Source organism: Pagrus major, chromosome 24, assembly GCF_040436345.1.
Source record: "Pagrus major chromosome 24, Pma_NU_1.0".
Lineage (NCBI taxonomy): Eukaryota > Metazoa > Chordata > Actinopteri > Spariformes > Sparidae > Pagrus > Pagrus major.
The window spans coordinates 21,951,348-22,092,580 of record NC_133238.1 but is presented as its reverse complement, the minus strand read 5'-3'; the positions used below and the strand labels follow the sequence as shown (position 1 = coordinate 22,092,580).

At 41.3% G+C, this 141,233-nt stretch overlaps 9 protein-coding genes and 10 non-coding genes across 19 annotated transcripts; 9 read left to right on the top strand and 10 right to left on the bottom strand.

The window, feature by feature from the left end:
- Window positions 1-52,924: 52,924 nt before the first annotated feature.
- Window positions 52,925-53,043, bottom strand: LOC140992716 (5S ribosomal RNA). Its single transcript, XR_012178273.1, has one exon. It is a non-coding gene; the product is annotated as a 5S ribosomal RNA (ribosomal RNA).
- Window positions 53,044-53,380: 337 nt separating this feature from the next.
- Window positions 53,381-53,499, top strand: LOC140992741 (5S ribosomal RNA). Its single transcript, XR_012178296.1, has one exon. It is a non-coding gene; the product is annotated as a 5S ribosomal RNA (ribosomal RNA).
- Window positions 53,500-61,760: 8,261 nt separating this feature from the next.
- On the bottom strand, window positions 61,761-61,879 carry LOC140992668 (5S ribosomal RNA). Its single transcript, XR_012178229.1, has one exon. It is a non-coding gene; the product is annotated as a 5S ribosomal RNA (ribosomal RNA).
- A 326-nt stretch (window positions 61,880-62,205) lies between these two features.
- Window positions 62,206-62,324, top strand: LOC140992656 (5S ribosomal RNA). The gene has a single exon (XR_012178218.1). It is a non-coding gene; the product is annotated as a 5S ribosomal RNA (ribosomal RNA).
- A 486-nt stretch (window positions 62,325-62,810) lies between these two features.
- Window positions 62,811-62,929, bottom strand: LOC140992704 (5S ribosomal RNA). The gene has a single exon (XR_012178262.1). It is a non-coding gene; the product is annotated as a 5S ribosomal RNA (ribosomal RNA).
- Window positions 62,930-63,258: 329 nt separating this feature from the next.
- On the top strand, window positions 63,259-63,377 carry LOC140992754 (5S ribosomal RNA). The gene has a single exon (XR_012178307.1). It is a non-coding gene; the product is annotated as a 5S ribosomal RNA (ribosomal RNA).
- An 8,237-nt stretch (window positions 63,378-71,614) lies between these two features.
- Window positions 71,615-71,733, bottom strand: LOC140992644 (5S ribosomal RNA). Its single transcript, XR_012178207.1, has one exon. It is a non-coding gene; the product is annotated as a 5S ribosomal RNA (ribosomal RNA).
- A 328-nt stretch (window positions 71,734-72,061) lies between these two features.
- LOC140992779 (5S ribosomal RNA) lies at window positions 72,062-72,180 on the top strand. The gene has a single exon (XR_012178329.1). It is a non-coding gene; the product is annotated as a 5S ribosomal RNA (ribosomal RNA).
- A 489-nt stretch (window positions 72,181-72,669) lies between these two features.
- Window positions 72,670-72,788, bottom strand: LOC140992631 (5S ribosomal RNA). Its single transcript, XR_012178196.1, has one exon. It is a non-coding gene; the product is annotated as a 5S ribosomal RNA (ribosomal RNA).
- Window positions 72,789-73,123: 335 nt separating this feature from the next.
- Window positions 73,124-73,242, top strand: LOC140992728 (5S ribosomal RNA). Its single transcript, XR_012178284.1, has one exon. It is a non-coding gene; the product is annotated as a 5S ribosomal RNA (ribosomal RNA).
- Window positions 73,243-75,865: 2,623 nt separating this feature from the next.
- Window positions 75,866-79,311, bottom strand: LOC140991956 (uncharacterized). Its single transcript, XM_073462128.1, has 6 exons — window positions 79,166-79,311; window positions 78,258-78,741; window positions 77,808-78,057; window positions 77,266-77,575; window positions 76,649-77,180; window positions 75,866-76,533 (listed from the first exon to the last, which is right to left on the bottom strand). Exons 2-6 carry the CDS (start codon window positions 78,725-78,727, stop codon window positions 76,128-76,130), a joined length of 1,968 nt encoding a protein of 655 aa, XP_073318229.1. The 5' UTR covers window positions 78,728-78,741; window positions 79,166-79,311; the 3' UTR covers window positions 75,866-76,127.
- A 339-nt stretch (window positions 79,312-79,650) lies between these two features.
- cyp4f3 (cytochrome P450, family 4, subfamily F, polypeptide 3) lies at window positions 79,651-84,672 on the top strand. Its single transcript, XM_073462446.1, has 13 exons — window positions 79,651-79,934; window positions 80,357-80,501; window positions 80,606-80,659; window positions 80,961-81,088; window positions 81,430-81,551; window positions 81,637-81,783; window positions 82,357-82,480; window positions 82,891-82,957; window positions 83,037-83,166; window positions 83,254-83,387; window positions 83,483-83,547; window positions 84,002-84,084; window positions 84,156-84,672. Exons 1-13 carry the CDS (start codon window positions 79,731-79,733, stop codon window positions 84,358-84,360), a joined length of 1,608 nt encoding a protein of 535 aa, XP_073318547.1. The 5' UTR covers window positions 79,651-79,730; the 3' UTR covers window positions 84,361-84,672.
- A 606-nt stretch (window positions 84,673-85,278) lies between these two features.
- LOC140992425 (uncharacterized) lies at window positions 85,279-93,690 on the top strand. Its single transcript, XM_073462726.1, has 11 exons — window positions 85,279-85,540; window positions 88,776-88,931; window positions 89,043-89,168; window positions 89,305-89,465; window positions 90,929-91,028; window positions 91,117-91,227; window positions 91,384-91,404; window positions 91,754-91,774; window positions 91,876-91,902; window positions 92,001-92,060; window positions 92,223-93,690. Exons 1-11 carry the CDS (start codon window positions 85,483-85,485, stop codon window positions 92,240-92,242), a joined length of 861 nt encoding a protein of 286 aa, XP_073318827.1. The 5' UTR covers window positions 85,279-85,482; the 3' UTR covers window positions 92,243-93,690.
- A 1,995-nt stretch (window positions 93,691-95,685) lies between these two features.
- On the bottom strand, window positions 95,686-104,708 carry slc19a1 (solute carrier family 19 member 1). The gene is made up of 6 exons (XM_073462166.1): window positions 104,563-104,708; window positions 102,276-102,885; window positions 99,064-99,829; window positions 97,703-97,895; window positions 97,305-97,446; window positions 95,686-97,100 (listed from the first exon to the last, which is right to left on the bottom strand). The coding sequence occupies exons 2-6, from the start codon at window positions 102,552-102,554 to the stop codon at window positions 96,906-96,908; spliced, it is 1,575 nt and encodes a 524-aa protein (XP_073318267.1). The 5' UTR covers window positions 102,555-102,885; window positions 104,563-104,708; the 3' UTR covers window positions 95,686-96,905.
- Window positions 104,709-105,634: 926 nt separating this feature from the next.
- On the bottom strand, window positions 105,635-108,595 carry LOC140992251 (C-X-C chemokine receptor type 2-like). The gene is made up of 2 exons (XM_073462544.1): window positions 108,552-108,595; window positions 105,635-107,397 (listed from the first exon to the last, which is right to left on the bottom strand). Exon 2 carries the CDS (start codon window positions 107,393-107,395, stop codon window positions 106,319-106,321), a length of 1,077 nt encoding a protein of 358 aa, XP_073318645.1. The 5' UTR covers window positions 107,396-107,397; window positions 108,552-108,595; the 3' UTR covers window positions 105,635-106,318.
- Window positions 108,596-114,826: 6,231 nt separating this feature from the next.
- Window positions 114,827-123,051, top strand: arpc2 (actin related protein 2/3 complex, subunit 2). Its single transcript, XM_073462572.1, has 10 exons — window positions 114,827-115,037; window positions 117,276-117,310; window positions 117,751-117,863; window positions 119,154-119,199; window positions 119,531-119,717; window positions 119,811-119,904; window positions 120,125-120,251; window positions 120,359-120,459; window positions 121,237-121,337; window positions 122,528-123,051. The coding sequence occupies exons 1-10, from the start codon at window positions 114,964-114,966 to the stop codon at window positions 122,547-122,549; spliced, it is 900 nt and encodes a 299-aa protein (XP_073318673.1). The 5' UTR covers window positions 114,827-114,963; the 3' UTR covers window positions 122,550-123,051.
- Window positions 123,052-123,815: 764 nt separating this feature from the next.
- LOC140992345 (keratin, type I cytoskeletal 18-like) lies at window positions 123,816-127,478 on the bottom strand. Its single transcript, XM_073462650.1, has 8 exons — window positions 127,098-127,478; window positions 126,875-126,957; window positions 126,617-126,773; window positions 126,374-126,535; window positions 126,164-126,289; window positions 125,605-125,834; window positions 125,054-125,088; window positions 123,816-124,240 (listed from the first exon to the last, which is right to left on the bottom strand). The coding sequence occupies exons 1-8, from the start codon at window positions 127,476-127,478 to the stop codon at window positions 123,903-123,905; spliced, it is 1,512 nt and encodes a 503-aa protein (XP_073318751.1). The 3' UTR covers window positions 123,816-123,902.
- A 361-nt stretch (window positions 127,479-127,839) lies between these two features.
- LOC140992272 (intermediate filament protein ON3-like) lies at window positions 127,840-132,474 on the top strand. Its single transcript, XM_073462571.1, has 9 exons — window positions 127,840-128,001; window positions 129,570-129,778; window positions 129,891-129,951; window positions 130,133-130,228; window positions 130,342-130,506; window positions 130,609-130,734; window positions 130,813-131,033; window positions 131,142-131,167; window positions 132,206-132,474. The coding sequence occupies exons 1-9, from the start codon at window positions 127,840-127,842 to the stop codon at window positions 132,211-132,213; spliced, it is 1,074 nt and encodes a 357-aa protein (XP_073318672.1). The 3' UTR covers window positions 132,214-132,474.
- A 554-nt stretch (window positions 132,475-133,028) lies between these two features.
- LOC140992088 (G-protein coupled bile acid receptor 1-like) lies at window positions 133,029-138,124 on the bottom strand. The gene is made up of 2 exons (XM_073462336.1): window positions 137,945-138,124; window positions 133,029-136,364 (listed from the first exon to the last, which is right to left on the bottom strand). Exon 2 carries the CDS (start codon window positions 136,289-136,291, stop codon window positions 135,263-135,265), a length of 1,029 nt encoding a protein of 342 aa, XP_073318437.1. The 5' UTR covers window positions 136,292-136,364; window positions 137,945-138,124; the 3' UTR covers window positions 133,029-135,262.
- Between the last annotated feature and the right edge of the window lie 3,109 nt (window positions 138,125-141,233).

Below are 141,233 nucleotides of genomic sequence, written 5' to 3'. Positions count from 1 at the left end.
AGCAGTCCCCATCGGATTCCGGTGAAATTTGTATTTTTGGTGAATATTTTAAAGAAAAAAGTGGCCCATTTTTTCAATAGCTTCCAGGTCTTTGGACCGATTGACTCGAAATCGTTCCCAAATGTGCTCCTATACTGGCTGAACGAGACACAGCAGTCCGCATCGGATTCCGGTGGAATTTGTATTTTTGGTGAATATTTTAGTGAAAAGAGACAATGTTTCATGAGACTGCCTTAAGGCTGGCATTAGGGTTAGGGTTAGGGTTAGGGTTATGGAGCTAGGGTTAGGGTTACGGTCGTCTTTTGACCGATTGACTCGAAATTCGTCACGAATGTGGTCCTCTACTCGCTGAATGAGACACAGCAGTCCCCATCGGATTCCGGTGAAATTTGTATTTTTGGTGAATATTTTAAAGAAAAAAGTGGCCCATTTTTTCAATAGCTTCCAGGTCTTTGGACCGATTGACTCGAAATCGCTCCCAAATGTGCTCCTATACGGGCTGAACGAGACACAGCAGTCCCCATCGGATTCCGGTGAATTTGTATTTTGGTGAGAATATTTTAGAGAAAAAAGTGGCCCATTTTTTCAATAGCTTCCAGGTCTTTGGACCGATTGACTCGAAATCGCTCCCAAATGTGCTCCTATACTGGCTGAACGAGACACAGCAGTGCCCATCGGATTCCGGTGAAATTTGTATTTTTGGTGAATATTTTAGTGAAAAGAGACAATGTTTCATGAGACTGCCTTAAGGCTGGCATTAGGGTTAGGGTTAGGGTTAGGGTTATGGAGCTAGGGTTAGGGTTACGGTCGTCTTTTGACCGATTGACTCGAAATTCGTCACGAATGTGGTCCTCTACTCGCTGAATGAGACACAGCAGTCCCCATCGGATTCCGGTGAAATTTGTATTTTTGGTGAATATTTTAAAGAAAAAAGTGGCCCATTTTTTCAATAGCTTCCAGGTCTTTGGACCGATTGACTCGAAATCGCTCCCAAATGTGCTCCTATACTGGCTGAACGAGACACAGCAGTCCCCATCGGATTCCGGTGAAATTTGTATTTTTGGTGAATATTTTAGTGAAAAGAGACAATGTTTCATGAGACTGCCTTAAGGCTGGCATTAGGGTTAGGGTTAGGGTTAGGGTTATGGAGCTAGGGTTAGGGTTACGGTCGTCTTTTGACCGATTGACTCGAAATTCGTCACGAATGTGGTCCTCTACTCGCTGAATGAGACACAGCAGTCCCCATCGGATTCCGGTGAAATTTGTATTTTTGGTGAATATTTTAGAGAAAAAAGTGGCCCATTTTTTCAATAGCTTCCAGGTCTTTGGATCAATTGACTCGAAATCGCTCCCAAATGTGCTCCTATGCTGGCTGAACGAGACACAGCAGTCCCCATCGGATTCCGGTGAAATTTGTATTTTTGGTGAATATTTTAGTGAAAAGAGACAATGTTTCATGAGACTGCCTTAAGGCTGGCATTAGGGTTAGGGTTAGGGTTAGGGTTAGGGTTATGGAGCTAGGGTTAGGGTTACGGTCGTCTTTTGACCGATTGACTCGAAATTCGTCACGAATGTGGTCCTCTACTCGCTGAATGAGACACAGCAGTCCCCATCGGATTCCGGTGAAATTTGTATTTTTGGTGAATATTTTAAAGAAAAAAGTGGCCCATTTTTTCAATAGCTTCCAGGTCTTTGGACCGATTGACTCGAAATCGCTCCCAAATGTGCTCCTATACTGGCTGAACGAGACACAGCAGTCCCCATCGGATTCCGGTGAAATTTGTATTTTTGGTGAATATTTTAGAGAAAAAAGTGGCCCATTTTTTCAATAGCTTCCAGGTCTTTGGACCGATTGACTCGAAATCGCTCCCAAATGTGCTCCTATACTGGCTGAACGAGACACAGCAGTGCCCATCGGATTCCGGTGAAATTTGTATTTTTGGTGAATATTTTAGTGAAAAGAGACAATGTTTCATGAGACTGCCTTAAGGCTGGCATTAGGGTTAGGGTTAGGGTTAGGGTTAGGGTTAGGGTTAGGGTTATGGAGCTAGGGTTAGGGTTACGGTCGTCTTTTGACCGATTGACTCGAAATTCGTCACGAATGTGGTCCTCTACTCGCTGAATGAGACACAGCAGTCCCCATCGGATTCCGGTGAAATTTGTATTTTTGGTGAATATTTTAAAGAAAAAAGTGGCCCATTTTTTCAATAGCTTCCAGGTCTTTGGACCGATTGACTCGAAATCGCTCCCAAATGTGCTCCTATACTGGCTGAACGAGACACAGCAGTCCCCATCGGATTCCGGTGAAATTTGTATTTTTGGTGAATATTTTAGTGAAAAGAGACAATGTTTCATGAGACTGCCTTAAGGCTGGCATTAGGGTTAGGGTTAGGGTTAGGGTTATGGAGCTAGGGTTAGGGTTACGGTCGTCTTTTGACCGATTGACTCGAAATTCGGCACGAATGTGGTCCTCTACTCGCTGAATGAGACACAGCAGTCCCCATCGGATTCCGGTGAAATTTGTATTTTTGGTGAATATTTTAAAGAAAAAAGTGGCCCATTTTTTCAATAGCTTCCAGGTATTTGGACCAATTGACTCGAAATCGCTCCCAAATGTGCTCCTATACTGGCTGAACGAGACACAGCAGTCCCCATCGGATTCCGGTGAAATTTGTATTTTTGGTGAATATTTTAAAGAAAAAAGTGGCCCATTTTTTCAATAGCTTCCAGGTCTTTGGACCGATTGACTCGAAATCGTTCCCAAATGTGCTCCTATACTGGCTGAACGAGACACAGCAGTCCGCATCGGATTCCGGTGAAATTTGTATTTTTGGTGAATATTTTAGTGAAAAGAGACAATGTTTCATGAGACTGCCTTAAGGCTGGCATTAGGGTTAGGGTTAGGGTTAGGGTTAGGGTTATGGAGCTAGGGTTAGGGTTACGGTCGTCTTTTGACCGATTGACTCGAAATTCGTCACGAATGTGGTCCTCTACTCGCTGAATGAGACACAGCAGTCCCCATCGGATTCCGGTGAAATTTGTATTTTTGGTGAATATTTTAAAGAAAAAAGTGGCCCATTTTTTCAATAGCTTCCAGGTCTTTGGACCGATTGACTCGAAATCGCTCCCAAATGTGCTCCTATACTGGCTGAACGAGACACAGCAGTCCCCATCGGATTCCGGTGAAATTTGTATTTTTGGTGAATATTTTAGTGAAAAGAGACAATGTTTCATGAGACTGCCTTAAGGCTGGCATTAGGGTTAGGGTTAGGGTTAGGGTTATGGAGCTAGGGTTAGGGTTACGGTCGTCTTTTGACCGATTGACTCGAAATTCGTCACGAATGTGGTCCTCTACTCGCTGAATGAGACACAGCAGTCCCCATCGGATTCCGGTGAAATTTGTATTTTTGGTGAATATTTTAGAGAAAAAAGTGGCCCATTTTTTCAATAGCTTCCAGGTCTTTGGATCAATTGACTCGAAATCGCTCCCAAATGTGCTCCTATGCTGGCTGAACGAGACACAGCAGTCCCCATCGGATTCCGGTGAAATTTGTATTTTTGGTGAATATTTTAGTGAAAAGAGACAATGTTTCATGAGACTGCCTTAAGGCTGGCATTAGGGTTAGGGTTAGGGTTAGGGTTAGGGTTATGGAGCTAGGGTTAGGGTTACGGTCGTCTTTTGACCGATTGACTCGAAATTCGTCACGAATGTGGTCCTCTACTCGCTGAATGAGACACAGCAGTCCCCATCGGATTCCGGTGAAATTTGTATTTTTGGTGAATATTTTAAAGAAAAAAGTGGCCCATTTTTTCAATAGCTTCCAGGTCTTTGGACCGATTGACTCGAAATCGCTCCCAAATGTGCTCCTATACTGGCTGAACGAGACACAGCAGTCCCCATCGGATTCCGGTGAAATTTGTATTTTTGGTGAATATTTTAGAGAAAAAAGTGGCCCATTTTTTCAATAGCTTCCAGGTCTTTGGACCGATTGACTCGAAATCGCTCCCAAATGTGCTCCTATACTGGCTGAACGAGACACAGCAGTGCCCATCGGATTCCGGTGAAATTTGTATTTTTGGTGAATATTTTAGTGAAAAGAGACAATGTTTCATGAGACTGCCTTAAGGCTGGCATTAGGGTTAGGGTTAGGGTTAGGGTTAGGGTTAGGGTTATGGAGCTAGGGTTAGGGTTACGGTCGTCTTTTGACCGATTGACTCGAAATTCGTCACGAATGTGGTCCTCTACTCGCTGAATGAGACACAGCAGTCCCCATCGGATTCCGGTGAAATTTGTATTTTTGGTGAATATTTTAAAGAAAAAAGTGGCCCATTTTTTCAATAGCTTCCAGGTCTTTGGACCGATTGACTCGAAATCGCTCCCAAATGTGCTCCTATACTGGCTGAACGAGACACAGCAGTCCCCATCGGATTCCGGTGAAATTTGTATTTTTGGTGAATATTTTAGTGAAAAGAGACAATGTTTCATGAGACTGCCTTAAGGCTGGCATTAGGGTTAGGGTTAGGGTTAGGGTTATGGAGCTAGGGTTAGGGTTACGGTCGTCTTTTGACCGATTGACTCGAAATTCGGCACGAATGTGGTCCTCTACTCGCTGAATGAGACACAGCAGTCCCCATCGGATTCCGGTGAAATTTGTATTTTTGGTGAATATTTTAAAGAAAAAAGTGGCCCATTTTTTCAATAGCTTCCAGGTATTTGGACCAATTGACTCGAAATCGCTCCCAAATGTGCTCCTATACTGGCTGAACGAGACACAGCAGTCCCCATCGGATTCCGGTGAAATTTGTATTTTTGGTGAATATTTTAAAGAAAAAAGTGGCCCATTTTTTCAATAGCTTCCAGGTCTTTGGACCGATTGACTCGAAATCGTTCCCAAATGTGCTCCTATACTGGCTGAACGAGACACAGCAGTCCGCATCGGATTCCGGTGAAATTTGTATTTTTGGTGAATATTTTAGTGAAAAGAGACAATGTTTCATGAGACTGCCTTAAGGCTGGCATTAGGGTTAGGGTTAGGGTTAGGGTTAGGGTTATGGAGCTAGGGTTAGGGTTACGGTCGTCTTTTGACCGATTGACTCGAAATTCGTCACGAATGTGGTCCTCTACTCGCTGAATGAGACACAGCAGTCCCCATCGGATTCCGGTGAAATTTGTATTTTTGGTGAATATTTTAAAGAAAAAAGTGGCCCATTTTTTCAATAGCTTCCAGGTCTTTGGACCGATTCACTCGAAATCGCTCCCAAATGTGCTCCTATACTGGCTGAACGAGACACAGCAGTCCCCATCGGATTCCGGTGAAATTTGTATTTTTGGTGAATATTTTAGAGAAAAAAGTGGCCCATTTTTTCAATAGCTTCCAGGTCTTTGGACCGATTGACTCGAAATCGCTCCCAAATGTGCTCCTATACTGGCTGAACGAGACACAGCAGTGCCCATCGGATTCCGGTGAAATTTGTATTTTTGGTGAATATTTTAGTGAAAAGAGACAATGTTTCATGAGACTGCCTTAAGGCTGGCATTAGGGTTAGGGTTAGGGTTAGGGTTATGGAGCTAGGGTTAGGGTTACGGTCGTCTTTTGACCGATTGACTCGAAATTCGTCACGAATGTGGTCCTCTACTCGCTGAATGAGACACAGCAGTCCCCATCGGATTCCGGTGAAATTTGTATTTTTGGTGAATATTTTAAAGAAAAAAGTGGCCCATTTTTTCAATAGCTTCCAGGTCTTTGGACCGATTGACTCGAAATCGTTCCCAAATGTGCTCCTATACTGGCTGAACGAGACACAGCAGTCCGCATCGGATTCCGGTGAAATTTGTATTTTTGGTGAATATTTTAGTGAAAAGAGACAATGTTTCATGAGACTGCCTTAAGGCTGGCATTAGGGTTAGGGTTAGGGTTAGGGTTAGGGTTATGGAGCTAGGGTTAGGGTTACGGTCGTCTTTTGACCGATTGACTCGAAATTCGTCACGAATGTGGTCCTCTACTCGCTGAATGAGACACAGCAGTCCCCATCGGATTCCGGTGAAATTTGTATTTTTGGTGAATATTTTAAAGAAAAAAGTGGCCCATTTTTTCAATAGCTTCCAGGTCTTTGGACCGATTGACTCGAAATCGCTCCCAAATGTGCTCCTATACTGGCTGAACGAGACACAGCAGTCCCCATCGGATTCCGGTGAAATTTGTATTTTTGGTGAATATTTTAGAGAAAAAAGTGGCCCATTTTTTCAATAGCTTCCAGGTCTTTGGACCGATTGACTCGAAATCGCTCCCAAATGTGCTACTATACTGGCTGAACGAGACACAGCAGTGCCCATCGGATTCCGGTGAAATTTGTATTTTTGGTGAATATTTTAGTGAAAAGAGACAATGTTTCATGAGACTGCCTTAAGGCTGGCATTAGGGTTAGGGTTAGGGTTAGGGTTATGGAGCTAGGGTTAGGGTTACGGTCGTCTTTTGACCGATTGACTCGAAATTCGTCACGAATGTGGTCCTCTACTCGCTGAATGAGACACAGCAGTCCCCATCGGATTCCGGTGAAATTTATATTTTTGGTGAATATTTTAAAGAAAAAAGTGGCCCATTTTTTCAATAGCTTCCAGGTCTTTGGACCGATTGACTCGAAATCGCTCCCAAATGTGCTCCTATACTGGCTGAACGAGACACAGCAGTCCCCATCGGATTCCGGTGAAATTTGTATTTTTGGTGAATATTTTAGAGAAAAAAGTGGCCCATTTTTTCAATAGCTTCCAGGTCTTTGGACCGATTGACTCGAAATCGCTCCCAAATGTGCTCCTATACTGGCTGAACGAGACACAGCAGTGCCCATCGGATTCCGGTGAAATTTGTATTTTTGGTGAATATTTTAGTGAAAAGAGACAATGTTTCATGAGACTGCCTTAAGGCTGGCATTAGGGTTAGGGTTAGGGTTAGGGTTATGGAGCTAGGGTTAGGGTTACGGTCGTCTTTTGACCGATTGACTCGAAATTCGTCACGAATGTGGTCCTCTACTCGCTGAATGAGACACAGCAGTCCCCATCGGATTCCGGTGAAATTTGTATTTTTGGTGAATATTTTAAAGAAAAGAGTGGCCCATTTTTTCAATAGCTTCCAGGTCTTTGGACCGATTGACTCGAAATCGCTCCCAAATGTGCTCCTATACTGGCTGAACGAGACACAGCAGTCCCCATCGGATTCCGGTGAAATTTGTATTTTTGGTGAATATTTTAAAGAAAAAAGTGGCCCATTTTTTCAATAGCTTCCAGGTCTTTGGACCGATTGACTCGAAATCGTTCCCAAATGTGCTCCTATACTGGCTGAACGAGACACAGCAGTCCGCATCGGATTCCGGTGGAATTTGTATTTTTGGTGAATATTTTAGTGAAAAGAGACAATGTTTCATGAGACTGCCTTAAGGCTGGCATTAGGGTTAGGGTTAGGGTTAGGGTTATGGAGCTAGGGTTAGGGTTACGGTCGTCTTTTGACCGATTGACTCGAAATTCGTCACGAATGTGGTCCTCTACTCGCTGAATGAGACACAGCAGTGCCCATCGGATTCCGGTGAAATTTGTATTTTTGGTGAATATTTTAAAGAAAAAAGTGGCCCATTTTTTCAATAGCTTCCAGGTCTTTGGACCGATTGACTCGAAATCGCTCCCAAATGTGCTCCTATACTGGCTGAACGAGACACAGCAGTGCCCATCGGATTCCGGTGAAATTTGTATTTTTGGTGAATATTTTAGTGAAAAGAGACAATGTTTCATGAGACTGCCTTAAGGCTGGCATTAGGGTTAGGGTTAGGGTTAGGGTTAGGGTTATGGAGCTAGGGTTAGGGTTACGGTCGTCTTTTGACCGATTGACTCGAAATTCGTCACGAATGTGGTCCTCTACTCGCTGAATGAGACACAGCAGTCCCCATCGGATTCCGGTGAAATTTGTATTTTTGGTGAATATTTTAAAGAAAAAAGTGGCCCATTTTTTCAATAGCTTCCAGGTCTTTGGACCGATTCACTCGAAATCGCTCCCAAATGTGCTCCTATACTGGCTGAACGAGACACAGCAGTCCCCATCGGATTCCGGTGAAATTTGTATTTTTGGTGAATATTTTAGAGAAAAAAGTGGCCCATTTTTTCAATAGCTTCCAGGTCTTTGGACCGATTGACTCGAAATCGCTCCCAAATGTGCTCCTATACTGGCTGAACGAGACACAGCAGTGCCCATCGGATTCCGGTGAAATTTGTATTTTTGGTGAATATTTTAGTGAAAAGAGACAATGTTTCATGAGACTGCCTTAAGGCTGGCATTAGGGTTAGGGTTAGGGTTAGGGTTATGGAGCTAGGGTTAGGGTTACGGTCGTCTTTTGACCGATTGACTCGAAATTCGTCACGAATGTGGTCCTCTACTCGCTGAATGAGACACAGCAGTCCCCATCGGATTCCGGTGAAATTTGTATTTTTGGTGAATATTTTAAAGAAAAGAGTGGCCCATTTTTTCAATAGCTTCCAGGTCTTTGGACCGATTGACTCGAAATCGCTCCCAAATGTGCTCCTATACTGGCTGAACGAGACACAGCAGTCCCCATCGGATTCCGGTGAAATTTGTATTTTTGGTGAATATTTTAAAGAAAAAAGTGGCCCATTTTTTCAATAGCTTCCAGGTCTTTGGACCGATTGACTCGAAATCGTTCCCAAATGTGCTCCTATACTGGCTGAACGAGACACAGCAGTCCGCATCGGATTCCGGTGGAATTTGTATTTTTGGTGAATATTTTAGTGAAAAGAGACAATGTTTCATGAGACTGCCTTAAGGCTGGCATTAGGGTTAGGGTTAGGGTTAGGGTTATGGAGCTAGGGTTAGGGTTACGGTCGTCTTTTGACCGATTGACTCGAAATTCGTCACGAATGTGGTCCTCTACTCGCTGAATGAGACACAGCAGTCCCCATCGGATTCCGGTGAAATTTGTATTTTTGGTGAATATTTTAAAGAAAAAAGTGGCCCATTTTTTCAATAGCTTCCAGGTCTTTGGACCGATTCACTCGAAATCGCTCCCAAATGTGCTCCTATACTGGCTGAACGAGACACAGCAGTCCCCATCGGATTCCGGTGAAATTTGTATTTTTGGTGAATATTTTAGAGAAAAAAGTGGCCCATTTTTTCAATAGCTTCCAGGTCTTTGGACCGATTGACTCGAAATCGCTCCCAAATGTGCTCCTATACTGGCTGAACGAGACACAGCAGTGCCCATCGGATTCCGGTGAAATTTGTATTTTTGGTGAATATTTTAGTGAAAAGAGACAATGTTTCATGAGACTGCCTTAAGGCTGGCATTAGGGTTAGGGTTAGGGTTAGGGTTATGGAGCTAGGGTTAGGGTTACGGTCGTCTTTTGACCGATTGACTCGAAATTCGTCACGAATGTGGTCCTCTACTCGCTGAATGAGACACAGCAGTCCCCATCGGATTCCGGTGAAATTTGTATTTTTGGTGAATATTTTAAAGAAAAGAGTGGCCCATTTTTTCAATAGCTTCCAGGTCTTTGGACCGATTGACTCGAAATCGCTCCCAAATGTGCTCCTATACTGGCTGAACGAGACACAGCAGTCCCCATCGGATTCCGGTGAAATTTGTATTTTTGGTGAATATTTTAAAGAAAAAAGTGGCCCATTTTTTCAATAGCTTCCAGGTCTTTGGACCGATTGACTCGAAATCGTTCCCAAATGTGCTCCTATACTGGCTGAACGAGACACAGCAGTCCGCATCGGATTCCGGTGGAATTTGTATTTTTGGTGAATATTTTAGTGAAAAGAGACAATGTTTCATGAGACTGCCTTAAGGCTGGCATTAGGGTTAGGGTTAGGGTTAGGGTTATGGAGCTAGGGTTAGGGTTACGGTCGTCTTTTGACCGATTGACTCGAAATTCGTCACGAATGTGGTCCTCTACTCGCTGAATGAGACACAGCAGTGCCCATCGGATTCCGGTGAAATTTGTATTTTTGGTGAATATTTTAAAGAAAAAAGTGGCCCATTTTTTCAATAGCTTCCAGGTCTTTGGACCGATTGACTCGAAATCGCTCCCAAATGTGCTCCTATACTGGCTGAACGAGACACAGCAGTGCCCATCGGATTCCGGTGAAATTTGTATTTTTGGTGAATATTTTAGTGAAAAGAGACAATGTTTCATGAGACTGCCTTAAGGCTGGCATTAGGGTTAGGGTTAGGGTTAGGGTTATGGAGCTAGGGTTAGGGTTACGGTCGTCTTTTGACCGATTGACTCGAAATTCGTCACGAATGTGGTCCTCTACTCGCTGAATGAGACACAGCAGTCCCCATCGGATTCCGGTGAAATTTGTATTTTTGGTGAATATTTTAAAGAAAAGAGTGGCCCATTTTTTCAATAGCTTCCAGGTATTTGGACCGATTGACTCGAAATCGCTCCCAAATGTGCTCCTATACTGGCTGAACGAGACACAGCAGTCCCCATCGGATTCCGGTGAAATTTGTATTTTTGGTGAATATTTTAAAGAAAAAAGTGGCCCATTTTTTCAATAGCTTCCAGGTCTTTGGACCGATTGACTCGAAATCGTTCCCAAATGTGCTCCTATACTGGCTGAACGAGACACAGCAGTCCGCATCGGATTCCGGTGGAATTTGTATTTTTGGTGAATATTTTAGTGAAAAGAGACAATGTTTCATGAGACTGCCTTAAGGCTGGCATTAGGGTTAGGGTTAGGGTTAGGGTTATGGAGCTAGGGTTAGGGTTACGGTCGTCTTTTGACCGATTGACTCGAAATTCGTCACGAATGTGGTCCTCTACTCGCTGAATGAGACACAGCAGTCCCCATCGGATTCCGGTGAAATTTGTATTTTTGGTGAATATTTTAAAGAAAAAAGTGGCCCATTTTTTTCAATAGCTTCCAGGTCTTTGGACCGATTGACTCGAAATCGCTCCCAAATGTGCTCCTATACGGGCTGAACGAGACACAGCAGTCCCCATCGGATTCCGGTGAAATTTGTATTTTTGGTGAATATTTTAGAGAAAAAAGTGGCCCATTTTTTCAATAGCTTCCAGGTCTTTGGACCGATTGACTCGAAATCGCTCCCAAATGTGCTCCTATACTGGCTGAACGAGACACAGCAGTGCCCATCGGATTCCGGTGAAATTTGTATTTTTGGTGAATATTTTAGTGAAAAGAGACAATGTTTCATGAGACTGCCTTAAGGCTGGCATTAGGGTTAGGGTTAGGGTTAGGGTTATGGAGCTAGGGTTAGGGTTACGGTCGTCTTTTGACCGATTGACTCGAAATTCGTCACGAATGTGGTCCTCTACTCGCTGAATGAGACACAGCAGTCCCCATCGGATTCCGGTGAAATTTGTATTTTTGGTGAATATTTTAAAGAAAAAAGTGGCCCATTTTTTCAATAGCTTCCAGGTCTTTGGACCGATTGACTCGAAATCGCTCCCAAATGTGCTCCTATACTGGCTGAACGAGACACAGCAGTCCCCATCGGATTCCGGTGAAATTTGTATTTTTGGTGAATATTTTAGTGAAAAGAGACAATGTTTCATGAGACTGCCTTAAGGCTGGCATTAGGGTTAGGGTTAGGGTTAGGGTTATGGAGCTAGGGTTAGGGTTACGGTCGTCTTTTGACCGATTGACTCGAAATTCGTCACGAATGTGGTCCTCTACTCGCTGAATGAGACACAGCAGTCCCCATCGGATTCCGGTGAAATTTGTATTTTTGGTGAATATTTTAGAGAAAAAAGTGGCCCATTTTTTCAATAGCTTCCAGGTCTTTGGATCAATTGACTCGAAATCGCTCCCAAATGTGCTCCTATGCTGGCTGAACGAGACACAGCAGTCCCCATCGGATTCCGGTGAAATTTGTATTTTTGGTGAATATTTTAGTGAAAAGAGACAATGTTTCATGAGACTGCCTTAAGGCTGGCATTAGGGTTAGGGTTAGGGTTAGGGTTAGGGTTATGGAGCTAGGGTTAGGGTTACGGTCGTCTTTTGACCGATTGACTCGAAATTCGTCACGAATGTGGTCCTCTACTCGCTGAATGAGACACAGCAGTCCCCATCGGATTCCGGTGAAATTTGTATTTTTGGTGAATATTTTAAAGAAAAAAGTGGCCCATTTTTTCAATAGCTTCCAGGTCTTTGGACCGATTGACTCGAAATCGCTCCCAAATGTGCTCCTATACTGGCTGAACGAGACACAGCAGTCCCCATCGGATTCCGGTGAAATTTGTATTTTTGGTGAATATTTTAGAGAAAAAAGTGGCCCATTTTTTCAATAGCTTCCAGGTCTTTGGACCGATTGACTCGAAATCGCTCCCAAATGTGCTCCTATACTGGCTGAACGAGACACAGCAGTGCCCATCGGATTCCGGTGAAATTTGTATTTTTGGTGAATATTTTAGTGAAAAGAGACAATGTTTCATGAGACTGCCTTAAGGCTGGCATTAGGGTTAGGGTTAGGGTTAGGGTTAGGGTTAGGGTTATGGAGCTAGGGTTAGGGTTACGGTCGTCTTTTGACCGATTGACTCGAAATTCGTCACGAATGTGGTCCTCTACTCGCTGAATGAGACACAGCAGTCCCCATCGGATTCCGGTGAAATTTGTATTTTTGGTGAATATTTTAAAGAAAAAAGTGGCCCATTTTTTCAATAGCTTCCAGGTCTTTGGACCGATTGACTCGAAATCGCTCCCAAATGTGCTCCTATACTGGCTGAACGAGACACAGCAGTCCCCATCGGATTCCGGTGAAATTTGTATTTTTGGTGAATATTTTAGTGAAAAGAGACAATGTTTCATGAGACTGCCTTAAGGCTGGCATTAGGGTTAGGGTTAGGGTTAGGGTTATGGAGCTAGGGTTAGGGTTACGGTCGTCTTTTGACCGATTGACTCGAAATTCGGCACGAATGTGGTCCTCTACTCGCTGAATGAGACACAGCAGTCCCCATCGGATTCCGGTGAAATTTGTATTTTTGGTGAATATTTTAAAGAAAAAAGTGGCCCATTTTTTCAATAGCTTCCAGGTATTTGGACCAATTGACTCGAAATCGCTCCCAAATGTGCTCCTATACTGGCTGAACGAGACACAGCAGTCCCCATCGGATTCCGGTGAAATTTGTATTTTTGGTGAATATTTTAAAGAAAAAAGTGGCCCATTTTTTCAATAGCTTCCAGGTCTTTGGACCGATTGACTCGAAATCGTTCCCAAATGTGCTCCTATACTGGCTGAACGAGACACAGCAGTCCGCATCGGATTCCGGTGAAATTTGTATTTTTGGTGAATATTTTAGTGAAAAGAGACAATGTTTCATGAGACTGCCTTAAGGCTGGCATTAGGGTTAGGGTTAGGGTTAGGGTTAGGGTTATGGAGCTAGGGTTAGGGTTACGGTCGTCTTTTGACCGATTGACTCGAAATTCGTCACGAATGTGGTCCTCTACTCGCTGAATGAGACACAGCAGTCCCCATCGGATTCCGGTGAAATTTGTATTTTTGGTGAATATTTTAAAGAAAAGAGTGGCCCATTTTTTCAATAGCTTCCAGGTCTTTGGACCGATTGACTCGAAATCGCTCCCAAATGTGCTCCTATACTGGCTGAACGAGACACAGCAGTCCCCATCGGATTCCGGTGAAATTTGTATTTTTGGTGAATATTTTAAAGAAAAAAGTGGCCCATTTTTTCAATAGCTTCCAGGTCTTTGGACCGATTGACTCGAAATCGTTCCCAAATGTGCTCCTATACTGGCTGAACGAGACACAGCAGTCCGCATCGGATTCCGGTGGAATTTGTATTTTTGGTGAATATTTTAGTGAAAAGAGACAATGTTTCATGAGACTGCCTTAAGGCTGGCATTAGGGTTAGGGTTAGGGTTAGGGTTATGGAGCTAGGGTTAGGGTTACGGTCGTCTTTTGACCGATTGACTCGAAATTCGTCACGAATGTGGTCCTCTACTCGCTGAATGAGACACAGCAGTGCCCATCGGATTCCGGTGAAATTTGTATTTTTGGTGAATATTTTAAAGAAAAAAGTGGCCCATTTTTTCAATAGCTTCCAGGTCTTTGGACCGATTGACTCGAAATCGCTCCCAAATGTGCTCCTATACTGGCTGAACGAGACACAGCAGTGCCCATCGGATTCCGGTGAAATTTGTATTTTTGGTGAATATTTTAGTGAAAAGAGACAATGTTTCATGAGACTGCCTTAAGGCTGGCATTAGGGTTAGGGTTAGGGTTAGGGTTAGGGTTATGGAGCTAGGGTTAGGGTTACGGTCGTCTTTTGACCGATTGACTCGAAATTCGTCACGAATGTGGTCCTCTACTCGCTGAATGAGACACAGCAGTCCCCATCGGATTCCGGTGAAATTTGTATTTTTGGTGAATATTTTAAAGAAAAAAGTGGCCCATTTTTTCAATAGCTTCCAGGTCTTTGGACCGATTCACTCGAAATCGCTCCCAAATGTGCTCCTATACTGGCTGAACGAGACACAGCAGTCCCCATCGGATTCCGGTGAAATTTGTATTTTTGGTGAATATTTTAGAGAAAAAAGTGGCCCATTTTTTCAATAGCTTCCAGGTCTTTGGACCGATTGACTCGAAATCGCTCCCAAATGTGCTCCTATACTGGCTGAACGAGACACAGCAGTGCCCATCGGATTCCGGTGAAATTTGTATTTTTGGTGAATATTTTAGTGAAAAGAGACAATGTTTCATGAGACTGCCTTAAGGCTGGCATTAGGGTTAGGGTTAGGGTTAGGGTTATGGAGCTAGGGTTAGGGTTACGGTCGTCTTTTGACCGATTGACTCGAAATTCGTCACGAATGTGGTCCTCTACTCGCTGAATGAGACACAGCAGTCCCCATCGGATTCCGGTGAAATTTGTATTTTTGGTGAATATTTTAAAGAAAAGAGTGGCCCATTTTTTCAATAGCTTCCAGGTCTTTGGACCGATTGACTCGAAATCGCTCCCAAATGTGCTCCTATACTGGCTGAACGAGACACAGCAGTCCCCATCGGATTCCGGTGAAATTTGTATTTTTGGTGAATATTTTAAAGAAAAAAGTGGCCCATTTTTTCAATAGCTTCCAGGTCTTTGGACCGATTGACTCGAAATCGTTCCCAAATGTGCTCCTATACTGGCTGAACGAGACACAGCAGTCCGCATCGGATTCCGGTGGAATTTGTATTTTTGGTGAATATTTTAGTGAAAAGAGACAATGTTTCATGAGACTGCCTTAAGGCTGGCATTAGGGTTAGGGTTAGGGTTAGGGTTATGGAGCTAGGGTTAGGGTTACGGTCGTCTTTTGACCGATTGACTCGAAATTCGTCACGAATGTGGTCCTCTACTCGCTGAATGAGACACAGCAGTGCCCATCGGATTCCGGTGAAATTTGTATTTTTGGTGAATATTTTAAAGAAAAAAGTGGCCCATTTTTTCAATAGCTTCCAGGTCTTTGGACCGATTGACTCGAAATCGCTCCCAAATGTGCTCCTATACTGGCTGAACGAGACACAGCAGTGCCCATCGGATTCCGGTGAAATTTGTATTTTTGGTGAATATTTTAGTGAAAAGAGACAATGTTTCATGAGACTGCCTTAAGGCTGGCATTAGGGTTAGGGTTAGGGTTAGGGTTATGGAGCTAGGGTTAGGGTTACGGTCGTCTTTTGACCGATTGACTCGAAATTCGTCACGAATGTGGTCCTCTACTCGCTGAATGAGACACAGCAGTCCCCATCGGATTCCGGTGAAATTTGTATTTTTGGTGAATATTTTAAAGAAAAGAGTGGCCCATTTTTTCAATAGCTTCCAGGTATTTGGACCGATTGACTCGAAATCGCTCCCAAATGTGCTCCTATACTGGCTGAACGAGACACAGCAGTCCCCATCGGATTCCGGTGAAATTTGTATTTTTGGTGAATATTTTAAAGAAAAAAGTGGCCCATTTTTTCAATAGCTTCCAGGTCTTTGGACCGATTGACTCGAAATCGTTCCCAAATGTGCTCCTATACTGGCTGAACGAGACACAGCAGTCCGCATCGGATTCCGGTGGAATTTGTATTTTTGGTGAATATTTTAGTGAAAAGAGACAATGTTTCATGAGACTGCCTTAAGGCTGGCATTAGGGTTAGGGTTAGGGTTAGGGTTATGGAGCTAGGGTTAGGGTTACGGTCGTCTTTTGACCGATTGACTCGAAATTCGTCACGAATGTGGTCCTCTACTCGCTGAATGAGACACAGCAGTCCCCATCGGATTCCGGTGAAATTTGTATTTTTGGTGAATATTTTAAAGAAAAAAGTGGCCCATTTTTTCAATAGCTTCCAGGTCTTTGGACCGATTGACTCGAAATCGCTCCCAAATGTGCTCCTATACGGGCTGAACGAGACACAGCAGTCCCCATCGGATTCCGGTGAAATTTGTATTTTTGGTGAATATTTTAGAGAAAAAAGTGGCCCATTTTTTCAATAGCTTCCAGGTCTTTGGACCGATTGACTCGAAATCGCTCCCAAATGTGCTCCTATACTGGCTGAACGAGACACAGCAGTGCCCATCGGATTCCGGTGAAATTTGTATTTTTGGTGAATATTTTAGTGAAAAGAGACAATGTTTCATGAGACTGCCTTAAGGCTGGCATTAGGGTTAGGGTTAGGGTTAGGGTTAGGGTTATGGAGCTAGGGTTAGGGTTACGGTCGTCTTTTGACCGATTGACTCGAAATTCGTCACGAATGTGGTCCTCTACTCGCTGAATGAGACACAGCAGTCCCCATCGGATTCCGGTGAAATTTGTATTTTTGGTGAATATTTTAAAGAAAAAAGTGGCCCATTTTTTCAATAGCTTCCAGGTCTTTGGACCGATTCACTCGAAATCGCTCCCAAATGTGCTCCTATACTGGCTGAACGAGACACAGCAGTCCCCATCGGATTCCGGTGAAATTTGTATTTTTGGTGAATATTTTAGAGAAAAAAGTGGCCCATTTTTTCAATAGCTTCCAGGTCTTTGGACCGATTGACTCGAAATCGCTCCCAAATGTGCTCCTATACTGGCTGAACGAGACACAGCAGTGCCCATCGGATTCCGGTGAAATTTGTATTTTTGGTGAATATTTTAGTGAAAAGAGACAATGTTTCATGAGACTGCCTTAAGGCTGGCATTAGGGTTAGGGTTAGGGTTAGGGTTATGGAGCTAGGGTTAGGGTTACGGTCGTCTTTTGACCGATTGACTCGAAATTCGTCACGAATGTGGTCCTCTACTCGCTGAATGAGACACAGCAGTCCCCATCGGATTCCGGTGAAATTTGTATTTTTGGTGAATATTTTAAAGAAAAGAGTGGCCCATTTTTTCAATAGCTTCCAGGTCTTTGGACCGATTGACTCGAAATCGCTCCCAAATGTGCTCCTATACTGGCTGAACGAGACACAGCAGTCCCCATCGGATTCCGGTGAAATTTGTATTTTTGGTGAATATTTTAAAGAAAAAAGTGGCCCATTTTTTCAATAGCTTCCAGGTCTTTGGACCGATTGACTCGAAATCGTTCCCAAATGTGCTCCTATACTGGCTGAACGAGACACAGCAGTCCGCATCGGATTCCGGTGGAATTTGTATTTTTGGTGAATATTTTAGTGAAAAGAGACAATGTTTCATGAGACTGCCTTAAGGCTGGCATTAGGGTTAGGGTTAGGGTTAGGGTTATGGAGCTAGGGTTAGGGTTACGGTCGTCTTTTGACCGATTGACTCGAAATTCGTCACGAATGTGGTCCTCTACTCGCTGAATGAGACACAGCAGTGCCCATCGGATTCCGGTGAAATTTGTATTTTTGGTGAATATTTTAAAGAAAAAAGTGGCCCATTTTTTCAATAGCTTCCAGGTCTTTGGACCGATTGACTCGAAATCGCTCCCAAATGTGCTCCTATACTGGCTGAACGAGACACAGCAGTGCCCATCGGATTCCGGTGAAATTTGTATTTTTGGTGAATATTTTAGTGAAAAGAGACAATGTTTCATGAGACTGCCTTAAGGCTGGCATTAGGGTTAGGGTTAGGGTTAGGGTTATGGAGCTAGGGTTAGGGTTACGGTCGTCTTTTGACCGATTGACTCGAAATTCGTCACGAATGTGGTCCTCTACTCGCTGAATGAGACACAGCAGTCCCCATCGGATTCCGGTGAAATTTGTATTTTTGGTGAATATTTTAAAGAAAAGAGTGGCCCATTTTTTCAATAGCTTCCAGGTATTTGGACCGATTGACTCGAAATCGCTCCCAAATGTGCTCCTATACTGGCTGAACGAGACACAGCAGTCCCCATCGGATTCCGGTGAAATTTGTATTTTTGGTGAATATTTTAAAGAAAAAAGTGGCCCATTTTTTCAATAGCTTCCAGGTCTTTGGACCGATTGACTCGAAATCGTTCCCAAATGTGCTCCTATACTGGCTGAACGAGACACAGCAGTCCGCATCGGATTCCGGTGGAATTTGTATTTTTGGTGAATATTTTAGTGAAAAGAGACAATGTTTCATGAGACTGCCTTAAGGCTGGCATTAGGGTTAGGGTTAGGGTTAGGGTTATGGAGCTAGGGTTAGGGTTACGGTCGTCTTTTGACCGATTGACTCGAAATTCGTCACGAATGTGGTCCTCTACTCGCTGAATGAGACACAGCAGTCCCCATCGGATTCCGGTGAAATTTGTATTTTTGGTGAATATTTTAAAGAAAAAAGTGGCCCATTTTTTCAATAGCTTCCAGGTCTTTGGACCGATTGACTCGAAATCGCTCCCAAATGTGCTCCTATACGGGCTGAACGAGACACAGCAGTCCCCATCGGATTCCGGTGAAATTTGTATTTTTGGTGAATATTTTAGAGAAAAAAGTGGCCCATTTTTTCAATAGCTTCCAGGTCTTTGGACCGATTGACTCGAAATCGCTCCCAAATGTGCTCCTATACTGGCTGAACGAGACACAGCAGTGCCCATCGGATTCCGGTGAAATTTGTATTTTTGGTGAATATTTTAGTGAAAAGAGACAATGTTTCATGAGACTGCCTTAAGGCTGGCATTAGGGTTAGGGTTAGGGTTAGGGTTATGGAGCTAGGGTTAGGGTTACGGTCGTCTTTTGACCGATTGACTCGAAATTCGTCACGAATGTGGTCCTCTACTCGCTGAATGAGACACAGCAGTCCCCATCGGATTCCGGTGAAATTTGTATTTTTGGTGAATATTTTAAAGAAAAAAGTGGCCCATTTTTTCAATAGCTTCCAGGTCTTTGGACCGATTGACTCGAAATCGCTCCCAAATGTGCTCCTATACTGGCTGAACGAGACACAGCAGTCCCCATCGGATTCCGGTGAAATTTGTATTTTTGGTGAATATTTTAGTGAAAAGAGACAATGTTTCATGAGACTGCCTTAAGGCTGGCATTAGGGTTAGGGTTAGGGTTAGGGTTATGGAGCTAGGGTTAGGGTTACGGTCGTCTTTTGACCGATTGACTCGAAATTCGTCACGAATGTGGTCCTCTACTCGCTGAATGAGACACAGCAGTCCCCATCGGATTCCGGTGAAATTTGTATTTTTGGTGAATATTTTAGAGAAAAAAGTGGCCCATTTTTTCAATAGCTTCCAGGTCTTTGGATCAATTGACTCGAAATCGCTCCCAAATGTGCTCCTATGCTGGCTGAACGAGACACAGCAGTCCCCATCGGATTCCGGTGAAATTTGTATTTTTGGTGAATATTTTAGTGAAAAGAGACAATGTTTCATGAGACTGCCTTAAGGCTGGCATTAGGGTTAGGGTTAGGGTTAGGGTTAGGGTTATGGAGCTAGGGTTAGGGTTACGGTCGTCTTTTGACCGATTGACTCGAAATTCGTCACGAATGTGGTCCTCTACTCGCTGAATGAGACACAGCAGTCCCCATCGGATTCCGGTGAAATTTGTATTTTTGGTGAATATTTTAAAGAAAAAAGTGGCCCATTTTTTCAATAGCTTCCAGGTCTTTGGACCGATTGACTCGAAATCGCTCCCAAATGTGCTCCTATACTGGCTGAACGAGACACAGCAGTCCCCATCGGATTCCGGTGAAATTTGTATTTTTGGTGAATATTTTAGAGAAAAAAGTGGCCCATTTTTTCAATAGCTTCCAGGTCTTTGGACCGATTGACTCGAAATCGCTCCCAAATGTGCTCCTATACTGGCTGAACGAGACACAGCAGTGCCCATCGGATTCCGGTGAAATTTGTATTTTTGGTGAATATTTTAGTGAAAAGAGACAATGTTTCATGAGACTGCCTTAAGGCTGGCATTAGGGTTAGGGTTAGGGTTAGGGTTAGGGTTAGGGTTATGGAGCTAGGGTTAGGGTTACGGTCGTCTTTTGACCGATTGACTCGAAATTCGTCACGAATGTGGTCCTCTACTCGCTGAATGAGACACAGCAGTCCCCATCGGATTCCGGTGAAATTTGTATTTTTGGTGAATATTTTAAAGAAAAAAGTGGCCCATTTTTTCAATAGCTTCCAGGTCTTTGGACCGATTGACTCGAAATCGCTCCCAAATGTGCTCCTATACTGGCTGAACGAGACACAGCAGTGCCCATCGGATTCCGGTGAAATTTGTATTTTTGGTGAATATTTTAGTGAAAAGAGACAATGTTTCATGAGACTGCCTTAAGGCTGGCATTAGGGTTAGGGTTAGGGTTAGGGTTAGGGTTAGGGTTATGGAGCTAGGGTTAGGGTTACGGTCGTCTTTTGACCGATTGACTCGAAATTCGTCACGAATGTGGTCCTCTACTCGCTGAATGAGACACAGCAGTCCCCATCGGATTCCGGTGAAATTTGTATTTTTGGTGAATATTTTAAAGAAAAAAGTGGCCCATTTTTTCAATAGCTTCCAGGTCTTTGGACCGATTGACTCGAAATCGCTCCCAAATGTGCTCCTATACTGGCTGAACGAGACACAGCAGTCCCCATCGGATTCCGGTGAAATTTGTATTTTTGGTGAATATTTTAGAGAAAAAAGTGGCCCATTTTTTCAATAGCTTCCAGGTCTTTGGACCGATTGACTCGAAATCGCTCCCAAATGTGCTCCTATACTGGCTGAACGAGACACAGCAGTGCCCATCGGATTCCGGTGAAATTTGTATTTTTGGTGAATATTTTAGTGAAAAGAGACAATGTTTCATGAGACTGCCTTAAGGCTGGCATTAGGGTTAGGGTTAGGGTTAGGGTTAGGGTTAGGGTTATGGAGCTAGGGTTAGGGTTACGGTCGTCTTTTGACCGATTGACTCGAAATTCGTCACGAATGTGGTCCTCTACTCGCTGAATGAGACACAGCAGTCCCCATCGGATTCCGGTGAAATTTGTATTTTTGGTGAATATTTTAAAGAAAAAAGTGGCCCATTTTTTCAATAGCTTCCAGGTCTTTGGACCGATTGACTCGAAATCGCTCCCAAATGTGCTCCTATACTGGCTGAACGAGACACAGCAGTCCCCATCGGATTCCGGTGAAATTTGTATTTTTGGTGAATATTTTAGTGAAAAGAGACAATGTTTCATGAGACTGCCTTAAGGCTGGCATTAGGGTTAGGGTTAGGGTTAGGGTTATGGAGCTAGGGTTAGGGTTACGGTCGTCTTTTGACCGATTGACTCGAAATTCGGCACGAATGTGGTCCTCTACTCGCTGAATGAGACACAGCAGTCCCCATCGGATTCCGGTGAAATTTGTATTTTTGGTGAATATTTTAAAGAAAAAAGTGGCCCATTTTTTCAATAGCTTCCAGGTATTTGGACCAATTGACTCGAAATCGCTCCCAAATGTGCTCCTATACTGGCTGAACGAGACACAGCAGTCCCCATCGGATTCCGGTGAAATTTGTATTTTTGGTGAATATTTTAAAGAAAAAAGTGGCCCATTTTTTCAATAGCTTCCAGGTCTTTGGACCGATTGACTCGAAATCGTTCCCAAATGTGCTCCTATACTGGCTGAACGAGACACAGCAGTCCGCATCGGATTCCGGTGAAATTTGTATTTTTGGTGAATATTTTAGTGAAAAGAGACAATGTTTCATGAGACTGCCTTAAGGCTGGCATTAGGGTTAGGGTTAGGGTTAGGGTTAGGGTTATGGAGCTAGGGTTAGGGTTACGGTCGTCTTTTGACCGATTGACTCGAAATTCGTCACGAATGTGGTCCTCTACTCGCTGAATGAGACACAGCAGTCCCCATCGGATTCCGGTGAAATTTGTATTTTTGGTGAATATTTTAAAGAAAAAAGTGGCCCATTTTTTCAATAGCTTCCAGGTCTTTGGACCGATTGACTCGAAATCGTTCCCAAATGTGCTCCTATACTGGCTGAACGAGACACAGCAGTCCGCATCGGATTCCGGTGGAATTTGTATTTTTGGTGAATATTTTAGTGAAAAGAGACAATGTTTCATGAGACTGCCTTAAGGCTGGCATTAGGGTTAGGGTTAGGGTTAGGGTTATGGAGCTAGGGTTAGGGTTACGGTCGTCTTTTGACCGATTGACTCGAAATTCGTCACGAATGTGGTCCTCTACTCGCTGAATGAGACACAGCAGTGCCCATCGGATTCCGGTGAAATTTGTATTTTTGGTGAATATTTTAAAGAAAAAAGTGGCCCATTTTTTCAATAGCTTCCAGGTCTTTGGACCGATTGACTCGAAATCGCTCCCAAATGTGCTCCTATACTGGCTGAACGAGACACAGCAGTGCCCATCGGATTCCGGTGAAATTTGTATTTTTGGTGAATATTTTAGTGAAAAGAGACAATGTTTCATGAGACTGCCTTAAGGCTGGCATTAGGGTTAGGGTTAGGGTTAGGGTTAGGGTTATGGAGCTAGGGTTAGGGTTACGGTCGTCTTTTGACCGATTGACTCGAAATTCGTCACGAATGTGGTCCTCTACTCGCTGAATGAGACACAGCAGTCCCCATATGATTCCGGTGAAATTTGTATTTTTGGTGAATATTTTAAAGAAAAAAGTGGCCCATTTTTTCAATAGCTTCCAGGTCTTTGGACCGATTCACTCGAAATCGCTCCCAAATGTGCTCCTATACTGGCTGAACGAGACACAGCAGTCCCCATCGGATTCCGGTGAAATTTGTATTTTTGGTGAATATTTTAGAGAAAAAAGTGGCCCATTTTTTCAATAGCTTCCAGGTCTTTGGACCGATTGACTCGAAATCGCTCCCAAATGTGCTCCTATACTGGCTGAACGAGACACAGCAGTGCCCATCGGATTCCGGTGAAATTTGTATTTTTGGTGAATATTTTAGTGAAAAGAGACAATGTTTCATGAGACTGCCTTAAGGCTGGCATTAGGGTTAGGGTTAGGGTTAGGGTTATGGAGCTAGGGTTAGGGTTACGGTCGTCTTTTGACCGATTGACTCGAAATTCGTCACGAATGTGGTCCTCTACTCGCTGAATGAGACACAGCAGTCCCCATCGGATTCCGGTGAAATTTGTATTTTTGGTGAATATTTTAAAGAAAAGAGTGGCCCATTTTTTCAATAGCTTCCAGGTCTTTGGACCGATTGACTCGAAATCGCTCCCAAATGTGCTCCTATACTGGCTGAACGAGACACAGCAGTCCCCATCGGATTCCGGTGAAATTTGTATTTTTGGTGAATATTTTAAAGAAAAAAGTGGCCCATTTTTTCAATAGCTTCCAGGTCTTTGGACCGATTGACTCGAAATCGTTCCCAAATGTGCTCCTATACTGGCTGAACGAGACACAGCAGTCCGCATCGGATTCCGGTGGAATTTGTATTTTTGGTGAATATTTTAGTGAAAAGAGACAATGTTTCATGAGACTGCCTTAAGGCTGGCATTAGGGTTAGGGTTAGGGTTAGGGTTATGGAGCTAGGGTTAGGGTTACGGTCGTCTTTTGACCGATTGACTCGAAATTCGTCACGAATGTGGTCCTCTACTCGCTGAATGAGACACAGCAGTCCCCATCGGATTCCGGTGAAATTTGTATTTTTGGTGAATATTTTAAAGAAAAAAGTGGCCCATTTTTTCAATAGCTTCCAGGTCTTTGGACCGATTGACTCGAAATCGCTCCCAAATGTGCTCCTATACTGGCTGAACGAGACACAGCAGTCCCCATCGGATTCCGGTGAAATTTGTATTTTTGGTGAATATTTTAGTGAAAAGAGACAATGTTTCATGAGACTGCCTTAAGGCTGGCATTAGGGTTAGGGTTAGGGTTAGGGTTATGGAGCTAGGGTTAGGGTTACGGTCGTCTTTTGACCGATTGACTCGAAATTCGTCACGAATGTGGTCCTCTACTCGCTGAATGAGACACAGCAGTGCCCATCGGATTCCGGTGAAATTTGTATTTTTGGTGAATATTTTAAAGAAAAAAGTGGCCCATTTTTTCAATAGCTTCCAGGTCTTTGGACCGATTGACTCGAAATCGCTCCCAAATGTGCTCCTATACTGGCTGAACGAGACACAGCAGTGCCCATCGGATTCCGGTGAAATTTGTATTTTTGGTGAATATTTTAGTGAAAAGAGACAATGTTTCATGAGACTGCCTTAAGGCTGGCATTAGGGTTAGGGTTAGGGTTAGGGTTATGGAGCTAGGGTTAGGGTTACGGTCGTCTTTTGACCGATTGACTCGAAATTCGTCACGAATGTGGTCCTCTACTCGCTGAATGAGACACAGCAGTCCCCATCGGATTCCGGTGAAATTTGTATTTTTGGTGAATATTTTAAAGAAAAGAGTGGCCCATTTTTTCAATAGCTTCCAGGTATTTGGACCGATTGACTCGAAATCGCTCCCAAATGTGCTCCTATACTGGCTGAACGAGACACAGCAGTCCCCATCGGATTCCGGTGAAATTTGTATTTTTGGTGAATATTTTAAAGAAAAAAGTGGCCCATTTTTTCAATAGCTTCCAGGTCTTTGGACCGATTGACTCGAAATCGTTCCCAAATGTGCTCCTATACTGGCTGAACGAGACACAGCAGTCCGCATCGGATTCCGGTGGAATTTGTATTTTTGGTGAATATTTTAGTGAAAAGAGACAATGTTTCATGAGACTGCCTTAAGGCTGGCATTAGGGTTAGGGTTAGGGTTAGGGTTATGGAGCTAGGGTTAGGGTTACGGTCGTCTTTTGACCGATTGACTCGAAATTCGTCACGAATGTGGTCCTCTACTCGCTGAATGAGACACAGCAGTCCCCATCGGATTCCGGTGAAATTTGTATTTTTGGTGAATATTTTAAAGAAAAAAGTGGCCCATTTTTTCAATAGCTTCCAGGTCTTTGGACCGATTGACTCGAAATCGCTCCCAAATGTGCTCCTATACGGGCTGAACGAGACACAGCAGTCCCCATCGGATTCCGGTGAAATTTGTATTTTTGGTGAATATTTTAGAGAAAAAAGTGGCCCATTTTTTCAATAGCTTCCAGGTCTTTGGACCGATTGACTCGAAATCGCTCCCAAATGTGCTCCTATACTGGCTGAACGAGACACAGCAGTGCCCATCGGATTCCGGTGAAATTTGTATTTTTGGTGAATATTTTAGTGAAAAGAGACAATGTTTCATGAGACTGCCTTAAGGCTGGCATTAGGGTTAGGGTTAGGGTTAGGGTTATGGAGCTAGGGTTAGGGTTACGGTCGTCTTTTGACCGATTGACTCGAAATTCGTCACGAATGTGGTCCTCTACTCGCTGAATGAGACACAGCAGTCCCCATCGGATTCCGGTGAAATTTGTATTTTTGGTGAATATTTTAAAGAAAAAAGTGGCCCATTTTTTCAATAGCTTCCAGGTCTTTGGACCGATTGACTCGAAATCGCTCCCAAATGTGCTCCTATACTGGCTGAACGAGACACAGCAGTCCCCATCGGATTCCGGTGAAATTTGTATTTTTGGTGAATATTTTAGTGAAAAGAGACAATGTTTCATGAGACTGCCTTAAGGCTGGCATTAGGGTTAGGGTTAGGGTTAGGGTTATGGAGCTAGGGTTAGGGTTACGGTCGTCTTTTGACCGATTGACTCGAAATTCGTCACGAATGTGGTCCTCTACTCGCTGAATGAGACACAGCAGTCCCCATCGGATTCCGGTGAAATTTGTATTTTTGGTGAATATTTTAGAGAAAAAAGTGGCCCATTTTTTCAATAGCTTCCAGGTCTTTGGATCAATTGACTCGAAATCGCTCCCAAATGTGCTCCTATGCTGGCTGAACGAGACACAGCAGTCCCCATCGGATTCCGGTGAAATTTGTATTTTTGGTGAATATTTTAGTGAAAAGAGACAATGTTTCATGAGACTGCCTTAAGGCTGGCATTAGGGTTAGGGTTAGGGTTAGGGTTAGGGTTATGGAGCTAGGGTTAGGGTTACGGTCGTCTTTTGACCGATTGACTCGAAATTCGTCACGAATGTGGTCCTCTACTCGCTGAATGAGACACAGCAGTCCCCATCGGATTCCGGTGAAATTTGTATTTTTGGTGAATATTTTAAAGAAAAAAGTGGCCCATTTTTTCAATAGCTTCCAGGTCTTTGGACCGATTGACTCGAAATCGCTCCCAAATGTGCTCCTATACTGGCTGAACGAGACACAGCAGTCCCCATCGGATTCCGGTGAAATTTGTATTTTTGGTGAATATTTTAGAGAAAAAAGTGGCCCATTTTTTCAATAGCTTCCAGGTCTTTGGACCGATTGACTCGAAATCGCTCCCAAATGTGCTCCTATACTGGCTGAACGAGACACAGCAGTGCCCATCGGATTCCGGTGAAATTTGTATTTTTGGTGAATATTTTAGTGAAAAGAGACAATGTTTCATGAGACTGCCTTAAGGCTGGCATTAGGGTTAGGGTTAGGGTTAGGGTTAGGGTTAGGGTTATGGAGCTAGGGTTAGGGTTACGGTCGTCTTTTGACCGATTGACTCGAAATTCGTCACGAATGTGGTCCTCTACTCGCTGAATGAGACACAGCAGTCCCCATCGGATTCCGGTGAAATTTGTATTTTTGGTGAATATTTTAAAGAAAAAAGTGGCCCATTTTTTCAATAGCTTCCAGGTCTTTGGACCGATTGACTCGAAATCGCTCCCAAATGTGCTCCTATACTGGCTGAACGAGACACAGCAGTCCCCATCGGATTCCGGTGAAATTTGTATTTTTGGTGAATATTTTAGTGAAAAGAGACAATGTTTCATGAGACTGCCTTAAGGCTGGCATTAGGGTTAGGGTTAGGGTTAGGGTTATGGAGCTAGGGTTAGGGTTACGGTCGTCTTTTGACCGATTGACTCGAAATTCGGCACGAATGTGGTCCTCTACTCGCTGAATGAGACACAGCAGTCCCCATCGGATTCCGGTGAAATTTGTATTTTTGGTGAATATTTTAAAGAAAAAAGTGGCCCATTTTTTCAATAGCTTCCAGGTATTTGGACCAATTGACTCGAAATCGCTCCCAAATGTGCTCCTATACTGGCTGAACGAGACACAGCAGTCCCCATCGGATTCCGGTGAAATTTGTATTTTTGGTGAATATTTTAAAGAAAAAAGTGGCCCATTTTTTCAATAGCTTCCAGGTCTTTGGACCGATTGACTCGAAATCGTTCCCAAATGTGCTCCTATACTGGCTGAACGAGACACAGCAGTCCGCATCGGATTCCGGTGAAATTTGTATTTTTGGTGAATATTTTAGTGAAAAGAGACAATGTTTCATGAGACTGCCTTAAGGCTGGCATTAGGGTTAGGGTTAGGGTTAGGGTTAGGGTTATGGAGCTAGGGTTAGGGTTACGGTCGTCTTTTGACCGATTGACTCGAAATTCGTCACGAATGTGGTCCTCTACTCGCTGAATGAGACACAGCAGTCCCCATCGGATTCCGGTGAAATTTGTATTTTTGGTGAATATTTTAAAGAAAAAAGTGGCCCATTTTTTCAATAGCTTCCAGGTCTTTGGACCGATTCACTCGAAATCGCTCCCAAATGTGCTCCTATACTGGCTGAACGAGACACAGCAGTCCCCATCGGATTCCGGTGAAATTTGTATTTTTGGTGAATATTTTAGAGAAAAAAGTGGCCCATTTTTTCAATAGCTTCCAGGTCTTTGGACCGATTGACTCGAAATCGCTCCCAAATGTGCTCCTATACTGGCTGAACGAGACACAGCAGTGCCCATCGGATTCCGGTGAAATTTGTATTTTTGGTGAATATTTTAGTGAAAAGAGACAATGTTTCATGAGACTGCCTTAAGGCTGGCATTAGGGTTAGGGTTAGGGTTAGGGTTATGGAGCTAGGGTTAGGGTTACGGTCGTCTTTTGACCGATTGACTCGAAATTCGTCACGAATGTGGTCCTCTACTCGCTGAATGAGACACAGCAGTCCCCATCGGATTCCGGTGAAATTTGTATTTTTGGTGAATATTTTAAAGAAAAAAGTGGCCCATTTTTTCAATAGCTTCCAGGTCTTTGGACCGATTGACTCGAAATCGCTCCCAAATGTGCTCCTATACTGGCTGAACGAGACACAGCAGTCCCCATCGGATTCCGGTGAAATTTGTATTTTTGGTGAATATTTTAGAGAAAAAAGTGGCCCATTTTTTCAATAGCTTCCAGGTCTTTGGACCGATTGACTCGAAATCGCTCCCAAATGTGCTACTATACTGGCTGAACGAGACACAGCAGTGCCCATCGGATTCCGGTGAAATTTGTATTTTTGGTGAATATTTTAGTGAAAAGAGACAATGTTTCATGAGACTGCCTTAAGGCTGGCATTAGGGTTAGGGTTAGGGTTAGGGTTATGGAGCTAGGGTTAGGGTTACGGTCGTCTTTTGACCGATTGACTCGAAATTCGTCACGAATGTGGTCCTCTACTCGCTGAATGAGACACAGCAGTCCCCATCGGATTCCGGTGAAATTTATATTTTTGGTGAATATTTTAAAGAAAAAAGTGGCCCATTTTTTCAATAGCTTCCAGGTCTTTGGACCGATTGACTCGAAATCGCTCCCAAATGTGCTCCTATACTGGCTGAACGAGACACAGCAGTCCCCATCGGATTCCGGTGAAATTTGTATTTTTGGTGAATATTTTAGAGAAAAAAGTGGCCCATTTTTTCAATAGCTTCCAGGTCTTTGGACCGATTGACTCGAAATCGCTCCCAAATGTGCTCCTATACTGGCTGAACGAGACACAGCAGTGCCCATCGGATTCCGGTGAAATTTGTATTTTTGGTGAATATTTTAGTGAAAAGAGACAATGTTTCATGAGACTGCCTTAAGGCTGGCATTAGGGTTAGGGTTAGGGTTAGGGTTATGGAGCTAGGGTTAGGGTTACGGTCGTCTTTTGACCGATTGACTCGAAATTCGTCACGAATGTGGTCCTCTACTCGCTGAATGAGACACAGCAGTCCCCATCGGATTCCGGTGAAATTTGTATTTTTGGTGAATATTTTAAAGAAAAGAGTGGCCCATTTTTTCAATAGCTTCCAGGTCTTTGGACCGATTGACTCGAAATCGCTCCCAAATGTGCTCCTATACTGGCTGAACGAGACACAGCAGTCCCCATCGGATTCCGGTGAAATTTGTATTTTTGGTGAATATTTTAAAGAAAAAAGTGGCCCATTTTTTCAATAGCTTCCAGGTCTTTGGACCGATTGACTCGAAATCGTTCCCAAATGTGCTCCTATACTGGCTGAACGAGACACAGCAGTCCGCATCGGATTCCGGTGGAATTTGTATTTTTGGTGAATATTTTAGTGAAAAGAGACAATGTTTCATGAGACTGCCTTAAGGCTGGCATTAGGGTTAGGGTTAGGGTTAGGGTTATGGAGCTAGGGTTAGGGTTACGGTCGTCTTTTGACCGATTGACTCGAAATTCGTCACGAATGTGGTCCTCTACTCGCTGAATGAGACACAGCAGTGCCCATCGGATTCCGGTGAAATTTGTATTTTTGGTGAATATTTTAAAGAAAAAAGTGGCCCATTTTTTCAATAGCTTCCAGGTCTTTGGACCGATTGACTCGAAATCGCTCCCAAATGTGCTCCTATACTGGCTGAACGAGACACAGCAGTGCCCATCGGATTCCGGTGAAATTTGTATTTTTGGTGAATATTTTAGTGAAAAGAGACAATGTTTCATGAGACTGCCTTAAGGCTGGCATTAGGGTTAGGGTTAGGGTTAGGGTTATGGAGCTAGGGTTAGGGTTACGGTCGTCTTTTGACCGATTGACTCGAAATTCGTCACGAATGTGGTCCTCTACTCGCTGAATGAGACACAGCAGTCCCCATCGGATTCCGGTGAAATTTGTATTTTTGGTGAATATTTTAAAGAAAAGAGTGGCCCATTTTTTCAATAGCTTCCAGGTCTTTGGACCGATTGACTCGAAATCGCTCCCAAATGTGCTCCTATACTGGCTGAACGAGACACAGCAGTCCCCATCGGATTCCGGTGAAATTTGTATTTTTGGTGAATATTTTAAAGAAAAAAGTGGCCCATTTTTTCAATAGCTTCCAGGTCTTTGGACCGATTGACTCGAAATCGTTCCCAAATGTGCTCCTATACTGGCTGAACGAGACACAGCAGTCCGCATCGGATTCCGGTGGAATTTGTATTTTTGGTGAATATTTTAGTGAAAAGAGACAATGTTTCATGAGACTGCCTTAAGGCTGGCATTAGGGTTAGGGTTAGGGTTAGGGTTATGGAGCTAGGGTTAGGGTTACGGTCGTCTTTTGACCGATTGACTCGAAATTCGTCACGAATGTGGTCCTCTACTCGCTGAATGAGACACAGCAGTCCCCATCGGATTCCGGTGAAATTTGTATTTTTGGTGAATATTTTAAAGAAAAAAGTGGCCCATTTTTTCAATAGCTTCCAGGTCTTTGGACCGATTGACTCGAAATCGCTCCCAAATGTGCTCCTATACGGGCTGAACGAGACACAGCAGTCCCCATCGGATTCCGGTGAAATTTGTATTTTTGGTGAATATTTTAGAGAAAAAAGTGGCCCATTTTTTCAATAGCTTCCAGGTCTTTGGACCGATTGACTCGAAATCGCTCCCAAATGTGCTCCTATACTGGCTGAACGAGACACAGCAGTGCCCATCGGATTCCGGTGAAATTTGTATTTTTGGTGAATATTTTAGTGAAAAGAGACAATGTTTCATGAGACTGCCTTAAGGCTGGCATTAGGGTTAGGGTTAGGGTTAGGGTTATGGAGCTAGGGTTAGGGTTACGGTCGTCTTTTGACCGATTGACTCGAAATTCGTCACGAATGTGGTCCTCTACTCGCTGAATGAGACACAGCAGTCCCCATCGGATTCCGGTGAAATTTGTATTTTTGGTGAATATTTTAAAGAAAAAAGTGGCCCATTTTTTCAATAGCTTCCAGGTCTTTGGACCGATTGACTCGAAATCGCTCCCAAATGTGCTCCTATACTGGCTGAACGAGACACAGCAGTCCCCATCGGATTCCGGTGAAATTTGTATTTTTGGTGAATATTTTAGTGAAAAGAGACAATGTTTCATGAGACTGCCTTAAGGCTGGCATTAGGGTTAGGGTTAGGGTTAGGGTTATGGAGCTAGGGTTAGGGTTACGGTCGTCTTTTGACCGATTGACTCGAAATTCGTCACGAATGTGGTCCTCTACTCGCTGAATGAGACACAGCAGTCCCCATCGGATTCCGGTGAAATTTGTATTTTTGGTGAATATTTTAGAGAAAAAAGTGGCCCATTTTTTCAATAGCTTCCAGGTCTTTGGATCAATTGACTCGAAATCGCTCCCAAATGTGCTCCTATGCTGGCTGAACGAGACACAGCAGTCCCCATCGGATTCCGGTGAAATTTGTATTTTTGGTGAATATTTTAGTGAAAAGAGACAATGTTTCATGAGACTGCCTTAAGGCTGGCATTAGGGTTAGGGTTAGGGTTAGGGTTAGGGTTATGGAGCTAGGGTTAGGGTTACGGTCGTCTTTTGACCGATTGACTCGAAATTCGTCACGAATGTGGTCCTCTACTCGCTGAATGAGACACAGCAGTCCCCATCGGATTCCGGTGAAATTTGTATTTTTGGTGAATATTTTAAAGAAAAAAGTGGCCCATTTTTTCAATAGCTTCCAGGTCTTTGGACCGATTGACTCGAAATCGCTCCCAAATGTGCTCCTATACTGGCTGAACGAGACACAGCAGTCCCCATCGGATTCCGGTGAAATTTGTATTTTTGGTGAATATTTTAGTGAAAAGAGACAATGTTTCATGAGACTGCCTTAAGGCTGGCATTAGGGTTAGGGTTAGGGTTAGGGTTATGGAGCTAGGGTTAGGGTTACGGTCGTCTTTTGACCGATTGACTCGAAATTCGTCACGAATGTGGTCCTCTACTCGCTGAATGAGACACAGCAGTCCCCATCGGATTCCGGTGAAATTTGTATTTTTGGTGAATATTTTAGAGAAAAAAGTGGCCCATTTTTTCAATAGCTTCCAGGTCTTTGGATCAATTGACTCGAAATCGCTCCCAAATGTGCTCCTATGCTGGCTGAACGAGACACAGCAGTCCCCATCGGATTCCGGTGAAATTTGTATTTTTGGTGAATATTTTAGTGAAAAGAGACAATGTTTCATGAGACTGCCTTAAGGCTGGCATTAGGGTTAGGGTTAGGGTTAGGGTTAGGGTTATGGAGCTAGGGTTAGGGTTACGGTCGTCTTTTGACCGATTGACTCGAAATTCGTCACGAATGTGGTCCTCTACTCGCTGAATGAGACACAGCAGTCCCCATCGGATTCCGGTGAAATTTGTATTTTTGGTGAATATTTTAAAGAAAAAAGTGGCCCATTTTTTCAATAGCTTCCAGGTCTTTGGACCGATTGACTCGAAATCGCTCCCAAATGTGCTCCTATACTGGCTGAACGAGACACAGCAGTCCCCATCGGATTCCGGTGAAATTTGTATTTTTGGTGAATATTTTAGAGAAAAAAGTGGCCCATTTTTTCAATAGCTTCCAGGTCTTTGGACCGATTGACTCGAAATCGCTCCCAAATGTGCTCCTATACTGGCTGAACGAGACACAGCAGTGCCCATCGGATTCCGGTGAAATTTGTATTTTTGGTGAATATTTTAGTGAAAAGAGACAATGTTTCATGAGACTGCCTTAAGGCTGGCATTAGGGTTAGGGTTAGGGTTAGGGTTAGGGTTAGGGTTATGGAGCTAGGGTTAGGGTTACGGTCGTCTTTTGACCGATTGACTCGAAATTCGTCACGAATGTGGTCCTCTACTCGCTGAATGAGACACAGCAGTCCCCATCGGATTCCGGTGAAATTTGTATTTTTGGTGAATATTTTAAAGAAAAAAGTGGCCCATTTTTTCAATAGCTTCCAGGTCTTTGGACCGATTGACTCGAAATCGCTCCCAAATGTGCTCCTATACTGGCTGAACGAGACACAGCAGTGCCCATCGGATTCCGGTGAAATTTGTATTTTTGGTGAATATTTTAGTGAAAAGAGACAATGTTTCATGAGACTGCCTTAAGGCTGGCATTAGGGTTAGGGTTAGGGTTAGGGTTATGGAGCTAGGGTTAGGGTTACGGTCGTCTTTTGACCGATTGACTCGAAATTCGTCACGAATGTGGTCCTCTACTCGCTGAATGAGACACAGCAGTCCCCATCGGATTCCGGTGAAATTTGTATTTTTGGTGAATATTTTAAAGAAAAGAGTGGCCCATTTTTTCAATAGCTTCCAGGTCTTTGGACCGATTGACTCGAAATCGCTCCCAAATGTGCTCCTATACTGGCTGAACGAGACACAGCAGTCCCCATCGGATTCCGGTGAAATTTGTATTTTTGGTGAATATTTTAAAGAAAAAAGTGGCCCATTTTTTCAATAGCTTCCAGGTCTTTGGACCGATTGACTCGAAATCGTTCCCAAATGTGCTCCTATACTGGCTGAACGAGACACAGCAGTCCGCATCGGATTCCGGTGGAATTTGTATTTTTGGTGAATATTTTAGTGAAAAGAGACAATGTTTCATGAGACTGCCTTAAGGCTGGCATTAGGGTTAGGGTTAGGGTTAGGGTTATGGAGCTAGGGTTAGGGTTACGGTCGTCTTTTGACCGATTGACTCGAAATTCGTCACGAATGTGGTCCTCTACTCGCTGAATGAGACACAGCAGTGCCCATCGGATTCCGGTGAAATTTGTATTTTTGGTGAATATTTTAAAGAAAAAAGTGGCCCATTTTTTCAATAGCTTCCAGGTCTTTGGACCGATTGACTCGAAATCGCTCCCAAATGTGCTCCTATACTGGCTGAACGAGACACAGCAGTGCCCATCGGATTCCGGTGAAATTTGTATTTTTGGTGAATATTTTAGTGAAAAGAGACAATGTTTCATGAGACTGCCTTAAGGCTGGCATTAGGGTTAGGGTTAGGGTTAGGGTTATGGAGCTAGGGTTAGGGTTACGGTCGTCTTTTGACCGATTGACTCGAAATTCGTCACGAATGTGGTCCTCTACTCGCTGAATGAGACACAGCAGTCCCCATCGGATTCCGGTGAAATTTGTATTTTTGGTGAATATTTTAAAGAAAAGAGTGGCCCATTTTTTCAATAGCTTCCAGGTCTTTGGACCGATTGACTCGAAATCGCTCCCAAATGTGCTCCTATACTGGCTGAACGAGACACAGCAGTCCCCATCGGATTCCGGTGAAATTTGTATTTTTGGTGAATATTTTAAAGAAAAAAGTGGCCCATTTTTTCAATAGCTTCCAGGTCTTTGGACCGATTGACTCGAAATCGTTCCCAAATGTGCTCCTATACTGGCTGAACGAGACACAGCAGTCCGCATCGGATTCCGGTGGAATTTGTATTTTTGGTGAATATTTTAGTGAAAAGAGACAATGTTTCATGAGACTGCCTTAAGGCTGGCATTAGGGTTAGGGTTAGGGTTAGGGTTATGGAGCTAGGGTTAGGGTTACGGTCGTCTTTTGACCGATTGACTCGAAATTCGTCACGAATGTGGTCCTCTACTCGCTGAATGAGACACAGCAGTCCCCATCGGATTCCGGTGAAATTTGTATTTTTGGTGAATATTTTAAAGAAAAAAGTGGCCCATTTTTTCAATAGCTTCCAGGTCTTTGGACCGATTGACTCGAAATCGCTCCCAAATGTGCTCCTATACGGGCTGAACGAGACACAGCAGTCCCCATCGGATTCCGGTGAAATTTGTATTTTTGGTGAATATTTTAGAGAAAAAAGTGGCCCATTTTTTCAATAGCTTCCAGGTCTTTGGACCGATTGACTCGAAATCGCTCCCAAATGTGCTCCTATACTGGCTGAACGAGACACAGCAGTGCCCATCGGATTCCGGTGAAATTTGTATTTTTGGTGAATATTTTAGTGAAAAGAGACAATGTTTCATGAGACTGCCTTAAGGCTGGCATTAGGGTTAGGGTTAGGGTTAGGGTTATGGAGCTAGGGTTAGGGTTACGGTCGTCTTTTGACCGATTGACTCGAAATTCGTCACGAATGTGGTCCTCTACTCGCTGAATGAGACACAGCAGTCCCCATCGGATTCCGGTGAAATTTGTATTTTTGGTGAATATTTTAAAGAAAAAAGTGGCCCATTTTTTCAATAGCTTCCAGGTCTTTGGACCGATTGACTCGAAATCGCTCCCAAATGTGCTCCTATACTGGCTGAACGAGACACAGCAGTCCCCATCGGATTCCGGTGAAATTTGTATTTTTGGTGAATATTTTAGTGAAAAGAGACAATGTTTCATGAGACTGCCTTAAGGCTGGCATTAGGGTTAGGGTTAGGGTTAGGGTTATGGAGCTAGGGTTAGGGTTACGGTCGTCTTTTGACCGATTGACTCGAAATTCGTCACGAATGTGGTCCTCTACTCGCTGAATGAGACACAGCAGTCCCCATCGGATTCCGGTGAAATTTGTATTTTTGGTGAATATTTTAGAGAAAAAAGTGGCCCATTTTTTCAATAGCTTCCAGGTCTTTGGATCAATTGACTCGAAATCGCTCCCAAATGTGCTCCTATGCTGGCTGAACGAGACACAGCAGTCCCCATCGGATTCCGGTGAAATTTGTATTTTTGGTGAATATTTTAGTGAAAAGAGACAATGTTTCATGAGACTGCCTTAAGGCTGGCATTAGGGTTAGGGTTAGGGTTAGGGTTAGGGTTATGGAGCTAGGGTTAGGGTTACGGTCGTCTTTTGACCGATTGACTCGAAATTCGTCACGAATGTGGTCCTCTACTCGCTGAATGAGACACAGCAGTCCCCATCGGATTCCGGTGAAATTTGTATTTTTGGTGAATATTTTAAAGAAAAAAGTGGCCCATTTTTTCAATAGCTTCCAGGTCTTTGGACCGATTGACTCGAAATCGCTCCCAAATGTGCTCCTATACTGGCTGAACGAGACACAGCAGTCCCCATCGGATTCCGGTGAAATTTGTATTTTTGGTGAATATTTTAGAGAAAAAAGTGGCCCATTTTTTCAATAGCTTCCAGGTCTTTGGACCGATTGACTCGAAATCGCTCCCAAATGTGCTCCTATACTGGCTGAACGAGACACAGCAGTGCCCATCGGATTCCGGTGAAATTTGTATTTTTGGTGAATATTTTAGTGAAAAGAGACAATGTTTCATGAGACTGCCTTAAGGCTGGCATTAGGGTTAGGGTTAGGGTTAGGGTTAGGGTTAGGGTTATGGAGCTAGGGTTAGGGTTACGGTCGTCTTTTGACCGATTGACTCGAAATTCGTCACGAATGTGGTCCTCTACTCGCTGAATGAGACACAGCAGTCCCCATCGGATTCCGGTGAAATTTGTATTTTTGGTGAATATTTTAAAGAAAAAAGTGGCCCATTTTTTCAATAGCTTCCAGGTCTTTGGACCGATTGACTCGAAATCGCTCCCAAATGTGCTCCTATACTGGCTGAACGAGACACAGCAGTCCCCATCGGATTCCGGTGAAATTTGTATTTTTGGTGAATATTTTAGTGAAAAGAGACAATGTTTCATGAGACTGCCTTAAGGCTGGCATTAGGGTTAGGGTTAGGGTTAGGGTTATGGAGCTAGGGTTAGGGTTACGGTCGTCTTTTGACCGATTGACTCGAAATTCGGCACGAATGTGGTCCTCTACTCGCTGAATGAGACACAGCAGTCCCCATCGGATTCCGGTGAAATTTGTATTTTTGGTGAATATTTTAAAGAAAAAAGTGGCCCATTTTTTCAATAGCTTCCAGGTATTTGGACCAATTGACTCGAAATCGCTCCCAAATGTGCTCCTATACTGGCTGAACGAGACACAGCAGTCCCCATCGGATTCCGGTGAAATTTGTATTTTTGGTGAATATTTTAAAGAAAAAAGTGGCCCATTTTTTCAATAGCTTCCAGGTCTTTGGACCGATTGACTCGAAATCGTTCCCAAATGTGCTCCTATACTGGCTGAACGAGACACAGCAGTCCGCATCGGATTCCGGTGAAATTTGTATTTTTGGTGAATATTTTAGTGAAAAGAGACAATGTTTCATGAGACTGCCTTAAGGCTGGCATTAGGGTTAGGGTTAGGGTTAGGGTTAGGGTTATGGAGCTAGGGTTAGGGTTACGGTCGTCTTTTGACCGATTGACTCGAAATTCGTCACGAATGTGGTCCTCTACTCGCTGAATGAGACACAGCAGTCCCCATCGGATTCCGGTGAAATTTGTATTTTTGGTGAATATTTTAAAGAAAAAAGTGGCCCATTTTTTCAATAGCTTCCAGGTCTTTGGACCGATTCACTCGAAATCGCTCCCAAATGTGCTCCTATACTGGCTGAACGAGACACAGCAGTCCCCATCGGATTCCGGTGAAATTTGTATTTTTGGTGAATATTTTAGAGAAAAAAGTGGCCCATTTTTTCAATAGCTTCCAGGTCTTTGGACCGATTGACTCGAAATCGCTCCCAAATGTGCTCCTATACTGGCTGAACGAGACACAGCAGTGCCCATCGGATTCCGGTGAAATTTGTATTTTTGGTGAATATTTTAGTGAAAAGAGACAATGTTTCATGAGACTGCCTTAAGGCTGGCATTAGGGTTAGGGTTAGGGTTAGGGTTATGGAGCTAGGGTTAGGGTTACGGTCGTCTTTTGACCGATTGACTCGAAATTCGTCACGAATGTGGTCCTCTACTCGCTGAATGAGACACAGCAGTCCCCATCGGATTCCGGTGAAATTTGTATTTTTGGTGAATATTTTAAAGAAAAAAGTGGCCCATTTTTTCAATAGCTTCCAGGTCTTTGGACCGATTGACTCGAAATCGCTCCCAAATGTGCTCCTATACTGGCTGAACGAGACACAGCAGTCCCCATCGGATTCCGGTGAAATTTGTATTTTTGGTGAATATTTTAGAGAAAAAAGTGGCCCATTTTTTCAATAGCTTCCAGGTCTTTGGACCGATTGACTCGAAATCGCTCCCAAATGTGCTACTATACTGGCTGAACGAGACACAGCAGTGCCCATCGGATTCCGGTGAAATTTGTATTTTTGGTGAATATTTTAGTGAAAAGAGACAATGTTTCATGAGACTGCCTTAAGGCTGGCATTAGGGTTAGGGTTAGGGTTAGGGTTATGGAGCTAGGGTTAGGGTTACGGTCGTCTTTTGACCGATTGACTCGAAATTCGTCACGAATGTGGTCCTCTACTCGCTGAATGAGACACAGCAGTCCCCATCGGATTCCGGTGAAATTTATATTTTTGGTGAATATTTTAAAGAAAAAAGTGGCCCATTTTTTCAATAGCTTCCAGGTCTTTGGACCGATTGACTCGAAATCGCTCCCAAATGTGCTCCTATACTGGCTGAACGAGACACAGCAGTCCCCATCGGATTCCGGTGAAATTTGTATTTTTGGTGAATATTTTAGAGAAAAAAGTGGCCCATTTTTTCAATAGCTTCCAGGTCTTTGGACCGATTGACTCGAAATCGCTCCCAAATGTGCTCCTATACTGGCTGAACGAGACACAGCAGTGCCCATCGGATTCCGGTGAAATTTGTATTTTTGGTGAATATTTTAGTGAAAAGAGACAATGTTTCATGAGACTGCCTTAAGGCTGGCATTAGGGTTAGGGTTAGGGTTAGGGTTATGGAGCTAGGGTTAGGGTTACGGTCGTCTTTTGACCGATTGACTCGAAATTCGTCACGAATGTGGTCCTCTACTCGCTGAATGAGACACAGCAGTCCCCATCGGATTCCGGTGAAATTTGTATTTTTGGTGAATATTTTAAAGAAAAGAGTGGCCCATTTTTTCAATAGCTTCCAGGTCTTTGGACCGATTGACTCGAAATCGCTCCCAAATGTGCTCCTATACTGGCTGAACGAGACACAGCAGTCCCCATCGGATTCCGGTGAAATTTGTATTTTTGGTGAATATTTTAAAGAAAAAAGTGGCCCATTTTTTCAATAGCTTCCAGGTCTTTGGACCGATTGACTCGAAATCGTTCCCAAATGTGCTCCTATACTGGCTGAACGAGACACAGCAGTCCGCATCGGATTCCGGTGGAATTTGTATTTTTGGTGAATATTTTAGTGAAAAGAGACAATGTTTCATGAGACTGCCTTAAGGCTGGCATTAGGGTTAGGGTTAGGGTTAGGGTTATGGAGCTAGGGTTAGGGTTACGGTCGTCTTTTGACCGATTGACTCGAAATTCGTCACGAATGTGGTCCTCTACTCGCTGAATGAGACACAGCAGTGCCCATCGGATTCCGGTGAAATTTGTATTTTTGGTGAATATTTTAAAGAAAAAAGTGGCCCATTTTTTCAATAGCTTCCAGGTCTTTGGACCGATTGACTCGAAATCGCTCCCAAATGTGCTCCTATACTGGCTGAACGAGACACAGCAGTGCCCATCGGATTCCGGTGAAATTTGTATTTTTGGTGAATATTTTAGTGAAAAGAGACAATGTTTCATGAGACTGCCTTAAGGCTGGCATTAGGGTTAGGGTTAGGGTTAGGGTTATGGAGCTAGGGTTAGGGTTACGGTCGTCTTTTGACCGATTGACTCGAAATTCGTCACGAATGTGGTCCTCTACTCGCTGAATGAGACACAGCAGTCCCCATCGGATTCCGGTGAAATTTGTATTTTTGGTGAATATTTTAAAGAAAAGAGTGGCCCATTTTTTCAATAGCTTCCAGGTCTTTGGACCGATTGACTCGAAATCGCTCCCAAATGTGCTCCTATACTGGCTGAACGAGACACAGCAGTCCCCATCGGATTCCGGTGAAATTTGTATTTTTGGTGAATATTTTAAAGAAAAAAGTGGCCCATTTTTTCAATAGCTTCCAGGTCTTTGGACCGATTGACTCGAAATCGTTCCCAAATGTGCTCCTATACTGGCTGAACGAGACACAGCAGTCCGCATCGGATTCCGGTGGAATTTGTATTTTTGGTGAATATTTTAGTGAAAAGAGACAATGTTTCATGAGACTGCCTTAAGGCTGGCATTAGGGTTAGGGTTAGGGTTAGGGTTATGGAGCTAGGGTTAGGGTTACGGTCGTCTTTTGACCGATTGACTCGAAATTCGTCACGAATGTGGTCCTCTACTCGCTGAATGAGACACAGCAGTCCCCATCGGATTCCGGTGAAATTTGTATTTTTGGTGAATATTTTAAAGAAAAAAGTGGCCCATTTTTTCAATAGCTTCCAGGTCTTTGGACCGATTGACTCGAAATCGCTCCCAAATGTGCTCCTATACGGGCTGAACGAGACACAGCAGTCCCCATCGGATTCCGGTGAAATTTGTATTTTTGGTGAATATTTTAGAGAAAAAAGTGGCCCATTTTTTCAATAGCTTCCAGGTCTTTGGACCGATTGACTCGAAATCGCTCCCAAATGTGCTCCTATACTGGCTGAACGAGACACAGCAGTGCCCATCGGATTCCGGTGAAATTTGTATTTTTGGTGAATATTTTAGTGAAAAGAGACAATGTTTCATGAGACTGCCTTAAGGCTGGCATTAGGGTTAGGGTTAGGGTTAGGGTTATGGAGCTAGGGTTAGGGTTACGGTCGTCTTTTGACCGATTGACTCGAAATTCGTCACGAATGTGGTCCTCTACTCGCTGAATGAGACACAGCAGTCCCCATCGGATTCCGGTGAAATTTGTATTTTTGGTGAATATTTTAAAGAAAAAAGTGGCCCATTTTTTCAATAGCTTCCAGGTCTTTGGACCGATTGACTCGAAATCGCTCCCAAATGTGCTCCTATACTGGCTGAACGAGACACAGCAGTCCCCATCGGATTCCGGTGAAATTTGTATTTTTGGTGAATATTTTAGTGAAAAGAGACAATGTTTCATGAGACTGCCTTAAGGCTGGCATTAGGGTTAGGGTTAGGGTTAGGGTTATGGAGCTAGGGTTAGGGTTACGGTCGTCTTTTGACCGATTGACTCGAAATTCGTCACGAATGTGGTCCTCTACTCGCTGAATGAGACACAGCAGTCCCCATCGGATTCCGGTGAAATTTGTATTTTTGGTGAATATTTTAGAGAAAAAAGTGGCCCATTTTTTCAATAGCTTCCAGGTCTTTGGATCAATTGACTCGAAATCGCTCCCAAATGTGCTCCTATGCTGGCTGAACGAGACACAGCAGTCCCCATCGGATTCCGGTGAAATTTGTATTTTTGGTGAATATTTTAGTGAAAAGAGACAATGTTTCATGAGACTGCCTTAAGGCTGGCATTAGGGTTAGGGTTAGGGTTAGGGTTAGGGTTATGGAGCTAGGGTTAGGGTTACGGTCGTCTTTTGACCGATTGACTCGAAATTCGTCACGAATGTGGTCCTCTACTCGCTGAATGAGACACAGCAGTCCCCATCGGATTCCGGTGAAATTTGTATTTTTGGTGAATATTTTAAAGAAAAAAGTGGCCCATTTTTTCAATAGCTTCCAGGTCTTTGGACCGATTGACTCGAAATCGCTCCCAAATGTGCTCCTATACTGGCTGAACGAGACACAGCAGTCCCCATCGGATTCCGGTGAAATTTGTATTTTTGGTGAATATTTTAGTGAAAAGAGACAATGTTTCATGAGACTGCCTTAAGGCTGGCATTAGGGTTAGGGTTAGGGTTAGGGTTATGGAGCTAGGGTTAGGGTTACGGTCGTCTTTTGACCGATTGACTCGAAATTCGTCACGAATGTGGTCCTCTACTCGCTGAATGAGACACAGCAGTCCCCATCGGATTCCGGTGAAATTTGTATTTTTGGTGAATATTTTAGAGAAAAAAGTGGCCCATTTTTTCAATAGCTTCCAGGTCTTTGGATCAATTGACTCGAAATCGCTCCCAAATGTGCTCCTATGCTGGCTGAACGAGACACAGCAGTCCCCATCGGATTCCGGTGAAATTTGTATTTTTGGTGAATATTTTAGTGAAAAGAGACAATGTTTCATGAGACTGCCTTAAGGCTGGCATTAGGGTTAGGGTTAGGGTTAGGGTTAGGGTTATGGAGCTAGGGTTAGGGTTACGGTCGTCTTTTGACCGATTGACTCGAAATTCGTCACGAATGTGGTCCTCTACTCGCTGAATGAGACACAGCAGTCCCCATCGGATTCCGGTGAAATTTGTATTTTTGGTGAATATTTTAAAGAAAAAAGTGGCCCATTTTTTCAATAGCTTCCAGGTCTTTGGACCGATTGACTCGAAATCGCTCCCAAATGTGCTCCTATACTGGCTGAACGAGACACAGCAGTCCCCATCGGATTCCGGTGAAATTTGTATTTTTGGTGAATATTTTAGTGAAAAGAGACAATGTTTCATGAGACTGCCTTAAGGCTGGCATTAGGGTTAGGGTTAGGGTTAGGGTTATGGAGCTAGGGTTAGGGTTACGGTCGTCTTTTGACCGATTGACTCGAAATTCGTCACGAATGTGGTCCTCTACTCGCTGAATGAGACACAGCAGTCCCCATCGGATTCCGGTGAAATTTGTATTTTTGGTGAATATTTTAGAGAAAAAAGTGGCCCATTTTTTCAATAGCTTCCAGGTCTTTGGATCAATTGACTCGAAATCGCTCCCAAATGTGCTCCTATGCTGGCTGAACGAGACACAGCAGTCCCCATCGGATTCCGGTGAAATTTGTATTTTTGGTGAATATTTTAGTGAAAAGAGACAATGTTTCATGAGACTGCCTTAAGGCTGGCATTAGGGTTAGGGTTAGGGTTAGGGTTAGGGTTATGGAGCTAGGGTTAGGGTTACGGTCGTCTTTTGACCGATTGACTCGAAATTCGTCACGAATGTGGTCCTCTACTCGCTGAATGAGACACAGCAGTCCCCATCGGATTCCGGTGAAATTTGTATTTTTGGTGAATATTTTAAAGAAAAAAGTGGCCCATTTTTTCAATAGCTTCCAGGTCTTTGGACCGATTGACTCGAAATCGCTCCCAAATGTGCTCCTATACTGGCTGAACGAGACACAGCAGTCCCCATCGGATTCCGGTGAAATTTGTATTTTTGGTGAATATTTTAGAGAAAAAAGTGGCCCATTTTTTCAATAGCTTCCAGGTCTTTGGACCGATTGACTCGAAATCGCTCCCAAATGTGCTCCTATACTGGCTGAACGAGACACAGCAGTGCCCATCGGATTCCGGTGAAATTTGTATTTTTGGTGAATATTTTAGTGAAAAGAGACAATGTTTCATGAGACTGCCTTAAGGCTGGCATTAGGGTTAGGGTTAGGGTTAGGGTTAGGGTTAGGGTTATGGAGCTAGGGTTAGGGTTACGGTCGTCTTTTGACCGATTGACTCGAAATTCGTCACGAATGTGGTCCTCTACTCGCTGAATGAGACACAGCAGTCCCCATCGGATTCCGGTGAAATTTGTATTTTTGGTGAATATTTTAAAGAAAAAAGTGGCCCATTTTTTCAATAGCTTCCAGGTCTTTGGACCGATTGACTCGAAATCGCTCCCAAATGTGCTCCTATACTGGCTGAACGAGACACAGCAGTGCCCATCGGATTCCGGTGAAATTTGTATTTTTGGTGAATATTTTAGTGAAAAGAGACAATGTTTCATGAGACTGCCTTAAGGCTGGCATTAGGGTTAGGGTTAGGGTTAGGGTTATGGAGCTAGGGTTAGGGTTACGGTCGTCTTTTGACCGATTGACTCGAAATTCGTCACGAATGTGGTCCTCTACTCGCTGAATGAGACACAGCAGTCCCCATCGGATTCCGGTGAAATTTGTATTTTTGGTGAATATTTTAAAGAAAAGAGTGGCCCATTTTTTCAATAGCTTCCAGGTCTTTGGACCGATTGACTCGAAATCGCTCCCAAATGTGCTCCTATACTGGCTGAACGAGACACAGCAGTCCCCATCGGATTCCGGTGAAATTTGTATTTTTGGTGAATATTTTAAAGAAAAAAGTGGCCCATTTTTTCAATAGCTTCCAGGTCTTTGGACCGATTGACTCGAAATCGTTCCCAAATGTGCTCCTATACTGGCTGAACGAGACACAGCAGTCCGCATCGGATTCCGGTGGAATTTGTATTTTTGGTGAATATTTTAGTGAAAAGAGACAATGTTTCATGAGACTGCCTTAAGGCTGGCATTAGGGTTAGGGTTAGGGTTAGGGTTATGGAGCTAGGGTTAGGGTTACGGTCGTCTTTTGACCGATTGACTCGAAATTCGTCACGAATGTGGTCCTCTACTCGCTGAATGAGACACAGCAGTGCCCATCGGATTCCGGTGAAATTTGTATTTTTGGTGAATATTTTAAAGAAAAAAGTGGCCCATTTTTTCAATAGCTTCCAGGTCTTTGGACCGATTGACTCGAAATCGCTCCCAAATGTGCTCCTATACTGGCTGAACGAGACACAGCAGTGCCCATCGGATTCCGGTGAAATTTGTATTTTTGGTGAATATTTTAGTGAAAAGAGACAATGTTTCATGAGACTGCCTTAAGGCTGGCATTAGGGTTAGGGTTAGGGTTAGGGTTATGGAGCTAGGGTTAGGGTTACGGTCGTCTTTTGACCGATTGACTCGAAATTCGTCACGAATGTGGTCCTCTACTCGCTGAATGAGACACAGCAGTCCCCATCGGATTCCGGTGAAATTTGTATTTTTGGTGAATATTTTAAAGAAAAGAGTGGCCCATTTTTTCAATAGCTTCCAGGTCTTTGGACCGATTGACTCGAAATCGCTCCCAAATGTGCTCCTATACTGGCTGAACGAGACACAGCAGTCCCCATCGGATTCCGGTGAAATTTGTATTTTTGGTGAATATTTTAAAGAAAAAAGTGGCCCATTTTTTCAATAGCTTCCAGGTCTTTGGACCGATTGACTCGAAATCGTTCCCAAATGTGCTCCTATACTGGCTGAACGAGACACAGCAGTCCGCATCGGATTCCGGTGGAATTTGTATTTTTGGTGAATATTTTAGTGAAAAGAGACAATGTTTCATGAGACTGCCTTAAGGCTGGCATTAGGGTTAGGGTTAGGGTTAGGGTTATGGAGCTAGGGTTAGGGTTACGGTCGTCTTTTGACCGATTGACTCGAAATTCGTCACGAATGTGGTCCTCTACTCGCTGAATGAGACACAGCAGTCCCCATCGGATTCCGGTGAAATTTGTATTTTTGGTGAATATTTTAAAGAAAAAAGTGGCCCATTTTTTCAATAGCTTCCAGGTCTTTGGACCGATTGACTCGAAATCGCTCCCAAATGTGCTCCTATACGGGCTGAACGAGACACAGCAGTCCCCATCGGATTCCGGTGAAATTTGTATTTTTGGTGAATATTTTAGAGAAAAAAGTGGCCCATTTTTTCAATAGCTTCCAGGTCTTTGGACCGATTGACTCGAAATCGCTCCCAAATGTGCTCCTATACTGGCTGAACGAGACACAGCAGTGCCCATCGGATTCCGGTGAAATTTGTATTTTTGGTGAATATTTTAGTGAAAAGAGACAATGTTTCATGAGACTGCCTTAAGGCTGGCATTAGGGTTAGGGTTAGGGTTAGGGTTATGGAGCTAGGGGTAGGGTTACGGTCGTCTTTTGACCGATTGACTCGAAATTCGTCACGAATGTGGTCCTCTACTCGCTGAATGAGACACAGCAGTCCCCATCGGATTCCGGTGAAATTTGTATTTTTGGTGAATATTTTAAAGAAAAAAGTGGCCCATTTTTTCAATAGCTTCCAGGTCTTTGGACCGATTGACTCGAAATCGCTCCCAAATGTGCTCCTATACTGGCTGAACGAGACACAGCAGTCCCCATCGGATTCCGGTGAAATTTGTATTTTTGGTGAATATTTTAGTGAAAAGAGACAATGTTTCATGAGACTGCCTTAAGGCTGGCATTAGGGTTAGGGTTAGGGTTAGGGTTATGGAGCTAGGGTTAGGGTTACGGTCGTCTTTTGACCGATTGACTCGAAATTCGTCACGAATGTGGTCCTCTACTCGCTGAATGAGACACAGCAGTCCCCATCGGATTCCGGTGAAATTTGTATTTTTGGTGAATATTTTAGAGAAAAAAGTGGCCCATTTTTTCAATAGCTTCCAGGTCTTTGGATCAATTGACTCGAAATCGCTCCCAAATGTGCTCCTATGCTGGCTGAACGAGACACAGCAGTCCCCATCGGATTCCGGTGAAATTTGTATTTTTGGTGAATATTTTAAAGAAAAAAGTGGCCCATTTTTTCAATAGCTTCCAGGTCTTTGGACCGATTGACTCGAAATCGCTCCCAAATGTGCTCCTATACTGGCTGAACGAGACACAGCAGTCCCCATCGGATTCCGGTGAAATTTGTATTTTTGGTGAATTTTTTAGTGAAAAGAGACAATGTTTCATGAGACTGCCTTAAGGCTGGCATTAGGGTTAGGGTTAGGGTTAGGGTTATGGAGCTAGGGTTAGGGTTACGGTCGTCTTTTGACCGATTGACTCGAAATTCGTCACGAATGTGGTCCTCTACTCGCTGAATGAGACACAGCAGTCCCCATCGGATTCCGGTGAAATTTGTATTTTTGGTGAATATTTTAAAGAAAAAAGTGGCCCATTTTTTCAATAGCTTCCAGGTCTTTGGACCAATTGACTCGAAATCGCTCCCAAATGTGCTCCTATACTGGCTGAACGAGACACAGCAGTCCCCATCGGATTCCGGTGAAATTTGTATTTTTGGTGAATATTTTAAAGAAAAAAGTGGCCCATTTTTTCAATAGCTTCCAGGTCTTTGGACCGATTGACTCGAAATCGTTCCCAAATGTGCTCCTATACTGGCTGAACGAGACACAGCAGTCCCCATCGGATTCCGGTGAAATTTGTATTTTTGGTGAATATTTTAGTGAAAAGAGACAATGTTTCATGAGACTGCCTTAAGGCTGGCATTAGGGTTAGGGTTAGGGTTAGGGTTATGGAGCTAGGGTTAGGGTTACGGTCGTCTTTTGACCGATTGACTCGAAATTCGTCACGAATGTGGTCCTCTACTCGCTGAATGAGACACAGCAGTCCCCATCGGATTCCGGTGAAATTTGTATTTTTGGTGAATATTTTAAAGAAAAGAGTGGCCCATTTTTTCAATAGCTTCCAGGTCTTTGGACCGATTGACTCGAAATCGCTCCCAAATGTGCTCCTATACTGGCTGAACGAGACACAGCAGTCCCCATCGGATTCCGGTGAAATTTGTATTTTTGGTGAATATTTTAAAGAAAAAAGTGGCCCATTTTTTCAATAGCTTCCAGGTCTTTGGACCGATTGACTCGAAATCGCTCCCAAATGTGCTCCTATACTGGCTGAACGAGACACAGCAGTCCGCATCGGATTCCGGTGAAATTTGTATTTTTGGTGAATATTTTAGTGAAAAGAGACAATGTTTCATGAGACTGCCTTAAGGCTGGCATTAGGGTTAGGGTTAGGGTTAGGGTTATGGAGCTAGGGTTAGGGTTACGGTCGTCTTTTGACCGATTGACTCGAAATTCGTCACGAATGTGGTCCTCTACTCGCTGAATGAGACACAGCAGTCCCCATTGGATTCCGGTGAAATTTGTATTTTTGGTGAATATTTTAGAGAAAAAAGTGGCCCATTTTTTCAATAGCTTCCAGGTCTTTGGATCAATTGACTCGAAATCGCTCCCAAATGTGCTCCTATACTGGCTGAACGAGACACAGCAGTCCCCATCGGATTCCGGTGAAATTTGTATTTTTGGTGAATATTTTAAAGAAAAAAGTGGCCCATTTTTTCAATAGCTTCCAGGTCTTTGGACCAATTGACTCGAAATCGCTCCCAAATGTGCTCCTATACTGGCTGAACGAGACACAGCAGTCCGCATCGGATTCCGGTGAAATTTGTATTTTTGGTGAATATTTTAGTGAAAAGAGACAATGTTTCATGAGACTGCCTTAAGGCTGGCATTAGGGTTAGGGTTAGGGTTATGGAGCTAGGGTCAGGGTTACGGTCGTCTTTTGACCGATTGACTCGAAATTCGTCACGAATGTGGTCCTCTACTCGCTGAATGAGACACAGCAGTCCCCATCGGATTCCGGTGAAATTTGTATTTTTGGTGAATATTTTAAAGAAAAAAGTGGCCCATTTTTTCAATAGCTTCCAGGTCTTTTGACCAATTGACTCGAAATCGCTCCCAAATGTGCTCCTATACTGGCTGAACGAGACACAGCAGTCCCCATCGGATTCCGGTGGAATTTGTATTTTTGGTGAATATTTGAGTGAAAAGTCGCCATTTTTCATGAAAACGTCGGACGCTTTTTTCAATAGCTTCCAGGTCTTTGGACCGATTCACTCGAAATTGCTCCCAAATGTGGTCCTATACTGGCTGAAAAAGACACAGCAGTTCCCATTGGATTCTGGTGGAATTTGTATTTTTGGTGAATATTTTAATGAAAAGTGGCCATTTTTCATCAAAACGTCGGACGCTTTTTTCAATAGCTTCCAGGTCTTTGGACCGATTGACTCAAAATTGCTCCCAAATGTGGTCCTATACTGGCTGAACGATACACACCAGTTTTTTTATTGGATTCTGGTAGAATTTGTATATTTCGTGAATATTTCAAAGAAAAGTGGAAATTAGAAATTATTCATCAAAACTCTGAACACGCCCGATGTCGGAAGCTAAGCAGGGTCGGGCCTGGTTAGTACTTGGATGGGAGACCACCTGGGAATACCAGGTGCTGTAAGCTTTTTCACTTCTCTGTACACACAGCAGAGGGAGCTGCTGCTGCTGCTTCATTAGAGACAGCTTTCAAATGAACATTTCTCCCATAATTCCTCTTTCTTTTTAACAACCCCATATTAACTTAGTCAGGTGTCTATCTTAAGCCAAAACAAGCTTGGAAAATTCTTACAGGTACAACAAAGCAGACTCCCAACATATTCCTATCATGAGGCTTTTTAAATGATTTTATAATAATATGATGCAATAATTTACAAGCTCAGTTCTCAGTTTAATCCATCAATCCTACCTTCATAAACGTTTCTCTTATTTTGTCCACCCTGTTATGCCCCTGGTTTCTGTGCCTCAATAACACTGACTGTCTGATACAGACCGGCCTGTGTTTCTAACTGTGCTCATTGGTCTGATGAAGTAACAGGGTCAGAGGAGAGATGAAGCTACAATGACAGATTTTAGATCCTACCTGCCGTTGTTTTATGAGGGACAGGTGTGAGCGTAACAGACTCTGCTGTAAGAGGGCCAGGTTGGATTGGATTGGCAAGAAAAACATAATTACTATTTATATTGTTCATATGTTGACAGGTTTATGTCCCCTGATTTGACTTTAACGTGGCGGGGAAAGTCACAATGACACAGTAAATGTACACAAATAAAGGAAATAAAGACAACCGTGTGTTGCTTTTCACTTTATTAGCTGTTTGATTCCATTAAAATAAGCAATTTTTTTACTACATTCATTTAAACCAACAGGCTTTAATGATGAGATAATAGACCCACACACACACACGCGCGGCCTTTGTCATGTTTAATTCTTTTTTTTTTTGTAATGATGACGTCAATTAAAACATCAGAGAATCATGCATTGACAATAACTTCTCTGTTATTTCCCAGCCCAGTCAGTGGGCTTATCATAGTGAACAGGGACTCCACCTCTACATATGAGTCTAATCATTAATGCTGTGCCAGCTTTACCTTCGTATTTACATTCAGGCTTTTTATCATTAGTAGAACACTTAACAACCCTGAAAGTTGCTTCACTCGTTATGAGCTCTCCCTCATTGCCCAACTTACAAACCCCGTTGACTTTATCTTCATCATCCAGGATGAACGTATTAATTGGCTTGCATTTTTTAGTTGCTCCATTGATATCCTTCATTCTGTCATTACATTTATCTGGAGTCATGTCTTTGTCAAGGTGCTTCTGCTTGAAGGTCAGAGCAGCCCCAGAGAGCTCTGTGGCAGAGAGCAGCACCAGAAGCAAACAGGCAAACTGGATCCTCATGGTTCACTGGTGAAGGGAAAAAAAGATGAAAATTGTTCAGCAAATGTGAAATCTGTGCAGTGACTTATGCAGTATGTATTGGCTAAATGTTTGAAGTTTGTGTTGCAGAGCTTTACTGAAGTAGATTGACAGATTTCTGTTTTCTCCTTCTTCCCTTCATAACTTAATATTTTCTTCAGAAGGGCAGGAAGTCTTGTTTAAACAGTAATTTTGCTTTATTCTGGTGTCTGTGACCCTCATGAACTCCTACATTAAAACATCTGACATAGAAATAATCTCTAGCACTCTGAACTTCCTGGTGCCACCTCCAAAGTCAGAAATGCTCTGTTCAACTCAACCAGCTCAAATAGCACCAAAAAAGTTTTCTCTGATTGAAATATTATAAACATCTTTTCATTTATTGATTTATTTAATTAACCACATAACACATTCTTAAGGAAGGTTCAGTGGGGATTAGTCAGATCACAAAGCAAATCTAATAGGAGCTTTTTCAAAATAAGGTCACTTACCTTATTTGTTGCTGATGAGTGCTTGGTTGGTCGGCTGGTTGGCTGGTTGGCTGGTTGGTTGGTTGGTCGGTCGGTCGGTCGGCTGGCTGGTTGGTGGTTGGTTTGTTGGTTGGTTGGCTGGCTGACTGGTTGGTGGTTGGTTTGTTGGTTGGTTGGTTGGCTGGCTGGCTGGTTCACCCACTGTGGTTCTGTCAGGAGCTGGTCGTCTGAGTCAGGCACCAGTTGGTAAAGATGTCTTCAGTGAAGGAATTTCTCTGAAGCTACAACCTGCTTACACTGACCTCATTATATAGTGTCCAGGTGGATGGGCAACACCTGTTTGTCTATCTAATTTGAATGAAGATGAATACTAGCTGAGTAGAAATCCGTTAAATGTGAGAAATGCAGATAGAGTATGCAAAATATACACGTTGGGCAATATCACAGAATCCAGATCAGGCCAGCATGTGGCGCAGCCCATATCTGGACAGTGATGATTCATTGTTGTGTCTCTCCAGTCATAGTTTGTAGAGTATTTTAGACTGAATATAAAATCTGTCTACTTTATGTGTTATTAGCACAATCTGATCAATCACAGTGTTTTTATGTTGCTCATTGAAACCCAAGAATCAAGTTTTTGTGATGTCATAGTGTTGTGATGAGGGAAAAGAGTGGAAAAATACACACATGGGACGAGTCATTTCAAACGTGGTATCTTTGTGGCCTAAACCAAATATTTAACATAATTGGGTGGACTTCGCGTGAAAATAATAAGTGAATATGACTCTGGTCTTCTGACTTGCTATTTTGCCAGGTCTTTGTGGTCATAAATATGATTTAAGTTTTAATTTGATCAGTTCATTGGACAGTCTCAGAGCGACTTAGAAAGAGTCTAATGGTTTACTTGGTAATAGTTTATGTTCAGTCATTTATTGGTAATTTCCCCTCCCCACACTCTTAGTCTCTCTGCTTTACTTCCATCAAGGCAAATTGCACAACATGTGAAGTCAGACAGGTCACAAAATGTTCATGATCATATTTTACAACAAGCTGTTGCAGCTTCCAGTGTAAGATCATTTGAATAAACAGGATAGAGGATGGAAATATGGAGACATAAGCGTTATGCCGACGTGTTCTTGAACTTGCATATCTTGCTGTCTTTTACCTACGTTCGTTTAGATATGCCTGACCTGCCCCCATTGTAAGAAGACAGTGTTATAGTCGTGATGACACAGAGACCCACCATGTAACATGCTTATTCAAAGAGACTGATACCTGGAAGATAAAACACTACCTTCATTTGAATAAACAGACAGAGCCCACGGACAGCTCCGTATTTGAGATATGCAAGTTCACCAAGTCAAGAACACGTCGGCAGAAGAAATATCTCCTGCGACTCTAAACCGTCTGTGTATTCAAATGGACATATCTCCCATAATTCCTCTTTTGTTTTAGCAACCAAATTAGAATTTACTCAGAAGTAAAAACCAAAGACAATGCAAGTTTGAGAAATTAAAGCCAACAGTAACTCAGTTAAAGTAAGATGAACAACACAAACACATCATGACAATTCTGCTGGGTGGAAAACATCCAAAGTTTTAAACTGAGCTGTATGAACTTGTGTGAATGTTGTGAATGAACGGTTAAAGAAAAATGAATCTTGATTCTTTAAAAAGCAGTGAAGCATCTTCAAGTGCTGTGTGGTTTAGACCCAAACACAAGGCTTGATTCAATCCACACCAAAAGGAAAAGAAATAAAATGACAAAAAGGGGCAAAGTGAAGTCGAACACTGACTGGGTGCATTTACAGATAAATAACAGACTAACAACAGTGTCAAGAAAGAATACTTTATTTTGCTCAAGTTAACATATACTGTGGATCATACAGCAAGTATGATCATTAAAAAGAAGTTGTTTTAGACCATGATTGACTGTCTGCTGACAGTATGGAGTGATGAGAAATACCAGCTTCCTGTTTGTTTCTCCACTAACGGAGCAGCAGCAGCTCCCTCTGCTGTGTGTAGAGAGAAGTAAAAAGCTTACAGCACCTGGTATTCCCAGGCGGTCTCCCATCCAAGTACTAACCAGGCCCGACCCTGCTTAGCTTCCGAGATCAGACGAGATCGGGCGTGTTCAGAGTGGTATGGCCGTAAGCGAGAGGTGAAGCTACAAACAGGCCTTTTATAGATGGTGTCCATTGTATATCTGTCTGTTCTTACATAGAAACAACGTGTTTTTATAAATTCCGGGTAAGAATCTCTGATAACATTGACATCATTTCCACTGCTTACTGCATCAGTGTTGATAAATCCTGAAATATAATATAGAACAGTGTGACAATGACAGAGATAATCACTGCGTTATAAAGAGTTATTATAATATATCATCAGTAAATATAAAGTTTATAGAATAAGAGACGATCTACATGTAAAAACATCAGACTAAGAGATGTTACATCATCTATAAAAGGCCTGTTTGTAGCCTCATCTCTTGCTTATGGCCATACCACTCTGAACACGCCCGATCTCGTCCGATCTCGGAAGCTAAGCAGGGTCGGGCCTGGTTAGTACTTGGATGGGAGACCGCCTGGGAATACCAGGTGCTGTAAGCTTTTTACTTCTCTCTACACACAGCAGAGGGAGCTGCTGCTGCTGCTTCACTGGACACAAACACTTGGAGCTCAACTTTGTCACTGCATACTGTCTGTATATTTAAATGCACATTTTTTCTATATATCTGTTTTTCTTTTTAGCAACCAGATGATTACTTATTCAAAAGTATGTCCAGAGACAATACAGTCCACGGCTGGTGCAGAGATCCTTACAGCCTTTGTTTCATCCAGACTGGATTATTGTCATGCTTTCTTTGCTGGTCTGCCAGCAATAAAAATCTTCAAATGGTCTAGAATGCTGCAGCTGTAATCTTAACTGGAACAAGAACATGTTACCACATTACACCAATCCAAGCCTCATGTCAGCTTGTCCCGTCTCACCTGTCCCACCTCATTAAACCTTATGTTCCCCCTCTTGCATTACGCTCTGAGAATACAGGGCTCCTGTCTGTCAACAAAGCAAAAACACACTGTGAATTTTGTTAACTACATGCAGCAATGAAACATTCTGAGGAAAAGAAGGGACTAAGTAAATATAAATTCAGTTATGGACATTTATTTTAAAAAGGCAGAACCAATTTAATAATTTCTTGATACAACCTGTTTTTCAATTGGAAATTTCACATATGCAGAACAGAAAACGGCAGCTATCTAATTTGATATTTATTGCAATCACATTTATCAAGTTTTTAATAAACTTGGGGATGAAATGCGTCGCTGCACGATTTGTCAGTGGGATGAAAAAATAACATCAATCCTTTCTTTTACAGTATATTACCGTTTTAAGGGAAACAATATGTTGATGTCAGAAGTTAACAGTTATTTCTACAGTAATCTGTTACAGAGAAGGGAGAAAGAAGAAAAATGTTTATAAAGCAAGTGAAATCTTTGCACTGACTTGAACAATTTAGGACTGTTGCATTATTTTGGTCCAAATCATTTGTAATAAATGAAGGCTGAAAAATTTTAAATGTATTAAAGTCTTTTTCCAATTGAAATAACTATGAACTAACAATGTACAAAGCAACTCTAAGGAGCTTTTTCAAAAGAGGGTGACTTACCTCATTTCTTGCTGATGGACGGATGGAGGATGTCAGGAGCTGGTCGTCTGAGTCGGGCACCACTTGGTGAAGATGTCTTCAGTGAAGGAATTTCTCTGAAGCTGCAACCTGCTTACACTGACCTCATTATATAGTGTCCAGGTGGATGGGCAACACCTGTTTGTCTATCCAATTTGAATGAAGATGAATACTAGCTGAGCAGAAATCAGTTAAATGTGAGACGGCAGATAGAGTATGCAAAATATACACGTTGGACAAGTTCTCAGAATCAAGATCAGGCCAGTGTGTGGTGCAGCCCAATGCAGTCCTCATTGTTGCGTCTCCACTCACATTTTACAAAGTATTTTTACACTGAATACTAAATACGGTACGTCGACGATGAAGGACTATTTATCATCTTTCTTTGTCTTTCATAATGTAATAATTTGTCCCCACTCAATTATTTTATGTTAGTTGTTATCTCAATGGCACTAATGACACAAGTATCGAAGAAGATTAACCACGTAAGGTTAACGGCTTATTCAGGAAGTGTTTGATACCTGAGAAACTCTAGGCTGATTTGAATAAAGAGAAGATAGAGCACTTTTATCTAAAGGAGCGCAGGTAAAAGACAGAAAGATATGCAAGTTCCTCGAGCCAAGAACACGTCAACATAACTCTTATGCCTTTATATTTCCATCCTCTGTCGTGTTTATGCAAAAGAAATTGCAGTGGAAGCTGCAATAGCTCGTTGTACAATATGATCATGAACATTTTGTCACTTCTCTTTTTATATTATTACCTCGCATATTGTGCAGTTTGGCTCAGTGCAAGTGAAGCAGAGACATCAGCCCAGAATGGTGAGGGTAAATTACCAATTAATGGCTGAACATAAATGATTACATGACCAAGTAGGTACACCATTAGAGTCTGGGTCAGGGCCGGACTGGGAGACTTTTTTCAGGCCAGGAGTCAGTCATGTAACCAGGCCACCCTGGCCTTGCCCACACACGCACTTTCACACCCACACCTACATGCATGGGCACGCATGCACGCACACGCGCACACACACACACACACACACAGTGCATTCCAAATAGAAATCCACATACAGGACCTATTGTACAATCTAAGGTTGGAATATACAGCAACTTTTATGTCTGGGCTGGTAAATACAGTAACACAACAATCCTCAGCAAAATCCACTAACACACTTCATAGAAGAGAATAAAGGTTTTACATAATAAGTAGTGCCAAGGTTACAGCTATACATAAAAAGTCATGTCATGTAGAATATCAACTGCCTCATTGGCACATATTGTTTATGTGTAGCCTACAATATAACCAAATAAACAAAGACAACTAAGTCCAAATCAAACAATTAATCAGCTATGAGGGGACAGCCTTCGAACACATGTTCACTGAACACATGCACGCACGCACTGACAGACACATATATGCAATGTATAATACAGTCCGAGAGCATAGTTCCTAATAAGCAATCACATAATATTGACTAATATTTTATATAGGCTCTAATTATCATACCGGGGAATACTAATGAACCCCAACCTAAATCTAAGGTTGGAATACATAGCTTTCATGTTTGGGCTGGGATACATAACAGCAAGTCAGCAACAGACAGCAAAATTCAACAACACTAGCGCTTAATAGAATAATGCTGTAGTGCCAAGACAGCTATTATTACAAATGAGAGCCATTTATGTCAAATGGCAGTGCCTGGTGGTGTTCATATGTCTGCAACTTGTTGCATGTTGTTGCTCTACTGTAGAAATGATTCTGTACCTTCTGCCAACTGCTCTGCACCGGCTGCTCCTGAAGCACCAGCAGGACTGATGTCACCACCATCACCACCTTTGAATAGGAAACATGTGCTTACAGTGTTTTTCCACACACTGTAGTTCATACAGTAAGATAGTGCAGCCTATGTCTCACTTGATTTGCCCTTGTATTCATATACATAATAATGGAATGATTATATCCCATTTGTTGCACAAATAAATAATTTCAAAAGCAGTAAATAAAACAAAAAGTGGCTTGTAAATCAGTGGTTTTAAAATCCCAATCGTTATTTTAATTTCAAGGCCAGGGCCTAGTAGGCTACATGTTTACACTGTGTAAAAGTGTACAGCCTCAAGGACCCTTGGGGGTCCCTGGACCTCATACTGACAAGAACCAGTGTTTTTTTTAGATAACTTACTTGCAGACGCATCTTTTTTTTAATGGCACCATGGCTGGGGAGGGGGGGCTGAATAAATTAGTCAATTTTAGGAATTTGGCCGCATCCTCCAGCGCCTTTCTTTTTTTCTCTCTCTCCCTCTCGGCACCGCCTTTCCTCTTTTTTTTACCCGGGTTGGGGTCCATTATTGACGAAGCCTCGTCTCCTCTCTCGGTCCGCTCGCTACACACACACACCACAGCAGGTACCAGACACACGTCACACACCCCTTCCTCCACACCTGTCTGTGTGGTTGATGCGGACTGTTGGGGCGGGTGTTAATCGAAACAAACCAATCGTCTTGTCCTCCTCACATGCTACTGGCCTGAGTGGCCTCTGATTGGCCTGGCCTGCCTCTCTGACTTAGAAAAAAAAAGTCAGATAGCCGCGACGCCGGTTGACCTGCAGCCTGTTAAAAAAAAAAGAGAGAGAGAGACGCAGGCGCTTCGGGAAAACTCCCGGTTCTCCCTATGGCCAGTCCGGGCCTGGTCTGGGTCTCTGACTGTCCGATGAACTAATCCAAATAAACTAAACTAAAATACGTCTTGCTGTTGGTACTATTTTGTAGTACAATTCTCTGCTTCCCTCCAGGTGCTACTGTAATCACTGCTTCTCCACACAGGTGGAGACCTGGTGGTCATCTACTGCAGGTAACACACTGACTAGGTATACGTACCTCATACACCCCCACATCAAAAGACCTGAACTATCACTTTACGTACATTTTTTTATTATCAGCAAACTGTAAGCCTAGTTAAAGCACCAAATATAAAAGCACTCACTCTGCAGTAAAATGGTCCCTGTATGATGTTTTTGGATTAATACTACTGCTGCATTAATGTGTGTGTGTCATTTTGCTGCTGCAGATGTTTAAGGTTGAGCCCATTTTAAGTCCTTTATACACTGCAGCATAGTTCAATCTCCAGCTGGCATCATATTCGATGAAATCAGTCATATGTTCACAATATGGCTGTCCTGTAAGAAAAACATATCTCGAAAAAGTCAACTTTTCCTTTTTTTTTTTTTAGCTTTGTGACAGTGTCATTTTCAGCTAATCCAAGAGCATTTTTAAATAGTTTATTTAGCTTAAAAAAGTAGAATTTTCAGAAAAGGAGGAAAACATTGTAATCTGAAAGGCAACTAGTGACTTAAGCTGTCAAACAAATGTAGAGGAGCAAACAGTACAATATTTGCCTTTGGGATGCAGTGGAGTACAAGTACGAAGTGGGATAACATGGAAATACTCAAGTACTTCAATTACAGTGACTTACAATCCACCATGGGTTACAACTATTCAATAAATATTGCTTGTTTATGCCTCATTCTCTTCTGTCTAGGTCTACTTATTTTGATTCCATCAGAGGGAGCATACTGTTTTACAGGAGGGAGGATTGTAGTGGGAGCACTGGGATGTCAGGTGTGACCTTTGCAATGGCAAACGTCACATGGCTCACAGGTCAGGTGGAGGGCCCTTACCAGAATTTTGCTTAGGGCTCTGACTGTGCTCATTGTTCTGATGATGTGACGGGGTCAGGGCAGAGTAGCTGTAAGTGGTGGAGCAACAACGGCAGATTTTATTTCCTACCTGCCGTTGTTTTATGAAGGACAGGTGTAACAGACTCAGCAACAGTAGAACGAGGAGTCTGCTGTGATAGTCAAGTTGGATTGCTTTTGTGTTGATTAATCAAGATAATTCGAAGAGAAAGTGCAGCCCACTTATTACTCACAGGGCTAGAAAACATAATTACTAATTGTATTGTTCATATGTTGACAGGTTCATGCAACTGACTTTGTTCTCTGTGTTCTGATTTGACTTTAACATGGCAGGAAAAGTCACAACTAAAAACAATTAATTCAGTTATTAAAGACAAAAGAACATGTTTTCATTGATTATGACAAAGTAAATGCACACACAAAAAAAGGAAATAAAGACAAGAATATTGTGTTGCTTTTCACTTTATTTGCTGCTTATTTTTTTTTATTTTCACAGTTCAAATTTCCCAGCCCAATTTTTCATTTCTTTCATTTCAAACCTTTTTTTTTAAGATTCAACCTAAGTTGACCCCTCGTAGTGATAAGGCTTACCACCATCACATTTGATGAAAATACGTGCTTTTTTAGGGATACCCTTATTGTATTTACATTGAGGCTTTTTTTCTTTAACAGTACAGTCAATAATATTAAAAGTATCGATACTCATTATGAGTGTTTTTTCAGGGCCTCCGTCACAGACTTTGTTGACTTCATCTTCACTGTGCAGGATGAACGTATTTATGTCCTTGCATTGACCAGGTTCATTGAAATCCTTTCTGACTTCACATTTTTCTGGAGTCATGGTTGTGTCAATATGCTTCTGTTTGAAGCTCAGAGCAGCCTCAGAGATCTCTGTGGCAGAGAGCAGCACCAGAAGCAAACAGGCAAACTGGATCCTCATGGTTCACTGAAGGAAAAAGAAAACAGAAAATTGTTCATCAAGAGAATTTAAAATCAGAACATGTCAAAATCTGTGCAGTGACGTACGCAACATACAGTATTAATGGATTTGTTTTGTGTGGATTCCTTTCCTCCAAAACCCTACTGTATAACCACTTGCTATGAATGTAGACTCCATAACCAAAACTTTATGGGCTAAATGTTTTTGCAGTTTGTGTTGCAGAGCTGCAGTGAAGTCTGAAACTTTGCTTGCAATAATTGCAATGATGTCTGTGTCTCTCGCAGAACTCCTACAAACACAACGGTGAACAAAAATAATCTCCGGCAGGCAACTCTGGAAACACTTTGAACTTCATGACACTACGTCTAAAGCTTTGCAAAAGCTGAATGGTTTTGTTTAACTCAACCAGGTTTGATGGCACTTAAAAAATTCTCCAACTGAAATTACTGTGAACATAAAATGTAATTTTTTTCATATATTGATTGATTTAATTAATTACATAACACATTCTTAAGGAAGGTTCAGTGGGGATTAGTCAGATCACAAAGCAAATCTAATAGGAGCTTTTTCAAAATAAGGTCACTTACCTTATTTGTTGCTGATGAGTGCTTGGTTGGTTGGCTGGCTGGTTGGCTGGTCGGTCGGTCGGTCGGTCGGTTGGCTGGCTGGTTGGTTGGCTGGTTGGTTGGTTGGCTGGCTGGCTGGCTGGCTGGTTCACCCGCTGTGGTTCTGTCAGGAGCTGGTCGTCTGACTCAGGCACCAGTTGGTGAAGATGTCTTCAGTGAAGGAATTTCTCTGAAGCTACAACCTGCTTACACTGACCTCAATATATAGTGTCCAGGTGGATGGGCAACACCTGTTTGTCTATCTAATTTGAATGAACATGAATACTAGCTGAGCAGAAATCCGTTAAATGTGAGACGTGCAGATAGAGTATGCAAAATATACACGTTGGGCAGAATCCAGATCAGGCCAGCATGTGGCGCAGCCCATATCTGGACAGTGATTATTCATTGTTGCGACTCTCCAGTCATAGTTTGTAGAGTATTTTTGACTGAATATAAAATCTGTCTACTTTATGTGTTATTAGCACAATCTGATCAATCACAGTGTTTTTATGTTGCTCATTGAAACCCAAGAATCAAGTTTTTGTGATGTCATAGTGTTGTGACACGTGAAAAGAGTGGAAAAATACACACATGGGACGAGTCATTTCAAATGTGGTATCTTTGTGGCCTAAACCAAATATTTAACATAATTGGGTGGACTTGGCATGAAAATAATAAGTGAATATGACTCTGGTCTTCTGACTTGCTATTTTGCCAGGTCTTTGTGGTCATAAATATGATTTAAGTTTTAATTTGATTAGTTCATTGGACAGTCTCAGAGTGACTTAGAAAGAGTTTAATAATTTACTTGGTAATAGTTTATGTTCAGTCATTTATTGGTAATTTCCCCTCCCCACACTCTTAGTCTCTCTGCTTTACTTCCATCAAGGCAAATTGCACAACACGTGAAGTCAGACAGGTCACAAAATGTTCATGATCATATTTTACAACAAGCTGTTGCAGCTTCCAGTGTAAGATCATTTGAATAAATGGGATAGAGGATGGAAATATGGAGACATAAGCGTTATGCCGACGTGTTCTTGAACTTGCATATCTTGCTGTCTTTTACCTACGTTCGTTTAGATATGCCTGACCTGCCCCCATTGTAAGAAGACAGTGTTATAGTCATGATGACACAGAGACCCACCATGTAACATGCTTATTCAAAGAGACTGATACCTGGAAGATAAAACACTACCTTCATTTGAATAAACAGACAGAGCCCACGGACAGCTCCGTATTTGAGATATGCAAGTTCACCAAGTCAAGAACACGTCGGCAGAAGAAATATCTCCTGCGACTCTAAACCGTCTGTGTATTCAAATGGACATATCTCCCATAATTCCCCTTTTGTTTTAGCAACCAAATTAGAATTTACTCAGAAGTAAAAACCAAAGACAATGCAAGTTTGAGAAATTAAAGCCAACAGTAACTCAGTTAAAGTAAGATGAATAACACAAACACATCATGACAATTCTGCTGGGTGGAAAACATCCAAAGTTTTAAACTGAGCTGTATGAACTTGTGTGAATGTTGTGAATGAACGGTTAAAGAAAAATGAATCTTGATTCTTTAAAAAACAGTGAAGCATCTTCAAGTGCTGTGTGGTTTAGACCCAAACACAAGGCTTGATTCAATCCACACCAAAAGGAAAAGAAATAAAATGACAAAAAGGGGCAAAGTGAAGTCGAACACTGACTGGGTGCATTTACAGATAAATAACAGACTAACAACAGTGTCAAGAAAGAATACTTTATTTTGCTCAAGTTAACATATACTGTGGATCATACAGCAAGTATTATCATTAAAAAGAAGTTGTTTTAGACCATGATTGACTGTCTGCTGACAGTATGGAGTGATGAGAAATACCAGCTTCCTGTTTGTTTCTCCACTAACGGAGCAGCAGCAGCTCCCTCTGCTGTGTGTAGAGAGAAGTAAAAAGCTTACAGCACCTGGTATTCCCAGGCGGTCTCCCATCCAAGTACTAACCAGGCCCGACCCTGCTTAGCTTCCGAGATCGGACGAGATCGGGCGTGTTCAGAGTGGTATGGCCGTAAGCAAGAGATGAGGCTACAAACAGGCCTTTTATAGATGAAGTTAGACACATTATGTAGTCTTATATTTTACATGTAGATTGTTTTCGTCATATATTTACTGTGATAAAAATATTCTTTATAATATATGGCATAAATGTAGTAGAGTAGAAACTATTATGAGTGAATATACAATAGTATGACAGGGAGAATCACTGCGTTATAAAGAGTTATTATTATATATCATCAGTAAATATAAAGTACATAGAGAAAGAGATGATCTACATGTGAAAACATCAGACTAAGAGATGTTACATCATCTATAAAAGGCCTGTTTGTAGCTTTCCTTCTCGCTTACGGCCATACCACTCTGAACACGCCCGATCTCGTCCGATCTCGGAAGCTAAGCAGGGTCGGGCCTGGTTAGTACTTGGATGGGAGACCGCCTGGGAATACCAGGTGCTGTAAGCTTTTTACTTCTCTCTACACACAGCAGAGGGAGCTGCTGCTGCTTCATTACACACAAAGCATGACTTTATGACAGCTCTCAAACCAGCTTTCAAAGTTTTATAACATTTTATAGACCAATTACAGCCCTAATTGGCTGCTAAGCTAAAAGCACCCTGCCTGAAGTGGGTGCACAAGCTCAAAGGGTGCATCGAGGATGTAAATAATGTCTGTTCAAATCAATTTGGGATCTCATGAAAAGATTTGAGGGAAACAACAAAATGTCTCAGTCATTAGTCCAGTCTGTTATGCATCATGTTCAAGGCTCTGGGTTCAAACCTTGCTCCCTAAAGCGCTGCTTACCAACACTTTTTAAAAAGTTCATTGAAACTTCATGTTTCATATTTAAGAGTATCAGGAGTTGTTTTAAGTTATAGTAAAACTGTAAATGATCTGTGCCTCTAATGAAGAGTCAGCAGCTCCCTCTGCTGTGTGTAGAGAGAAGTAAAAAGCTTACAGCACCTGGTATTCCCAGGCGGTCTCCCATCCAAGTACTAACCAGGCCCGACCCTGCTTAGCTTCCGAGATCAGACGAGATCGGGCGTGTTCAGAGTGGTATGGCCGTAAGCGAGAGACAAAGCTACAAACAGGCCTTTTATAGATGGTGTCCATTCTGTCTGTTCTTACATAGAAACAACGTGTTTTTATAAATTCCGGGTAAGAATCTCTGATAACATTGACATCATTTCCACTGCTTAATGCATCAGTGTTGATAAATCCTGAAATATAATATAGAACAGTGTGACAATGACAGAGATAATCACTGCGTTATAAAGAGTTATTATAATATATCATCAGTAAATATAAAGTTTATAAAATAAGAGACGATCTACATGTAAAAACATCAGACTAAGATGTTACATCATCTATAAATGGCCTGTTTGTATTTTCATCTCTCGCTTACGGCCATACCACTCTGAACACGCCCGATCTCGTCCGATCTCGGAAGCTAAGCAGGGAGGGGCCTGGTTAGTACTTGGATGGGAGACCGCCTGGGAATACCAGGTGCTGTAAGCTTTTTACTTCTCTACACACAGCAGAGGGAGCTGCTGCTGCTGCTTCACTGGACACAAACACTTGGAGCTCAACTTTGTCACTGCATACTGTCTGTATATTTAAATGCACATTTTTTCTATATATCTGTTTTTCTTTTTAGCAACCAGATGATTACTTATTCAAAAGTATGTCCAGAGACAATACAGTCCATGGCTGGTGCAGAGATCCTTACAGCCTTTGTTTCATCCAGACTGGATTATTGTCATGCTTTCTTTGCTGGTCTGCCAGCAATAAAAATCTTCAAATGGTCCAGAATGCTGCAGCTGTAATCTTAACTGGAACAAGAACATGTTACCACATTACACCAATCCAAGCCTCATGTCAGCTTGTCCCGTCTCACCCGTCCCACCTCATTAAAACTTATGTTCCCCCTCTTGCATTACGCTCTGAGACTACAGGGCTCCTGTCTGTCAACGAAGCAAAAACACACTGTGAATTTTGTTAACTACATGCAGCAATAAAACATTCTGAGGAAAAGAAGGGACTAAGTAAATATAAATTCAGTTATGGACATTTATTTTAAAAAGGCAGAACCAATTTAATAATTTCTTGATACAACCTGTTTTTCAATTGGAAATTTCACATATGCAGAACAGAAAACGGCAGCTATCTAATTTGATATTTATTGCAATCACATTCATCAAGTTTTTAATAAACTTGGGGATGAAATGCGTCGCTGCACGATTTGTCAGTGGGATGAAAAAATAACATCAATCCTTTCTTTTACAGTATATTACCGTTTTAAGGGAAACAATATGTTGATGTCAGAAGTTAACAGTTATTTCTACAGTAATCTGTTACAGAGAAGGGAGAAAGAAGAAAAATGTTTATAAAGCAAGTGAAATCTTTGCACCGACTTTACAATTTAGGACTGTTGCATTATTTTGGTCCAAATCATTTGTAATAAATGAAGGCTGAAAACTTTAAATGTATTAAAGTCTTTTTCCAATTGAAATAACTATGAACTAACAATGTACAAAGCAACTCTAAGGAGTTTTTTCAGAAGAAGCTGACTTACCTCATTTCTTGCTGATGGACAGATGGAGGGTGTCAGGAGCTGGTCGTCTAAATCGGGCACCACTTGGTGAAGATGTCTTCAGGGAAGGAAATTCTCTGAAGCTGCAACCTGCTTACACTGACCTCATTATATAGTGTTCAGGTGGATGGGCAACACCTGTTTGTCTATCCAATTTGAATGAAGATGAATACTAGCTGAGCAGAAATCAGTTAAATGTGAGACGGCAGATAGAGTATGCAAAATATACACGTTGGACAAGTTCTCAGAATCAAGATCAGGCCAGTGTGTGGTGCAGCCCAATGCAGTCCTCATTGTTGCGTCTCCACTCACATTTTACAAAGTATTTTTACACTGAATACTAAATACGGTACGTCGACGATGAAGGACTATTTATCATCTTTCTTTGTCTTTCATAATGTAATAATTTGTCCCCACTCAATTATTTTATGTTAGTTGTTATCTCAATGGCACTAATGACACAAGTATCGAAGAAGATTAACCACGTAAGGTTAACGGCTTATTCAGGAAGTGTTTGATACCTGAGAAACTCTAGGCTGATTTGAATAAAGAGAAGATAGAGCACTTTTATCTAAAGGAGCGCAGGTAAAAGACAGAAAGATATGCAAGTTCCTCGAGCCAAGAACACGTCAACATAACTCTTATGCCTTTATATTTCCATCCTCTGTCGTGTTTATGCAAAAGAAATTGCAGTGGAAGCTGCAATAGCTCGTTGTACAATATGATCATGAACATTTTGTCACTTCTCTTTTTATATTATTACCTCGCATATTGTGCAGTTTGGCTCAGTGCAAGTGAAGCAGAGACATCAGCCCAGAATGGTGAGGGTAAATTACCAATTAATGGCTGAACATAAATGATTACATGACCAAGTAGGTACACCATTAGAGTCTGGGTCAGGGCCGGACTGGGAGACTTTTTTCAGGCCAGGAGTCAGTCATGTAACCAGGCCACCCTGGCCTTGCCCACACACGCACTTTCACACCCACACCTACATGCATGGGCACGCATGCACGCACACGCGCACACACACACACACACACACAGTGCATTCCAAATAGAAATCCACATACAGGACCTATTGTACAATCTAAGGTTGGAATATACAGCAACTTTTATGTCTGGGCTGGTAAATACAGTAACACAACAATCCTCAGCAAAATCCACTAACACACTTCATAGAAGAGAATAAAGGTTTTACATAATAAGTAGTGCCAAGGTTACAGCTATACATAAAAAGTCATGTCATGTAGAATATCAACTGCCTCATTGGCACATATTGTTTATGTGTAGCCTACAATATAACCAAATAAACAAAGACAACTAAGTCCAAATCAAACAATTAATCAGCTATGAGGGGACAGCCTTCGAACACATGTTCACAGAACACATGCACGCACGCACTGACAGACACATATATGCAATGTATAATACAGTCCGAGAGCATAGTTCCTAATAAGCAATCACATAATATTGACTAATATTTTATATAGGCTCTAATTATCATACCGGGGAATACTAATGAACCCCAACCTAAATCTAAGGTTGGAATACATAGCTTTCATGTTTGGGCTTGGATACATAACAGCAAGTCAGCAACAGACAGCAAAATTCAACAACACTAGCGTTTAATAGAATAATGCTGTAGTGCCAAGACAGCTATTATTACAAATGAGAGCCATTTATGTCAAATGGCAGTGCCTGGTAGTGTTCATATGTCTGCAACTTGTTGCATGTTGTTGCTCTACTGTAGAAATGATTCTGTACCTTCTGCCAACTGCTCTGCACCGGCTGCTCCTGAAGCACCAGCAGGACTGATGTCACCACCATCACCACCTTTGAATAGCAAACATATGCTTACAGTGTTTTTCCATACACTGTAGTTCATACAGTAAGATAGTGCAGCCTGTGTCTCACTTGATTTGCCCTTGTATTCATATACATAATAATGGAATGATTATATCCCATTTGTTGCACAAATAAATAATTTCAAAAGCAGTAAATAAAACAAAAAGTGGCTTGTAAATCAGTGGTTTTAAAATCCCAATCGTTATTTTAATTTCAAGGCCAGGGCCTAGTAGGCTACATGTTTACACTGTGTAAAAGTGTACAGCCTCAAGGACCCTTGGGGGTCCCTGGACCTCATACTGACAAGAACCAGTGTTTTTTTTAGACAACTTACTTGCAGACGCATCTTTTTTTTAATGGCACCATGGCTGGGGAGGGGGGGCTGAATTAATTAGTCAATTTTAGGAATTTGGCCGCATCCTCCAGCAACTGTCTTTTTTTCTCTCTCTCCCTCTCGGCACCGCCTTTCCTCTTTTTTTTACCCGGGTTGGGGTCCATTATTGACGAAGCCTCGTCTCCTCTCTCGGTCCGCTCGCTACACACACACACCACAGCAGGTACCAGACACACGTCACACACCCCTTCCTCCACACCTGTCTGTGTGGTTGATGCGGACTGTTGGGGCGGGTGTTAATCGAAACAAACCAATCGTCTTGTCCTCCTCACATGCTACTGGCCTGAGTGGCCTCTGATTGGCCTGGCCTGCCTCTCTGACTTAGAAAAAAAAGTCAGATAGCCGCGACGCCAGCTGACCTGCAGCCTGTTAAAAAAAAAAGAGAGAGAGAGACGCAGGCGCTTCGGGAAAACTCCCGGTTCTCCCTATGGCCAGTCCGGGCCTGGTCTGGGTCTCTGACTGTCCGATGAACTAATCCAAATAAACTAAACTAAAATACGTCTTGCTGTTGGTACTATTTTGTAGTACAATTCTCTGCTTCCCTCCAGGTGCTACTGTAATCACTGCTTCTCCACACAGGTGGAGACCTGGTGGTCATCTACTGCAGGTAACACACTGACTAGGTATACGTACCTCATACACCCCCACATCAAAAGACCTGAACTATCACTTTACGTACAATTTTTTATTATCAGCAAAATGTAAGCCTAGTTAAAGCACCAAATATAAAAGCACTCACTCTGCAGTAAAATGGTCCCTGTATGATGTTTTTGGATTAATACTACTGCTGCATTAATGTGTGTGTGTCATTTTGCTGCTGCAGATGTTTAAGGTTGAGCCCTTTTTAAGTCCTTTATACACTGCCGCATAGTTTAATCTCCAGCTGGCATCATATTCGATAAAATCATATGTTCATAATATGGCTGTCCTGTAAGAAAAACATATCTCGAAAAAGTCAACTTTTCCTTTTTTTTTTTTTAGCTTTGTGACAGTGTCATTTTCAGCTAATCCAAGAGCATTTTTAAATAGTTTATTTAGCTTAAAAAAGTAGAATTTTCAGAAAAGGAGGAAAACATTGTAATCTGAAAGGCAACTAGTGACTTAAGCTGTCAAACAAATGTAGAGGAGCAAACAGTACAATATTTGCCTTTGGGATGCAGTGGAGTACAAGTACGAAGTGGGATAACATGGAAATACTCAAGTACTTCAATTACAGTGACTTACAATCCACCATGGGTTACAACTATTCAATAAATATTGCTTGTTTATGCCTCATTCTCTTCTGTCTAGGTCTACTTATTTTGATTCCATCAGAGGGAGCATACTGTTTTACAGGAGGGAGGATTGTAGTGGGAGCACTGGGATGTCAGGTGTGACCTTTGCAATGGCAAACGTCACATGGCTCACAGGTCAGGTAGGAGGGCCCTTACCAGAATTTTGCTTAGGGCTCTGACTGTGCTCATTGTTCTGATGATGTGACGGGTTCAGGGCAGAGTAGCTGTCAGTGGTGGAGCAACAACGGCAGATTTTATTTCCTACCTGCCGTTGTTTTATGAAGGACAGGTGTAACAGACTCAGCAACAGTAGAACGAGGAGTCTGCTGTGATAGTCAAGTTGGATTGTGTTTGTGTTGATTAATCAAGATAATTCGAAGAGAAAGTGCAGCCCGCTTATTACTCACAGGGCTAGAAAACATAATTACTAATTGTATTGTTCATATGTTGACAGGTTCATGCAACTGACTTTGTTCTCTGTGTTCTGATTTGACTTTAACATGGCAGGAAAAGTCACAACTAAAAACAATTAATTCAGTTATTAAAGACAAAAGAACATGTTTTCATTGATTATGACAAAGTAAATGCACACACAAAAAAGGAAATAAAGACAAGAATATTGTGTTGCTTTTCACTTTATTTGCTGCTTATTTGTTTTCATTTTCGCAGTTCAAATTTCCCGGCCCAATTTTTCATTTCTTTCATTTCAAACCTTTTTTTTAAAGATTCAACTTAAGTTGACCCCTCGTAGTGATAAGGCTTACCATCATCACATTTGATGATAATACGTGCTTTTTTAGGGATACCCTTATTGTATTTACATGGAGGCTTTTTGTCTTTAACAGTACAGTCAATAATATTAAAAATAGATTTACTCGTTATGAGTGTTTTTTCAGGGCCTCCGTCACAAACTTTGTTGACTTCATCTTCACTGTGCAGGATGAACGTATTTATGTCCTTGCATTTACCAGGTTCATTGAAATCCTTTCCGACTTCACATTTTTCTGGAGTCATGGTTGTGTCAATATGCTTCTGTCTGAAGCTCAGAGCAGCCTCAGAGATCTCTGTGGCAGAGAGCAGCACCAGAAGCAAACAGGCAAACTGGATCCTCATGGTTCACTGAAGGAAAAAGAAAACAGAAAATTGTTCATCAAGAGAATTTAAAATCAGAACATGTCAAAATCTGTGCAGTGACGTACGCAACATACAGTATTAATGGATTTGTTTTGTGTGGATTCCTTTCCTCCAAAACCCTACTGTATAACCACTTGCTATGAATGTAGACTCCATAACCAAAACTTTATGGGCTAAATGTTTTTGCAGTTTGTGTTGCAGAGCTGCAGTGAAGTCTGAAACTTTGCTTGCAATAATTGCAATGATGTCTGTGTCTCTCGCAGAACTCCTACAAACACAACGGTGAACAAAAATAATCTCCGGCAGGCAACTCTGGAAACACTTTGAACTTCATGACACTACGTCTAAAGCTTTGCAAAAGCTGAATGGTTTTGTTTAACTCAACCAGGTTTGATGGCACTTAAAAAATTCTCCAACTGAAATTACTGTGAACATAAAATGTAATTTTTTTCATATATTGATTGATTTAATTAATTACATAACACATTCTTAAGGAAGGTTCAGTGGGGATTAGTCAGATCACAAAGCAAATCTAATAGGAGCTTTTTCAAAATAAGGTCACTTACCTTATTTGTTGCTGATGAGTGCTTGGTTGGTTGGCTGGCTGGTTGGCTGGTCGGTCGGTCGGTCGGTCGGTTGGCTGGCTGGTTGGTTGGCTGGTTGGTTGGTTGGCTGGCTGGTTCACCCGCTGTGGTTCTGTCAGGAGCTGGTCGTCTGACTCAGGCACCAGTTGGTGAAGATGTCTTCAGTGAAGGAATTTCTCTGAAGCTACAACCTGCTTACACTGACCTCAATATATAGTGTCCAGGTGGATGGGCAACACCTGTTTGTCTATCTAATTTGAATGAACATGAATACTAGCTGAGCAGAAATCCGTTAAATGTGAGACGTGCAGATAGAGTATGCAAAATATACACGTTGGGCAGAATCCAGATCAGGCCAGCATGTGGCGCAGCCCATATCTGGACAGTGATGATTCATTGTTGCGACTCTCCAGTCATAGTTTGTAGAGTATTTTAGACTGAATATAAAATCTGTCTACTTTATGTGTTATTAGCACAAACTGATCAATCACAGTGTTTTTATGTTGCTCATTGAAACCCAAGAATCAAGTTTTTGTGATGTCATAGTGTTGTGACACGTGAAAAGAGTGGAAAAATACACACATGGGACGAGTCATTTCAAATGTGGTATCTTTGTGGCCTAAACCAAATATTTAACATAATTGGGTGGACTTGGCATGAAAATAATAAGTGAATATGACTCTGGTCTTCTGACTTGCTATTTTGCCAGGTCTTTGTGGTCATAAATATGATTTAAGTTTTAATTTGATTAGTTCATTGGACAGTCTCAGAGTGACTTAGAAAGAGTTTAATTATTTACTTGGTAATAGTTTATGTTCAGTCATTTATTGGTAATTTCCCCTCCCCACACTCTTAGTCTCTCTGCTTTACTTCCATCAAGGCAAATTGCACAACATGTGAAGTCAGACAGGTCACAAAATGTTCATGATCATATTTTACAACAAGCTGTTGCAGCTTCCAGTGTAAGATCATTTGAATAAATGGGATAGAGGATGGAAATATGGAGACATAAGCGTTATGCCGACGTGTTCTTGAACTTGCATATCTTGCTGTCTTTTACCTACGTTCGTTTAGATATGCCTGACCTGCCCCCATTGTAAGAAGACAGTGTTATAGTCATGATGACACAGAGACCCACCATGTAACATGCTTATTCAAAGAGACTGATACCTGGAAGATAAAACACTACCTTCATTTGAATAAACAGACAGAGCCCACGGACAGCTCCGTATTTGAGATATGCAAGTTCACCAAGTCAAGAACACGTCGGCAGAAGAAATATCTCCTGCGACTCTAAACCGTCTGTGTATTCAAATGGACATATCTCCCATAATTCCTCTTTTGTTTTAGCAACCAAATTAGAATTTACTCAGAAGTAAAAACCAAAGACAATGCAAGTTTGAGAAATTAAAGCCAACAGTAACTCAGTTAAAGTAAGATGAACAACACAAACACATCATGACAATTCTGCTGGGTGGAAAACATCCAAAGTTTTAAACTGAGCTGTATGAACTTGTGTGAATGTTGTGAATGAACGGTTAAAGAAAAATGAATCTTGATTCTTTAAAAAACAGTGAAGCATCTTCAAGTGCTGTGTGGTTTAGACCCAAACACAAGGCTTGATTCAATCCACACCAAAAGGAAAAGAAATAAAATGACAAAAAGGGGCAAAGTGAAGTCGAACACTGACTGGGTGCATTTACAGATAAATAACAGACTAACAACAGTGTCAAGAAAGAAAACTTTATTTTGCTCAAGTTAACATATACTGTGGATCATACAGCAAGTATGATCATTAAAAAGAAGTTGTTTTAGACCATGATTGACTGTCTGCTGACAGTATGGAGTGATGAGAAATACCAGCTTCCTGTTTGTTTCTCCACTAACGGAGCAGCAGCTCCCTCTGCTGTGTGTAGAGAGAAGTAAAAAGCTTACAGCACCTGGTATTCCCAGGCGGTCTCCCATCCAAGTACTAACCAGGCCCGACCCTGCTTAGCTTCCGAGATCGGACGAGATCGGGCGTGTTCAGAGTGGTATGGCCGTAAGCAAGAGATGAGGCTACAAACAGGCCTTTTATAGATGAAGTTAGACACATTATGTAGTCTTATATTTTACATGTAGATTGTTTTCGTCATATATTTACTGTGATAAAAATATTCTTTATAATATATGGCATAAATGTAGTAGAGTAGAAACTATTATGAGTGAATATACAATATAGTATGACAGGGAGAATCACTGCGTTATAAAGAGTTATTATTATATATCATCAGTAAATATAAAGTACATAGAGAAAGAGATGATCTACATGTGAAAACATCAGACTAAGAGATGTTACATCATCTATAAAAGGCCTGTTTGTAGCTTCACCTCTGGCTTACGGCCATACCACTCTGAACACGCCCGATCTCGTCCAATCTCGGAAGCTAAGCAGGGTCGGGCCTGGTTAGTACTTGGATGGGAGACCGCCTGGGAATACCAGGTGCTGTAAGCTTTTTACTTCTCTCTACACACAGCAGAGGGAGCTGCTGCTGCTTCATTACACACAAAGCATGACTTTATGACAGCTCTCAAACCAGCTTTCGACATTTTCTAACATTTTATAGACCAATTACAGCCCTAATTGGCTGCTAAGCTAAAAGCACCCTGCCTGAAGTGGGTGCACAAGCTCAAAGGGTGCATCGAGGATGTAAATAATGTCTGTTCAAATCAATTTGGGATCTCGTGAAAAGATTTGAGGGAAACAACAAAATGTCTCAGTCATTAGTCCAGTCTGTTATGCATCATGTTCAAGGCTCTGGGTTCAAACCTTGCTCCCTAAAGCGCTGCTTACCAACACTTTTTAAAAAGTTCATTGAAACTTCATGTTTCATATTTAAGAGTATCAGGAGTTGTTTTAAGTTATAGTAAAACTGTAAATGATCTGTGCCTCTAATGAAGAGTCAGCAGCAGCTCCCTCTGCTGTGTGTAGAGAGAAGTAAAAAGCTTACAGCACCTGGTATTCCCAGGCGGTCTCCCATCCAAGTACTAACCAGGCCCGACCCTGCTTAGCTTCCGAGATCGGACGAGATCGGGCGTGTTCAGAGTGGTATGGCCGTAAGCGAGAGGTGAAGCTACAAACAGGCCTTTTATAGATGGTGTCCATTGTATATCTGTCTGTTCTTACATAGAAACAACGTGTTTTTATAAATTCCGGGTAAGAATCTCTGATAACATTGACATCATTTCCACTGCTTAATGCATCAGTGTTGATAAATCCTGAAATATAATATAGAACAGTGTGACAATGACAGAGATAATCACTGCGTTATAAAGAGTTATTATAATATATCATCAGTAAATATAAAGTTTATAGAATAAGAGACGATCTACATGTAAAAACATCAGACTAAGATGTTACATCATCTATAAAAGGCCTGTTCGTAGCATCACCTCTCGCTTATGGCCATACCACTCTGAACACGCCCGATCTCGTCCGATCTCGGAAGCTAAGCAGGGTCGGGCCTGGTTAGTACTTGGATGGGAGACCGCCTGGGAATACCAGGTGCTGTAAGCTTTTTACTTCTCTCTACACACAGCAGAGGGAGCTGCTGCTGCTGCTTCACTGGACACAAAAACTTGGAGCTCAACTTTGTCACTGCATACTGTCTGTATATTTAAATGCACATTTTTTCTATATATCTGTTTTTCTTTTTAGCAACCAGATGATTACTTATTCAAAAGTATGTCCAGAGACAATACAGTCCATGGCTGGTGCAGAGATCCTTACAGCCTTTGTTTCATCCAGACTGGATTATTGTCATGCTTTCTTTGCTGGTCTGCCAGCAATAAAAATCTTCAAATGGTCCAGAATGCTGCAGCTGTAATCTTAACTGGAACAAGAACATGTTACCACATTACACCAATCCAAGCCTCGTGTCAGCTTGTCCCGTCTCACCTGTCCCACCTCATTAAACCTTATGTTCCCCCTCTTGCATTACGCTCTGAGAATACAGGGCTCCTGTCTGTCAACGAAGCAAAAACACACTGTGAATTTTGTTAACTACATGCAGCAATGAAACATTCTGAGGAAAAGAAGGGACTAAGTAAATATAAATTCAGTTATGGACATTTATTTTAAAAAGGCAGAACCAATTTAATAATTTCTTGATACAACCTGTTTTTCAATTGGAAATTTCACATATGCAGAACAGAAAACGGCAGCTATCTAATTTGATATTTATTGCAATCACATTTATCAAGTTTTTAATAAACTTGGGGATGAAATGCGTCGCTGCACGATTTGTCAGTGGGATGAAAAAATAACATCAATCCTTTCTTTTACAGTATATTACCGTTTTAAGGGAAACAATATGTTGATGTCAGAAGTTAACAGTTATTTCTACAGTAATCTGTTACAGAGAAGGGAGAAAGAAGAAAAATGTTTATAAAGCAAGTGAAATCTTTGCACCGACTTTACAATTTAGGACTGTTGCATTATTTTGGTCCAAATCATTTGTAATAAATGAAGGCTGAAAACTTTAAATGTATTAAAGTCTTTTTCCAATTGAAATAACTATGAACTAACAATGTACAAAGCAACTCTAAGGAGTTTTTTCAGAAGAAGCTGACTTACCTCATTTCTTGCTGATGGACAGATGGAGGGTGTCAGGAGCTGGTCGTCTGAGTCGGGCACCAGTTGGTGAAGATGTCTTCAGGGAAGGAAATTCTCTGAAGCTGCAACCTGCTTACACTGACCTCATTATATAGTGTTCAGGTGGATGGGCAACACCTGTTTGTCTATCCAATTTGAATGAAGATGAATACTAGCTGAGCAGAAATCAGTTAAATGTGAGACGGCAGATAGAGTATGCAAAATATACACGTTGGACAAGTTCTCAGAATCAAGATCAGGCCGGCGTGTGGTGCAGCCCAATGCAGTCCTCATTGTTGCGTCTCTCCACTCACATTTAACAAAGTTTTTTTTACACTGAATATTAACTGTACGTCAACAATGAAGGACTATTTATCATCTTTCTTTAACTTTCCCTTTGTAACTTTCTCAAGTCAAGTCTCAAGATGTCAGGTAAGAGTGTGGTGACCCTCAATTACCAGTTAATAACTGAACATAAATACTTCATTCACAAGGTTAACCATTAGTCTGGGTCTCTGAGTCTACAATGAACTAATCAAAACGTATGTCATCCTGGTTGAGACCACAAATCTCTCAGCCACCAACAACTCCCAACAACCAAGTATTGTTGACTAAACCAAGTGTTTTTGTCAATTATCTTCCAAACACATGGTAAAAAATTGTGAAAGGAACTATTTAACCGTATATTTTAGATATTTTCCTAAACCTTAAGTATTTGTGTTGCCTATACCTAACCAGTGACACTTAACCACAAAATATGGGTGAATTTAGAGTAAAAATGTAAAAAACATGATCTAATTGGATGTGGACACCAGTTTCCTGAGTGAGCCTCCCGTACTTACCCATTTCAGTCACAACTGCTTGTCCTAAATATGGATTTTGTATCTTTTTCCTAAATTGAAATCAATTGTTACGTTCTAGGAACAAGACAGCATTATCAGATGAACTGTTAATCCCATGTGGATGCAAACTAAAGCTAACAGTCAGCACATTAATCAACACCTACATCTTAAACAAATCTTTTGAGCTGATCAAGGTCACAGCAGACATGTCAGCTGTACCCATTAAATGCACCTTTAACTCTAAATTTGACATTAAATAGGGGCATTTACCAACAGTCTTTGTGATGTGTTATATTCCTGCCCCCATTGTAAGAAGACAGCGTTATAGTCATGACAGCTGTAGTAGAGTCACCATGTAAGGTGCTCAGCAGGGTGACGACTTTAGTTTATTCAAAAAGGGGTCTGATACCTGGAAGATAAAACACTACCTTCATTTGAATGAAGAGAAAGCATGTCTGACCAGATACGGCTCAAAGACAGCTCTGTATTTGAGATATGCAAGTTTTCCGAGTCAAGAACACGTCAGCATAGAAATATCTCTTGTGACTCCAACCCCTTATATATATATATATATATATATATATATATATATATATATATATATATATATATATATATATATATATATATATATATATATATATATATATATATATATATATGTAATAAACTTGTGTGAATATTGTAAATAAGGGACTCAAAAATTGTGCATTCATGTGACTTTATTTTTTCATATAACAGCAGAGCATCTTCAAGTGCTGTGTGGTTTAGACCCAAACACAAGGCTTGTTTCAATCCACACCACAAAACATTGTCAACAAAGACTATTTTTCTCAAACATATACTGAAGTATTCAATGGAAGACAAAGTTCCAGCGACAGTCACAGTTAAATATTTTATTCAAGTACTCTTCCATCAGAAGTAATAACCTGCTGCACCAGAATAAATCAATCGCTCCTGTTCATGTTATCTGTCCTCAGCTTGCAGACAACAAGGCAGACACAATGACAGCCGGTGTCTTCTGACAGAGTGGTCTGATACAGCTTGGAGTCGACCAGGCTGACCTGAACCAGAGCTTGGACTAGCCCGGACTGGCCTGGTATAGCCTGGACCACATGGGACAAAAGGAGCTGTCCCGATCAGCACATCAACACTGCTCACAGGGGAAAAAGTGGTCCTGGTCGGTGCTGGGAGTCGTCTCTGCTCGGCTGAGTTCTGCTCCTGTCCTGCGTCATCTTGTGGTTGGGTGGAGCAGCTGATGCTCACCTGTGATTGGCCAGCTTCTGTTTCTGGCTGACAGTGTGACTGGCTGCGCTCATTGGTCTGATGATGTGACGGGTGCTGAGGAGAGTAGCTGTCAGAGGTGGAGCTGCTAGGGACACAAAGTTGTATTTTTTCTTAACGTGGAAGAAGTGTTGAGTTGGGTAACACAGGAAATTAGAAATAAAGTATTATATGTAAGTCACTTATTTGAGAACTGAACTCACCTGTTGAACGATGTCTGAGGGGAAGAGTAAACAGGCCAGTCGTGTTTACTTGGGCTCGTCATGGTCACATAGTCATCCTGAGGCAGCACAGATGAGCTGCTTACCTGTGGTGACATCATCATGTACCCCAGCCCCCCCTCCTCCTTCTCCTCACCACCTGGCTCCCAGACCTTCATCCCACAGTCGTTTTCCCTCTGTTTGTTCACTGGGAGATGATGGTCCCTCTTCATTTCCATGTAGCTGCTGGTCTCAGACGTGGAGCTCTGATGGGATCTGAAAGGGCTGAGAGTAGATTCAGGCTCTGGTTTGTGCGGCTCCTGGTAACATTGGGGGGGCAGGACCAGACGAGAACCGAGTGGTCTCACATTCACCACTTTGTCTCTGTATTTGGGTCTGCATCGCTTTGAGGCCAGAAGGATTGGAAGCTGGTTGGGGTTGGAGGTTGGTGACCGGCTGAAGTCCGGAAGAGCTCGGAGCGCCCTTACTGTCTCGCGAACCTCCTCATGAATGTGCTGGGCTACTGCTGGGTTTCCTGTACAGCCCAAAAAGAAGACGAGTCACAATGTTATGGTAAGAAAGAAATGAGTAAAATCAACACATCTTTTATTTTTAATCACCTTGGTCTCTCGCTTCCATCCAGATCTCTCCCGGACCGTTTGGTGCCGACCTGCCGAGCTCCAAGAAGAACGAGCCGTCCAAGTGGCCAAAGCGACGGACACTCAACAACGGTATCGTAACTGAAGGCAAATCACTGCACGCGCCCACCCTGATCAAGATGAGGGATGAAGCTGTGAGGCAGAGCCGGCTCTCCCCTGCCAGGGACTTAGAACAACCCAGATCTCTGGGCTTCACGGTGACGGGCCAAACCTTAGCCGAGGATGAAGGGAGTAAGCAGGTACATTCATATCTGCTGAAGAGCTGGTAGTTCTTAAAAAAGTGTATTAACTGAAAATTTTAATTATTTTTGTGATATTAGTTTTGTAAAAACAGTGTCTGTATGTTTAAGCCGAGGTATAAGACCTTATCGTAAACTTGTGAGCAAGTTCAGTTCAGTGTTTTAGTGACTGAATAAACTAACACTTTTTCAACATTCAACACAACATAAAGCATTACTTCAACTGCATGTGACAGAAAGAAAAGAATAAAAGTCTGATCTAACCTCTTTGAAGAAAGCAGCGGGGGGAAGAGTGTAATACCCATCATCCTCTTCATCAAACCCTTCTCCATGCTCTTCATCTTTACGTTCCTCCTCCATCAGCTTCTTAATGGCCAGATACCACTCTTCTTGTTCCCACTGGTCCTCCACAGCCAGCACCATTGTCTGATCCTTGGCATACAGCGCCACCGTGTGGCCTTTCCTGGTACTGCCAGTCCGGCTCACACCAAGACAGCACCTCAGGTAAATCACCCTGGGAGGGAGGAACCAATTGAATATAATTTCAGATTGTAAAGTTTCTTTAGTCACCTTAAAGACGTACAGACAGCCTTTTCAGGATCTCAAACCAATTACTTAATCTTATGGAAGAGGACAAAGACAGTAAATTAAATGTATCAACATCTGGCTGATGAGATGATGTGAATTTAACTGGTTTAAGTTATTTTAACCAACCCTTGCTTGCTCGAGCCAAACAGCCCAGTTTTACCAGCAGACTTCTCCATTGCCGAGAACCTCTCCTTGTTCCTGTACCACTCGAGTCGGCTCGGCCCGGTGTGACTTCCTGCTCTCAGGACAAAATATTTTCTTTGGTTCCGCTCTAGCTTCCCGAGGTAACCTTGTTTCACCACATCGCTCTGCGGCCCAGAGGAGGTCATGAGGGCGCCAGCCAGAGGGGCCAGAGTGTTGGACCTCTGGCTGGTACAGAAGAGTTCCTCATAGAAACGAGTCGGAGGACTCAACTGCATCCCCACGTGAGGGTTCCCAGAATCCATTTTGAAACCATTCATCCAGGGAGGCCGTACAGGTGATACAGCTGGCAGCCATGTTTGGGTGGAGCTCACAGATGACAGAGGGGAGCTGGAAGCAGGTGGAGATCTCTTCTGGTTGGCACACCTGTCGTGGCCTTCTGCAGGTACATCCATTTTGAGCTGAAAACCTGCCACACGCACACACAGAGGAAGACGAATGAGAAACTGGATCTGCATGGTTTTGTCTTTTATCGTAAAATAAATCTTAAAGAGTCTAAAAATAAATTACATATTAATGAATCCCTGTCTGAAGAGCTTAATACAGTCCAATATTGATGTATAGTGCAAAAATATTCAAACAAAAAGAAAATTATAACTATTAATTTTGATGATGGTAATTGACAGATTAATAAATGGACAAATTAGCTTATTTCAACTATTTAATCTAAATCAAAGGGTAAACATGGAGACCAACATGGCGGAACCTGGTAAACATGCCCTAAGTCAACTACGAGGGCTAATTCATATTAAGCTAATTAGCTAGCTAAGTTAGCTAGCATTGTTTTGTTTTCCCCCACAACACTGGAGCAAAAATAGTTCATTAAAACTCACCTGAAACTGACAGGTGCAAACATTACACCTGGAAACACGCACAGACTCGCCTGCTTCTCATTTCAGGCCTCCTGCAGGAGTCAAACAATGATTTATAAACTGTTTTCTGTGACAATCCACGGACGCAGCCGGCGCGTCAGCTCAGGTGCATCCGGTGCCAATCAGTGTGGCCTTCAGGAGCGCCTCGTAAAACACAACTCTCTATTTAAAAAAAAAAAGATATTCCCACAATAAATCAGAATTATAAGATAAAGAGTTGATAATTGTGACTTCTTAATTTTACAGTTTCGATTTATGTATCTTGTATTTATGGTTCTGACTAAAAATTTCACATTTATCTTATTATGATTTATCTATCGTCCCCGCTGTGTCTTTATCAACATATTAAGGTTGTTTAATCAGACAGAGGAAGTGGTGTGTCTCATTACGCTTACAGCAGTTGTTCCTGTTGAAATAATCAGTTGGAACAGTTTGGTTTCAACATTTACAACTTCTCGTTGTGAACACTGCTACAGTGGAGTGTCACACAACCTGGACGTCTGAATTATTCTCTTTCTGCACCAGGATGCCTCTCCTCCAGGTCGTCCTCTCTCAGGTCCTCAGCTGGACGGGCCTCTGTCAGGTCCTGTTTGTGGTCGGTGCAGGACTGGCAGCTGTGGTTGCAGTCTGGACCACGAGGTTGTTGGTGCGACACGCCTGGTTCATGCACAGGCTGTCCTGCTTCAGCAAACCACCTGCAAACTCCTGGATTTTAGGCCACCTGGGCCAGGTAGGACACACTAACACTTGAGGTCTTATATGTAAATTCTGAGGTTATAATGGTAATTTCATTTGTTAACACATCTGGAAGTCTAACTGTAACTTTCTCAGCATGATACAGGATGTGGTCAGTGTTGCAAAATAATTACAAAATTTCCTAAAATGCTGTATGAGAATTCAACTATCAGAAATGGGCTTCTACAGTAAACGGCTCTGGATCAGAGCAGAACCTGATGTGACTCCAGGTGATTATTCCTCCAGAAGGTCTGGATCTGGACCTGACTCTCTCCTCCAGAGCTCTGCCCAACACAACACTATCCAATCGTCTTCTCTTTTGTATTGATACGGAGACCTAACCCACCTGTATAGGACTTCATTAAACTTCATGTATATTATTGTGATGTAATATTTATATATATATTTGTGCCTCAGATGCGGAGCACAGAGGAAGGTCTCCTGGATGTGGATGAATTGGTGCAGACGTACAAACACTCCTGCAGCTGGTTCCTCGGCCCGTTCTATCACCTGGTCAGACTCTTCCACCCAGACTTCGTCAAACCTCTGCTAATGGCTCCTGGTAGGATAAAAGCCCATCAGTCGAGTTTTATTGGAGCTATTAAAACCAAAGCTCGATTAAACACTTATTGCTCCCTTTTATCCTCCATACTTCCCTCCATGCAGCCAGCATCACAGTGAAAGACGAGCTCATCTATGGCCATCTGCGTCCATGGCTGGGTGAGTCAAATATCTCATGATGCTCTCATGTGAGTCTAGTTTTTCAGTTCAGCTCTAATCCGACTTGGTTCCATGTTCATAAAACATATAAATTTAGCTAAAAGAACTTTTTCTGTTCCTTTTATTTATGGATATTCAATAAAGAGTGTTGCAGGTTTCTCATCATTAAATAACAATCCTGTGTTATATTGTTGTCTGGTCATTAAATGAACACAATATAGTCAGATAACAGTAATGGCTATCCAAGTATCGATTTCGGTTTGCATCCTTGACTCCAACCTTTATCTCCCTCACATCCCAGGACAGAGTCTGTTGCTGAGCAATGGGGAGGAGTGGTCTCGCAGGAGACGCCTGCTGACTCCAGCCTTTCATTTCGACATCCTGAAGAACTACGTCGCCATCTTTAACACCTCAACTAACACCATGCATGTGAGACACACAGCACTGAAGACAGACATGAACAAGAATAGTGTTTTCTTGAAATTTGGTAGGGGGTTTGGTAGTCCTTCCCCAAGAGAATATTACTTTTTTCAAGGAAAGAATGTGCAATTTCTCCTGATTTTAGACCATTATTATGAGCATATCTGTGTACAAAAAGTGGGGAAAGCTACAGCAGATAAAGCCTTAAGATAAAAAGCAAAGCAAAATATGTTTTGGCTTCACTTTCATTGTCCAAAGATGTTGTCTATCTTACAGTCATCAGAAGTGTCAATTGTACAGCTGTCTTCCAATTAGCTGAAGAAAAACATGACTGATTTTCTGTTTTCCAGGAAAAGTGGCGCCGCCTGGTGGCAGGAGGCACAACTAACATCGAGATGTTTGACCAGGTCACTCTGATGACCCTGGACAGTCTGCTGAAATGTGCCTTCAGCTACAATAGCAACTGTCAGCAGTGAGCGCACCATCTTTACCATATACCACAAATATATCCTCCTCCGTCCTGTTCTTCTTTTTATTTAAAAACATTCTCTCTCCAGGTCGACCAGTGAGTACGTGTCAGCCATCGTGGAGCTGAGTGACCTGATAATAGATCGACGCCAAAGGATTTTACACCACTGTGACTGGATTTACTGGAAAACAGAGCAGGGGAAACAATTCAAGAAGGCCTTAAGCATCGTGCACAGGTACCTCCTGAGAAAAAAATAAAGCAACTAGTAACTAAAGTAATCAAATACATGGAGTGGAGTATAAAAGTACAATATTTGCCTCCAAAATGTGGTGGAGTGGAAGTATAAAGCAGCAGGAAATGGCAATACAAGTACCTCAAGATTGTACTTAAGTACAGTACTCGAGTAAATGTACTTCCATCACTGCCTTTATGTAAAAGTGAAGTACAAACAATACAGGAACTTTCAAGTCTGGTGACACAGTTTTATTGTAAAATGGTGAAACCAGCTGTAATATCTCTTATGCAGTTCTCTTTGTATTATTTTCTACTGAGTCACATCCTATTGAATCATAATGTGTAGTAACATTTGTGCTCTGGGTCAGTAAGTTGTAATACATGATCTTAGGGTTGTCACACCATGAAACATTTTGTCATCTTCACTGTCTCCTGTTGCTATGAAGAGCAGAAGTGTGTTGACTCCATCGTCCTAGAATGTTGACCCCGTCATGCTCTGATTTATACGAACGACTCTCTGAACAACTCATAAACACTTGAGATATTTCATCACAGACTTGTGTTGTGTTTGCAGGTTTACCAGGGAGGTGGTTCAGAAGCGGCGTGCCCTGATCAGCCAACAGAGGGAGACAGAAACAGGATTCACCACAGCACCACAGAGGAAGAAAGACTTCGTGGACATCATACTGCTGACGAAGGTAGGAAAGACAGAAGAAACTAGCTTTATTCTAGGGACAGTACAAAAATTGTGAACTGACATTCATGGCGTCCTCTTAGTTAGCTTAGTTAGCTAGCCTGTCGTCCATCTTTCGGCCTTCTTCGTGGTGATACAGAAAGAAATTAGCTCCTACTTCTCACCGACAAGGTCCGTGAATTATCTTGAGTAATTGGGTCGTGATCTCTGGAAGGAAGCGTGCCGAGTGCCATCCAGACGTCTCTACGACTGATATCTCCAAAAGTCGGCAACTCACACCAAAACAATCTAGATGGATAAATAGCGCTTCAGATAAGAGGAAAAATATGTATTTTTCATTTGGGAGTGAACTGTCCCTTTAATGATTAAAAAATGGAGAAAACAAACAAAAAGGGCATTTCTGTACTATTGCAGGATGAGGATGGACAGGGCCTGACAGATGAGGAGATACAGGCTGAGGCCAACACCTTCATGTTCGCAGGTGAGAGACTTTAACGCAACACTGGATTTTTCTGTCCAACTTTAAAATTAGCTGAAACCCTCCGACTGTTTCTCAACAGGTCACGACACAACGGCCAGTGCCATTTGCTGGACGCTGTATAATTTAGCACGCCACGACCACTATCAGGAGAAATGCAGGCAGGAAGTGATGGAGCTGATGCAAGAACGAGACGGATGTGAAATCGAATGGTCAGAAAACGCACAAACAACCTGTAGTATTAAATGTGGCTGAAGGTTTGTTCTGATGATATATGCATGTGTGTGTTTTATCTAAAGGGAGGATCTGTCCCACCTTCCCTTCACCACCATGTGCATCAGAGAGTCTCTCAGGCTGCACGCTCCTGTGCAGGCTGTAACGAGGAGGTACACCCAGGACATGGCTCTGCCAGGGGATCGCACTGTACCGAAGGGTGAGAGGGACGGACTCAGACCACATACAGAACTACATTTGTAAAACAATCATTTAAGGGATATACCAACCTCAACCTCTGTTGTTCTTCCCAAGGTACCATCTGTTTGGTCAGTATTTATGGAACTCACCACAACCCCGCTGTTTGGACAAACCCACATGTAAGCAGTGATGGAATGTAACTAAAGTACATTTACTCAAGTACTATACCTAAGTACAAGTTTAAGTTACTTGTACTTGACTTGAACATTTCCATTTTCTGTTACTTTATAATTCCACTCCACCACATTTTGACAGAGACAAATGTAGTTTTTACTCCACTACATTTGTTTGATTACTTTAGTTACTAGTTACTTTGCAGATTACATAATGCATCAGAACCAAATATGTGTATAATTTACTTTTGATACTTAATATCAGATACTTTGAGACTTTCACTCAAGTACTACTGGTATTGGTGACTTTCACTTTTACCAAATTTTAACACGATAGCTTTACTTTTACTCAAGTATGACTTTTGAGTACTTTTTACAACACTGCGTGCAAGAAATGAAAAAGCAATATCTTCCTTCACAGTTTCCTCATGTCTGATCTGTGTGATTTCCTCTCTTTTAGGACTTTGACCCGCTGCGTTTTGACCCTACAAACAAAGAGGGGCTTGCTTCTCACGCCTTCATCCCCTTCTCCTCCGGCCCAAGGTACTGCATCCTCATTACAGCTTAACATTTAAGGTAAATAAGATCTGATGAGAACCTGTATGTGTTCACAGGAACTGTATTGGTCAGAAGTTCGCCCTGGCAGAGCTTCGAGTCGTCGTGGCGTTGACCCTGCTCAGGTTTCGTCTCAGCCCGGGGGTGAACCCAGAACTCGGTAGCAGCTCTACAGGAGTTCGCCGCCTCCCCCAGCTTGTCCTGCGTGCTGAGGGAGGCTTGTGGCTGCGGGTGGAGCCTCTGATCCAACAAGATGACACCTGAACAAAACACCTAGGAGTTTAGTTCTGTACTTGACGCTGGATTAATGTTTACTGTACTGATTCAAAATTAATTTGTAACCTTTGTTTTCTACAAAGCAGTTTGTCAGGCTTTGTTATTCTTTTGCTGTCAGTTTTAAAATGATTTTAATATATTTTAATTGTTGTTCCAATGACATGACTCAGCAAATCATTGACCACTTTTTATTGTATTAAGTTTGATTAAATCAATCCAGAGTTTAAAAGAAAATATCCTCATTCTTAAAGGGAGAAAAAGTAAAGTTACTGTGTCTAAAATAAAGAAGAGGAGTGAAACATAAGTGGGTGTCTTAGAGATCTTAATGAAAATATTCCTGTGGGGACAGATGATGCATTTATCACAGGGCTGTTCATGCATTAGGAAGACAACATCTTGGATGTGTAAATGGCTTTACAGGTCGTTTGTCATTTCTAAATGTGATTACAAAATGATCTCACAGTAGTGCAAGTACTTTTCTGAGATTTTCTGGCTGCAGTAACGAAATCTGGACACAAGGAGGCAGGAAGAGTGCTGTTTTATTATTATTTGGGTATTATTTCTATTTGTATGCACACTTTTCCACAAGTAATCATTCATTTGTTAGGTTAATGTCACATTAAAGTGAGTATTGAACCATTTTAGATACATTTATACATTTATTGTGAATATAAAGCGTTTATCGGTGTTCATTATTTTCCTAGGATGGCGAAGGACTGCGCCCCTTTGATTGGCTAGTACACATTGCCTTCATTGGGTGGGTTTAGGCACGTGGAGTGATGATTGGTTAGAATGAGGGTAAGAATATCCGGCCAGCCAATCAGAGGCGGAGCGGGGCGGGTCATTCCTTCCCCATCCTATGTAAACAAAAATGGCGCCTAATGGAGGCGGAGACTGAGTGAGCTTGTTGGTTAAACTTTGCTTTCACTTTTATCCAGCCGCCCAGCTCCGCTTCTCTGCCAAAGCTAGCATACTAATGTTAGCTCACAATGAGTTTTAGCTTTTAAATAAGGTTATTTGACATGTTTGCTTCGGTTCGGCACTGCAGGAGTGTAGTTGTCCCGTTGTTTCTGACCGTGTAACAGTGAGGTGTTGCCGCCTTGGACATCCATGATGAAAGTGGCCGGTTGGGTGTGTGTGTTTCTGGCTGCCGTGTCCGCAGACCCCGGTGAGTTCATCGCTGCTAGCTTAGTTTAACCTCACTTGTTTATGTCACACTGAAAAGCATATGTTTGTGGTTTAAAGAGTGGTATGTGTGCAGGTTGTGTCGCAGTACTGTAGCTGGCCCCACCCAAAGTAAACCACATGTAGGTAATGCAGGTTTCAGTGCTGCTGGACTGTTTAATGATGTTAAATGTCAACACACTGTGTGAGGGCTGCGACCTGACACCTCACATGCACAGCAGAGGACAGTGTCATGGAGCAGGATGGGACAGAAATGTATGGAAGCTCATCTCTGCCAGAAGAAAAGATTTAAAAACTAAGCTTGATGAAAAAAGTATAAAAAGTGAGAATTATGAGCAAAAAAGATAATTTTCCACTTAGAGCTGGACGATATGACCCTAAAATAATATCGCAATCGACATTTTGCACTTCATAAATGCCAGGACTGCTAGGAAAATTAAAAATCACAATATTTTTGAGCTAATAGGCCCTAATACAAGATGAGTTTTCTGTTAAATACTCATCAGTAATGTGGATATAATCACTAGGGCCGCACTCACACTAGGCAATCTGAACGGTGCCCAAGCACGTTTGACCCCCCAAAGTCCAGTTTGTTTGACTAGTGTGAGCGCTTCACTTTCTTGGCCCTGGCACGGTTGGAAGAGGTGTGCTTCGTCACGGCACGGTTGCTCATGCACGAGCACAAGCACGGGCACGCAACATGGACATGAAGTATAATCATGCGTAAAACACCGCCTTGTTTAATCAAGATATCCAGGAATGTGAGACCAAAACGACACAAAATAATCCACAAAATTGTCAGTAAAGTGAGTCATGTTCTCTGTGTTGTTCTGCATTGTGCTACAACTTGATGATTTATGTACAAGAGGTAACCGTGCTCAGGCCCGGTTGTGGCCGGAGCAATGTGAGTGCAGGGGAGGAGGGAAAATCGTACTTCAGCAATATACGGAGCAACTGGGCCAAGTGTGAGTGCACCCTTACGGTGGGAAAATGACATCACTTTAATGTAATGCATCCTTTAAAACCAGGAAAGGACAACAGTTGCTCCATATCACAATACAACAATATACAAAATCTTAGACGATATCGTTATCACGACAACAATGTATATTATATTATTATATATTGTCCAACGCTATTTCAACTTTTCATTTCATAATTGTGACTTACGATGGGATTTCTTTTATCATTTATAATTTAAGGTTTTCATCATTTATTTTTCCTTTAACTGGTGGAAGTGGGTTTCCATAGAAATGAGCCGTAGAGAACAGACAAATAGCAGCGTATGTATACAGAAGAGTTATAAATAACAAGGAAGAGAGCAGAACAGAGAGAGATATAAAAGTTAGGAATAGAATAAAAGAGTTATTTTTTCGTAATTGTTATTAAACTTTGGCAGCATGTGCAAATTGTCATGTCCTTACAGTAGCAGCCAGTTTATCAGGGACACCAAGCTAAAACTAAAGCAGTCTAATACAACAGCCCTGCTATAAATCGTCCCCTCACAATGGTTCTCGTGTTCAGTTTTTCGTGAAAGCTGCTTTCGAGGTTTGATTGAATTGTCACTGACAGGTATTTCTATTATTTTGTCCACCCTATTTCTATAAATGAGGCTAGACTAAATAACAGAAACAGCTCTCCATATAAAGCAAAGCAGCTCAACAGCAGCACACACAACTGTGCATCTTGTAAAACATCCTCTCAAACAGTTTCAACACAAAGTGATTGAGGAAGTACTCAGATCCTTTTCTGTAGTAAAAATACTTAAAACCACACTGTTAAAATACTCTGCATTGAAAATAAGCTTAAACTTTAAACTGGTGGCAACAACGATCTCAATTAAATGCTGATTCCTCTAGTTGGCTTTTCACACTGCATATTTTAAGCCCAGGGCTTTCCTGAGCCTGGGGCTAAGAAGGTTTTAATAATGCTTTTAGCTCTGGGCTAAGAATATGCAGTGTGACAAGCTTGTATATGACCTTAATAATCTACATTAGACCATCAGCAAGACGATTGGCTGTTTCTATGTAGTTTATTGTTATTATTATACAGGATTCTGACTTAAAATAAATTATGAAATTAAAGCTATTTTAATGGTGGAGTGCTGAGGATGAATTGAGGGGTGTCAAAGACCTATGGAGGACTGGACTTGCCAAAATCAGAATTAAATAGATATAGAAATGGCTAAATAAATTAATTAATGTCCCATTAAAAACACCAAAAATAAATTGAAAATTAATGAAGGCATGAATTAATTTATAAAAATGTGACATAAATAGATATCTCTGCTTTAATTTGCCTCTATATTTATTGACTTTTGTATTAATTTAACTATGTATTTAACTTGCCATTTAAATCCCATTTAATTTTATTTATTTATTTATGGTTTTGGCAGGTTCAGTCCTCTATACAGTACGGCACTAAAACAAAGTTTATTTTGTTTTACCATCGTCATATTACAGTTACTAATAGATACATCATCAATGCATCCTGCAAACATTTGTTTTAAAAAAGTAATAAAAACATGTTGCATCTTTCTTTAACTCACTCAAAAAACAAGTGCACAAGCAAGCCCGATCAAGAGCTTTATGCTCATACCGCTTTTTGTCCACAGGGGCCGCCAGAGTCAAGTTCATGATTTTATTTTTGCTTCCTACTAGAAGAAGTTTACATGTTTTAATGCTCAAATTGCTCAAAACAGTCTGTTTTCTGTGGGAGAAAGCTTCTGTTGGTGCAGACTTTGACCTTTTTAACAAGAAGCAACCTTTCAAGAAGCACGATAGATCAAGAAGCACAAGAATAGGTCTCATTTAAGTAAAATAAATGTTTGTTTTGCATGAAAAATGACAGAAATTTTTATCAAAATAGTAGCAGATTATCAATTAATTGACATGTCATTCAGCTGTACTTGTATACTTTCATATATGCTGTGTGCAAAAGTCTTAATTTGTAAAGTAACTAAAGCATCAGATGATCAAAGTGAACTGAAAAGTACGGTACTTTCAGTGAAGTATAGAGTGGCATAAGAGGGAAGTACAAGTACCTCAAAGCTGTACCACAGTACACCCACGACTGCTAATCCATACTGCAGTTCACTGTGAACTGTCCTACACTTGTGTGTGAAATTGATTTTAAATAATAACTTAATATAATAAAACTATTTTAAAGTATGTTTAAACAAGAAAAATAGCACATTGAGCTTCTTTTTGTCCTCGCAGAGACAAAACTGTACAAGAAGGTGGGCGATGACGTCGTCCTCCAACCAGGCACTGCCTCTGTGACCGACCCTATCACCACCATTACATGGAGATATGGTCCTGACCTCGCCATGCAGTGGGATGGAACAGATATTGATGGTTATCGTCATTTCAAAGGTATGTTGAGCCGAGTTTAGCTCCATTCAGTGTTGTTTATGATAGGTTAATGCTTTTAATTCTTTTATGAGACTTGTGTTGAGATGTTAACACCGTCCATGTTTGTTAAAGACCGTGGCAGCCTGAACATTTCAAACGGAGCGATGACAATCACAGGACTGACTCGAGGCGACAGTGGACAGTACAAAGCGGAAATCAACGGCGTCCTGGCCAGTCCAACTAGTCTCACCGTCATCTGTAAGTGGATCAATTACACACAGCTTAGTGAGGCTTATCAAGATGCCTCACTAAATTCAGTTCCTAATTGGATTTAATCTGGTGAAATCAAGGAAAAACACAACATACTTCTAATTTTTTGTCTGAATAACAACAGATCCCGTCCCGACACCCACTGTTATCAAATTCTGTGATGATGAGACCAGCTGTGTTTTGACCTGCGATGGAAACACCACAGACATTGAACTGTTCACCTACACGTGGCGTTTAGGCGACAAAGTGTTGACAGATTCAAGCAAGGAGCAACGCATTACAAAGGTGTGGTATACTCACACATCAGACTGAGGTCTACACAGGTACTGCAGGTCACAGCATGTGAAGGCAGGCAGGCGCACACCGAGGAGTATTTCAGGATGTCAGTGGTGCAGTTTGATTCGCTGCTAGACCACCAAGTTCAGCAAACCAGTTAATCCTGAATAACAGCTGACAGTATGTAGGGACACACACACACACACATAGCAGGGTTAAAAAAGTACTCAAAAATCATACTTGAGTAAAAGTAAAGATATTGTATTAAAATATTTCTTTGATGAAAGTGAAAGTCACCCATGTGAATAGTACTCGGGTAAAAGTCTTAAAGTGTCTGACATTAAAAGTACTAAAGTATCAAAAGTGAAAGTAAATTATAATCATATTTGGCTCTGATGCAGCATGTAATCTGCAAAGTAACTAGTAATCAAATAAATAAAGTAAATGAATAAGTAAAAAGTACAATATTTGCCTCGAATGTAGTGGAGTGGAAGTATAAAGCAGCAGGAGATGGAAATTAGAACCAACTCAAAATTGTACTTAAGTACAGTACTTGAGTAAATGTACTCAGTTACATTCCATTAGTGGAAACAGCGAACAGAAAACTCAACAAACAAGTTCTTTGTGTAACTGAGATGATTACAAAATCTTTTTCTTCACTACATTATAATCATCTATGATGGAAAGAATTCAAATTCAAGGTGCTTAACTTGAGTGTTTCCATTTATGGAACTTTATACTTCTACTCCACTACATCTCAGAGGTAAAATATTGTGCTTTTTACTCAATTACATTTGTCTGACAGCTTTAGTTACTAGTTACTCTTCAGATTACCTTCCTGCCCAGTGAAAACCACGTATCCCCAGATATGTTGATTGTTTGTGATAAACTGACAGTGTTGTAAAAAGTACCCAAAAGTCATACTCAAGTAAAAATCTTAAAGTATCTGATGTTAAATGTACTTAAGTATCAAAAGTACAAATAAAAGTAAACAATACATATATCTACATGGATGTATATTGATTATATACTGATTATCAGATTTTATTTTTATCTGGTTGTTGATATATATAAATTAATTTAAAAATGTTCTACTTTTGCTCTGATACCACATGTAATCTGCAAAGTAACTAAAGTAATCAAATAAATGTAGTGGAGTTAAAAGTACAATGTTTGCCTCTAAAATGCAGTGGAGTGGAAGTATAAAGCAGCAGAAAATGGAAATACTCAAGTAAAGTACCTTTTTAAAATTGAACTTAATTACAGTACTTGAGTAAATGTACTTAGTTACAGTCCATCATTTCTTACATGTGGGAGGATATATCTAACATGAGTGGGAAACCAGAACAATGTTGTGAAAAGACTCATATCTCAGTAATGAGCAGCTATTATCATTATCATTATTATTATTATTATTATTATTATTATTATTATTATTATTATTATAAGCTATTATTTCCCTCTGCTCTCAGGAGGACAGTTCGAGCATTAAAGAGTTCAGCTGTGAGCTGCAGAATCCCGTCAGTCAGGAGAGCAGCCAACCAATCTCCAACCCTTTCATCACGTCATCAAGTCAGTTATTACTCATCACAATCTAAATTATCCTCTGACGTGTGAAACACTGTGACGCCCGCTTATTGCTGCTGATGTCGTTTCACAGCGCCTCCCACTCCAGCAGCAGCACCCCTGAAGATCTCCACAGGACTCACAGTGTTCATCTCTCTGCTGGCTGCTGTGCTGGTGCTGGTTATCTTTCACAGATGGAAAGCAGGTCAGAACTTCGGGGACGCTTTTATTGCACTTTATACGTCAATATTCGCAACTGGCAACCACATCAAATCAAGTAAATGTGTCACGTGAGTCTACTGTGTTTATCTACGATTTAAGTTTAGTGAGACATTTCTATCATTTTGTTTATTTCTTCCAGGAATGTGGTTCTTCCAAGAAGGTAAGAATACTTTTAACATGTTGAAAAGCCAAAGACTTCCATATTTAATAATCTGACTATATATTTTCGTCATTTAGTCTGTAAATGTTCCCTGAAATAAACCACATTAATCGCAATGTACAAATAATAGTTTTGTGACCTCACTAGGAAACCACATCCAAATTCCTCAGTTGAAAGACCCGCTGAAATATGATCTACATGTGACTAATTAATTAATTGTTTAACCAAAATAGTCGCACCCTGGAGTGCTGGTGACACTCACTGGGCTTTGTTGAAGTTCTTAAGCAAACGGTGATAGATACTGACTTTCTTAATTAACATATTCTCTGTTGCAATTCCCTCCATGCAGAGTCCATGCCCTGGGAAGCAGGTCAGTAACTGAAACTACTTGTACCATTATTCCTGTATCTTGTTGTACCTTTACAAATACAATAACAGGCATCATATGTGCTGTATGTTACTGTCTGCTAGGCTTCTGGAGCAAGCAGGAGAGGCCACGTAAGTTTGAGTTTCAGTCTGGTTCCTGTATTTTTATTTAAACTTTTTACTATGATGAAAAAATTGACGTCTATATGTGGCTGTCTTCTTCAATCCAGCAAGAGAGGCTGCTGAATCTAATGGCACCACTACTCGTGGCGAGAAGGCAGAAACAGACGGTAAGAAACGACTGATAAAAATCACCTGCTTGTCTCTAAATATAACAATTTTTATCAGTTGTATTTGTTTCATATTTTATTATTACTGTTTTTAAGGTTACACGTGATGTTAAACCTCCAATCTGCACTTATTTACTCTTCTTTGCTTTTCTCATTCGTCAGAGGAAACACCAATGACATAAGCTGCCAAGCGACGCCTGTCTGGGCCGGTTAACCGTAAATCAAGACGATATGAGAAGCTTCAGAGTGAAGCTGAAGAGTTTCAGGATAATCCAGAGGTTGTCACATACTTTGGGGTTGGTCTATCCTGTGTTTACACTACACATATTATTTAAGATCTGTTAATAGTAGTGCCAACTCCAATGCTTTAAATGTAAAACTCATTTTAAAACAGAAAGGGAGGGAAATTATTTTAAAGCTACTTTCTATTTCTACATATTTTTATTGCAAACACTTAAAAAAGGGAATGATTTAAGCTATCTGTCATGAAATAAAATTAGACAAAGAGTAATTAGCCCACAATGTAATAAAAACCCTGACAAAGAGAAATGCTTTCACACCTCATGTCTTCTTGAGGCTTGTCTCTAGATTCTCCACAGAGGCGGCGAGGAGCCTCTCAGTTTAGACAATACCAGGAAACCTGCAAAGTGTTTTCCTTTCCTGCCGGTACCTGGTACCTCGAGCTCATTAAACCCCTGACTGTGGATGATTCGTGATTGGAAGCACGTCTGGTGTTGACTCCTGCAGCCTCACAGCGTCCGAGGAGAGCTCAGACCGTGTGGGGAGGAAGTGCACTGAGAGCAGATGGGGGGGAAAAAAGAGATGCCATTGTTTGCTTTGGACCAACAAGCAAGGCATTGTACAGAGTGTGTGTGAGTGTGTGTGTTTAGCATTAATGTGAACAAAATATTGTGGGATGTCAAGATCGAACAAAGTCAATCATGTATATCTACCTTACTTATTTGGGTTTTTGGGGGGGTTTATTCTCATTTCTCTTATCTTAATTAACTCATCTTCATCTTTGTTTTGTATTTTAATGTGTACTCTGCATCTGAAGGACTGTGGCTTTTTTGTGTACATGCAGTATATGTGTTTAAAAGTGGAAGACAGGTTTGTTTTTTGTCACTTAAAGGGGCAATTTGTAAGATGTGGCCAGAATTTTTGTTTTAAAATTAACTCCATGGCTAACTGAGCTACTTGCTAACGGCAGCTCATCACTCCAGCCAAACAGTGTAGTGAATACATTCTGGCCATTTCTTACAGATTACACCTTTTAACTTTTCTTTCCTCTGAATCTTCATTTTTGTTTCTTGAAGTTTAAAACACAACAGAGCTGAAAGGATCAGGCTTTTGCTCACAAGGGAACCACTTTTAAAGGTTAAAACCTTTGTTATTTAAATTATTTGTGGAACCAGTTTTTAACATGCTAAGCAGCACTACTTAATCCAAAGCATCAGTCATGAATGAGTTGTTGCATCAATGGTTTTAAATTGAAAACATTTTTTTGACGGAAGGCACTGACTTATTCATACCCCCTTAGCTTAGTATTTATTGTGACTTGTTGCTCTGTCTGAGAAAATGTTTTATAAAGGATATATTGAATAAAGCCAGCAGAATATCAACCCTGAAATTATGTTTTTTGTGTTTGTTCACCTGCACATAAATGTCTTTCGACCATTTTTAAAAAAATGTACATGTCTCTTTTCTTTTATACAGCAAGATGAAGGTGCAAAAGTGATGCAAAGTTGAACCACTTGAGGGCAGCAAGTCGACACATTTCACTTGGATAACAGGACGGAGTTGTGTTTACTGTGGGTTACATCATTGCTTAAAACTGCAGGCAGCTGCAATATCTTTCTGATAGTGTGTATGTATATATATATATATATATGTACATATACTTTATATTTTCTAATATATGCCAAAGTTCATTGGCATTCTTTATTGGTTTGTCTTTGCATTTTTGATTCAGAGAATAGACTTAATTATAACGATGTGTCATTATATGTACATGTTACTATTAATACACTATTAAAAATGAAAATATTGATATAATCTCGTGGCAACAGGAAAGGGAGAGGCTATGTGAGTCGGAAGAAGAGGCTGGGTGTTTTTAAATGGCTGTTTTGTACATTAATTAAGAAAGTGCAGAACAATATCTGTTTAAAAAAGCTGCACTTTCTCTCGACTTCATATAAACTTATGGTGCATACGTCACTTCAGTTTATGGCTCATTTTCCCTTTGTAAACTTTGAGCACAAGCTGCTTAAATATACTTTACGTAACACTAAATATGTTTAACTGGGAGAAAAAAAAGGGCTGAATCATCTTGTGTGAATGCAACACTGAATAACTGACCATCTGTGTGAGCTGCTGAATCATTGCTTACTCAAAGGCTATCCGGGCCAAAGGTGACTCTCCAACAGCAAACAACTCCACTTCTTCCTTTTTATTCCTGTGATATAAGATCTATATAAAGTTAAACACAGAACTTTTCACAGAAGGAGGAGAAACCAGGTGTAGAACAACAAGATTTATGTCAGCGGGGCTTCATCACGTCACTGCTCAGCTGTAGAAACATTCCAGATTAAGACAGCTGACCTCCTGCTTAGACAAGCAGAAAAACAAATGAGAATCTAAAGTCCCTTCGTGCTGTGATCAGCAGCTGCAGCTGACCAAACAACTCACATTTACAAGAAGAAGCTTTATTTTTATCACATGTACAACATGGTGAAACTGGTTCTCTGCATTTTAACCCAACCTGAGGGAGACTGACTGGAGAATTAACCGAATGTTACTAATATATCATTTCTACGTGCTTTAAAGACAAAGCACATGCCTAGGAATTTAGTAATTCAATCACAGTATTATTAAAATATTAAATACCCAATTTACCTGTATAATTATTTATAATAACCAATTGTTTTTTGAAGTATCCTCCTTACATTGTTGCAGTATGTAATATGTAATATGCAAGAGAATGGTTTCATGTTTCAAAAACGTGTTTTCTTTGCTGATGATGTGATGCTCTCCCTAAAATACTGAATAGTTTTTCTTCTTCAGGGCTACAAAATGTTTAAAATCAAGTAATCACAAATGGGGAAATCATAAGATATATAAATATATATAAGATACGATGGCCTTCCACGTCATTGAGCAAGGCACTTAAAAGATATATGTAACATTTCTGCATAAAAATGTCTAAAAACGACAACACTTTAATGTGTTTTGTTGAGTTGTGTACTGACATTACCCAAAATGTTTCTGACTTGTTAAAACCAGAGAAATCCTACTTTTATTCAAGTTAACGGTGCATTTCATTAGGTTGCCTTCCAGGAGAAGTTCAGAGTGAGGAGGGAAGTCAGTGAAAGTGACTAAAGATAACATGAATAAAACTTTTAAAAAACATTAACTCATCCGTGAACATTTCTGCCTTAGTGACCTCAGACAGACTTTCATCAGTAGTGGCTGTTTCATTTGAATTTAACAATGAAGACGACTCCCACAAACCCACGCTACTTGCATTTAACATTTTGCTTTAACTGAAAGTCCTCTAGAGGCAGAAATTACATACTGTGTGTTTAAAGTATTCAACAAAGTGAGTAATGATGAACAAATCCTCAAGGAGCTTTTATCCACCAAACGTAATTTATTCGTGAATAAAAAATAAACATCTGATTGACGCCAGTGTTTCCTTTTTACAGCATTCAGACAGGGTCACAGCTTCTCATCAATTATCAAATCAAAATATTAAAAAACATCTATACATTCTGAAATTAAGTACAATCCAACTCAAAACTTAGTTACTACTGTCGTCTCTACAGTAAGAAAGGGCCTCTTAATTCAAAGTCTACAGGCCGCACCTGCTTCTTAAGTAAGCAAATGGACATTTTAAAAACCTACTTGGTGTTTTTAAACTGTTGCATCACATAACACTGTGTTACTATGTTGTCTGCAGGAGTGAAGTGCCTCCTGCATTTAAAACAGCTGGACTTGAATAGAGTTGAAGCCCTTCCTGAGGGTTCGTTGGTAGAGTCATGGCAGCAAATTAGCAGCAAGAATATTGACTATTGATTGTGCGTTATCAATCCTGTCAGGAGGTATCTTCACCCAAGACAGAACTAAAAATGAATGCTAGGGAAAATATATCACATTTAAACAACCATATCGAGTTGTGTATTTGGACTAATTGCCAAATAAAAAGTGTCTGTGTAAAAGTGTCTATTTCTCCTGTGCAATACATTCTATAGTCAATATATCAAATATGGATCATTTCAAATATTGTGACGCTGCACATTACAAAAAGCAACTTTAACAGCTTCAAAGGATACAGATACAAAGGCTGTAGAAGGAGATACCCTTCTGAATCTGATTACACAACGATGTGATGTGATTATCAATAAAAGCAAGTATACTGGTGTGGTCAATTTCTAGTCAAATAACATATAATCAAGGAGCTGTAACATTCGATACAATAGGAGTGTCTGAGAAAATGCTGCCGTTTTAAATACTTGGTGATCACATAGTAATCGTGAACATCACTGTCACTGAAACAGGACAGTTTCAGCAAAATCTCAGTGTTTGAATGGTCCCTCTCTGTGTTGTTGTATGATTTGTCACAACATGACATGGCAAAGAAGCACTTAATGCTTCTTATTAAATAAAAAAAAGTAGAATTTACTGTACAACAAGACCCCTGCAGCCCTGCAGGGTGAGGCACTTCTACGATTAAGGCTGAACAAACCGCTCCAGCATCATCAGACGGTTAAATTGATTGATCCCGCTGAGTCTGAAGAGCTTATTCACAAAGAACTGGGATCTAGATAAGATCAGATGATGATGTCGTTATGCTTTGGCACTTTTGCCGTTAGACAGAGTTTCTGCGTCTGCAGCCACGGGGTGCAGCTCTGTGGACGCCGCCTGTTCGTCGGTCCCGCCTCCTTCAGCGGGCTGGTTTCTATAGTGACGGGTGATGACCACAGCGGCGCAGACAAAGTAGACGACGGTGAGAATGGTGAAGTAAACGAAGTACACCAGGAACTGTAAGAGAGAAATAAAGACTTCTTAGAATCAGATTTGAGAAAAAAAAACATCATTACTTTATTTGCAGCACTCAGAACATGAGTTTGTGTATTAACAGTGATATAAAAACATGAAATAAATCCAGGGGAAACACAGTCAAGTTGGCAGCATTGTATGCGATGCTTTCATGATCTTTAAAAAGGTATTAAGACACTGTTCTACCTGACTGTGAACATCCAACGCCAGACCTCTCTTGTCAGCAAAGATCAGGTTGATGATGGTCTTCAGGATGGTCCCCAAAAAGGTGTTGATGCCGAACACTAAGGCGCAGAGCTCCTTGGTGAGAGACGAGGCAATCTGGAAACTACGGAGAGACGAAAAGATGATGAGCACAGAGCCCAGAACACAATAATATTCAGTTTACTGTAAAAGCCAAGAAAAACACAATCTGCACAAAAAATATGTGCAGATGAATGACTACTGGTTGCAGCTCTAGTTTAGTTTCTGAACTTTTTTATAATCATCACTAAAATCAGAGGAGGTTACCTCCTACACCACAAGATCGTAGTAAGTAACTTCTGTAGTTTCATAGTAAGACAATATTATTATTTGGCACTCACGTGGCGATAGGCACCAGGAACTGGTAGAAGCCCCTGAAGAGGACGTAGGCGAGGTAGCAGACCCAGATGTTGTCTGTGGTGCCCATGAGCAGCAGTAGACCGGCCTGCAGTGCCGTGATCAGACCGATGACCAGCTCGGACCAGACGTTCCACCGAATCTTCACATAGCCTGCGCTGAAGGACGTCAACGTACCTGCAGAGAGATACACATCAATCAAGGTTCAACATTTCCAGAACTCTGGTCATCTGGAGCATCGTATTATAAAGTAGTATCATGTTTTATTCTTTTAATATTGGCAAAAATCCTGACTCAAGTGTACAAGATTTTAGTTTTTCAGTTTGTAATATTCAAGACAAGTCAAATCAGTAACAACACTAACAACTCACTAACCTCTAAGCCACTATGACATAATTTTTCTTCTCTTATCATTTAGCTTTTACAGGTTTTATTTTACAGCGTAACTTTTACTGCTTCCACATGACGACCAGGTTATTTATTTAAAGTGCTACCTTTGTCCTTCACAGCCGTTTAAAGGCTGCTTACAGAAGACTAAACCCGATGATGTAATCACTTGGCAGAATAAAGCTTGGAGATCAATTACTCAACCTCCTAACTATCTACAGAGGGGAGAAGTCCACAGTCAACTAACAGTCAACATTTCCTGGATTTGTGTAAAGCTGCAACAGTTAGTTGAATAACTGACTAGTCAATCGAAAACAAAATTAATTGATAAACATTTTGATAATTTATCAATCGTTTCAGTCATTGTTTGAGCAAAAATGTCAAACATTTGCTAGTTTCAGCTCGTTTCAGACAGTAAATGAAGAGTTTTTGGGTTTTGGACTGTTGGTTGGACAAAAAAAGCAATTTGAAGACGTCACAATTTTCTGACCTTTCATAGACTAAACGATCAATCGATTAATCAGGAAAATAATCTGCAGACTAATCTGTAATGAAAATAGTAGACCCATAACTTCGATCTGTATAACTAACTGAATATCTTCCATATTTAACATTGTTTCCCTTCCTCTTCTTAAGGCCATCTTCAAAAGCACAACTTTTCTCTTATCTTTGCGTCTCAGAGTTTCCAGAACTTCATGCAAGAAGACCACTCCTAATAAAAAAACAAACACTTCCTTCTGGCCCTCTGTTGAAGGGCTTGATGTTTGTTGTTGTTGTTGTTGAGCACAGAGTTGTCCTCATTGTCTAAATTTAGACGGCAAGCGGGATCAGCATACTAATGTGAAAAAGCACGTAGGACTGTGAAACTGAAAACCAACCGCTGTCTGGACACTGAGCGTGAAACACAGATAAGTTTGCACTATTCCCTAAAAGTATTGTAGCTTGAAAGATGTCTCACTCAGCAGGGTAGAAGCCGCCTCCACCGCCCCGTTGTAGACGTGCTTGTTCTCCGTGGCCGGGTAGACTTTGTTCCACAGGATGTGGACGTAGAACAGCACCAGGTAGTAGCCTGTGGAGTTGAACACCCACCACAGGGACCAGAGCCTCAGGTTGGGCCTCTTCAACACGTTTCTCACCTCAAGCAGCATCTGCAGTATAACAGAGTCCTTCCAACGTGATGCTGAGGACGGCACAGCGTCTTTCGGGTTGATTTTGTCCAGTTCGGATTTGGATGCTGCTGCTGCCAGTTCCTTCTGCTCCTGATTCCGCAACCGGTTAAAAAACAGGGAGCGTTTAGGCCACGGGAGGCACAGCGAGAGCAGCAGACCGAAGCTGACGAAACCCAGCGATATCGCGTTGAGGGTGTAGTAGCTGACGTTGCCAACAGACATGCACAGCTGGCCCACCACCGAGCTGATGAACACCCCCAAGAGCACCGCGGAGCGCGAGTATCCCGCCACGCGCTGGTAGAGGGTCGGACTGACCAGGGAGAAGATGTAGGAGGAGTAGGCCACGCGGCAGGCCATGGTGATGCCGTAGAAGAACTCCATGAACTGCATCTCCAGGAGGCTGGTGCCCAGGAGCAGGATGACCCAGATGACCACCTGGCTGACGCCCTGGATGATCAAAACCGGCTTGTAGCGCATCAGATCCGTCAGCAGGAATGCCGGCACCAGCACCGCCATGTAGGAGTACGTCAGCACGGGAGTGATCTCATTGGTCACCTGGAAATGACAGAAGGTTGTGATCAAGGTTACAAGGATCATTTAAAGGTTACAGATCCTAAAATGTGAGGATTTACTGCTCGTCTTTATCATCTATGATACTAAATGAGGAGTTGTTTGGTTTTGGACTGTTGGTTGGACAACACAAACAATTTGAAGACACCACTGTGGGCTCGGAAACTTGTGAAATTTTATAAACTAAACAATTCATCTTTTATTTACTATCGTAATCGTAAATGAAAATAATCATCAGTTGCAGCCCTATCCGGCAGACAGCACTTCTTCTTCAGCTGAACAACCTCCAGTGATGATGATGACTGTAAATGTGACCGTGAACTATTTAGTGGCCTGATCAGGAAATTATGTATACTTATCTCTCCTTAGATTTCATTTAGGGTCGTTAATGATTAATCGCCATGAAGAATTGGATTAAAAATATATTAACTGACAATCAGAGAGGAGCATAAATACATCATAAAGTGTCAACATTACAAATATTTGATTATCAATTCTATCAAATTAAAATACACAATACTAGTATGAGAAAATGTATACATTCAATTTTTATTTTTCATATATTTCTTATTACATTTTAGCCATTTAGTAGTATTAGTAGTAGAAGTATTTTTTTTTTTGGCCAGTTGTTGTATAGAGACATGAAGTCATTGTTTTGTAGTTTATGTTCTGGTCTCTTCTCCAAATGTAGCCTCCTCTGATTTGCATCGAACTTGGATCATCTCAGTGGTTAAAGCAGTTTGCTAATAGAAAACGTCCATTGTGTTTGTCGTCCTTAATCAATAGATAAGGCAGCTGACTATCACTACAGGAAATTAAAAAATTTGTATCCCTAACAACAATCTGCATATCACAATACAAAGTTGGGCAACATGAAGTGACAATCAAATCAACTTTAGAGCTGCAACAATTACATTATAAATGTATGAGACAACTGTCAGAACTTGTTTAAGTCTTTTTTCAAGCAAAAATGGCTGTTTTTCAGCTACTCGAATGATAAGACTGATTTATATTACTGTAAATTTAATATTTTCAGGTTATGGACTGTTGGCTCAGACAAACTTGGCTCGATACTTTTCACTGTTTATCATTTTATATAGTCAACCAGTGTTTTTCAGCCCTCTTCCTGGGGACCTCTGCCCTGCATATTTAGACATTTCCCTGCTCCAACACACCTGATTCACATGAACAGGTCGTTATCAGGCTTAATCAGAGCTTGATGACGAGTTGATCGTTTAAATCTTGTGTTGGAGCAGAAAAACACCTGAAGATACACAGAGGCCCTCCAGGAACAGGATTAAAAAACACTGAACTAAACAATTAATCGAGAAAATAATCTGCAGATTATTCGCTAATAACAATCATAGTTCCAGCCCGAATCAAACTGATGTAATATAGTGTGTTTCACAAGTATTCACTACACTACACATTAGTGTTACTAAAAAATATATATTCCAAATTTATATCATGTTTCATGTCTGTCAGTAATAATTATGTAATACCAGACGATTAGTGTACCATGAAAATCTAATACTGTTGCAACTCTAGCTGGGCTGCACATGTAATTCCAGTTGTGGTAGATAACAGATGATAAGGGATAAATTTAGTTTATTAAGTTATTGGAGGTCAGTGTATTCCCTGGAATATCATAAATACAGGAGTTTATGGGATTGTGGCAGTGACACTGATTTAGATACTAACATTAAGGCGTGTCCGACACAGCAAATCTGTGACACTTTGGCAAGTCATCAACTCCTGATACTAGGTCACGGTCACCTCAGAAAAAAAGAAAAACACTAGCTAACTGAATAGTTGTTTTTAAGATAATATTTAACCAAATTTAACACTGCTTTTTGGACAAATCATTGTATGTATGAATCAAGCGTTGCAGGAAGGGTTCAGTGGTTGGTTTAAACATTTGTAACATCAGAACTGTGGACTCACACAGAGGATCTTGACTCGTTTTGACAAAAAGGAAAATTCAAAAGATATAAATTAAATTAGTTATAACGTTTGTGACATTTAACAACTAAGGAATTCAATTTAAGACCTAATACTTAGAAGATTAAACTCAAGACTTTTTAAGGACCTGTAGACACACTGATCCAAATCTATAAAATCACACTACACTGATGATTTTGTGGCCATTTCTCGACTGCAAAACCTCCACAAGCCTATTAGACTGACTGACCCAGTTTGGAGGAATTTGAACTTTGACCACAGTACGATGGATCAGCAAACTCCCCGTGGTGCCACTCATTACCTCTGCTGTGTAATGAGTGCTCAGCTGTATGGAGAAAACTCATGAAAGAGTCTCACAGGTTAAGGAGTGTAGCTCTGCCTGACTCGGATGTCTTCTTACAGGAATAACAAGTTGGTGTTGTTTCTCTTCACATAAAGACAATAAACCTCCACAAAAATGACCACTAACCTCCTCCCTGGTGAAGTTCTTCTCAGGGCTCAGTAGATACGGCGTAATAAATGGCTCCCCGGGCTTTATCGATGCCATGAACCCATAGAAACACAAGAACATCACGGCCCACTTCCACTTTTTGGGGTCTCTTGCTTCCTCCTGAGGACCATCTGAGGGAGACAGGGCCTCACAAGCAGAGACGGCCATGTCTCCGTCTTCACATGTGGGCAACTTCATGTTCATCTCATTCTCGACGTCCGATCGGTCACCACTTAATGCTGTGTCTTCCGCCACCATTGTGTCAGCAGGCGTATGAGTATTGTTTCCTGCTCGGTCAAATCACATGAGGATTTTATTTGACTCGGAAAAACTGGAACGACTTGAAATTTACAAAACAAACCGAGCCGAGTGGGTCAGAAAACAGTCTGCGTCTCAGCTCGTCTGCCTCCCCATGCCAGAGAAGGACGATGTAAAATGGTGAGAACAAAGCATTTAACAGGGGTGATGACAATGTAGTTAAAATGCTACATGCTGCCACTCGCATGTAAGAGAAAGTGTTGACCTTTGCTCCATTCCACACTGTGAGAGCAGGCTAACCAGCAGCCGGGGGTCTGGTGTCATTGTCAACCTGAAAAGATAACAATGTTGTCAGTTCGGCAGACTATTTTGACGCAGAGCAGCTGACATTAGAGCACACACAGCTGTGTTATTTACTATGGAAGCAAAATTGTCATAGACCACAACAACTCCAAGGGGTAAACGCTTAAGTATCATCAGAGCCGACGATTTCATATTCGATTTAACGGTTCGAGTTATCTTTTAATTAAAAAAAAGTCAAAATTCTCTGATTTCAGCTACTTAAATGAGAATATTTTCTAGTTTCTTTACTCCTCTATGACAGCAAACTGAATATATTTGGGTTGTGGAAAAAACAGGACATTTGATGGCATCATCGTAGGCTTCGGGAAACACTGATCAACATTTTTCACCATTTTCTGACATTTTATAGACCAAACAACTAATCGATTAATCAAGAAAATAATCAGAGATTAATTAAGAGGGCAAATAATCTTTATTTGCAGCCCTATTTTGATTAAATCTGCAACTTATTTTCCCATTCAACTGATTTTTTGCAGGATAAAATATCAGAAAATGGTAGCTCTCAACCAATAAATCGGTTGGCCAATATAATCGGCTGATATTGGCCTGTCACACTTTTTTTTTAGATTACAGTGCAAATAAAGATGCTTAGGATCATTTATTACTACTTAATCCCCAGCAAAATCCCACCTCTGTTACATATCTTTGTCACAAGTGGCTGATAACCACAATTGAGGGAACACAGCAAAAAATGTGTATATTTTTGGGTGATATCTGTATCGGCATCACCCAAATAAATCTGGTGTAGTTGGGGCTCTAGGGGAGCTGTACTCCAAATACTGAGAAAAGTTTGGCCCCCTTTTGTGATTCTTTGTGTGTACTCGACGCCTCAGCAATTGCTTATTTTTCACTGGATTGGGTTGAAATTTGTCCTCAACATCGAAGAAATCCTGAGGACACTTTGCAAGTAGAGAGTACAGCAAGGTCCTGTGAATTTATTAGAAATATTTACATGATTTTTATTAGGAAATCCATGACATGAACTGAGAAAACCTCTGAATTCTGGGTGAGTTTTCTTGGAGTGACTCTTGTTTACTCTGGCACAGAAATAGTCAAGTTAATCATAGAAGAGCATGAAAACCAGACTAAACACAGCTTTAATGTCAATGAGTTCATGTCCTAGATAAGTCAGTGGGCACACATTTCTCATTACTTTCCTCAGAATGACATAAAGTGAAAACCAGGTGTATAAACTCACTCACACTCCTGAGGAATGAAGAACAAGTCCTCAGTTACGTGTCCACATTTTATGTAAACAAGACACATAAGCTAGCTAGTCACTGAGTAACACAGTGTTTAGCATGCCAGGGCTGCACTGGCTTCAATTGAGAGTCATGTTAGCTGCTAGTGTGCTAAAACCGTCTGTGGTCGGTTTACAGACATGAGGGAAATCACCCCGACACACAATTAATGCTCCAGTTGTGTAGTTGCAGCTAGCTAGCAAGCCGGCTAACAGCACGCAAGATTAAAAACAATGTATTCTTGTCGCTTTTCTTCGCGAAAACAATTAATAAAATAATCATTAAAGGAAGTAACAGGCAGCTCGTTGACAAAACAACAAGCTAGCGTACCACTGAGAGAGACAGCGCAGTTTTACTTCACATATAATTGTTTAGGAGACATGAAGTTGAGTAATGTTACATACCTCGTGTGCTGCATCTGCGGCTGCAGCGCTTAATTAGCAACGACGCTGCTGCTGCCGGCGGTCCCTCGTCGCAGTGGCTTCTGGGAAATGCAGTTCTACAGTGGTACTGACGTGATTTGAGCTGGTAAGACTTTATTTAAATGAACGATTTGAACTGAGTTAAACACAATTTCTTCTCGCCTCTTTTTTAAAATGCAAACTATTGAGTTCCTGCAATATTACATTTGATTTCACATTAATGTTTTTAGAAAGGGCGCCATCTGTTGGACAAATACAGTAGCAGCGTGCTTGTACAAATACACAGTATATACTACTACTACTACTACTACTAATAATAATAATAATAATAATAATAATAATAATAATAATAATAACAATACAATTCTTCTTCTATTGTTATTATTATAATGATTATTATCATAAGACCCATCATTTTAAAAAAAGTAATAAGAAGATGTATCTTCTTATAATACTATAATAATAAAATCTTGTAAATACACTTATGGAAATCTAGAAAATATATATATATTATATTAACTAATTCAGTAATAATTAGGCCATTTCTCAGTGACCACCCAGCTGGTCCATGCTACTTGCACTGGTTGCCAAGACACTGTTTAGAAATTCTACTTAAATGGAAGTGTAAATAAATATCCGTCATGTTTTGTGTATATGATTGAAAACTATTTAAAGTATATGGTAAAGCAATTTCAGCAGGTTATAAAATTCAAGTTTTCCCAGCCATTTGAGCATTTCTCAGCATTGTTGGAGAAGAATCTGAGATTAAAATTTCATTGGAAATTCATTCTAGACCATGAAAACCTCGTAAATCGCTGCTTTCAAGGTCACAATTGAACTCTGTCTCAATTATTAAAAGCAAAGGTGTGAAGTCGATTGTCATCCAATTCATCCAAGAGCCTTTTGCAGGTTTGTTAATGCTGTTTTCAATCATTTCTAAAATGAATTTTCTGTCATTTTATTGGTTAGGAGGAGCCTGTGTACACTAAGCACCCACAGATGTACAATAGTAAATCAGACAGCAAAAGAAAAATGGCAAAGCCTTTTAATTTTTGAGTTATTTACTTGGCAGAATCAGACATGTAAAAAGCATCTGAAACACTTTACAGAAAAATACACTACATAGTTTATACAAACTTTCTCGCATATATAAATAAACTCAGAAACATTAGCTGGATGATGAAAGCATCTGTTGTATATTTAAAATAAAAGCACACCATGATTATTTAATTAAAACATTCACTTGATGACATCGGAGGCTGGAAATATGGAAGGTTTTAATGGTGGCTGCACAGTCAGTAGATGGCAGCAGTGTACCACACAGTACAGAATGAGACTGGCGGTTGGGTTGCTACATGAATGTACTATTCCACCTGCTAAACTTCAGCATGTTAGCATCGTCTTCATGAGAATGTCGCCTTGCTAGCTATCTATCAGTTTATGATCTATTTCTAAAGCTGGAGGGAGAATTTACTGCAGGTGGGGAACCGATTTGATTGGCCATATGTGAGCGGATTGTAACGTGACATCAAAAATGAGACCTTCCCCGTCTCTTTCAGTTGTTTAATGCTGCTGGACTGTGGATTTCTTTGTTAAGAACTCAGGCTGGATTTTTTGCGACAGTCCAAAGGATGTAACCTCTAGCAGAGAGGAACAGTAGCTAACTTTAGTTTGGAGATGGAGTCTGCTAACATAAGCGACTAGCTTCCAGAGCGCCTGTAAAAAGTCCTTTGAGGTTTCAGAGGACAGCGCCGTTGTTGTCTGAGGTCTGAGATGTCGACCTGCTGAACTTTGACCCCGACATCCTCTCCATTCTGGCTCTCCTCTGAAGAAGTAGCGCCATATTCCTCCTGAACTTCTCCCCCACGAAGGCGTAGAGGACAGGGTTGATGCAGCTGTGGAGCAGAGCCAGGCTGAACGTTATATCCAAAGCCCGGGTCACTGACCTCCTCATCACACAGTCAAACACGATCAGATCAGCCCTCATGAGTGTGTCCACGATCATGGCTATGTTGTACGGCGCCCAGCACAGGAGAAACGCAACCACCACGGCTATGATCACCTTCATGGCGCGGTGCTTCTGGAAACCTCGGGTGCGCAGCAGCCTCACGAGGGTGACGCTGTAGCAGGTTATCATGATACACAGTGGGAGAATGAAGCCAAATACATGGCGGAAAATGCGTGTAGCACGCCTCCACGTTGAGGCCCTACCGATGTCGAAGTTCTCAGAGCAGATCATCCTCTGTGAGTCAGGTAGCGTGGTGGCCTCGTTGAAAAGCGACGGCAAAGCGAGAGCCCCACCGAAGGCCCACACTGCCAAACAGAGGAGCCAGCTGCACATCTTCTGACGACTCCTGAGACTCTCGCTGGCGTGCACGATCACCAGGTAACGATCGATGCTGATACAGGCCAGGAAGAGGATGCTGGTATAGAAGTTTGCCTCGATGACGATGTTGAGGAACTTGCACATGAAGTCTCCAAAGATCCATCCTTTGGTCATTGCTACGGCCCAGAACGGGAGGGTCATGGCCATCAGACCGTCTGCTATCGTCAGATGAAACAAGTACACGTCTGACGGGGTCAGCGCCTGTCTGCTGGTGCCAATCACCCAGCCCACCAACAGGTTCCCTGGTACCGCCAGTAAAAAGATGGTCACAAGGAGGAGACACAGGGTCAAAGCTGCTGTGGGATCCAGCGGGGTTATCTCACATGGTAACGTCTTTGGATCCACCACGTAGGGTGTCTCATTGTTGTGGACGGTTTCATTCAGTAGGTCGAAGTAATCATCATCAAACGTAACGACGATCGACGTCATGACTGTGGATGGAAACAGAGTGATGCTAGTGCTAGTGCGCTATCATAGCAACAACACTGATTAAGATTCTGCCATGTTAAAGCAACATTATGTAACTTTTCACCTTAAAATAGCAGCTTCTAAATCATTTTGATGGTACAGTGTCTTGTAATAAGTCTGTCTGTCTGTCTCAGCCGCTCTGCCCCCCATCACTTGTTTCTGATTTGTAGTGTTGCGCTCAGAAACTGTGGGGGGTGCCAAATAGCGCAAAATGCCAATTTCTACATAATGTTGCTTTTGGGATCAAGATTTTAAGCTGCACAATTGAAACTCTAATTCTGGAGTTAGACAAAATGACACTTAAGAAGAGGGGGAAACAACAGAGCACATATGCCTGAGTAACAGTCTGCTATCATTGGCTAACGTTAGCCACCATTAGCTACTAGTCATACCAGACCAAGTAAGGCTGTAGCAGCAAAACCCCTTAATGTACTAACATTAGCAAGAGTTCATTTTATTGTTTATGAATTTAACTTAAGTTGCACAAAGACCATTGGTTTATTTTCATTTTTCAAAAGTCACATAGTGCCTCTTTAATAGCGACAGAAAATGAGGAAACTACATTCACTTTACTTAAGAAACGTTTTGAAATTCCTTTCTTGAGTATTTACTTTATACTGTACTTAATAATATACTTTGTAATCTAGTTTCCAGATTCAGATCAATCAATAAATGATGAAATTATCTAATCAATTGTTTTTTCTTCACATTCTGTTGATAATTGTAGTGAAGTTTTGAATGTTTTCAACCAAAATTCTTACATATAGCACCTTTAAAGTGATGTACACATTATTTCATCAATAATCACATATATTTTATATACTATATATATATATAAAATGCATCAATAATTATATATACACTATATACTATACAATATAATACTGTAGTTATTCTGAAATGTGCTTTTTTTGGTAAAATTAATGTTGACTGAAGGACTTCTACTTGTAAGAGAGTCTTTCTACAATTTGGTATTTCTGCTTTTAATTAAATGTAGAAAATAATCTGAGTAATTCTTCCACTGCTGCTCTGTAATACTCACAAAAGTAATCACTCGTATTAAATGTACCAGGCCTCTACTTTTCACCCGTGAGAATAAACTAGTTCAGACACTCACCTTCTGCACTGGCTCGGCCGTAGCTTTCAAATATGACGACAGTCGGACACCCAAATGACTCTGTGATGAAGAGCATCCCTTTAAGTGTGATACAATATGTGTTTCTTTATGGAGCGCTGACACAATGTCCTGTTTCCTCTCCCAGTTTGTAACTGCATGCGTGTCATCAAATGTGTTTGCTGCAATAAGACTTTCTGACAGAAGACATTTCCACATTTGATTATTAGGAAGTTGATGCCACAACAAGAGAAAGGATGGTATTTCATCATTTTATTTTTGTTATTTATGTAATATATAAAACACAATATGTAACCTCATTATTAGGAGGTATAAGAGTACAAATTAATATATAAATATATGTAATATTAATTGGAACCATAGGAATACAGGGTTAGTCTATCACTACATTTCAAGATTTAAAATTCAGTTTATTCACACATAAATAAATAGAAATTGTTGTGCTCCTAATCAATATATGAAAATAAATACCTATGAACTAAAATAATGGATAAAAACATTAAATCATGTTTCATAATAAAACTGTTAAACAGAAACATTCAAAGAAAACCATAAAAACAAGTCAAATAACATTAAAACAAAGCTTATATTGGGAATTAATTGTCATTAACTGTCAACTCATCTTCGTCATCAGCACGTCAACAATCCTTCATGGCCTTTAATTTAATTTAATTTAATTTAATTTAGATGCTGTTAATTGATAGATGTGCTTAAATGCATGTTTTGTTGTTCTGCCTCACACTTGTGACCCTGTTGCAAGTCGTTGAGTAATCGGGGGGGGGGTATGTGGTAAGGTGTTTCACACATCAGCAGGTCAGGGTGTCAGCCGTCACACTTTCTGGAAATGAAACACTTTGTTCCCACTCGTGCTGTTGCAAAAGTCCAGCATCATCCCTCTGTGGTTTGTATTTGCATGGCATTAAACACCGGTGAGCGTGCAGAGGAGAAATGTGAGTAATGACAGGGGACCAGGCATCTTAAAGTGAAGTTAATGTGTATCCAGACATAAACAGTATCTCCCCTACCTCCCCGTCGCCTCCATAAATCACTTAATTCAGCCTCCGAGAGCTGAGATGCACAATTATCAACATAGCAGCGTGTTGCATCACTGCTGTTGTCACATATCTGTAAGTCAACGTAGACATAAAGGCTCCACGGTGATGTCAACCTCCGTCAGGAAGCAAGAAGGTCCCCCAACGAGAACGGCCTGTTTTTTAGTTTCTGCTTACTTTGGCAAACACAAACACTGATCGGATCAACAGAGTGTGTGTTTGATACGTGACACTTTAATGAAGCTGCGCTGTAAAAAAAAATCATGAAGGAATTTAGTGGAGTTTGCTTTAAGAAGACGTTGAACTAACTATGTTTTTTGGATTTTCTTTAGCTGTTAGAGTTTAATCTCTTCTTTTACTGTCATGTTCGAGCTCAGGATTGTAAAATGAAATATTAATGCAGATTAATTTAATAAAGACGTCTGGCTCAAGGTCATTTATTTGTAATCGTACAACAGAGGGTTGTACATTGAACTGTAAGCCGCCTCATCCTACACACACAGAACAAAATATGGAGGACTAAAACCGCCTAAAATAATAAAGAAATAATAATGTTTAATAAACAAAATATACATCAATAATATTAATAAATATATGAATCAAATGGAAAATTAAATGGGAAAAGTAAATAAATAATATGTTCTACTCCTGGAACAAAACAAAGTACCTGATTAAAATGAATACTCTTAGCATAACATCCAGAATTATTTTAATCGTAACCATTTTTCATGACTATTTTTATTTTACTTCCGATAATTGTATCTTATCTGTTAAATCATCTGGCATAGCAGCAAAGTTGTAGGGGTTGTAACTGAATGATATCAAATTACTCAACGTCTTTTTCATGCCTTTGGCAACTAGCGTGTCGTGAGACTGCTTTTATTTTGTCAGTATTTTTCCTTGTTATTGTTCTTTCGTTTTCTTTGTTTTGTTTGACTCGCTGTAAATGAGGGTTATCACTCAATGATCTCCCCAGTATAAATAGAGGTTGATTGAAATAAATACAAAAAGCAAAGTAAAGCAGAAATATCCATTCATGTTATGTTATTGGTGCTTATTATTGGTAATTTTAAATAAAATAAAACATACACAATAAAAAAACACAACATATATAACTTTTTCATAATAAACTACTTCTGAAAGTAAATATTTAATTTAAAAAATCTGATAAATGAAAAAATACACTGAGTAAGAAGAGTAAAGAAACTATACTTTTGTCCTTTATTGTGTTGTGTGTAGTGTCTCTGTTTTATAGTATATGTAATATTAGTGTTTAATGTAAAATCAATCAATTAATCAATGACTACTGACACCCTTAGTGTTATTGTTTTTTGAAACATTACATCATACCTTCCAGTTACTAAGAAAGCATCTGACTTAACTGGAATCAAACCTGACATTTAGGATCTGCCATGTTTGTTTAGCCTAATATCTCCTCATACCAGACTTTTGTTTCCTTCAACTGAACTCATCAAAGATATCATGAAACTTGGCACTGAGGTGATTGTGAACGTGAGACTCGGCCCCTTTCTGTGGAAAAGCTTGATTAACATCAGGATCCTCGTTCATCCTGTTCCAGTGAAAAGAACATATTTGCTTTGCAGCGGGCGCATTGTCATCTTCATTCCTTTACCTGCTGAGTTCAGAGGACCTGAACATGTCATATAGTTTCAGATTCATGCAGATTATGAGGCTGCAATCTCTTTAAAATGAGCAGCTATGCTTGGAATTTAGTTTGTGTTGGGAGTGTGTCAGTATCCATGCGTTGTATCTATAAGATAACACTTTTTTATGAGTTTCACTATTTGACAAGGGGCTGCCCTTGAGACGTTATGTACTGTCGCCACCCTGACGTCCTCCCAGCTCTTTGTCTTCTATTATGATTTATTTAAATGTTTAATTTGAGGATAAACCACATGAGATGCATCAATTCGTTTACAAATTGGTGCTCAAAATGAGCACTGAAAATGACATTTAAACAAAAGATAAATACATAAATAATGATTCGGTATATTTTGTATACTCAGATCCTTTCCATAATGCTCAATGAGCAGGATTTTGTGGACTCTGAAGTGGATGATAAAAATGATATTTAACTTTTCATTAGTGTATGGTCACCTGAAACCCTTTAAATCTAAAGGAGGAGCAGGTCCTCTTCCATGGAGTCCGCCATATTGCACCTCCATATTTCTTCTGTGTTCTTCTGTGGCTTTAAAGAGGCCCTTTGATGTTTTTCATGTTTTTAGTGGCGAGGCGAGGGGTATTCAGTTGGTTAGAATCTGCCACCTCACTGCTAGATGCCGTTAAATCCCATACACTGGCCCTTTAAGTAAAAGTGTCAATATATAAATGTAAAAATAATACATTATAAGGAAAATTCCTATTTAAGTACTCAAAGTATCGAAGTAAAAGCACTCGTCTCCAGACAAATGTCTCCTGTGACTGATGTACAATAGTATTATTGGATAATTAAAAATGGAAAACATGAGAGAAAAGGCCAAGAGAAGCAGTTCTGGCATTTGATATCTCACAAAGGCAGACTGAGAAAACACAAGATCAGATGTTCTGAAAACAGACATTTTTCAGTGGTTTCCTCAGAAAGGGAATCTGGCCCGGCAACCAGATAGAGGAGGAAGGAACACCTGATTAGGTTTCTTTTCATCAGAGCTCTCACGACATGGTTTGTTTTAAGGAAAATGTCACCAGTTTGGTCTGCCAACGTCAATCATGTGATAAACACATTAAGTTCTCCCAGAATGATTTCACCAAACTTCCATGGAAAAAATGAGAAAACTGAAAACTACGGCTACAAGTGATGACTCTATCAACTATTCTTCTGTTTATGTTTGCAGTTAACAGATTATTAAAATGTTTTGTTTTGTCCAAAATTCAAAGATATTAAAGGTGCACTACAGACATATGACTTTAAAGTACATTTAAAACTCATGTTAGCTCTTGTCAACTGCTATTTCTGTTATTTGTTTAAAAGCTTCTTTAAAAAAAAAAAAAAGTAAGCAGCGAATACTCACATTGGAGTATATGAAATGAGAGATTAATTTGCTTTATGGTCTAAAAGCATGACTAAAACAATTAATTGATGAGCTATCAATAGAGCTGATAATTATAATTATAATAAATTAACTTCTGTTGGTAATAATGTGGTTTACACTTAAAAATACTTGTTGAGTTGATTTAGTTAATGAGTTAATGAGTTGACTCTTGCTACTGAACGCTGTCCCTACATTGTTTTTTTTCTTTATGTTTTGTCATTAACGTTACAGCCACTGTTAATTACATTCTTGAACTTCCTCTTTAACCAAAAAGCTTAAATGACCGACTGCTGAGCTGTCAGTCAAACCACCCTGTGATGTGCCGGTGTCGGCAGCATGTACAGCCATTACTGAAAAAAATACTTTTAAAGACCTTGTAATTAGACTGAGGGCCATGTTCTTTTTTACTACCCCTCACACTTAAAGGGAAATTTATGACTTTGTTGCTGTCGGTCTCTTTTGTCTGACAGCTGAGAACCAGAGTTATGTATCAGTTTCAGGTTATTAGTATAATTAAACCATCTAGATCTGTTCATTTGGTTTTACTATGTACTGTATATAAGAAATGTTCTAAAGTTTAAATGTTTCATCATCATCGTTAACCATTTTTGAGTGTGCATTAAATAGTCCAACTGAAGTAAAATCAGCATCGAACACACTTAAAAATAATTAAAAACTAATAAAGTCTGTATCCTGAATCTAAATCTGATTAACTCATGAGATCATGAGGGTTGTACATACCAGATGTCTTACCTGAAGTCTGAAAGAAGGTCATGCTGTTGTGAGTCTTGTCTCCCAGTAACCCCCTTCAGAACAATACCTGACGATATGAAAAAAACATCTGAGATGAGATTTCAAAAGGAAAATGATTCGACTTGACAAAACCGGTCAGGCAGGGGGAAAAGGCTACAGCAGCAGCAGGGTGACAGAAAATAGATCGTTGAAAGAGACATAACAAATAAGGGAGACCTTTGGCCACATTACCGGCTTTAAATGGAAAACTGATTAACAAAACCAGTGATTAATGTAAAGGTGAAAGGAAATTCAGATGTCATTTCTTGTTTTGCAGACTGCTGTGTTGCTCAGTATAGTAAATATAAATGATTTGACGTATTTATCTTACAGGGGAATAGTACACAGTATGGATTAATGTACTCTATTTGTGCAAATTTCTACACAAAATGTGCAATTAATTAAATTACTAAATGAACAACACAAGTGTGAACCTGAGGTGTTCAGGGTCCCTGGGAATCTGGGGCACTGGTTATGGACTTACTCATATAAGTTTGAAATAACAGACATTTAAATGATGCCTGAAGTGTTTATAATGTGTTTATTTTTGTTGCGTTTCACAAGATGAGGTGACGGGAAATTCACTAACAACCCTCATAAATTAATTTGCACACTTGTAGTTTTTTTTATATACTATTATAATAATAGTATTAATATACAAGTATATAGTGCAAGTATATAGTATATATATATAGTATAGTATAGTATAGTATATAGTATATTAGTATAGCTGGTTATGATAATATAAGCCTTTTTTTGTAAATAACATCATTATTGTTTTGTTTACTTTGATAGAGCTTCTCTGTGAAGTCTGTACTAAACAATTGTGTTTTTGTGGGCTAATTAAAGGTGCATTATGTAAGAATTGGCCACCTGAGTACTCCCCCCAAAAAATAGGGAGCAGCATATCACCAGAGTAGCCGCTGACCGCTACTTACTGTAGCGGCTGTTAGCTCAGTTAGCCGAGCAGTAAGCAGTCCAGACTGGGAATTTAAGGTTAGCTGCTTAGCATGCTACGTTTAGTAAGTATGTCTGCAACACAATAAATACGTCAAAACTTGCATGTCTTTACATTCTGTTGATAATTGCAGTTACTTTTTTTATTTTTTAAACAAAAAATTCTTACATATTGCACCTTTAATGGTGTTTTTTATGACAAAGTATTTTTGTATAGTATGCTCATGCTGTATATGTTGGCACTGCGGGACTAAAGTTGTGTTTGACGCAAAAACAAATAGATAAAAATCAATAACATACCCTCCAATCTGCCTCACTTATCAATACTGTCATTACGAATTTATTACAGGCAGCACAGCGGGCATCCCCGTCTTACGGGGTCCTGAGGGTAAAATACGCGGAAGCGACAGGCGGAAGGAGCCTCGGCGGAAGCGGTTTGGTCTGTCAAGGGAGGAAAAATTTGCAGAATTTGACACAAAGAGGTTAATCCCACCGTGTAGCACCGATCATTCCCCCTTTTCCTCGACACCGGCGTCCGCTGCGATGATCCTGTTAGAAATCAATAACCGCATCATAGAAGAGACGCTCTCGTTGAAGTTCGACGGCGCATCCAACGGGTGAGAAGTCATTGTTACACCTGGCTAGCGATGCTAACGTCAGCTAGCTTCCCCTTTAGCGTTTGACTGGAGACGGTGGCTGTGTTAAATGAAGCCGTGGGCGTTTCGGGTGCAGCTGATGAACGTGTGCAGCTTTGTGAAAGTTAGCTAATTAGCCTAATTTGTTTTTTATTTTATTTTAAATGTTAAAACACACACAGTGAGTTAGCTTGCAGATTCGCCGTGACTGGGTTGCCTAAAGCTGGGGTGTGTCTGCACGGTCCGTGTAGTGCCAGAAATTGTAACCCCATTGAATTGCATGTCCCCTGGCGGTCCCCTCCACAGTCCGTGGATGCAAAATAACAACGCATTTTAGATTATTATTCGAACACCGACCTGTCAAATAATGAATAAAACATTTTAATACGTTTTTACGTGGATCCCATAGCATGAGAGTGACGTTAGCTAGCTGCTATACAGCTGATGCTAGCTTCCTCGTTATTAACGGAGGATACATTGTTGGGTATCCTGGTATTAACCCAACACGTCTATGAATGGCTCCACTGTGCATTTATTATAGACATTGTACCCACATTAATTAGGGGATTAAACCAGTTAAACCCATTTTCTAAGGCGTACAGTGTTTGACACAACAGGTCTGTCAAGCTAGCACAATCTGCCCATATCCGGTGTCCTTTCCCCACGTCACGTCTCATTAACCACGGTGTTACAACACAGGGCTGATTATATTATATTAAAGTTGCTGTTTCCAGCCAATAAAGACAATTTATTTGCTTTCCACGGCACCATAGAGCCAGTTAGCGGCTACTTGTTAGCTAACCATCGCCCCTCTCTCCAGCTTCCGCATTCCTGTAGTCAAGCTGAGTCAAGTCTGTGCCCTGTGTGCAGCCAGCTGCAGCTCCTGAAGCATGCAGACTATGTAGGAAAGACAAGCTGCTGCAGCATCCACGTTAGAAATATCCCTTTAATACTGCACAGGCCAGTCTAGTGGTTTGCTAGTTTAAGAAAATATGCCCACAGGGATTCATTTAAGTAGAAAATCCACCTTGTTTGCGCTGAAAAACTAATGTCAAGGGGTTGAAATCAGAAAATGAAAAGACCAATGTTTTCATCAGGTGATGAGGTCATATTGTGTTGTGTTGGCGATGGTACATCTAGGCCTTTAAAATATTGATCTTTTTGTTTTGTGCTCATGACTTTGAACATTTGAAACGGATTCGTTTCTCATTTTTCTGCTGCATCGATACTCGTATCGCTCTCTCTTCCCCCTGACTCGCATTAGTCTAAAATGTCAGATCTAAATAGAAAAAGCAAATGCTTCTTGAAAAAAAGTGATATTTAATGTTTACTACAGTCGTACTGCTGCTCTCTGCTACTAGCCAAGAAAAGAAAAGTCATAACCTGATGTCTTGTTATAGCTTTCATATATTATATAAAAAAAATGTATGCCCTTAATTGTGTCAGTTCTCCCCGTGGTATCAAATAACATTATTTTTAAAGGCATTGTACCGAAGTGAGAAATTCCAGTATGATAACAACACTATTATTAATTTATTTGCATGTTATTTTTCTGATTAATTTGCCGATAGTGTAGACTAAAAATGTCAGGTATTGGTTAAAAATGCCCATCACACTTTCTTAAACGGTGAAGCCTTAAAATGTAATGTTTTGTGTCCCAGCAGTGGTGCAAAACCCAATCACTTAAATCCAATTCAACTTTATCTGTGTTGCACCGTCTCATACAAACACGGTTATGAGCGCTTTACATAAAAACACAAAGAAAAAAAACATCAGACATTCTAAACAAAACAGAAACATCCATGCGTACATAAACATAAAAATACATGTATGTACACACAAACATACATACAAATACAGTGTGTACATTGTTAAATTTACTATGTACTTGTACAGATTATCAAGAAAATCATCAGATCCTCACAGTTGAGAAGCTGAAACTAGGGAATGACCAACTTATCAATTATTATGAATTAATGTGCACATTTAAAATGACATATTTACATAATTTTTCACTGAAATGTTACGTCTTTCTAATCAAAGGTTGCCGGGCAACCGTTATTAATGTTAACAACGGCACTTAACTGTTTCGTCCCGGATGTAATATACGCCGTATTTATCGTACAATTGTGCAATATTTTGACTGTTTTCTGAGTGTTTTCTCACTTTTAGACAAGTCAACTACTGTATATACTCCTAACTTGATTTCCATGCTTGCAGAACCAAACCAGAGGCCGTCGATGTGACGTTTGCAGGTGAGCGATCATGTGGCGCCTTATCTAACGGCTTTTCATTATATACTGTATCAAGTTCCTTTTGAATTTCCCTGTTTGTATCAGACCACACAGTTGCTCAACACCTTGGTTGCGGATGTTGATTTTTAGCACTAGGTGTATCAGAAAGTTTTAAGGCTGTTGCAGGAGGTGAGAGTGATTCTTAGCCGGCTGCTGCTGTCATCACACAAGTTATCTTCCTATTATGCAATTAACCTGTTGCACACGATCAGCCCTGCCAGTAATCACTGCCAGATGACACAGAGTAACATCTCACATGTGAAATTGACTGAAATAATTGAGGTTGCTAATTAAGAGGGCACATTTGTCCGAGCGCAAACTGTGTCAGCGTGTCGAAGCTGCCAGAAGTAAAAGGTCAGGTCGTCCCCTCATCCGTCACCCGCTTTTCATTTCTGCCACAGACTTCGATGGCGTCTTGTACCACATCTCCAACCCCAATGGGGACAAGACCAAAGTGATGGTCAGCATCTCCCTGAAGTTCTACAAGGAGCTGCAGGAGCATGGTGCTGACGAGGTACGACACAAACGCACGGAGACTGTGGAAAATGTTTTCCCTGTGCCTGCCCAGAAGTTCTGGGTGGTTTCGAATTGTAACGCTGTTTTCACAACCTTCAACACATGTGTGCACACAGTATATAAATATTCAACACAATCCAGGCAGGAAAAGTCCTGGAAAAACCTGAAAGTGTCTGAAATGATGTCTTTTATTTCTTAAACTTTAAACTTTATTCAGTTTATTCAGTCTTGAAAACAAAGAGAGTTTGTTAATTTAGTTTGTTTAGGGATGAAAAAATCAGTGAATTAAGATCTTTCTCCTCTTCCCCCAAAACTACATGCTGCACTTTTTAAACGGTTGTTTTCTGTTTGGTTTTGGTGTCAATTTAAGACGATAGTGTATCAAAAAAATTAAAGCTGACTGAGGTTATGATTGCTATTTGTAGACGCACACCTCCGCCACAAGAGCTCTGTTGCCATGTAAGGAAGAAAGCAGCTGCCGAGGCCTCTGGTAGAAACAGGAAGTGAGTTTGTGTGACTCACCCCCGGGCGAGGAAGTGCTGACTGCGAGCAGCAGCCACTGTGTGTGAGCGTCTTGGCCGCCGTCCAGACACTTCCCTCCTTGTTCCCTTAAACTGAAGAGCAGAGGGATATGTGAACGGTCCAACAGTGTCGCAGTCAGTTATTGAGCCTGTGAAAAGTCTCATTTGGAAAGTATTTTATTTTGTCTGCTTTCATTTTTGCATGTAGCTCAGGTTACAAGTTAGTTGGAAAATAGCACAACACCGTCCTTTGTTGACTTCCAGGGGTGTATTATCACCATACCTGAGTCTGATTTGCATATTGTTGCCGAGTCCCCCTCACATTCCTCAATGACAGGTATCCATTATAGAGGAGGCCCCCGTGTTATGATTGTAACCTCCAAACGACAGAGCACCTCCTTCCTGTCTGCTGTTGTACAGAGACTCCGTTTCTTCCTCAGCTTTCCTTGGTGTTGACGTTTTTCATCTCTTAAACAGCCGGCTCGATCTCAGGGGATTCCCACAATCTGTGAAAACCACTGATGTGTTAATAATCAAAGGGCGCCTAATCGTCAATATCATTAACTCTTGTTTCTTGATTCTAGCATCAAAGAAGAAACAGCTGACCTTTCAAAATAAACATCCACAGTCACATCTTTAGTTGTTTTCTTTCATGTGTCCTTTTTGCTTTTAAGTTCATATTCTTTTAAGTCTTTGCGTCATTTCTGTGTAGTGCTTCTTTTAACGGAGAAGTGTGATACAAATAAATGTCTTTTTTTTTATTTCAGCTGCTCAAGAGGGTCTATGGGAATTTCCTGGTTTCAACAGAGGCCGGTAAGTTCTCGAAAATTTACTAATCTCTTCTGTTTTTTGTTTTTACTGACAGCCTACTGTAGCTGACAAAGCTGGCTTTGCATCATATCGTGATTATATTTGAATCTCTAATATCAGATCAGTTTTAAAATAAGCACACCAACGCGACACTCTATCACGTAGCAGTCCATGACAACGTTGTTCCTCATTTCTACAATATCTTTTCTTGTTTTTCTCTACATTTCAAAACTTTGCTTCAAATTCACTCGACAATTAGATGGAAACACACCTGATGAAACATTACTCGCTGTGGATTTTTGTTTAATTTGTAATCCTCGTCGTTTCCTCCCAGGCTACAACGTGTCCCTCCTCTACGACCTGGACGCACTACCAGCCAACAAAGACGAGGTTGTCCACCAGGCGGGGATGCTCAAGAGGAACTGCTTCGCCTCTGTCTTTGAAAAGTACTTCAAGTTCCAGGAAGAGGGCAAAGAGGGCGAGCAGAGGGCCGTGGTCCACTACAGAGATGATGAGTCCATGTACGTGGGACATCCCAGGATTACGCTCCCATTTTAGTGGTAGTCTGGACTCCTCTGTTGGTTTTAAGTCTCTGACATGTTCTGTCTTCTCAGGTATGTGGAGGCCAAGAAAGACAGAGTGACGGTGGTGTTCAGCACAGTGTTCAAAGACGACGACGACGTCATCATTGGCAAAGTCTTCATGCAGGTGTGTGAGGCCACATGTACATAAAACTCAGTCTTTGAGGACATTTGGTAGAGTTATGCTCGTCTGAAGCCCTTTGAAAGACAACTCCTACATATCAGGAACTCCTCACAGTTGAAGCAAACTGATATACTGTTTTAATGTACAACCATAATACATATTTGCATTTAAAAGAAGAAACCCTCTTTAACTGGTACTGTCCACTTGCTTGTTCTGTGTGTAGGAGTTCAAAGAGGGTCGGCGAGCCAGCCACACAGCCCCTCAGGTGCTGTTCAGCCACAGGGAGCCTCCACTGGAGCTGAAGGACACAGACGCCGCTGTCGGGGACAACATTGGATACATCACCTTTGGTCAGTACCTGTCAAGCATTGGATGAAACCTTCTTAGCCTGTGTTGCAGCTGTACTTCTGTGATCATTTAACTCATTTGATTTCATGTGCTATTTTGATGTTTTCAGTCCTGTTCCCACGTCACACCAATGCCAATGCCAGAGACAACACCATCAACCTCATCCACACCTTCAGGGACTACCTGCACTACCACATAAAGTGCTCCAAGGTCAGTTCAACTGAGACCAGGGTCCAATACCAGAACCAAATGCTGCCAAGGAGTTTCCTTTAAAAGGTTTTTTAAAAGATATTCTGTAGGATCAGGGCAATTTTACCGCGGAGGGTTCACCACAGCACCTGTCGAACACTCACTTAAGCTGAAAGTCTGTTTTAATCACAGGTTACACACAGGTTGTCGTCTGTACTAGTACGTCTTTAGTACTTTTTAGTGCCTTACAGTCCCGTCTCAACAATAGAAAGTCCTGCCGTGGGTGAGATCAAACGAAGGCCGTAACTGACGACGACTCGCTCTGCCGCTCTCAGCGATCATACAGGTTTTTAGAGCTGTGCTTGTGTACACAAAACACCGAATGACACATCCTTCTAATGGCCTCGTCACGACTGTAAACCCTAATCAGAGTAATTTTTGGATGATTTGCATTTCAGAGGGATGTGTTGGGCTATTGTGCGTTGTGTTTCGTAAGGCGTTCAGAGTGCAGGTAATGGAAGTGGATGTTTCTGCCTGAGACAGCGGGGAGTCTGCGTGGGCGACACAGCTGTCAGATTTACGGGCAGTCGGGTGGGTTCAACTTCAGAAAGAGGAGGGTATACGCTGACTAAACAATGGTTTGCTGTTGTCTCTCTCTGCTGCACACTGTGGTTAAGCACCTGACACAAAATGTTGACATTCTTCAATTGCATGCAAGATGCATTCCAAGAGTAAATGGCAGCTTACGATTGATGTCTGTATTGTATGATGAAAACTGGATTGAAATCTCTCCCGCAGGCCTACATTCACACACGTATGAGGGCCAAGACGTCAGACTTCCTCAAGGTGCTGAACCGCGCTCGACCCGACGCCGAGAAGAAGGAGATGAAGACCATCTCGTAAGTAGCCTCTGCCGTCACCCACCTCTCGATCCTACACCGATGCTCAGATTCATTGTCACTAAAGCGTTCATGCGAGGACAAGTAAGCACAATAAAAGCAGATTCAGATCGGAGATACGCGTATGTTTGTGTTTTCTGTCCTCGTGAGTCGACTGATATCTGCAGCTCCGTATCTTTTGTGTGTCTTTGAGGTGTGTGGCCACTGTTTTTGCAGTGTTTGAAGTGAGTCAGAAAGGAATTTTTACAGATGTCCGCTCAACCAAAACCTCCAAACAGTTGCACATAGACTGTTTTTTAGCCTTGTAGCCCGGAAATAATTGGAAAATATGTACTGCCGGAGCACAGAGAGTCTTTGTTCTGTGGTTAATGTGTAACTGGAATGGGTGAGGAACCCCCATAGCTGTCATCTTTGTTTGTTTCAGACATTTCAGATGAATCCTTGGCTGCAAGATACAGAGATGTTTCCAGCTAAGAAATTCGCAGGAATATGGCACTGGGGCCAGAAGTGTCAGTCGCATACTGTTTCTTTTGATTATCAAAGAGATAAAGAAGAAAGAGAATTTTACTGAGCAGCATCACAAGGAGGTTCGCATGATTTCAGAGTAGCTCTTTCATTTCCAAAACAAACAAACAGTGGCACAGGCTTATCAAAGAAAACGGATGCTTTGTTGCAGTTTCAAGCTTTTAGTTTTGGTTTAACAGGATAGTTTGACATTTTTGGATACGTATTTGCTTTTCTTGCGAGAAAGAGTTAGATAAGAAGATTGGAACCACTCCTATCTGTGCCGTAAATACGAACCTGGAAGCCAGCAGACTTAGCTTAGCTTAGCATAAAGACTGAAAAACGGGGAAACGGCTAGCTTTGGTTTTGCCCAAAGAGAACAAAATCTAGCTATCAACACTTCCGAAGCTTCCTCGTTAACACAGTACGTCTTGTTTGTTCAATCTGAGCACAAGCCAAGGTGTCAAAATGACAAATTATGTTTTGGCAGGAGGTTTATTTTCGGAATATTTCTTGGCGGAGAGCAGTGATTTCCTGGAGCCTCTGCCAAACGAGATTAAATTATTTAAAAAAATAAGGTTTTGAGGACAGGTAGGCAGATTTAGTTACCCTCAGAACTCGAGAATCAGGAAGGACAAAAACCTGTTTTCCGTGACGCCTAACGTGTCCTCGTTTTGATTTTTCAGTGGAAAGACCTTCTCCCGCTGAGGCCGACCCCTCCCCCCTCACCAGAGAAATTCAAACCCCCTCGTTGGACACGCCCAAACGCGCTACACTGAGACTCAACGCCACATCGGACAGGACTCCAGGACGCCTCTAAATGCCCTCGCCCAACCCCGAAAACGTGTCCACAGTCTTTTTTTTTTCTTTTTTTTTTTTTTTTTTTTAAATGAATAATAATGTTGGCTGTACTTAGGGAAAGCCACGGCTCAAGATAAATGGAAAAAAGGGCATTCCTTGCTTTGCATAGTTAAAGAGAATTATTAGTCCTATATAAATATATATATGAAAAAATTGAAATTTTTGATACGATATCTTTTACTCCATTTGGTACTCTTGCTTGCCCCTCGACCCCTCACCATGCAATGTCCACGTGTTGGATGAATTCAATCCCCCCTCCCTCCCTTCCTCCCTCCCCCTGTGCTTTCATGTCGTCTGTACCATTGTCATTTGAAGAAATAAATAAATCACTCTTACAAAAAAAAAAAAAGCAGCTCTGTGGTGGTTGTGTGTGCTGACTTTGTGACTCTTGTACAACCACAGATGGCTTATTTTCTCCCAGGATTTTACTAGTTCACTGTTGAAATGACCAGACTGCAGTTGAATTAAATTTGTTTACACTATCACAGAAGCAGAAAAAGACAATTTCTTAGTTATAAGATGACATAAGCTCACCTGTGTATTGGAAATGTGCCCGACTGGGACATTTTTGGTCAAATCTGCATTCATACCACTACAACTAGAGTAACAGACTGGATGTTTTCACCATTTATGGATTCAATTATATTAATTTTGTCTTTATTTCTGATTAGTTGTCATGCACTCCTAGTTTCCTAGTTTGCAGGGGGCATTTTCTATGCAGCTGGTAATTTACTGGTTATATTGACAATGAATACAGTACATAAAACTACAATCTTAGATTAAAGTAAATTGATTTTAAACTTCTGTTCGGACAAAACAAGACATTTGATAATATCACTTAGTCCTCAAGGATATTGTGATGGCCATTTTTGACAATCTTCTGACATGTTTATAGCAATATCTTATTTTACCAAACCATAATTTGTCTTTTTTTCTGTAAAATCAGCTGTGTTACCTCAATTTTCCCACATTATCATTGCTTATTGAAGTTTATCATATGGAGGTAAATGAGTGCTAATAAATGAAAGACTGCTGGGTGACTTATTTTCTTTTTCCAAACCGAATTTATTTATTTATTTGCCGACACGTGAAACAACACCTTCATGAGCTCGTAGTGGCTTTACAGGTTTGGCAGCGACAGTAGGAAACAGTTTGATATGATACTGTGATAGAAGAAGAACAGACTCGGGCCACTTCACATTACTCCTTGGGCTTTTCTTCTTCATTATCAGAGGAGGAAGAGGAGGAGGAGGAGGAGGAGGAAGATGAGGAAGAAGAAGAGGAGGAAGAGGATGAATCTTTCTTATTTTTGGTCTTGGGTTTTTTCTTTTTCGCAGGGCCGTCGCTCACTGCCTTCTCGGTAGCAACCGTCTCGGCCTTGATCGGGTCCCCTTCCAGCTTTTCAGTGGGTTTATCTGCTTCTTCAGGGGCTTTTGGGGGAGTGGATTTGTCAGCGGGGGCACTTTCTTGCTTCACAGGGGCTTCTTCTTTCACTTCCTCCTGCTGCTCGGGCACCTTTTTCTCAGGCTTTTGCTGATCTGTGAACAAGATGAATCCCATTTTACAGTTTTCAGGCATATAAATATTCAACCTCTGCTAGAGAATCGACAAGTGATCAACATTTTTCAAACACAGGACAAAGAAAACATATTTTTTGTGATTGATTTGGTGTGATAGCATGCAATTACAGGGTCCAATGTGACAGTTTAGTGACGTGAATAGCTTAAAGGAGGCATTTGACATTTTGAGAAATAATGCCGATGAGAAGATTGACGCTACTCTCAAATCTTGTCCGTTAAATATGAAGCTAGAAACAGCAGGCATTAGCGTTAGCTTGGAGAAAAAGGATGAAATAGCTAGCTTGGTGCCGTTTGAAGGTAATAAAATTTGCCTGCATGTACCTCTCATAAACTCATAAATTTAAGTTTTTAAGATAATTAGAGAAATTAGATATAACGTGAGCTTTAGAGGCTGCTAGCAAGCTGTTTCCCTGTTTCAGTCCTTGTGCTAAACTAAGCTAACCGGCTGCTGGCTCGATATTTAATGGACAAACACAGAGTGGTGTGGATTTTTTCAGCTAACTCTTAGCAAGAAAACTAGTCAGCATATTTCTCAAAACCATCACCTTCAAAAAAGTCATGTGAGGGTTAAATTTCAAAGTTTAACTCTGCATGCAGGGCTGCTAACACAAGACGAGGGTCCAAATCTGACAAATTTATGTTTTTGGAGTTGCAAAACCATCAGTATTTTGACCCGGGTCTTTTCTTGGCAGCAGAGATAAACTTTTTCAATCAGGTCACAGCACAAACACGCCAGAGATCCTTTTTTTCCGGCAGGAATCCAGAACTTACCGCTCTGCAACGCGTCGTCTAAAGAAAACTCCAAGCTGTCGGGGAAGAGGAGGATAAGTACGCTAACGTAACGAGTGGGAAACAGGCACACCATGTTAAACCTCTAAAAGAAAGTGGTTGTTTGACATCTTGGGAAACATATTTATTAGCTTTCTTTGAGAGGAGTTAGATGAGAAGATGCTGTAGCTATTTTGTATGGTTAGCTATTTCCCCCCGTTTCCTTTCTTTGTGCTAAGCTAGGTTGAGCTAACTAGCTGTAGCTTCAAACTGTATCTGCAATTTTCTCATCTAACTCTCTGCTCGAGAGCTATTAAGTATATTTTCCCAAATGTCAAACTTTTATTAAGCTGTTTTTGTTACAATTGAAAGAAAATGCTAGCAAGTGGTGAGTTAAAAAATCTGAATTAATTTAATTTAAGTGGCAGAAATCTGTCTTTTCTTGACAAATCTGTCTGTCAGTTGTTTTCATTCCAAAAACATCAATTGCATATTAACACATCACACAGCTACAACCATCACAAAGTATTTTCATGAGCCGTGACCGTCCTCACCTTTCAGGATCAGCCGTCATGCCTTGAATCAGTTGCTGGTAGTGATCTATTTCCGCCTCCAGCTTCATCTTAACGCACAGCAGGTTGTTGTTGTTTTCCACCTGGCGCTCCACCTGAGCCCTGACCTCCTTCAGCTCCGCCTCCAGGTCCAGTATCACCTTGTTGAGGGGGCCCAGGCGTTGATTGTTCTCCACTTTGGTGTTCTTCAGGGTTTCCTCCAGATGGTGGATCTGAAAGGAAGACATAGGGTTGATTTTTGGGGTCGTATACTCCATGAAAACCTTAAAAACACAAAAAAAGCTGTGACTTGTTTGTTTTTGTTATGTCAGAGCAGATCCAGGTGGCTCTTCAGACTACAGTGAGACATGTCAGGCTTCAAGTAGCAGGTTTGTTTAATGACAGGGCAGTCAGGAATGCTTGTGAAGAGGTAGACTAACATCACGTGGGCGGTTTTATCGTTCCTGACATGATAACAGATATTTTTGTAAACATGTTCTTCTGTACACATCTGGAATAACTGCATCGAAAGGTAAAATTCTTGATTAGGCTTTAGTGTTACCGTGCTGTACAGACTCTGGATCTCAATCTCCAGAGATTGTTTCTTCTTGAGCAGATCCTTGAGCTCCGACTTCCCAGAGTTCAAGACCTCGCTGTTTTGGGCCTCCACCACCTTGATGTTGTCGAACTGGAGAAGGGAAAAGACGATGGAGGCCGTGAGATAAACAGAGGAGGTAAAAAAGAGTCGTCCAACTTCAGGGTCTTGACGTACCTTGCTCTGGTACCAATCGTCGGTCTCCTTCAGGTTCTTCTTGGCTAGTTTGTCGTACTGGGCCCGGATCTTGTTGAGCATCTCGGCCAGGTTGGAGTTCTGGGAATCGATCTCCACCTTCACCTCGGAGTCCTTGATCTTCTCACGCAGGACGTCCACCTCCTGAGACCCACAGCAACAACTTTAACTCAAATTCAACACACTCAAATTTTAATTCCCTGGTCTTTAAGGGTCAAATCTCACCTCTTTGTGTTCCTGGTTGAGGCGACCGAGCTCCTCCTTCACCAAGTCGATCTCCTTCTGGGTCTGCTTACAGTTCAGCTTGGTGTCTTCTCTGGTCTTCTTGAGATCCTCCACGTCTTTTTCCAACTCCTTCCTTGCCTCCGTCTCATCCTTCAGCCTGCACACGAGGGGAGGAACCCAAAGATGATCGACTCACACATCATCGTCTCCTGGTGTTTCATTTCAATCAACTTTGTGATGTGAATTATTGTAACTCACTTGTTCTTGAAGTCCTCATTGGCCAGTTTGGTGTTGTCGATCTGGAGCAGCAGCTTGGCATTATCTATGGTGATGTCTCTGATCTGAGGAGAGGAATTCAAACTTCTAAGATCAATATTTGGGAAGTTATTTGACTATTTTCATGAGAAAATTCACAAATGGTAAAATGGAAAATAGCTCAGAGTGAAATAACAAACCCAAAGTATTTGTTTTCATGACCAACCTTCTTCTTGAGGCCATCCAGGGGTTTCTCCACATCATCCCAGTCGCGCCCCTCTGGTGCTTGCCTCTTGGCCAGAATATCAGCGATCTCTTTCTCCAGGTCGCTGTTCTCCGTCTCCAGCTGCCTCACCCTGCCCAGGTAGCCGGACAGCCGGTCGTTCAGACCCCGCATCGTCTGCTTGTCGTCGGCGGGGGCGGCAGCGGCAGCGGGCGGTGGTGGCTGTGGCGCAGCGGCGGCGGGTGTCGCTTGCTTCGGGGTAGCGGAGTCTCTCTCCGGCTCGTTACGCATCACGTTACGCAGCCCCTGCAGGCTCGCCACGGACACCCTGGAGCCTCTTCCACCGGCTCCACCGAACATGCTTGCGGCTGAGTTTGAAGGCATGACTGCAGACAAGAGAGAGCTGGCTGGAGAGTCACCTGATGGATGTGATGGACAGGTACAGGTAGGTTTTATACCTGCTTTTTACGCACCAATCCGCCCCCCGCAAGATGCCATTGGCTCACCACTTGTGGACAAACTGGCACAGAGTCGAAATTCAAGTATTTCATGTAGATTTTTTACATTTTTTCTCACTTGTCCTCTCTCGATTGGACGCATGCAGAGCTTTGGGGAGGTGGTGGGTGGTCCTTGTCCACCTTAAAAGCAGGTGATCCGGAGGGCAGCAGGTATCCTCCTCCAGGCTCACCTGGCCAGCTTCCAGCTTCAAGCTTCCAGTCTCCAGCTCTCTGTTACAAGCAGCAGTATGTCTAAAGGAAGAGATTACAGCAGTCAGACCTACTCCCCCAGCAGCACGGGACCGACCAAGAGCTACCCGACCGGGAACAAGATCGACCCGTCGGGTAAATCCCGGGAGAAGGAAGACATGGTCGGACTGAATGACAAGTTCGTCAGGCTGATTGATAAGGTCTGTAAAGTACATTCTTATCATTAAAAGTAGGCTAGTAGTAGTCTATTATTATATGTTATAACCGTACTGTTCTGTTAAATTCATGTGTGGTTAAAGGGGCATTATGTAGTTTAATATTTACATTATTAATTAGGTAATGACACAAACTCAGAAATATGTTTTTATAAACAAGCTTTTCTCAGGAAAATAAGGTCCCAGGACACTGTTTGAAGCTAGAAGGGTGGCAGGGTCCGCCACATATAAACAAAGTTAAACAGTATGAAATTAACCTTTAAGGTCAGTTTGTTTATTTAGTTTGTTTAGGCATAAAAAAAAACATAATTCAATGAAGATCTTTCTCTTCTGATGAAAATTTCTTCCCCGAAAACTACGTAGTGCACCTTTAAATACGATATGAATACGATTGATTATAATTTATTTGCTCATCTTCAAAATGAACTACAATTATGCATTAATTGAACCAACTAAAAGGCTAGAAATAATGTATTTATTTACAAATAAATACAAATAAATACATTATCAAAACATGGAAAGAAAAATAACAGTATTTAATTGTTATTATTTTTTACATGTTTTGGGGTTTATTCTAATTATATAATATCACAATTTCATATAATTTAATGCTTGTGCACTTTTTTTGTATACTGTACTTTTCAGTCACTCAATTAAAGAGTTAATATATAAGAATAAAGTATAAAGACAATTAGTTAATAAGTTAATACTGTATATGTACAGTGATAAAAAAGAGTTAATATACGTTCATAAGACAAAGTTAATTAGTTAACAATTTAAATGATAATTTAAATTATAATTATTATAATTTAAATTATAAATAAGAAATGATGAGTACTTTGTGTATGTACAGTATGTGTATGTTTGTGAATAATAAAGTACAGATTCAGGTCTAATTAACTGGGCGGTGGATTAAATAAGTGTGTACTTCTTCACAGCCTTTTTCAAACATGCATTATTTTTTGGATAATTTCTGATAATATCTGAATCAAAGACAAAGGTTTTCTGTCCTTTCTGTTTTCATTTTGTTCTTCTTTACTTATTTTGAGAAGAGTTTGTTTTCTTTTGTATGTCAATCAATCAATCAATCAATTAATCAATCAATAATCAACAAACCTGTTCCAAGTGCCAGAGCACGACTTTAACCACAAAACCAGCCTCTGCGGTTGTGTTTAATTCTGAGGCCTGAGGCCATGAAAATCGCCTCCTTCTGCATGCTTCACTCTGGGGTGGAGATATGTGTAGGACGCCACCTTGTGGATAATAACATCAGTCTCTGAACATGACTTGAGATAAATTGGGTGGAAATGAGAGGGAAGATTTGCATTTGATAGAAGAAGTTTTCTGAAGTTTTTTCACAACCAACATAATAAAACGATGCACGTTCATGTTTGGACCCTCGCCTGTCATTATCGACACGAACCACATAATGATAACATGTCAAACTTCTAGCTACAGTGTATAATCGTTCCTTTTCAGGTTTCTCTCTCTTTGTTTTGACGTCTTCCCTTTACATCTACTTTTTATGTCCTCGCGTCCGTCTCTTGTCTCAGGTGAAACACCTGGAGGACGAGAACAAAAAGCTGGACACGAAGCTGAAGATCCTCAAGGAGCAGGAGGACTACGACGGGAAGATCGACAACATCGTGAGGCAGCTGGAGGACGAGATGGAGCAGCAGATCGACAGCTTGCTCCGCGACCAGGCGAAACTGCAGGCCGAGCTGCTCAAGAACCAGGAGGAGGTGGAGGACACCAAGAAGAGGTCAGCAGGTCACGGTGTAACTGATGAGATTGAGTTTGTCTTCTAGTTCACTGTTTAAAACCTCAATCAACTTTGAATATGTCCATTTATCACCCCGTGTTTTCTCTTTCAGCTATGAGGACGAGTTTCATAAGAAAGCTGATCTGGAAAATGAGTTTATCGTCAGCAAAAAGGTACTGAAGGTTTCTGGTGCTGCTTATTTATTCAGAAAATGTGGTTAAAACTTCAATAAACTCACTTTTTGAAGAAATTCAGGCAACTGAAATCAATTATTGGAGGCAAAATTACATCTTTCAAAGCAATTTCTTCACTTTATGCCTCGTGTGTGTGATTAATCATGTGTGTGTGAAACAGGATGTAGATGAAGGTCACCTGGAGGCAGTGGATCTGGCTCTGGAGCTGGAGGACCTGATGGGAAAACTGGACTTCCTCAGGGTCGGCTATGATGAGGTACTGATGAGTTTTATGTTACGTTATTGTCGTTAATCTTTGAATGAAACAGGCAGACAAACTGACGTTGAACATAAAACTAACTCTGTTGTGCTCATTTCTGCCCCCTGCAGGAGATCAAGGAGCTGGAGTCTCAGGTCCAGAACCAGACAGTGGTCCTGCGTGACGACAGCAAACGGTCTCTGGACTTGGACGAGATCGTTGAGAGCGTCAAGAAGCAGTATGAAAACATGGCCACCCGTACGAGGGAGGAGGCCGAGCACTGGAACCAGAAAAAGGTGGAGTAAAGGGAAGATTATACCCAAAGAAGAAGACATACTACACTAAATAGATAATATTCTCAATATTATTCACATTTTGCTCTTTCTCCCCAATATCAGATGGACGCCTTGGTCTTAAATGCAGGACAGCGTGAGCAGGATGTGCGTGATTTAAGGAGGGAGATCTCCGACCTGGTGCGCCTCATCCAGAGGCTCCGGGGCGACCTGGAAGCTCTCATAAGAAAGGTTGGGATGAAAAACACTCAGAGTTCAGGCCTCGGCGTTCGTCTTGTCAGTGTCTGATCTTCTCTGTTTTTCTATCAGGAAGAGTCTCTGAAGCAGGACATCAACGAAGCGAGGGCAGAAGGGGACAAGAACCTAGAGAAGGCCCGGGAGGACATCGGCCAGCTGAAGGAAGCCCTGAAACGGGCTAAGCAGGACCTGGCCGGGCAGATCCGCGACCACCAAGAGCTGATGAACCTCAAGCTGGCCCTGGACATCGAGATCGCCACCTACCACAAGCTGCTGGAGGGCGAGGAGCAGAGGTATGTTGTTTTATAGCACAAGCTCCTATTCAGTGTGTTCACTCATGATGCTGTTGATGATGAATTAATGCTTTCACTAACACCTGTCTCTGCTTCATCTTTGTGAAGAATGAATGACCTCATGCGCCACGCAGGTGAGAACCATTTTGTTACTTTTTTACTTACTTAGCTACTAGCAGCCCTATTAACCCTGTACAAATCTACTAATGTGGCTTCTCTTGCTTCATTTGGTTGCTTTTTGGTGTATTTTACTTTTTTCTGCCAGATGCTGGACAAATATAAACATATAGATATTTTTAATTATTTATTTTAAGCAGATCAGCATCACAATATACTCACATTACCTAATATAAAGCTGCAATATGTATGAATTTTAGCTTAAAACGTTCAAAAATTACCTAAAATTATCAACAGAACGCGACCAAATAATAGTTTTGACTTCATGATGTCATTGTATTGTGTTGCAGAGATATCTACTGAAGTTAGCATGCTAACCAGCTAGCCTTGCCCTGTCCTCTGTCTCATAATACCAAGGCAAGCCCCCAGTCTGGGCCACTAGCTGCAGGGCTAACTGAGCTAACTAGCTAAAGGCAGATACAATTAGCGATTACCCTGTGGCCAGTTCTTCCATATTTCACCTTTCAAGTTCTCAATATGCATGTCAAAATAATGTATTTTATATTATAGGATTATACTCACATATAGGTTACTTAACTTTAAAGGTGCATTATGCAAGAACATGTTGAAAAGAATTCTGGGAAATGTAGGAAATCGCGAGTGGCACACAAAAGCTAAATTTAGAGGTGCATTATTCAAATTCAAACTCACTGTTTGAAGCTAGAAAGAGGTGGCAGGGTCCGCCAAATATAAACAAAGTAAAACAGTTTGAAAGTGTGTTGTCCTTCAAGGTCAGGAGAGTTTGTTTATTTAGTTTGTTTAGGCATAAAAAGAAAAATCAGTCTATGAGGGTCTTTCTCTTCTGATTAAAGTTTCTTCGGCAAAACTACCTTTAATATAATTATGATACATGAAATAGTATTTTAAAAAGATGTAATTAAAAACTAACAAAAACGTAACACTATAAAACTCAGCATCAGTTTCATACATACCAGCATTCTCATGACTGCCTCATGTTTTGTTTGCCACTAAAATCAAACCTTTCTTTCGCTCAGATTTTTAAAAAACAAAACCAATCCAAGTCCTTACTTGCACGCAGACGTTCACCTGCCAGTGAAGCCACGAGCCCCAGAACCCACCATTGTCCCTCCGACTACCACTATCCTGGGAACCACCACTATCCCGAGAACCACCGTCGCCCCACCAGAGTACCCCGCCTCCAAGAAGCGCCTGCTGATCCGGGTGCAGGTGGAGGAAGGCAGAGTCGTGTCTGAAAGCTCCCATTACACCGATGATTGACTGTCACTGTCCATCACTCCTCTGTCTGCAGCATTACAGTAAATCCACAAAATGTGAATTAAATTAAATTAAATTAAATTAAATTAAATTGAATGCATCAAGAATCATCATGAAAGTTACTTTCAATGCAGTAATCATTATCCTCTGTGTGCTTTCTGGTAGAGTGAACTGTCTGACAGTTGCTTCTTGGCAGGTTGAGCGTCTTTTCCTAGAATCTGTGCTTGATACTCGAGACATTTTGTTTATGTCTGTTTATAAAAAGGTTTTCTTATCTTCATTTGCATTTTGCAAAGCCTTGTGGTGTTCTGTAATACCTTTGTGAGCCTGATGTTGCCTTGAATCACAAGAAGTCAAACATGTATCTGGGGTAGCAACTGCGTGCATGATATGGCTTTCCATCTTCTGAATACCCATAAATAAAGTCTCTGTTTCAGTGGGGTTACATGTTCTGCATGTGTGGTAAAGGGAATTTTTTGTTTACAACCTCGAAATGCTGTTTTTTCCCCTGAAGTGTTTCTTCTTCTTTCACATGCATTTGCATATTTGTACCTCAGATATGTCAAAGTAAAGACGAGGAAATCAGAAGGCATTGCAGAGTTTACTGTGACACGTACTTGCAATGTTATACAATTAATAAATAAAGCAACATGAACAACATGGCTGCTCTGTTTTCCTTGACACAAACACAAAGAGAGTATTCTGAGACATTTTGGGAAATATGCTTACAGTATTTGCATTGTTGTTGTGAGTTAGATGAGAAAATGAATACAGTGTCATATCTCTACAGTATACGTGTAGCTGGAGCGAGGAGACAGTTAGCTTAGCTTAGCATTAAACCTATAATTGGGTTTCATAATTAAGGGCTGTCGTAACGTTAGCATGGCACCATCCAGGACCCGTCCAACGATACCCTTAAAAACTCACTTAATAACACAGTATATCTAATTATTTTAGTCCCAACAGTGGTTAGCAGCTGCTGCCAGCCAAAGATAGAAAGCACAAAAAATGTTGAGAATCCATACCCAGTTTCGGTACAGTGTGTTTGTTAGATACAAGTCTACTTGATAAAGAAAGCATTCAGTCATTAGGAGCTGGAGCCTGAACGTCTCGTCCTGTCTTCATTTTCCCCTCCTCCTCCTCCTCTTCTCCCGGTTCTCCTCTGTCTTCAGGACACATGCGTCCATGACATTGTGATGTGGAAAACATACTGGAACATGGCTTAGCTAAAAGGGCACGGACAAAAGACATGGTGTACCCTGACCCCATGATGATATCCCATCTCTCCTTAATGTCCAACAACAGTTCAGACCTTGTTTGCTCTTTGATTTGATTAAAGTCTGCTTTCCCTCCTCGGCTCCCCTTCGCAGGCCGTCTCTTTTCCACCCACACATTTAAAACCACATTTTGATTGGGGAAACAAACAGACATTCACTGTTTAATCAGGTCTCGAATAAAAATCTAATTCCCCTTGAATGGATCTATACAGGAAACACAACTTTTAGCCTTCAGATACAATTTGCAAGCAGCAGATGTTCCTGATTTTATATATTTAACCATCCTGTAACAACTTACATGGAAGAAACCATTTTTCCACCTCGTGTCTCTTTCCTGAGTATTCACGCTGAGGCCCTAATCTTCTCATGTCCCGTATCACGCACCGTGGATGCATCCCTCTCCCCTCTTCAGCTTGCATACCAGTTTATAGATAAACACTAATGAGGGAAGCAGCAGTAAACATTACAAGCAGGTGGGTGAAGGATGAAGAAAATCTACGCCCGGTTAAACTGCTGTCTGGAGCGGACAAATGAAGATATACTGTGTACTTATTTGAGCTATATTTATAAGATGTAATGATACAAGGGTCGTTTTATTCAACTTCACCATGTTATCGTAGTGAGAATTTACGCTTAGTCCCACTCCAGTAATAATTACGGCCTTGAATTTGAACGTAGACATCAGAACTTACTCCTCTGGAAGACAAACTTTTCTGTATGTATGACCCCAACATACAGCGAGACCTATCTGAAAAAATGAAAGCCATCAGCAGAGCGAGACCCTGTGAAAGCTCATCAAATGTGCTGTCGTAATGAGAAGCACAGTGAATATTTTTATGCATTAATATTGTCAGCTCAGTGATGAAACTGTCATGTTAAAACTCCAGATACAGTTTATGTTATTTACACCCTTTTAAAAGCAGAATTTCACCGTAGCTGCTAAGCTAAAAGCGTTAGCATTCGCTCGACTGCATGTTGAGGGTGTAATTATGTATTTTCAAATCAGTTTCTGGATCTCAGGCTTCTGTAGACTTGTATTTATGCTTTATGGAGCCATCTAATGCTTTTTTTCTGAATGTTTTTTGGACTACGAAACTTCCCCTGACTTTCCAGCGACATTGGGGTGAGTAGATAATGACGAGAATTTTTATTTGTGGGTGAACTTTTCCTTTAATCTCTTCCAGATGAGGCTGTAGCGTCGTTTGAGACAGTGGCTCCTTCTAAAGCTTCGCCGTAAACAGCATTAACTTACTCATCCGTCATCCTGATACAGTAATATTTTCAATTAAGTTAGTAAAATGTAATGGTAGTCCTTCAGATATGGACAGCTACAGACAGAAATTATAATTCAAAACCCAGTGTGATGGTTGTAAAACAATATGCAGCCTTCTTTTAGGAACACTGATAAATAAATTGTGAATGAATCAATGCAAATGTGTTTTTTCTGCTGGACTGCAATATTTCTTCCTGGTGCACTTGATCAATGATGTTCATCAACCCTAGCAGCATTCAGAAACATTCACAGTCGCCAGCACTTCCTCAGACCGCCACTTCCTCCGATCCCTGCGTCCTCCGCCTCCATCTGTCTCGGAGTTTCTGGAGCAGTTTGCACGCAGGTTCTGTGTACTGCCTGTTAGCCAGGCCGAGCACCACCGGCACCACGGCCATGCTTCCTATACCGGTGCACGACAGCACGATGTGAGTGGTGGAGTTCCACTTGGTGTCGCTGATCAAGAACGCTATGCAGACGTGCATGTATATGAGGTAGGGGACCCAGCACGCGAGAAACGTCAGCGACACCGCCACCACGCAGCGAGTGTACCGCAGGTTCAGCCTCTGCTCTCGGTCTGAGGCCTGACTACCCCGCTCCACTGAGCGATGGAGGCGACAAATGTCCTTCAGCTGGCCTCGGGTGATCCACAAAACACGGCCGGTCATGCCAGCGATGGTAAGAATAGCAGGTAAGACGAGTCCATACACCTCCAAGTAGATAAAGGCATTGGAGAACACTCGCCTGTACGAGCAGCAGGCGGTTCTGTTTATCGAACAGTTTGAAAACGGCATAATCTTTTGACTACCTGCGCAGCAGTCGTTCCAATCCGGCCCGGTCAAGTTATTCCACCCAAAAGCAGGAAGGGATGCGTACAGAAGCGGTGGCGCCCACACCGCAAGCAACGCCAGAGGAAAACTGCGATGCATCCACAAGTTGTTGTAGTGCAGGGGGTCGACGATGCAAATGTAGCGCTCATAGTGGACCATCACCAGGTTGAAGAGGAACGCCAGGAAGAGGAAGTTCGGGAAAATGTGAGCCACCATGCAGGAGTTCAAACTCAACTCCCGGTTCAGACCCATTAAGGGTATGAAAGGCAGAGCGACGCCTGTGCACAGATCTGCCACCAGCAGGCTGAGGAAGAAGTAGTTGGGCGTGTTGTGGAGCTGGCGGTTCCAGGCGATGCCCAGGATGATGAAGAGGTTGGCCAGGATGATGGATGTCGACAGCGGTATGGTGATGGTGTAGATGAGCTGCTCCCCGGAGAGCAAAGCATGGGAGTCGTTGTAATCCATCATGTGTTTAATCTGCAGACTTCCTATCGCATTCCCATTTGCAGCCCGGCTCCACTCCCGTCAACGTACAGCTAGCCTGGGAAGAAGGAGAAACATTGTTATAGAACCAGAACCACGTTGTTTTCCTAAACCTAACCATGTAGTTTAAGTAACCCATGAACACTGCGACTGTACAGCAAAGGTCCGGTGCGTGTGTCATGCATGTGACATCATGTTATTTTGGGAACAGTGATGAACTGTATGTCGTTTAGGGAGTCGCTGGCAATTGACCTATTACGTCATTCTGGAAATGAAGCCGGCTGCTTTTTCTTTCGCTGGACTTTTTTGTGACTATCTAGTTTGTGGTTATTGCTCAACATGCATAAACAAGGCTCGGAGAAACTCGCAGAGGAAATGCAACTGAGCAGAGATGAAAATAGAGATTTAGTAGAAAATGTAGCAGGCAGTGGAGATTGTGGAAAGATTTGACTGATTGAGAAAGAAATATCCGTTCAGGCTGTTGGTATGAGCCACTCCACAGTTGAAAGCCAGGTCAACCAATTCCAGCGTTCAAGAGTCAACTCAAGCCTTGTCATGCTCCTATCACAGCAAACTATAACATTTATCATTGTGGATAAAGAAAGAGAAACCTTTCTTCTTTAAATAAACAGAGCGTGTTTGCAGGGACAGTGTAGTGTTCAACCTCAAAATGGTGACCAGTTTTCCAACCGCTCTCAAGTGGACGATGGAAAAGATATTTCGGATGATTTATTCGAACTGCATCTGGAGGGATGAGGAGGGAAGTCGATGTCGAGAGGAAGATTGACCAAAGTGCAGCCGGGAACACGAAACTGATAATATTTACAAGAGCAGTTGCTTCATAATATATAACACACTTTTCTCTTGGGTGACTTTAAAAGAAACTTGAACAGAGAGGAAATAAAGACATCAACAACAGTTACAGCACGACGACCACATCCTGCTGTGCTCCTTTCCGTCATCTCTTCTGACCACCGAGACAAATTCAGCCTCTTTGTTTGCTAACAGCCGAGATAAGCGCGCACGTTAATGGACGCGAGGCCGCTGTCATTCAATAATTCATCGGGTAGGACTCTGGAGTTACACCTCCCTTTGTGTCTTACTATATTTTAGAAAGTGATACACCTCGTGGAGATAATCCAACATGTCTGGCTTTATGCAACAAGTATGTTTATGGTCATAGGCGGTAAATCGCACCTATATTACACATAGTTTTATATCTATATGCTTTATGATTACGCTTTATGACATCCTGTTTATGTGTGGGTAAGTGAACTCTCTATGTGATGATGTCAGAAATTAACATTGCAACATGTCAGTATTTCAACATTACAGAGGAGTCTTATAGTATCAAAGTCCTGTTACATCTTCAGCAATTACTGACATTAAAAGCGCTTTAAATTGTTCTTTCAGCATTAGTGCGTTAAAGGATTTGGCTTGATTTTATGCTGTTATGTTGGATTTATCCATAATTTTAGTTTATTTATGTATTTTACAGCCTTTCTACAAAGAAGCACAGTTAAAATGTTACTTCACAATACAAAAAAATGCAATAGAAAAGCAATTACATGACTTAAAACATACAGAAACAGAAATACATAATGATCCGTTGCAGAATATGAAAAGTAAGTGTTTTACCTTGGGATGAACAGTCCAGTCATGTGTCTTCTGACAAAGGAAATGCTCATAAAACACAGCTTCTTATCACTCTCCTGATAACTTAAGCCTGTTCCCCTGCATGACATATCCACAAGCAGAAGCTGCAGCATCCGCCATGACCTACAGGAGCTTCTCTTCTTCTTTATCCTTTAAGATCCCTTCAGTCACAGCAGCCTTTTCAAACAGTGCGAGGAGCCGAGCGTGAGGCTGTTCCTCTCAGATACTTTAAAGGGGAAGTGCACAGCGAAGGAGGAGGAGGTGACGGCAGCTTTACTGGATGTGAGGGAGGGGTCGCTCGTTCACTAACCCTTCACCGACTAACTTTTTGCTCTTCTTTTCGTCCATTAGCTCCCTTTTTTCATCGCCGTCCAGGGCTGCAGTGCGTCTCCATGAATGGAAGAGGATGGGAAGCTGTTATCACCGCAGCATGAAAAATGATAAGAGCATTCCAGGGTAACATCAGGAGGCATGGCATGTGGTTTCACACCCTGCATGATGATCTCCAGACGCTCAGAGACAGCTCCTGCAGCATGTTACGTGGATATTAGTTTGAGAATCATGGGAAAACACGCATTCATGAATGTCTCTCAATCCTCCAAGAAGTTTACGCATACGTTTTAGCATTTGTAGCTTTCTCAGGTGAAAAATAATATTGTTTTGCAGTTTTGAGTATTTAGAAGCTGTGAAGAAACTACATTCTGTAGAAATGTGGACAGGAAAGGGAGTTTGGCATCGGTCTATACTTTTTTTTCTCCAGTATAAACATGCAGAAATAATTATGTAAACAACTGATGTAATACAGAAAATATTAAGTATCGATAAACGTAGTTGTTAAATGTTTTCTGTTTATCACGTCCAGCCAAGGAGGTTCTGTTTTCACCCGTTCCCATTAATTGGTTGGTTTGTAAGCAGCATTACGCAAAAACTACTGAATGGATTTCCATGAAACTTGAACAGAGGATGAGTCTTGGCCCAGAATAGACCCGTATTAACTTAAATAAAGGGACGGATACAGGAATTTTTACTTACGGCTTACTGTGCAGAGTAGCAGTTGGCTAACGCTCTCAGCAAGAGAGTGAATAAGCTTATGTAATTCTCAAAATGTCTATTTATTTAAATCCGGCTATGTGTTTACAAGAGAAGCCACCTTTTGTGTAAGGTTAAGTTGCACTTATATAATTTTCTGACCCAATCACTTAGTCATTTGGTCTAAATACTCTTTGTAAAGCATGTCCGGAGCAGCTATACTGTATGTAAGTGAGTTAAAACAAATGCTAAGATGTATTTGCTTCCTTTATTTGGCACATGACCAACATAAAACATATACATACAACAGTGTGTACGTCTGAGTTCATAACAGCTGTCACACGCCGCTCATATTTAAACACAGCGTTGGATGGAAAGCCAGCGGTGACCTGTTTTGTAAGCCAAACACGGAGGACTCCTTCAGTGATAGCACGGAGCAGACGTGGTGCTGGTAGAGATGGACGAGCTCCGGTCAGATAATGGTTTTAAACAGAAACGTTCCTGCGCCTGGGAACATCTGGGAAGACACTAAGCAGGGAGGACAAGCTGGACATGAGAGCACAACATCTCAACAATACAAAGGAGAAGAGCATCTCGGCTTTCCTGGAACACCGGACGCCTTACTTAACACAATATCTGTAATGATATAGGTTAATCTTGTTTTTTTCTATAAACAGTGGAAAAATTTTATGTGATATCATTAATTAAAGGTACATTCAGTCATCTACAGACATCTGCAGGCAGAGAAGCTCAAAGCTTTCTCATCAAGTTAGCTAACGTTAGCTAAAACCTGTGACACCTTGCTCCTGAAGACACTTGAATTGTCCTGAATTCAAATATACATATATATATATATATATATATATATATATATATATATATATATATATATATATATATATATATATATATATATATCTCCTATATGTATATACATTTGAATTCATAACATAACCCTAACCCATAGCTCCAAAAATACTGTATTTGCTACAGCTATCTTTGGCCGTAGATAGCTGCTGTTAGCTAATTAGCTCAGTTAGCCATGGGGGGTTTTTTTTTGTTTTTTTTTAGGAAATATCGATTGTTGTTTTTTACTTAAACAGGCCAGAAAGTGAGCTGAAAGCTACAAGTCAAGGAAAAAAGAAACAAAAAAGAGCTATCTTTGACTGTAGCTAGCTGCCATTAGCTAATTAGCTCAGTCTTTTTTGTATGTTTGTTAATTTTTTCAGAAAATCTCAGCCTTTTTCTTTAAACAGGCTAGAAAGAGAGCTGAAAAGCAGCAAGTTAATACAAAAAAAGTAATTTTTTTAAAAAAAAAGTGCTATCTTTGGCTGTTGCTACCTGCCGTTAGCTAATTAGCTCAGTTAGCCTTTTTTTGTTATTGTTTTTATTTTCAGAAAGCCACATGTGAAGTGATATATACATTTGCTCCTTCAAAATTATTTATCAGTCACTTTGGTAACTGAATCTCTGTTATTACCCTGGTCTCTGGCTGCAACATGCTTTCTCCCTGAGTCGATTTTTCTCAAACAGATGTATTTTTAATGGGTTTGCCTCCTCTTCCTCCTGACATGTTTACCTTGGCACCTGCACCTGTGTCTCTCTCTGCTCCACCGATTTGTTCGGCATCTGTTGTCAGCGCAGCGGCGCTCGGAGAATATGAGCTGCAGTTTAATGGATCAGGCTCGGGCCCCCGTCGAGGCCTGAAGGTGATAATCCTCTAGGCCACTCCTAGCCTTTGTCTTCACACCGGCTGACCTTTGAGGCCAAACACACTGCTGTGACAAATGAGGAAAATATCCTGCTGCTACTGAACACCACACGTTGGCAGGTGTTATTTTCCCCTGGTCGCCAGTTGAGCTCCACTGGATTACATTTGTGTAACAACATTACGTCTTTATTTTGTTTTGTGCTTCATCTTCTGTCCTTTGACTCTGCTGGCAAAAAGCAACCAAACATGTTTGAGTGTGCTCGTTTTTTCCTGTCTGGATGAGTTATGCATGTGCACATGTACAATGACTGCGTGAGCTGAGAGTCCAGGTAGGAGGAAGAAGCACTTGTGCACAGGATGCTGATGTTTGTCCTCATCGTGACAGACAGTCAAGCGGAGAGAACAACAATGGAGTAAGGAAAAGAGCAGTTTTTTTGGCCTTGAAGCAGCCGTTGTGTTCGGATGTCATTCTTCAACACGCGTATATTTTACGTTAGCAAACACTCAGCCACACTTACGACCAGCTGCTTG

Bases quoted from the DNA above. Each gene is read 5' to 3' on its own strand.
- arpc2 (XM_073462572.1), top strand. From the start codon at position 114,964: ATGATCCTGTTAGAAATCAATAACCGCATCATAGAAGAGACGCTCTCG. The intron at 119,200-119,530 runs GTAAGTTCTCGA...GTTTCCTCCCAG, and splicing joins CCTGGTTTCAACAGAGGCCG to GCTACAACGTGTCCCTCCTC. The intron at 121,338-122,527 runs GTAAGTAGCCTC...TTGATTTTTCAG, and splicing joins AAGGAGATGAAGACCATCTC to TGGAAAGACCTTCTCCCGCT.
- slc19a1 (XM_073462166.1), bottom strand. From the start codon at position 102,554: ATGGTGGCGGAAGACACAGCATTAAGTGGTGACCGATCGGACGTCGAG. The intron at 97,896-99,063 runs GTGAGACATCTT...ATCTCTCTGCAG, and splicing joins GGCGGCTTCTACCCTGCTGA to GTACGTTGACGTCCTTCAGC. The intron at 97,101-97,304 runs GTAGAACAGTGT...TCTCTCTTACAG, and splicing joins CGTTGGATGTTCACAGTCAG to TTCCTGGTGTACTTCGTTTA.
- LOC140992272 (XM_073462571.1), top strand. From the start codon at position 127,840: ATGTCTAAAGGAAGAGATTACAGCAGTCAGACCTACTCCCCCAGCAGC. The intron at 129,952-130,132 runs GTACTGAAGGTT...TGTGTGAAACAG, and splicing joins AGTTTATCGTCAGCAAAAAG to GATGTAGATGAAGGTCACCT. The intron at 130,735-130,812 runs GTTGGGATGAAA...TTTTTCTATCAG, and splicing joins TGGAAGCTCTCATAAGAAAG to GAAGAGTCTCTGAAGCAGGA.
- cyp4f3 (XM_073462446.1), top strand. From the start codon at position 79,731: ATGCCTCTCCTCCAGGTCGTCCTCTCTCAGGTCCTCAGCTGGACGGGC. The intron at 79,935-80,356 runs GTAGGACACACT...TTTGTGCCTCAG, and splicing joins TTTTAGGCCACCTGGGCCAG to ATGCGGAGCACAGAGGAAGG. The intron at 81,552-81,636 runs GTGAGCGCACCA...TTCTCTCTCCAG, and splicing joins TACAATAGCAACTGTCAGCA to GTCGACCAGTGAGTACGTGT.
- LOC140992345 (XM_073462650.1), bottom strand. From the start codon at position 127,478: ATGCCTTCAAACTCAGCCGCAAGCATGTTCGGTGGAGCCGGTGGAAGA. The intron at 126,774-126,874 runs GTGAGTTACAAT...CCTCGTGTGCAG, and splicing joins AATGAGGACTTCAAGAACAA to GCTGAAGGATGAGACGGAGG. The intron at 125,835-126,163 runs GTAACACTAAAG...TCTTCCTTTCAG, and splicing joins TCCAGAGTCTGTACAGCACG to ATCCACCATCTGGAGGAAAC.
- LOC140991956 (XM_073462128.1), bottom strand. From the start codon at position 78,727: ATGGATGTACCTGCAGAAGGCCACGACAGGTGTGCCAACCAGAAGAGA. The intron at 77,576-77,807 runs GTTAGATCAGAC...CACTTTTTTAAG, and splicing joins CCGCTGCTTTCTTCAAAGAG to AACTACCAGCTCTTCAGCAG. The intron at 77,181-77,265 runs GTGATTAAAAAT...TGGGCTGTACAG, and splicing joins GATGGAAGCGAGAGACCAAG to GAAACCCAGCAGTAGCCCAG.
- LOC140992425 (XM_073462726.1), top strand. From the start codon at position 85,483: ATGATGAAAGTGGCCGGTTGGGTGTGTGTGTTTCTGGCTGCCGTGTCC. The intron at 88,932-89,042 runs GTATGTTGAGCC...TGTTTGTTAAAG, and splicing joins TGGTTATCGTCATTTCAAAG to ACCGTGGCAGCCTGAACATT. The intron at 91,228-91,383 runs GTCAGAACTTCG...TATTTCTTCCAG, and splicing joins CTTTCACAGATGGAAAGCAG to GAATGTGGTTCTTCCAAGAA.
- LOC140992088 (XM_073462336.1), bottom strand. From the start codon at position 136,291: ATGATGGATTACAACGACTCCCATGCTTTGCTCTCCGGGGAGCAGCTC.
- LOC140992251 (XM_073462544.1), bottom strand. From the start codon at position 107,395: ATGACGTCGATCGTCGTTACGTTTGATGATGATTACTTCGACCTACTG.